This window comes from Bubalus kerabau, chromosome 4 (genome assembly GCF_029407905.1).
Source record: "Bubalus kerabau isolate K-KA32 ecotype Philippines breed swamp buffalo chromosome 4, PCC_UOA_SB_1v2, whole genome shotgun sequence".
NCBI classification, from domain to species: Eukaryota; Metazoa; Chordata; class Mammalia; order Artiodactyla; family Bovidae; genus Bubalus; species Bubalus kerabau.
In genome coordinates this window covers 30,401,298-30,514,138 of record NC_073627.1, presented here as the reverse complement: position 1 = coordinate 30,514,138, position 112,841 = coordinate 30,401,298, and the positions used below count along the sequence as shown (strand labels likewise).

Below are 112,841 nucleotides of genomic sequence, written 5' to 3'. Positions count from 1 at the left end.
TCAGGTATCCTTAGAATGCATTTTGGCTTTTTAAACAATCTGAAGTGAGTTTTTCTTATGCACAACCAAAAGGACCTTGACTAAAATACTACCAGATAGCTCTAATCACTAATGATTGTGTGTGATCAGCATGTTTGCAAAATACCACTAAATTCTGGGGAATTTTTCTTCAGCAAACCTTTCTTGGTCATTTTGTATATTCTCTTAAAGTAGAATCCTAAACTCACAGAACTAAAAGACACTCCCTGTATTTTTCCAGGGAGAAGCTACTCTGGCCTGGAAAAGGGCAGGGCTTTGCCTGTTGTGGGACGGTCACCTACACTAGGGTCCTTGGACACTTCCCAAACATCCTTCTGAAAGATAAACTCCGTTTCCTCTTTGGCAGCAACGTACAGTAAAACCCAGAAATAGAGGGCATAAAATAGTGCCCATTTAGTGAGTAGCTAATAAAAGCTTCAAATGAGGGAGGGCATTGATTATCACAGAATTTGTGAGTGCTGACCACTTGGTACTGGGTACAGAGTCTGGCCTTTGGTTGGAGCCGGACGTGGGGGTTAATTCCAGCAGCATGTTCAGGGTTACAGCTTAGGAGCCCGACTGAATAGTTGCCCTACGGGGCCATCTGCTGAGGAGGGCTCTGCTTGGGCTCAGAGTAGGGAGCTGTGTCCTGCACGGAGTTGGGTGAGGGGGCAAGGAAATGGCTTGAGGGACTCTTGAGAGCAAAGGCCTAGAGGATGTCCCTGTGCATGGAGGAAAGCCCGCCTGATGCCTGTCACTCAGGGTTGGACCTCTTCTGCCTTCAGCTTGACGCCACCAGGTGTCTCCTCATCAGCTCCCTCCACCCAGCCTGTGGCTGGCAAACCACTCGGGGCTCTCCTCAGCTGGCCCCTGGGGGTTGCTCGTGAGCCCAGGCAGAGCAACTGGGCCTCAGTGGTGGGTGGGCAGGTGCCAGGAAAGAGTGGCTTGCGTTCAGCCAGAGGGAACTGGCATTTGCCAAGGAGCTAGTGAGGGTTGTGGTAGTGGTGTTTCCTGACACCCGGGTCCATGATAAGTGGCTTTCCAGCTTACTCCAAAATGGGTCACTCCAAAATGACCTGAGCTGACCTCTCCTTCCATCCCAATGAGAACCCACATGCTGGCACCCCATGGGCCAGTGGGAGCTGGGCCTCCAGATCAGGTGTAGCTCTGCCCTGAGCCCATGGGCCCCTCATCTTAGCAAAGAGCCCTTTGTTTTTTAATGACAGAGCTGCTGGTCACCCATGCAGAAGTGCTTTAATGCCTACCAAGTGTTGACGGTGCAGGGACACAGAGTAGGGTGAAACCCTCTGGGCCACTGGAGCTTCCACTCCAACAAGGAGACAGGTGAGAGGTGCATTTGAAGCGGGTGCTGGGGTTTTAGAGCCAGGACAGCCCTTTGAGCTGATGATTTAACCCCGGTTCCTCCCAGAGCCCTGGCAGAGGTCACCAGGGTTCATGACCTCACCCCCCGCCCCCGCCTTTGAACCCCCTTCCCAGCCCCCAGAGGGCTGTCTGTGTGCAACTCTATTCCCTCATCGCCATTGTTTCTCAAGTGTTGAGCACCTGGCTAACAGCAAGAGGTTGAGCACCTTGACCCCTGGGGCTCCCCAGGCTAGGCCCTGTTGCGGTAGACCTAGGAGCAGCCTCAGCCCCATGGGGCTCTCTGCAGAACTCTGGGAGATGTGAACCTTATAAACTAGAAATGAGGACCCTAGTGTAAAGTTACTACAAACGTGATACGAAAACCGCAATCTTGGCAAGTCTCACTGTTGGGCTGACACTGAGGTTGTCAGCTCCTTGTGAGGTCCCCTCTAGAGATGGTTTCATACTAACCAGCACTGGGAACGCCCTGTGCCAGGTGCTCTCCCATGAAATCCATGTAATACTCCTCTAAGCACGCACCTTTTTCTTGTTATTAACAGGGAGACAGGCTTTGGAGGAAAGCAGCCCCTCCAGAGCCGCAAGTCAAGTCCAGGCAGCCATTCAAGACATCCCGCCCATTACCTGAAAAGCTGTGATCTTACACTTCATGTGCGTCAGGGCCCCCTGGAGAACATGTTCAATTGGATTGCTTCCCCTCCCCCGATCCACCCCAGAATTTCTGGGTTAATGCATGTGGCGGGGGGCAGAAGGGGAGGGTGCTGAGATTTTGCATTTTAGCGAATTCCCATTTGTTGCTGCTGAGAATCTCAGAAGCTTTCCTGTAAATTGGGAAATGAATGTTTTCATGCCCTCTGATCGAAAGTGCCCACACTACTCAAGTGTAACTTGAGACCCGTTACTCACTCAAGCACATAAAACCTTATCAGCATTAGACGGCTGTCCAAGCCGAGGGCACCTGGGTTGCTGACCCCATCTGGGACTCTTGGGCCCTGTCCCCAAGAAGTACTTTCCAGTCACCCCCACAATCAGACTGTCATGTACAACTGCTCTACCTCTGGTTTCCCCTCACATTTCAGTTCCAAACAACCTCAAATCAGGCCCTCCCATGGGAATGGGTTAAAGGAAGTGTGTGGGAAGGGTGTGAATGATTGTAGGGGGGTTCCCTCCCTGTCATTGGTGGGTTTTGTAAACCAGCTTCTAAGAGCAAATTCAGAAGCAATAAGCAAGTGGTTTTGTTCTAAGGTTGATAAGCCTGCATGACATGACAAGTGAGGGCTGGGGAGGACTGTCCTGACGCTGGATTGGGTCAGGCTTCCCAAGGCCAGTGTCAGACATGTGTCTTATGCTGCATCTCAGACAACCTAGGAGGAGTGCCTCCAGAAACCGCGGCTCTATCGGGATGAAGACTTCAGTGTCCAAGGTGCACGTGGAGAGTGGGAATAAAGTTGTTACTTGAAATGTGAGATGGGAAAAAAGCAATATTTTGTACTAATGTATTCTTGTATATACTGTTATTTTAAATATGCACATGTAACTAAATAAATTAGATGTTATAATGACATCTGACTGTCTCATCAACATTCCAAAAGATTTAAACTCGGATAGCTTAATTTAAAAAAAATTCTTTTTCCTTTATAAAAATCGAGATTTGCCTTCAATGTAGGATCACTTATATGATTCATGAACTCCCTGTGGTCTACTGAAGAAAGTCCAGATTTCGTATTTAGCATTGAATGCCCTGGGTGACCTAGCCTACGAGACCTTGCAATCCTTGACCTTCAACTTCACACTCGTCCTCCACGGCTCTGCAGAGGACCTCCCCACCACTGTCCCCAGGGAAGTCCTTCCACTTTGAAGTCTCAATCCTCCAGCCTCCTCCAAGACCCTCCCTGATATCCAGTCCACCTGAGTCCTCTCCCTTATCCCCACCAAGCACATCCTCATACAGCATCCAACTCGAGTGGGTCAGGGCCTCTCTGCCCGACCCGATGTCAGTGAGCTGTTCCCAGGGAAGGCCTGGTTCTGACGTTGGGGATCATGGCCTGGGAGATGCTGGAGGAAAAAAAGAAAAAGTTAACTTTAAATAAACCAGGCCCAGCTCATGGTCTTCCTGGGCACCGTCTGCCCAGGATCAGAACCAAGGCTTCCCATGCCTTAGAGTCAGAAAGCTCCCTACCTGTTCACACAAGAGGCTTTCACTCATACGGGTCCAGCAGCTCTCAAAGGGCCCAGTGTCCTGAGACCCTTTCAGAAGGTCTGCACAGTTAGAACCATTTTCATAATAACACTGAGATGTGAACTGTCTTTTGCACTGTGTGAATATTTGTATTGATGAAGCAAAAGTGATCGTGGCCCCTTAGCAGGAACCTGGACACACTGTGCCAGAGGTCCTAGTATTCTTTCCCGCCATGCACTTGCCATTAAAAGAAAAAAGAGCCAGTTTCCTATAAGTGAAGCGGTAATGATTATTTTTTAATTTTTTGGCCACAACACTCAGCATGCAGGATCTTAGTTCCCAGACTAGGGATCAAACCTGTGACCCCTGCATTGGAAGCTCAAGGTCTTAACCCTTGAACCCCCAGGAAAGTTCTGAAGAAGTAACAATTATTAATTTTATTAAATCTCGACCCTTAAGTGCATATTTTTAATGTCATGTGGGACCTCATGGAAGGACCCAAGAAGCCCTCTGTACATCGAGGGGCAACTTGGCTTAGGAGAGGCTCTGGCCCTGGCTATCATGTGGACCCCCACGAGGGCACACCTGACCAACTGGCTACTCAGGCTTGGGTCTTACAAAGACATTTTCTTTCATGAAAATGAAGTAAGTGAGCCTGTCTTCCCTTTGAGAAGAAAATACTGTCAGTATTTATTACCCAGGATGAAATTCAACTTAAAGCAAAAACTAGAATTTTGGGAAACTGATATTCACCATGGTGGCCTTGATAGCTTCCCATCCTGAAAGACATTTCTGATGAGCTCTAACTTATAAATGTGATTCAAAAAAATATTGTATGATGAAATTTGTCATATTTGGAAGATCTGCATAATCCAATGAACAAATATTGTCCAAATGACCGATGCGTGATTCACCAAACCATGAGTAGGTGAAAGACTGGTTCAAAGTGAGACCCATGGATAGGCTATCAAGGGTTGTGAGATGAGAAAGTCTGAGAACTGCCCCAATGGTCCACCCTCAGGCCAGTGCAGGAAGCCACACGCAGGAGATCAGAGCTTACTTGCACTGTGCTATTTGCATGAAAGGGAAACCTGGGTTGAGAAGATCCCCCAGAGAAGGGGGTGGCAACCCACTCTGGTATTCTTGCCTAAAGAATCCCATGGACAGAGACGCCTGGCGGGCTACAATCCATGGGGTTGCAAAGAGTCAGACACAACTAAGCAACTAACACACACAGCTTCCATTCCACTTGGTGCTGCACCCTTGCTGTGGGTTGTCAGCCTTTCCCTCACCTCCCTGGACCTCTGTGTCTTCTGTAGAAATGGAGATAATGGTTCTTCAGCACCAGGTGGTGGCAGAGAGTGTTCACGGGCTTGGGAAATGTCTGGCAGTGCAATCGGAAGGTTTGGGTGATGAAGAGAAGGGTGGAGTGTTGGATTTCTTTGCTTTATTATGAGGACAGACCTATTCTAATACTCTCCTTCCCAAGGCCGCCCTCACAGTGCAGACTCAGGGCTTTGTGTGCAGGCTCGATTCCTCCTTCGAGGCGACTCTAATCACAGAGTTTGTTTATAGTGGAGCCAGCCCTGGGAAACAAGCCTTCCTCCTCTTCTCCCCACCGTGGGGAGAACTGCTGAGCCGAGGTCTTCAACCAGCACGAGAGGAAGTGAACGTCCTGTCCTGACCGCAGGGCCCCAAGCCACCTCCTCTGCCTCTGGGGGCCCAGCCTGTGGCCTGTCTGAGGTCAGCAGCACGGCTGGTGGGTCAGCCTCTCAGAGAAGGAAGCCTGGGGAGGCTGGGGGCCTTCCTCAAAGGAAGCAAGAAGCAGAACCAAGGGCTGCAAGAACCAAGACTGTGCATGGGCTCTCAGAGCAGAAGAGCAGAGGTCAGCAAAACCTGAGGGAAAGCCCGAGACACAGGCAAAGTCAGCCCAGCGCAGTGGATGGGTGGTGGGGGGTGTTAGCAGCCAGGGGCTGGGGGAGTTGTCGACTTTGCTGCGCCCCCCGCCCGGGACGTCACCGAACTTGGTCTCATGAGCCCCCAGGGTCAAGGCGTCAGATTCAGGAACAGTTCATGTTAATCAACTTCCCGCAGCCGTGACACACAAATCCACACCAGAGAGACCCACTTATTGATTTCTGAGGGAAAGTTCTACTGTCAAAAAGCAAAGCAGAAAGAGCATTTGACACAACCTAACTCTACTTCATGATAAACTGTTAGCAAAATAAGCTACAAGGGCCCACTGTACAGCACAGCGAATATAGCCAATATTTTGTAGTAACTATAAATGGAGGATACCATTTAAAAGTTGTGAATCATCACGTGGTACAGTTATAACTTATATAGTATTGTACATCAGTTCAGTTCAGTTCAGTCGCTCAGTTGTGTCCAACTCTTTGTGACCCCATGAATTGCAGCACGCCAGGCTTCCCTGTCCATCACCAACTCCCGGAGTTCACTCAGACTCACGTCCATCAAGTCAGTGATGCCATCCAGCCATCTCATCCTCTGTCATCCCCTTCTCCTCCTGCCCCCAATCCTTCCCAGCATCAGAGTCTTTTCCAATGAGTCAACTCTTCGAATGAGGTGGCCAAAGTACTGGAGTTTCAGCTTTAGCATCATTCCTTCCAAAGAAATCCCAGGGCTGATCTCCTTCAGAATGGACTGGTTGGATCTCCTTGCAGTCCAAGGGACTCTCAAGAGTCTTCTCCAGCACCACAGTTGAAAAGCATCAATTCTTCGGCCCTCAGCCTTCTTCACAGTCCAACTCTCACATCCATACATGACCACAGGAAAAACCATAGCCTTGACTAGACGGACTTTTGTTGGCAAAGTAATGTCTCTGCTTTTGAATATGCTATCTAGGTTGGTCATAACTTTCCTTCCAAGGAGTAAGCGTCTTTTAATTTCAAGGCTGCAGTCACCATCTGTAGTGATTTTGGAGCCCAGAAAAATAAAGTCTGACACTGTTTCCCCATTGATTTCCCATGAAGTGATGGGACCAGATGCCATGATCTTCGTTTTCTGAATGTTGAGCTTTAAGCCAACTTTTTCACTCTCCTCTTTCACCTTCATCAAGAGGCTTTTGAGTTCCTCTTCACTTCCTGCCATAAGGGTGGTGTCATCTGCATATCTGAGGTTATTGATATTTCTCCCAGCAATCTTGATTCCAGTTTGTGTTTCTTCCAGCCCAGCATTTCTCATGATGTACTCTGCATGTACATCAACTATACTTCAATTAAAAAAAAAAATTCTCAGAAGGTAAGAAGAGAGGGAAACTTCTCTCCATTTTGATGTTTTTCCGGATCCACGGAACGCACACAGCAGGAATGACTCTCATGTAAACGGTGACTCTGCATGGTGAGGATGTCTCCATGCAGGTTCGTCAGTTGTAACACGTGTACCATCCGGTGGGGATGTTGCTGGGGGAGAGGATGCTGACATTGCGTAGGAGCAGGGGCATGTGGGAAAGCACTCTGCTTTCTGCCCACTTCTTTCATTGAGATAGAGTTGACACTGAGCCTTGTGTGAGTTCAAGGGGCCAGCCATGTCAATGTGATCCATTTATATTGCAACATGATGGCCACCATAGCATTGGCTAACACCTCTGTTGCATCACATAATCATTATCATTTCTTCCTTTTTAAAAATGTATTTATTTTTATTTATTTATGTGACTTCACTGGGTCTTAGTTACAGCACTTGATATCTTTAGTTGTGGCATGTGGACTCTTAATTGCGGCAGACTAGGTCTAGTTCCCTGACCAGGGATGGAACTCAGGACCCCTGCCTTGAGAGCACAGAGTCTTAGCCACTGGACTACCAGGGAAGTCCCCATCAACATTTCTTCCAGTTGTGAGAACTACTTCCTGTTCAGTTTTACTGCCATGATGTTGTTCTTTCCTTAAGAACCTTACACAGGCTTCTCATCTGACCCAGGGGAAAGCCAAAGTCCTTCCAATGACCTCTGAGACTCTACAGCCTCTGGCCTGTTTTCTCTGTGACATCATCTCCAATCACCACCCCCTGATCCACTCAGTCCCAGTCACACAGGGCTATGGGCACCCTTCTGCCTCGGGGCTTCTGCACCTGGAATTCCTCCCCTCTGCATGGATCCCAGCCTCGCTTCCTTCAAGTCTTGACTCTGATGTCACCTCAGTGAGGTCATTCTGGGTCACTTTTTCTTAAATTGGGCCCCTTCCCCCATGCTTCCTCTCTCCCTCCCAGGTTTAGTTTTCTTATTGGTACCTGTTGGGCTTCTCTGATAGCTCAGTTGGTAAAGAATCCGCCTGCAATTCAGGAGACCCTGATTTGATTCCTGGGTTGGAAAGAGCCCCTGGAGAAGGGAACGGCTACCCACTCCAGTATTCTTGGGCTTCCCTTGTGGCTCAGCTGATAAAGAATCTGCCTGCAATGCAGGAGACCTGGGTTTGATCCCCGGGTTGGGAAAATCCCCTGGAGAAGGGAAAGGCTACCCACTCCAGTATTCTGGCCTGGAGAATTCCACAGACTGTATAATCCATGGGGTCACAAAGAGTCAGACATGACTAAGCAACTTTCACTTTCACTTCACTTTGGTACCTGTTGCTAGTGAGACTCCCAGATATGTTATTTGTTCTTCGCATGGTCTGCTTCCCTCACTGAGAATAAGCTCCTCGAGATAGGCACCTACATTTAAAAATCCATACACTTAGACCAAGCAATCCCACGCCTGAGAATCTAGTCCAGGAAATAGAAGCACTAATACATAAAAAATTAATGTAACACAACAGTGTTCATACTGGCCAACACACACACACACACACACACACACACACACACAGAGCAGGAAACAGTGAATGTCCAACCACAGAGAATGCCTGAATACATTCTGATGCATCCATACCATGGAATGTTATGCAGCCTTGAAAAAGGGTTAATTAGTTTTGCACGAAGTAACTTAAAGGAATCCCATCAGGTAATACCTGAGAAGAGCAAAATCCAAAAGGGTATCATATGATCCCCTGTTTGTCAAACTGACATACAGGAAGGATGTTTTCCACATACCTGTTTATAAGCAGCAGTTTACATATATTTGTATATGATCGTCTTTGTGTGGGGAAAATCTGTAATAGACTGTTGACATAAGTCTCATGGGAGAGGAGGGAAGGGAGGGTGGTCACAAATAAAAGAAAGCAAACAGGGACTTCCCCGGTGGTCCGGTGGGCAAGACTCCGTGCTCCCTATGCAGGGGGTCTGGATTCAGTCCTTGGTCGGGGAACTAGGTACTGCATGCTGCAACTAAGACCCAGCTGCTGCTACTGCTGCTAAGTCACTTCAGTCGTGTCCGACTCTGTGTGACCCCATAGACATCAGCCCACCGGGCTCTCCTGCCCCTGGGATTCTCCAGGCAAGAACACTGGAGTGGGTTGCCATTTCCTTCTCCAATTCATGAAAGTGAAAAAGTGAAAGTGAAGTCGCTCAGTCGTGTCCGACTCTTAGCGACCCCATGGGCTGCAGCCCACCAGGCTCCTCCATCCATGGGATTTTCCAGGCAAGAGTACTGGAGTGGGGTGCCATTGCCTTCTCCAAGACCCAGCACTGCCAACTAAATAAATGTTTTTTAAATTTTAAAAACAGTATGAAAGCTGGCCCTGGGCATGTACAGCACAATATCATTTATACTATTTTTGAAAATGAAAAAAAAAGAAAAACTACATAAGTAAACACACAAACTTTAAAATGGCTTAAAATACACATTACCAATATCCCTCTCATCTTTCTAAAATTCGTAAACAGATCGAGCAAGAGACTACAAGTATTTCTGCCAAGACTGAACGTCTCTTCTACAATAATTTGCTCTCGTGTTTATTGTAAGTAAAGATAATATTAGAAACAAGAAAATCTGGGGGGTTTCCTAACACCCGCTGGCTTCGTCTCCTGGTCTGTTTTGCTGCCCCAAGTCCACCCTCCTCTGTCCGTCTCAGCCCCTTTCCCTGCTTCACCTCCTGCCCTGTCCCCTGACAGTCCCCATACCCATCCCCCAACTCAGGTGTTAAATAAAGGTTTGTTGAATGAAGCCCTTCTTGGTGTCTCTTTCATCTCCTGGCTCCATCTCTTTCATCCTCTGCCCACTCCCTGGACCGGCCTCTCCAGGTTAGTCATGGTTGCTGGACCTGGGAACCCCTCCTTCCTCACGTGTACTGACTCACCTTTCCAATTCACTTGAGACCCCACCGTGGCCTCACCTGACTCCATCCAGACATGAGGAGCTGCTCTCCTCCCTGGTTCTGCTCTGGACAGGTCGCCCAGCTGTGTGGAGCCCAGCCAGCCCAAGATGGTACATCGGGAGACGGGATGTAGTCAGTCAACAGAGTCTGTGTGTCAGGGCGTCTTCCAGGCCTGGGGGCTAGAACACTGCATCTTTACATTCCAGGTGGAGGAGACAAATGGGTCGAACGGCGAGAAGGTGGTAAGGGGCCATGATGAAGGAAGAGGGCTCCAGGCGGAGTGAACAACAGATGCAAAAGCCTGGATGGGAGACATGGAGGAGACCCAGGAGGGCCTGGAGAATCCTGGGCGCCTTCCTGGAGGGGGCATCTGAGCTGGGCCTTTTGGTGGAGAATAGGCACACTGAAGAAGAGTTACGACAGCCGTGTGAAGGGGCAGTGGATTGGGTAAACGACGGGTCCTCAGCACATCTGGTTTATGGTGGGTTACGATGGTGAGCCAGGTCCCCTGACTCAGGGCCTGGGGCTACTGCAGCCGATGAGGGAATGAAGAAGACACAGCCACCACTCACATCCCCCAGTGGACTTTAACTGATTTTCACATCACCAGCTGTCCAACCCACTGCCAGGAAGCTGTGGTCACCGAGGACTGCTCCTCGAAGCTGCAGAGGTGAAGCAATGGGTCCACCACCAGTGACACTAGCCCCAGGGTATCCCTGGGCCAGAGAATGAACTGCTGGGAGGAAGAGGGTAAGACCAGCCTGTCACACTTGCCAAACAGATAGGAAGACTGACACCACTGAGTATGGGTGAGAATGCAGAGCGGCAAACTCATACTCCGCTGGGGGAATGTGTGACCAGTCTGGAGTTCACTTGATAGTATCGGTCAGTGTTGAGATGTGTCCTGCAGCCCAGCGACCCCACTGCTGAGTGTGAACCAAACAGAAACAAACACACATGGTCACCAAAGTTCATGGACACTGGACACCCCTGGATGTTTGTTGAGAGAGGAATGAGTCAGTAACTCAAGGTTTCTTCACATGGTAGACCCTGAGAAGAGGCCAGAAGGAGCGGTGACTGCAGACGACAAACAGAACGATGCCCACATACGGACATAACGCCAAGGAGAGAAGCCAGATGTAAACTAGACAGACCTCAATACCCAACTGGGAAAGTGTCACTCTTTTGGGAGCAGTGACGGGATGGGGCATGAGGGGGACTCTAAGTGAATCCAGCCCACCTGTGCCTGTCAAGCTGGGATCCAAGAAACCTACCAGACCTCCTTTCCAGTCGGGCTGTTCCAGGTCCTCCAGCCCCGGTGATACCGATACCACAAGGGGCAGGGTGAGCTTTTCCTGATGGGCCCGCCCCAATCCCTGACCCACAAAACCTGCAACAATTAAAAGAAAAAAAAGAAAAAGGTCCTTGTTTGGAGTCACTCCACTTTGCAAGACAGCAACTGGCTTTCAGAACAATCTTCATCCTTTTTTCTTTTTCTAATTTTTTTTTTTTTTTTTGGCCTGATGAGGTTGAAGGCAGAGATGGAGTCACCGCTTCAGATGCCGGCTGTACCCAGCTTGAGCCCACCCTCGGAGGCACACTCCTGGACTGTTAAGGAACAGGAGATGGTGGAGGATGGCCGGCCCATTGTCCAGAGAGACAAATGAGATGGCTGAGAATGGTCTGGGCCCTCGTTGGCTGGTTGTTTCAGACATCTTTGAAGTCAGTTTTTTTGAGGATTGCAGGCCTCTGGCCTGTTCACCCCGCCCCTAACCTTTCCCCATCCCTGTCTGGCTCCCTCCAGGGGAGGAAGGGCCTGGCCTTGGGGTGGGGCCTTAAGTTACTGAGCCAAGAGGCCCCTTAGATGCAGTCTGTGCGGTGGGGGACAGATGGCGTGGGCGTGGCCGAAGGAGGAGCTAACCATGATTGACTGTGTGCAGGTGCGTTCCTGAGGGGAGTGGTCCAGCAGAGGACCAGTACTCAGCTCTGGGGAACCAAACTCCAGCGAGATGACCCCGCAGAGGGAAGAAAGGCTCCTTGAAGATGTGAATGAACCAAAGTAGCAGTGGGCCCCCCAGCTCCCAGCCCTGCTCCCGTAAATACACACAGAGCACAGCTTTCACCCTGCCCAGAACGGGGAACCTTCCAGGAGCACGCCCCTCTCGCGGCTTGGCCTCCAGCCCTGGGTTCCCTCAGGAGATCTCGGCCACGTGGTGGGCTCGGGGGACCTGGGTTTGTTTTCTGTCTCCTCCAACCCTCCAACCCTCTCTTCATCCCGCCCAAGTTCAGGAATGAGGCTGAAGGACTTAGTAAATAGTATCTTATTGCTTAATCTGTGGCTGGACCTGGGAGTAGCTCTGCAATCAACCTCTGGAAGATCAGTAGGGAAGCCTGCCCGGGGCCCACCCCAGAAGCTGGGAGCATGTGGACAGGCAGATGGATGAATGGGAGCACAGCAGTGGGCTCTGAACATTTCCAAGAAAAACTGTACTTTTAAAAACAGAAAAAGCAGAAAAATGCTTGTCTGTGCAACAATAGACTTTGTTGTCGTTAATGGTGGAGGTCTTACAGCCTGACTCACAAGTGTTCCGAGTTACTACTTGTTACTACAAGTGTAGCCTGTGTACACCTGAGACTCGATGCCCAGACTCCTCTGGGAGGAAGGACCTGCCCTGCTGGGGAAGGACAGTTGGCCCCCATCTCTCCCCTGCTGGTCCAGGGCCTCAGCCAGAGCAGCCCAGCCACCCAGGGTCATGCCCTCCAGGGCAGCTCCAGAAGGTGAAGAGTGAGCTGGGCATTTGGGCTCAACTCCAGAGCATTCAGCTGGGGTGGCCCAGGTGTGGTCAAGCCAGCATGATAGTTCTTCCTGTGCCAATGGTCACTGGTGTCCTACCTGTTCCTGGTCCTCCTGTCACTGGTGTCCATCCTTAATGAGCATCTCCATCCCAACCCCAGAGTCTGTTTCTGGAGAACCCAGCTGGGTCAGCTGTTTTCTCATTTCAGTAGGCATGTGGTTTACAACAGGGAACAAAAAACTAGCCTGTAATGACACACTGATATTGATCTTCTTGTCTAAAGTTTTAGTAAATCCATCATGGTTGAAGATGTACTATTCTTTTAAAACCACTCAATAGATTCTGTTTAAGTTTTTGAATAAAATTGTTTTAAAATTAAAATATTTTCTTTTTCTATATCATCACATCAATCAAATATTTCCCTTAGAAGTTTAATATTTCAGATGCTTTATTTGACAATGGACTCATGATATCCCCTGAAATTTATCCTTGTGACATATAAATATATTCTTTAAAATATTTTTAATTTAAAAAAACCTTTTCATTTTTTTTTTGGCCATGCCACATGGCTTGTAGAATCTTAGTTCCCTAACCAAAGACTGAGCCCGCGCCTTCAGCAGTGAAAGCACTGAGTCCTAACCATTGGACTGCCAAGGCATTCCCTGAAAATATTCTTCGCTTTATTTCAGCCATTACCATTAACAGAACATTATGGCCACTCCTGTGAAATATATGCTTAGCATTTTAACTTTTAATGATTCAAGTTTTAAGTGCTCTTTGGGTTGAACAGTTATGGCAATAGTGAAAATTAGCTACTCTATTTTTGGCTGAAATAATCAAATTGTTTTTCATTTTAGAAATGAAATTTTTAAATCATTTATTTTATTTTTGGGTGTGCTCAGTCTTCTGAGCGTGGTCTTTCTCTAGTTGTGGCAAGTAGGGACTACTCTTCGTAGCAGTGTGCGGGCTTCTCACTGAAGTGGCTTCTCTTGTTGCAGCGCAGGGGCACGTGCGGGCTTCAGTAGTTGTGGCACATTGGCTTAGTTGCCCCTTGGCATGTGGGATCTTCCCAGACCAGGGATTGAACATGTGTCCCTTGCATTGGCAGGCAGATTCTTATCCACTGTATCACCAGGGAAGTCCTAGAAATACTGATTCATGCATAACATAGAAAGATGCTTCCTGCTGTTGCCATGCTATCACAGTATCAGAAAATTCCTGGCTGGAGTCTATTTTTGATGTCATTTCAGAAGATTTGTAGTTATGATATTTCCTGAAAGCTTTAAGAAATATATCCAAAGTTTGTGGTCTCTTCACTTTATGCGCTTATTTCCATATTTTTCAATAAAACTGTACATGTATAAACATCAAAGCTCAGCACACTACCAGTCCCAAGAATTTCTAAGCATCAGCTATAGGATCGAAGTAGAGACAATAGAACCAAAATAAAAGCAAACAGCCATGATGTGATTTGAAGATAATAATAAATGGGTGATTCTCCTAATCTCAGAATCCCTCCCTGCCAAGAGATGGGGTCATGAACGCTTGTCACACTTACTTGTCCCAGGAACCCTTTCACTATCACAATATCACACAGTGTTTGGCTGAGAAGCTCAGTTTATGTGAGAATTTATATTAGCAAGTGATCTTACCTCTCACTGCAGTTATTATTACACAATATACAAAGTGAAACATTTCAGTAGTGTCAACAGGCATGTTTACATACACGCACACACACACACGGTTAATAGGACAAAGAACAATGACAGTGAATCAGATTGGCAACTTTGAGTGATTTCAGAAGTAAAGTCAAAATCTTCCTTCTGGGCATTCCTGAATAAAGCCTAAATTTGATCCCTGATCATCCTTCCTGGGTTGCCCACTCGCCCCTGCTTTTGGGGTAAGTTTTGGAATTTCCACTCTTCCGCTGGCTCCGGCAGGCTTGTACAACTTGACCTGCCTCCCTCAACCCTAGTCCCTGTCTTGAGAGGATTGCTCAGTGCACCTCTCCAGAGTGGGGTCATCAGAATCCCTTCCTTAAGAACTTGGGTTTGAGACTGGTGGCTTCCGGTTCTCTGTCCTCCTGCCTTGTTGGGGAGAGAACAAAGAAGCAGACGCCTCTTCAGTCCCTGCTCTACTGGGAACCCAAGAGCCATACCTGTGTCTTTATCTACATTCCTCTTTTTTTTTTTTTTTTTTTTGCTTTTGCTTTATCTCATTTGGCCTATGTGCTTACTGACATAGTCCTAACTAGATATCCCCTTAACAAAGGTCCCCCACTCCAGTGCTCCCCACCGCCACTTCGCCTCAGGAGTGAGCCTCGAGGTCAGAAATCCTTCTGTGAAAGCTGCATATTTTTTAAAGCAACAATGTGCTCCCAGGGCCTGTGCTTAGCCAACGGGTACAGGAGGGGATGCAGGTCTAAATTTAGGACCCCTGGTGGCTTAGGACAGTTCCATAATGTCCTACTGTGGGAATGTAATTTTAATGACATTAAAAAATAAACAGCTCGAAGTTGTATATTAGTTATTAGCTTCAATTACCTTTGATTCCTAGAGGATGCAACCTTGTGAACAGGGCCGTGTTATGAATTATGTCTCGTGCACTGGCTCAGCTGGCAGAGGATACACCTGTCCTCGTCTGGATGGTGAGATGACCAGCAGGAAGGTTGAAGCACTGCTCCTGGAGGGTACTGAGGCCCTACAAGACACCTCGGCAGACAGACCCCGAAACTAGCAGCTTTGGTGCCTCAGGACAGCCTGGACAGCTCCCGCTCTGCTCCCTGGGATGTTGACCATGGCCAGGTACTTCATGGGAAAGGCTGCCAGCCTTAGTCCTGGGGTATTAGTTCTCCTCGTGACTTCCCTGCTGTCCAAAAATTTTATACCCACTGCTTCTGCACAGAAAGTTTATAGGAAGTGAATTCTCCAGAGAACTGTTAGAGAACCAGCTCTTACACAGGTGTAATGGTCCATTGATAAAAGCTAGAACTGCAAAGCTTGGATTCTGTTCACCTGAGTACCACCTGGGGCATGGCCAGAGGAGGGAAGGGGGTGACTCCAGCACAGGGCTGGGGTGGGGGATGTGTCACCTATGACCAGGCTTGATCTCATTTTACTTACCCCACACACATCTGTTGTTGTTGTCCAGTCACTCAGTTGTGTCCAACTCTTTGTGATCCTATGGACTCTAGCACGCCAGGCATCCCTGTCCTTCACATTCCCAGTCCACACACATTAAGTAGTGCTTTGCAGAGCCAAGTACTGTTCCAGGCTCTTTCCACATCAGTCCTTTAATCCTCTTAACCACCCAGTGAAGGTACAGGTTGATGTTATAGCTTCCTTTTACAAAGGAGGAAACCTAGGCAGGGGAGGTGAAGTAGCTGGTTCAGGGTCCTACAACCCATAATATACACATCCTGGAGAACTACTTCTCAGTGGGTTTTAGGTCACTGACTCATATTTAAATATTCATGTTTAAAGAGAAAAGAAAATAGGGACACTTTCAAAGAGGTAAGGAATCATCTCCAAATGAATTTTTGTGTTTATGTGCAATTTGCTTCATTTGCTCTTCATTTAAAAAAATTTTTATTTGTTTATTTATGTATGGCTTCACTGGGTCTTGGCTGCTGTGTGAGAGATTTCTCTAGTTGCCCTGTAGGGGCTTCTCTCCTTGTGGAGCACAGGCTTTAGGCTCAGGGGTTTCAGTGGTTGCAGCACCTGGGCCCAGCCTTCCGTATGGCCTCTGGAATCTTCCCGGACCAGGGATCAAACCTGACTCCCCCCACACACCAGTAGGTGGATTTCCAACCACTGGACCGCCAGGGAAGGCCCTGCTCTTAATTTTTGAAGGTTGTAGACTTACACAGGCTCCAACACTCACCTGGGCCAGACTGACATAGGGAGGGAATTAGGCAGGTGTGCACAGTTGGGAGTATAAACCCAAGACCTCACATTTTAAGGGTTAGAGGAAGGGGCCAGTTCCTCTCTGGAGATTTCCCAGGCTGACTGCTACAAGGCTGGATGTCCTGAGGGTCCCTGTTGGGCCTTCAGAGATCAGTGTTCAGGAAAGGGCCTTGGGTGGGAAGTGTAACTCTGGAAGTGAGAGATGACTTGAGAGCAGATATGTTAAACAAGTGAACATGCAGTGCATTATGGGACCTGGGATTTCTGACGTTTTCAAGCACGTTTACAAAATGATTTCGGTAGACACCTCTCTAAGGGAAAGGTTGTCACTTTTCAAGTGTCAAGTAAGTTCCTTGTCACTTGAATGTTAATGAGCTGGTAGGAAAAAAAACTCTTTTAGGCCCTTCAAAGGAAGCCGGAGGCCACGCTGCAGGACACCCGAGGCTGGGAAGCAGTTTCTCACTAGAGCCTTGAAAACAACCAAAACTGAGTCTGCAAGCATTCGCATTTATTTCTCTAGGACTGTCATCAGTTCCTCACAGAAGCCAAGTGGCCGCAGAAGGTGCAGGATCCCGGACCTACACGCCCATGAGGGTAAATGCAAAAGGGTGGGGGCTTGGCGGCGAGGCCTCTGGCTTCGCAGGGCACGGAAAGGCCTGGATACAAGAGATGCTCCTTTGCCCTCATCGCATCCGTGGGGTCCACACTGCACAGGGATGCCCCCGTCCCTCCTGCCGCCCCTTCCCGGAAGCCCGCCTCCCCCGGGTCTAGCCCTGGGCGCCGCCGGTTCGCGCGCTTCTTCCCGCCTCCAGCGGCAGCTGGGCACTCATTTTCCCGGCGGAGGTAGCGCGTCCGCCGCGCCGCGCGCTGCGGCCTACAAGATGCGCTGACGTCGCGGAGGGCCGGCAGTCGGCGCGGAGCGGCCGGCGCGCGCGTGTGGGTCCTTCGCTGGTTAGCCTGGCGAGGGCACAAGGCCGGGCCCGCGAAGGGCGGCGGCCGGGCGGAGCCGCACCCTCGGAGAGGCCAACGCGCAGACGGGCGGGGATGGGGGGCGCCGGGGCCCGCACCTCTCCCCGGCGCTCGCGCGGCCCCGGGAGTGCTCAGTGACGACGACGGCGCCGCCCCTGCTCGGCAGTGCCGAGTCCGCTTCCTCAGGGAGTCAGCGGCCGGCGGAGGCCGGCATGAGGAGCGGCCGGGGCCGGGCCAGGCCTCGCTGACCCCGTCCCTGCGCGGCGCTTCCCCGTTTCTGCCCGGCCTCTCGGCATGAGTGCCCGCCCAGGCCCGGGGCCGCGGCTGCCCCAGCTCGGCGGCCGGCGGGCGCGCTTGGGGCCGGCGGGCCCGCGGTGCTGATCGCCGCCCGCCCGAGCCGACCCCGGGGCGCGGCCATGGAGGTGGTGGGAGACTTCGAGTACAGCAAGCGGGACCTCGTGGGCCACGGGGCCTTCGCCGTGGTCTTCCGGGGGCGGCACCGCCAGGTGAGCCCCGCCTCAGGCGTGGCTGTGAGGCTGCGGCCAGGGTGGCGCGGGGCCGGGCCGGTCGCGCTCGGACCCTCCCCGGTGGCGGAGAATTGCAGACCTAGCGGAAAATGGGCAGGTGGACCGCGAGCCCGGGGCTTCCCCAACTCAGTGTTGCGTTTCCCCGCGCGGAGCCCCTACCGCCCACCCACCTCCGTTCCTGGGCTGGGCGGACGGCCGGCCGAGGGGTGAGGCGGGGAGACCCAAATCGACCCGAGAGCGGGCTCAGCTTTTTTTTTTTTTTTCTTTTTTCTTTTTAAGCTTATGCTGTTTTGAAAACAGGCTCCCAGCAGGTTTTAGAATCTAAAGAATTCGGAAAGTCACCTCAGGAGTGGAAATAATCCTAAGAGAGTTTGAGCCAAGGGGCAGATCTGAAGAGGGCTGCTGGCCTGGTTGCTCAGCCTGTAAAGTAGTAAATACAATATTACCGAGTTTTCCTTTATCGTGAGAATAACTTAAAACTCAAGAAGAAGGAAAAAAAAAACAAAAACAAAACACCACGAATCGTTTAATCCTGCCTAGCTGTCAAATCCTATTTTCGGTTAACTGTTAACCATCTCCCAGTTTATCCTCCATAACTTTTAAGTAGTTGTAGATAAAGTGTGTCTTTTTTTTTTTTTTTTTTTTTCATTTATTGCTAGTTACTACGGAGGCTTAATATTTATTTTTACTGGCTGTCTTGTGGGACGTTAGCTTGCTACACCTTTGTAAAATCATTTTCTTGTTAGAAATTTGGATTCTATTTTTTCCTGGTGCTATTACATGAATTTGCTAAAAACATCTTTATGCTTATAGATTCTTTTTTTTGTTTGTTTCTCTTCAGTTGTTTCTGTGGAATAATTTTCAGGAGTAATTGTTTTTCCTTTCCAGAAAACTGATTGGGAGGTAGCTATTAAAAGTATTAATAAAAAGAACCTGTCAAAATCACAAATACTGCTTGGGAAGGAAATTAAAATCTTAAAGGTATGTTTCTTTATGGGGTATTTCATACTAGATATACTAGATTAAAACTTAAATGAACACAAGATGACATCCTTTCCAGTTTGAGTTGACCCCAAGTTTGAGAATGTTCACCTGTTGCTCTCATTTTTGCATGCTCAGTTTTTTGAAACATTGAGTACTTGCAAGCTGTTTTTAAGAATAGATGCTTGCGGCTCTTGGCCAGTGCTTAGAGGGATTAGATGAAAACTGATTTTAGCTTCTCATCATTCCTTTCCCTTAGTTACTGCGTTGTCCTTTGAGAAGAGGCAGGCATCTCTTGGAGGTTTCCCTTGTGGCTCAGATGGTAAAGAGTCTGCCTCCTGTGTAGGAGACCCAGGTTCAATCCCTGGGTGGGGAAGATCCCCTGGAGGAGGTCATGGCAATCCACTCCTGTATTCTTGCCTGGAGAATCCCATGGACAGAGAAGCCTGGCTGGCTACAGTCCATGGGGTTGCATGGAGTCAGATATGACTGAGTGACTACCACTACACACAGGCCTCTCTTACACATTATTTCTCTCTTTTTCTGTTGATTCCTTTCTTGTTACAGTTAAATATTTTTTGGAGAACTGGGGGCAGTTGTAATCTATTTTCCTTATAAATTGAGCAAAGTTATTTTCCTTGGAAGTTGTCTTTTTAGATCACTCATAAGCAGAATTATCCAAGTGGGATGCTTTGAGGGGGAGAAAGGAGTCCATGGTCAAATAAATGTGGAAAGTCATGTTTACTTAATACTTCTTGGAGAGTCACAAAGCCCTTCATTCATTATAAAGAAATTCGAAAAAAAAATGCAGTGAAGAAATAGGTTTAGGTGTGTTTAATCCCAAAGTAATATAAACATGGAACCTTCATCTAACGTTCATCAGAACTGCTGTTCTGTGGACAGCTCTTGGGTAAGAATTATAGCTTGTTGAATTATACTTTGTTTTCTTTTAGGCAAATTGTGCTTTCTAAAAGCAGTTTGGAATTTTAGGCCTTTCTTGTTAGAAATTATGTATTAAATCTAAAAGACTAGCAGTAAAATATGTGGTCATACTGACCTTTTATTTTGTAAATGAGAGTAAATTAGGACAGTGAAAAAAATGTTTGCCCCAAGTAGTTTGATCAGGCACATTTCTTGTTATTCTTAATTAGATTGAATTGTTATAACTAGTAACAAAAGTGTAGTATACTAGAAATAGTATAAATGGATATAAATGTGTGTATATACTTAATTTTATTTGCATATTGAAAAATTACAATTCTTAAATACAAATATTTTGAATTCTCAATTTTCTTAACAGGAACTTCAGCATGAAAACATTGTAGCACTCTATGATGTTCAGGTACCTTATTTTGGATTTTCAAAGAAATATATGTATGTTTGTTAATAAAGAACTTAATAGAAATTTTTTCCATTTCATACAAATTTAAATGTCATCATAGAAATAGAAAAATTGCTTTTTTCTTGTTGAAAAGATGTACAGCTGGAGTTGTGTGCTTATTAAGAATTTGTATAAAATAGTATAGGGCAAAAGGATAAAATAATATGCTGCATAAGTTAACTTACTGATAAATAACAATATGCTACAGTAGTGTTTTAGGTCAAGTAGAGAAATATTGACGCGAGATCTGGCATTTCTGTGATGAATGTAGAAAGGACTATTTTGGGCTATTGAAAAATCAACTAGAGCTTTTTTTCTTATTGCAGAAGCAATGTTTGCTAATAGTGGTGATATTAGGCGATAACATGGCATGATAACAAGGAAACTGCAGATTCATCACCTGGATTTGTTTATGTTGATTGTGTACAGTAGAGTCACACTATTTTTGGAGGTGGGAAGGCTGGATTCTGAAGTTACATTCTAAGGCAACATTTCTGTATAGTCAAAATCACCCTTGGAAATCCTTTTCAAAAGCCCAGGTTTAGAGAAAATTCCTGTTTATTGGGTGGAGCACCAGAGCAAGTAGTTGGCTTGTATTTAGGGGCCATATTGTGTTTTAAAATCCTTGGATCCTAGAATCACACTTGCTAGTGGTATTCACCTGATGGGAACTCCAGGAGTCTGATCCTGAGGGGCGGTGCATTCAGCTTTTCCCTCTACTCCTTCCACAGCCGACCCGGTGCTTGATGCACATTACTCTGTTCTTTTGTTTTCTTAGTCTGGACAGTGGAATTCCAGGAAGTAAATGACTGTGTTATGTGATTCTGCTATTTTATTTCTAGCTAAAACCATTTCCCTATACACTTGCATTACTCAAATTCATTCATTTTGTGAGGTTCCATGCGGTGAGGTGCTGTGTGCCAGGCATTTGTAAAACAGCCCTTGATCTCAGTGTGATTAATTTTAGTGGGCTGTTCTATATGTCCTTTAAAAAATATAGTTATTTTTCATGTAGTCATATCATACAGCAAACTATTTATTTAACTCTACCCAAGTTGTAAGATGTTTAGATTTTTCCCATTACAAAAAAATGCTCCAAGGATAATACATACCTTCTGAAGATACCTGATTATGTCTTGTGAGTTCAGTTTCTAGAATTGGAATTATTGGGACAAGTAGCACGATCAGGTTTAAAGTTTTTGATGTCAGTGTGTGATCTCCAAAAATACAACAGATTCCATATACAGAACATGTATACTCTGTGGGTATATTTTATTACCTATTTAAATAGATACAATTCATTCCTTCATTTGAGAAATTCAAAGCAGCCTAGAAAAAGGGAAAAACGGTTAAAGTCAAAACTAATCTGATGTCACAATCCCTATTGAAATGCTGGTTCTCCTCAGAGCTGTTTGTGTAGTTGTCTGAATTTCTGTAGATAGAGGGCACCACGAGGTACAGGTGAGTGCCTCGTGTAAAAATTGGTAAGTAATATTAACTCTTCTTTGCCTGTCTCTTGAGAGGTACAGAAAACGCTATCAATTTCAGAGTTGATTTTGCTTTCAGGGTGGAGAGTGTAGTTAGATTTTTGTCTGTCGAAATGAATATTTTAAAGTACTGGCTTTGGCTGCAGAGTGAGGTATCATTAGGGAGAACATGCTCCAGAAACCAGAACTGTGGAACAATTGGAAATATCAAGGTGACTGCTGAGAAATGTTTACTGTTTTGTGCATTGTGTACTCCTGGAATTAATTTATAAAAATAGACTTCAGAACTCTTGGTCAGATGAATATAATCTTGACGCTTGGCTGTTGAGTAGACAGAGTTTAGATTTGCTCACTGGATTCTGATCAGGGGTACAGGGTGTGGGGTGCAGAGGCGGGTGCAGTCATTTTATCCACTGGAGACGAGCACCATTCACACTGGCCGCCACTTGTGGAGGTCTACCTCAGACTTATGTGCACTTTGATGAACTGAGAACTTTTGACATTGTAGTCCTCAGGTTTCACTTTAGATGACACTTAAACACATTTTCCCTAATTACAAAAGTAATATATGCGAACAGTTTGAATGGGTCTTCCCTGGTGGCTCAGCTGGTAAAGAATCTGCCTGCAATTCGGGATGCCTGAGTTCTAGCCCTGGGTTGGGAAGATCCAGTATTCTAGCCTGGAGAATTCCATGCACTGTGTAGTCTATGGGGTTGCAAACAGTTGGACACAACTGAGCGACTTTCACTCACTCACTCACTCACTCACAGTTTAAATATTCCAGCATTATCAAAATTAATAAATTAGAAAAGATATGGCACTTCCCAGCGATAACCACTGTTTGTTATATTTGTTTTAGAGTTTTCTAAATACATATATGAATCTATAGTCATGTAATACAGTGGGAGGAGGCTGGGCTGGGCATAGGCAGGTCAGCTTCCCACGCAGATGCAGCCTCTGTGAGGAGCTGACAGGAAAGACAAGAGTGAGGACCTGGAAGAAGGGATGTGGCAGGAGTGCTGGGAGTGGAGGGAGTGCTGGGTGATGTAGGGGACGGTGGAGGGCCCACACGGGATGGATCGCTAGTCCAAGGATGGTGCAAAGCCGTTCGGAGGGTGATATCATGACTGCTTTTGAAAGATACATATCTTTGAGTATTTTGGGCATGAGGTAAGTATTGTCAGCTGGGAATACTTCCCTGCATGAATGTCAATGGTCTGGAAACATCTACTTCTTGTTAATTTTTAGTATAGTGAAAAAGAGATTCGTTCAGTACATGATGCTGGCAAACAGACATCTGTCCTCATCATTTTTGCAAAATAATTTTCAGTGACTCAAAGGCTTAAATATATAAAATAAGCAGTAATGATCTTAGAATAACATTTATATGACTATATGTAATCTAAGAGCTAGCAGGGTATTTTATTTATTTTTATTTTTGGCTGGGCTGGGTCTTCATTGCAGTACGCGGGCTTCTCATTGCGGTGGCTTCTCTTGTTGCTGAGCACAGGCTCAGTAGTTGTGGTGCAAGGGTTCAGTTGCTCAGCAGCACGTGGGATCCTTCCAGACCAGAGATCAAACCTCTGTCCCCCGCGTTGGCAGGAGGACTGCCAACCACTGGACTACCAGGAAAGTCCCTAGAAAGGTATTTTAAGTCAAGATAAACTCAGAAGCCATAAAAGTAGGGACATAAAAGTTTTGAAAGACTTATTTTATGTCAGATGATACAGCCATAAATGGATGAAATTTTCATAAACAAGTAGAGAAAGGTAAATTAAGGTGACAGATGTCACTTCTCACCCTTCCTATTGGCAAAAGTAGGAAGTGCAGTAATGCTTACTGGTGTGATTGGGGAGGAGATGTGTCACTGGTACAAATGTCAGTCTTTGGATATGATTTTTGGAGTGCTGTGTGGTGACACTTTGCCTCCATACCCTGAGGAAGAGTCTGGGCATTACAGTCCAAGTACTCCCAGTAATGCAGGTCAGGGTGTGTTCCTTATCTGCATGGGTCCTGCAGGGACTCCTGTTTCTGTGAGTGAAAGACAAACCCCGCTATCCCTGGTCTCCCCTTCTCTGCATGTTGCTGCTTCTGTTATGTCTACTTGGGCCTCCTGTGGTTCCTGGCCACTTCCCCCTTTTCCTCGTGCCGAGGGCCTCCTTCCTGCAGGGAGATTATATGTGCAGATGGATCACCGTGACTGTTGTCTGCACAGGTACACCTCAACCTTCCTTATGTCTTCACTCAAACGGTATGTTTTCAGGAAGCTTTCTTTAGCCACCCTAAATGGAATTGCAGTCCCCTCCCAACCCTGTTTCTTCTCCTTCCCCAAAGCACCTGTCATCATCTCCAGGCTCTGTGTATTTACTGTTTTTGTTTGTTGACTTGCTCCTGACCCTCCCTTCTTAGAATTTAAGATTGGGGAGAACAGGATATTCTACTCTGCTGTCTTACTGCTGTACCCTCGGGGCCTGGACCAGTGTCTTGTTTATAGTAGGGAGTTAAAAAGTCTGTCATTGAGGAGTATCTGCCAAGGATGTTAGAGCTGCACATCCTTGACTAAACAACCCAGAATCCTGGACATCTATCCGAGGGCCATAAAAGCCTGAGAACTAGGATGTATGTCCAAGAAACAATACAGCTTTGCTTATACTGGCCCAGACTGGAAACAAGTGATGTTCCTTGGTAGGGAACAGCTTAAATGGTGATATAGTCACACAATGACATATGACAGTTAGGAAAAAGACTTGTGCATATGCATTTGACTTGGATGGATTTCTTTGGTGTATTATTGAGTAAGGAAAGCAAGGTTCAGACATTTATATATGATATCCCGTTTTTTCAAAGTAAGTGTGTTTGTGTGTGTGTTTAGCTTCTGATTATATGAGTAGAAGGGTATGGGGTTACATACCAGACGTAAATATTGGTCAGCTGTTGAGGTGAAGATAATCAAGCAAAAAGGTGGAAATGTATTATATTACAGTTAAGAATCCCATCAAGTACATGCTTCCTTCAGGTGTGTGTGGGCCAGTAGGACAAAGCATCCCAGACCATGTGTTCCAGAATCGAGACTGCACGTTTAGTGTTGCTCTTCCTTTAGTTCTTTGCATGAGTAGACTTGAACTTCTTGATGACTACATTAGCCATTTAGTGTCATTGAAGCTGAGATGCTTATGTCAGTGTTTAGGGGATTTTAAATTTCACTTACTAATGGATTTTGTGATTTCATTTTACTTCTTTAAAATGAATACATATACTATTTTATTAACAATAATTACTTTAAATTTTTTTAAATTAAGCAAATTTTTGCTTAATTTTTTCTCTAATCTAGACCATGTATAATATGTTTACTTTTCAGGAATTACCCAACTCTGTCTTTCTGGTGATGGAGGTAGGTAATATCCAGGTTTCTTTTTAATTTTTTTCTTTTGATTAATGCGTACCTTAAAATTGACAGGTTATTTGAAATTTGAATTAATAAAGTTTCAGTGATTTAGATTCTATTTTATAAGGAATATAAAATTTTAAAATGTTGATTCTATGATTCTTATAATTTGTTTGGGACTGGATTTATAATATTACAAATGTATTTTTAATTAAAATTAACTGATAGGACTTCCATGGTGATCCAGTGGTTAAGACTCCAAGCTTCCAATGCAGGGGATGTGGGTTCGATCCCTGGTCAGGGAACTGAGATACTATATGCCATGTAGCCAAATTAAAAAAAAAAAGCTGATAATGAATTGAATTAATCTTGAATCAGTGTCTTATTTTAATTACTTTTTGTTTTGTATATCAGTATTGCAATGGTGGAGACCTGGCAGATTATTTGCAAGGTAATTTTTTGACTTTGTCAGTGGTCAGTATAGTACTATAGTGTGTTTAATCTTCATTTACTTCTGAAATATGCTACCCTTGTTTTCTGTACGTGTATAGAAACATTCAATAAATACTTGTATATGTTTAATTGTGGTTGCTTTGCTGCCTGACTGTTGTGTGTTGTGGTTTTACTCCTTTGCTTGTATATAAGTACTTGTTTATGTGTGCCTTTCTCTGACAGTTTGAGAGGTGAGGTTTCTCACCATCAGAGAAAAACCAACAAAATTTATCTTCAAAGGATTCTAGTTGGGGGCTGGCAGTGAACCTTTAGTCTCTTTCATTTCCTTAAAAAAAAAAATAGTGGGAGAACGTGTCCTAGGATATGTTTATTAACGTGAATGTTGCTTGTAAATTTTAAAAGATGTCATAAGGGATTCAGGGTAACCTTGACATTATTTTGTGGCATAGAGCTAAGGTTTTAGTACTAGATGTTGCTTGAAATTCCATATATAAAGTGTGTTCGTGTTCAGATCAAATTGTGTCCCTCCAAAGTACTTTTTAAAGGACATTAGATGAAGTCAGCACCTACTTGTTCACCCTTGAAGGTATATGGGAAATGGGCAAAGCAAATAATAAAAAAGTAGTAAAAGGTTCATCTCTCAGCCTAAAACTGCTGCTGCTAAGTCGCTTCAGTCATGTCTGACTCTGTGCGACCCCATGGACTGCAGCCCACCAGGCTTCTCCGTCCGTGGGATTCTCCAGGCAAGAACACTGGAGTGGGTTGCCATTTCCTTGTCCAATGCATGGAAGTGGAAAGTGAAAGTGAAGTCTCTCAGTCGTGTCTGACTCTTAGCAACCCCATGGACTGCAGCCTACCAGGCTCCTCCATCCATGGGATTTTCCGGGCAACAGTACTGGAGTAGGGTGCCATTGCCTTCTCCCAGCCTAAAACTAGGTCATGGCAATTGATGGTAAAAGCACTAAGACATCAGTAGATACACTCACAAAGGGTGTGGGCAGTTTACAGGAGAGAAGCAATGTATTTTAAATGTTCAGGTAAACAAGGAACAATTAAAAATGAGATTTTAAAATCTTTAAAATATAAAATTTTGCTGAGATTTCAAAAGCCATGTAGAAATAATATATAGAACACAAGTATTTCTCCTCCTCCCCGTAGTTAAAGATAAAGAAATTCTAAATACAGTTGAAGCTCCTGAGGGCCCTTCCATAGTCCTACTCCAGTCCCTCCCACTGAGAGACCACCATTATTCTGAACTCAGGAGGTTAGTCCATGTGTGTTTTTTGTATTTTTCCTGCTGCTGCTGCTGCTAAGTCACTTCAGTCATGTCCCACTCTGTGTGACCCCATAGACGGCAGCCCACGAGGCTCCCCCGTCCCTGGAATTCTCCAGGCAAGAACACTGGAGTGGGTTGCCATTTCCTTCTCCAATGTGTGAAAGTGAAGTTGCTCAGTCGTGTCTGACTCTTCGCGACTCCATGGACTGCAGCCCACCAGGCTCCTCCGCCCATGGGATTTTCCAGGCAAGAGTACTGGAGTGGGTTGCCATTGCCTTCTCCGGTATTTTTCCTGAGATTCTCTCAGATTATGTCAGTTTGGTAAAAAGGTTTTTCAAAAAGTCATTTGCTAGTAGATAAAATTCAGAGATGGGCATTTTTTTCTCTATTGGAGGAGAGGAGTTGGAGCTAGAAGACACCTTGCTTCTACCTTCTGTTAACCTCTGAATCTTGAGATCCTTGACTTCTTATTGATCCAGGTAAAAGCCCCTTTCCCCGGGGTCAAGCTGAGGGGCACTTAGCTGTTTCACTTCCTTGTTGGATTATCAGTGTTCTTTTCTAACCGAAAGCCTGTGGGCTGACACAGGTGTTGATGCTGCTGTAGCAGGTTTGTTAGCTTCCTTAGCAGTCTATATGTGATGTTGAACTCTGCTTTGGATGTTCCAGAGCAGTAGTGTTAGATCAGGAGAGCAGGGGATGAAGAGCTTACCTGAATGTTGGAGTCGGACAGGCAGGCTGGTTTGCAGTAGTTCCTTTGTTATGTCACTTAATTGCTGGTCATACTTAATGGTCATACTTAACCTCTCCCCTGTCTGCCACTTGAAGAGATGTGTCGAATAACTTAGGTCCTCAAGGCATTGTCTAGAGCTGTACTGTCCACTACAGTAGCCACTGACCACATGGGGCTGTTGAGCTATTGAAAGGTATGCTGTGATATGCAACACACATTGCATTTTGAAAGAAAGAGTGATTATATCAAGATTTTTAATGTTGATTATAGGCTGAAATGATATTTTGGAAGTACTAGGTTAAATAGATATTATTTCACCAGTTTCTTTTCATGTTTGAAAATGTGGCTACTAGGAGATGTTAAGGTATGTATAAGGCTCACATTATGTTTCTGTTGGGGAGCATTGATCAAGAAGATCTGTCAGTCGGAGGTCTGGAGGGCATAATGCCATTAAATCACAAGACCCATTTAGTCCTTGTATTTGCTTTGATAAATAAAGTGCCTTTCACATCTTCAAAAGATAAAAAACAAATTCTGTTGATTGCAAGTTAAAATAAGGAAAGTTGGAAAGTAATTGGTAAGTTGTACTTTAACATTATTTCTAGCAGATACGTTCAGTTTGGCAGCCACGGCTGAGCCTGCCCTGTCAGGGCCAACTGCTCAGGAGTTCGTCAGTCTGAGAGTTTTCATGTTGGCTGTGCCTTTAAAATGTTAAGCTTTTACCAAGAGAATTTCAGTTTGTGGGATTGTGTTGAGAGTAGGCATTCCGTGTTCATAGAAATACGTGAATTTCTATTGTAGTTTGTGCCCAGAAACAGCCTAAATGAGATCACTAATTTTTCTGCACAGAAACAGTGTTAGAATTTGGTCTCTGAATCAGATAAACTTTCATGTATCATGGGGCAAAGATACAAGTTCTAAGCAGCTGCAGTCATTGACAGTAGCAAAAGTTTTCTAAGCCCTAAAATGAAAATGTAAATGAATGAGATGGAAAAAGCCGTACCATCCATTTTTATTGATTCAGTGTAATTTAAAATGTTACAGCAGTAAAGCTCCAGTTGATTTGCTGCTGCTGCTGCTAAGTCGTTTCATTCGTGTCTGACTCTGTGAGACCCCATAGACAGCAGCCCACCAGGCTCCCCCGTCCCTGGGATCCTCCAGGCAAGAACACTGGAATGGGTTGCCATTTCCTTCTCCAAGGCATGAAAGTGAAAAGTGAAAGTGAAGTCACTCAGTTGTGTCCAACTCTGTGGGACCCCATGGACTGCAGCCCACCAGGCTCCTCCATCCATGGGATTTTCCAGGCAAGAGTACTGGAGTGGGGTGCCATGGCCTTCTCCGCCAGTTGTTGATTTGACCCTCCCACTAATGTGCTGTCATCGTTGCGTCCATCTGCAAGGGAAGTGTCAGTAGAGCTGGGAGAACCGGCAGAACGTACTCCAGAGTTTAACAGTGTTCATTCATCTCTAGGGAGGGGAGCAGGGAAGCTTTCACTTTTTGTATGTTTTAATGCATTTGGATTTTTCTTTTTAATAGTGAGCATCAGGGAAAGAACCCCAAAGAATTTTTAAAAGCAGATGAAAATAGCCCTCACAGAAAAAAGTATTTGGTAATTTTTAAACCATGGGGATTTAGTTCATTTGAAGATACTCAGTTCAGTCGCTCAGTCGTGTCCGACTTTTTGCGACCCCATGGACTGCAGCACACCAGGCCTCCCTGTCCATCACCAACTCCCGGAGTTTACTCAAACTCATGTCCATTGAGTTGGTGATGCCATCCGACCGTCTCATCCTCTGTTGTCCCCTTCTCCTCCCGCCTTCAATCTTTCCCAGCATCAGGGTCTTTTCAAATGAGTCAGTTCTTCGCATCAGGTGGCCAAAGTTTTGGAGTTTCAGCTTCAGCATCAGTCCTTCCAAGGAATATTCAGGACTGATTTCCTTTAGGATGAACTAGTTGGATCTCCTTGCAGTCCAAGGGACTTTCAAGAGTCTTTTCCAACACCATAGTTCAAAAGCATCAATTCTTTGGTGCTCAGCTTTCTTTATAGTCCAACTCTCAAATCCATACATGACTACTGGAAAAACCATAGCTTTGACTAGATGGACCTTTGTTGGCAAAGTAATGTCTCTGCTTTTGAATATGCTGTCTAGGTTGGTTATAACTTTTCTTCCAAGGAGCAAGCATTTTTTAATTCCATGGCTGCAGTCACCATCTTCAGTGATTTTGGAGCCCCCCCAAAATTAAGTCTGTCACTGTTTCCACTGTTGAAGATATTAAGGACAAAATGTCACTCATTAAAATGATTTTAAAAAGTAATATTTCACTTGTTCAGTGTATTAGTGTTATTTCTGTCTTTCCTAGTCTTAAGTGCATAAGAGAAGGTTATAAAGAACATGTTCTAGAGTTGTATGGGCATAAGTATGTTCACAGAGACTCTAAAATGGGGTCGACCTAGGGATTGAACCCAGGTCTCCTGCATTGCAGGCAGATTCTTTACCATCTGAGCCAAAGAAGTCAAAATGGGGGCACGGATATTAAACACCTAATGTAAATTGAAGAAATTAGACTTTTGACTTTTAGATCCATTGTTATAAAATACACATTTGTGTACTGACTTCCTTGTTTCCCTGGTGGCTCAGATGGTAAAGAATCTGCCTGCAGTGCAGGAGACCCAGGTTTGATCCCTGGGTTGGGAAGATCCTCTGGAGAAGAAAATGGCAACCCACTCCAGTATTCTTGCCTGGAGAATTCCTTGGACAGAGGAGCCTGGTGGGCCACAATCCAGGGGGTCACAAGAGTTGGTCCAACTGACACTTTGCACTTTCACTTTACCTTTGAGTACTTATTACATGCCAGGCGTTTTCCTTAAGTCTTTATGATTAAACGTGCTGTCTTGTTTGAATGTTGCAACAGCCCCACGTGGTTAGTCTGTTTTCAGTTTTCTGTAGAGGAGTTGGCACAGAGGGGTCAACTTCCATGGCTGTGCAGTGAGTATTAGTAAGTGGAGGAACTGGGATTTGAACAAAGGCAGCCTGACTCCACACCAGGCCATGCTCTGGTGTGCATGTGTGGGCGTGGCTGTTTGCCGGATAGCGATGACTCTCCAGTCGTGTCCCCACCACCTCTTGGTAGCAGTGAAGACTCGGCTTCTTACAGGTGTCTTTAGTTAGGAGAGGTGCCTCTGGGAGGTGAAAAGGAGACAGGTGTGGGCCTCAGTCCCTTGACAGGTCCAGTTGGGGGTAATGCCTTAGTCTCCCCAGCCAAGCATATCACGTGTTTTTAATTTGTACTCAGGTAGTGTTTGGGGTTAAATATGGACATTTATCCCAAGTACTTGATGTGAAGGGGACTTATTTTTGGCTTGTGGAGGAGACTCGCATTTGCTAAGCATCTGTTGTCATGCTCATTCTTCCCAGTAAAAGTGGGAAAAGAAAACCATAAAGGATCGCTGATGAGAATGGAAGATATAAATCAGTTCTCTTTACAACAAGTTGATTAAAATTTTTGAGATATTTGATATCTCTTCATAGACTTAAATTGTTAGAGTAAAAACAATGAAAAAAGTGAATTCCCATTCCTTACTCCCACAGATGAGACTTGGTTTTGTAGGCTTAAGTGTTTATGGAACACCTTTTCTCCCAGCTAAGGGCACGCTCAGCGAGGACACCATCAGAGTGTTTCTGCATCAGATCGCAGCTGCCATGCGCATCCTGCACAGCAAGGGCATCATCCACAGGGACCTCAAGCCCCAGAACATCCTGCTGTCCTACGCCAGTCGCAGGAAGTCCAGTGTCAGTGGTATTCGCATCAAAATAGGTATGTGGCTATGTTGTTTCACTCAAAGAACACTTTTGAGACTCAATATTCTTAGGTAATTTTAGTTCAGTGAGAATGATGAATTTTGTTGAGACACTTTTGAGATTTTTGTTCTGTTCACTGAAGTCCATTTGGATGTGGGAATGCTTTACATTGTTGGCAGCAGGTGCTAAACTTCAGACAGGGCTGATGGGCCTGCACCAGGGCTCCGAGTAGGAATCTCAGCAGGAGATGCTTCTCTTCATCAGATGGAAGCTAACACACTGTGTTGCTGGCAGCAAATTAATACCCTGATTCTTCATAGCTCATGGGATTTTAACCTAAGGGATCTGAGAGACCATTTAGTTCAGGCTTCTTATTTGGAAGGTTTTTTGTTTTTTTTTTAGCTCGCTCAAGGCAGACATGGCTAGATGGTAAAGAATCTACCTGCAGTGTGGGAGACCTGGGTTCGATCCCTGGGTGGGGAAGATCCCCTGGTGAAGGAAATGGCTACCCACTCCAGTATTCTTGCTTGGAGAATCCCATGGATAGAGGAGCCTGGCGGGCTGTACAGTCTATGGGGTCGCTAAGAGTTGGACACGACTGAGAGACTAACACTTTAGCACTCTCAGGATTATTTGAAGCACTTGGTAATGCTAGATTTTTTTTTTAAAGCTGTTCTCATGGTTGTTGGAAAAACAATTTTTTACCAGTATTTTAAGAAATCTCTGTTATTTTATAGGTTACATCTGGTATCTGGAGGAGGATGAAAACAGCTCAAACTCTATACCTGATGTTGATATTTTAATGAGAGCTTTATTAATGAATCATTTACTATTATTGGCATTTTCTCTTGCAAAGCGAGGAACTCCCTTCTGGGTTACAAAACTGGCAGAACAGCGACCTGTGCCATTGGTGGCTACTACCATTATTTAACTTGTTGAAAGTGAGGTGGCCACTTCTTTCTTTGGTGGACAGTCTAAGTCAATAAGCTTTAGTTTCTCATAGTTCTTTTGTGCCTGCTTGTATCTTAAAGAATCATATCATCTGTGTTAAGTGTGGGCAAAGGTATCATTTGACTTTCTCCCTTTTATTTTGTGAAACAGCTGATTTTGGTTTTGCTCGTTACTTGCATAGTAACATGATGGCTGCCACGCTGTGCGGGTCCCCAATGTACATGGTGAGTGTTTGCATCCTTTGTGTTTACAGCAGGAAGCATTGGGATTTAAGTATAAAGCTTGTTTCCAACTAAGATGTGATTTTTATCATAGTCTGAGTTTTTAGTATTTACAAATGTTAATTATATTACTGAAATGCTGTAATACAGACGTCTTTCGCTTTAGCCTAGTGGACTATAAAAGTCATCTTTGCCCATTGGCATTTATTTTTTAACATGATTAGTTATGGTAGAAATCTTCTATTAGATTAAATTAGAAATAAAAATTGATGAAGTATGGTCATGCTATACATGATGTGTAATTTTAGGAACACTTAAAAAAATCTTTTGGGGCATATCTGCACCTATAGGATGTAGTCATCCTTTGCATGTTGTCTCTTTTGACAGGATCCCTATACTATAGAAATGTTTCCCATGCGTGTCACACGTAACAGCTGAAAACTCTTACTTTTCTTCTTTATGCTCTCCTGTGGTTACTGTCAGGGCTAATAGGGTAAGGCTGTGGCACTTGTGAGCTAATGTGAGGTGGTAAGCCTGGAAACACCTTGATTTTGGAGCTTCAGAATCCTGTGAAGTAAATGAACCTACTTCAGTTTGAATTTAAAATAGGTTTATGTTCAGTTAGGGTTTCTTCTAATGTAAAATCAACTTTGAGATCAAGGGAACTAGTACTCAAAGTTCAAAAAAATTTTGTGTTAGGTTTACTTTTTCTTGATCATAACCTTACTGCTTATATAGTAAATCTTAAAATTTAATATAATTAAATGCTACTTTACACTTCTTGAGTGTGAAATCAGTTCAGTCTTGAACTTACAGCCTTGAGGATAGAGAGAGTACTTGGGCTGATTATTAAAGGAAGTTGACCCAGTAAGAAGTTCACTAGGAACAATAAAAATGTTATGCCTAGAAAATAAAATGTCACTGTCATTCAGTGTATTTAGCATTTCCAGTCAATGCTTGCCTTGATTGATGGTAGTTTTAGAAAGCAACATCTAATGAGAGGGGAGAAAACAGCTGTAACAAAGTATCAGAGACTTTTTGTTTGCTTTTAAGACTGTTTTTATTATGTTTTGCCTAATTGATTTTCCGCTATTTTAGAGTTTTAAGTGGCGGAAATAGGACTAATGTAGCAAACATTTGTGTGCCTACCATGTGCATTTGACAGTTAACATTATACCGCGTTCACCTTGGTCTTCTTTTAGAGGAAATGATATATTTCGGAAGTGGTTCGTGTACCTTCTGTAACCCGCCCTTCTCACTCTCCTACTCTTCCATCCCAGAAGTAACCCTGGTCTTGGGATTGGGGTGTACTCTTTGTTATTATTTTAATGCTCTTTCTGTATTTTGTGTGTCCATACTATTATATAGAAATATTTTCTTTCTGCAACCTGCTGCTTTTCTTCCACTGTTGTTTTTGGGACTTGCCAGTAAACCTCAGTGTAAGAATGTGGGTCTATATTGGTTGCAGTATCATTTGATTAGGGCAATATCACAGTGTGTTGTTTTTATTCTTGTAGTTTTGTTAGGAGTGTGATCTTCTCCAGTTAACACATGCAGGTCAATTATGTAACTGACATTATGCACGTCTCTTGAATTGCTTTCTCCCCAGGCTCCTGAGGTTATCATGTCTCAACATTATGATGCCAAGGCCGACTTGTGGAGCATCGGGACAGTGATATATCAGTGCCTCGTTGGAAAGCCACCTTTTCAGGTACCGTGACTCTTTTCAGGTATACTTAGTTTGGGGCTCTTTTCATTTTGCAGTTGCCTTTGACTTATAAAATGGAGAATGCGGTTGACCCTTGAACAGTGTAGGGGTTAATACTAGGTAATACTAGGTTCTCCAGCTCAGGCTTACAACCCCGTGGGAAATAGGTGTGAATGGTGATATTAGCGCTTCCTGCTTAGCCTGGATTTGGGGTCTGGGAATCCGTGTGAGGGCGGGGGCAGGTCTGGGAAAATGGGTAACAGCTCTCCTCCTGCCTCTCCTGGAGGAGAGGTCATTGTTTAGGTTTTACACAATTTATCTTAGGTAGGTCTGCCTCTCCCTTAACATTCTGTCAGAAAGAGCTCTTCTAGCATATGATCACAATGATTCTTCTTGAGTTCATATTGGCCAGTTACAGAGACAGTTTTTTAAATCTGAAAACTAAAACAGAGAGAAATAATTTGCCCAAGATGGCATTAAAAGTCAGTGACACAGCAGGTTGAACACTTGATTTCCTAGCCTGGTTCAAAGGCAGAGGAAGCTTCAGTAATTCAGCAGCTCTTACTGGGAGGCTGCTGTGTTGTGTTCTGGAGAGGCTGGAAAGGAGCACTTTCTTAGTTCTCTGGCTTGACTCCCTTGAAGGTAACGTTGCACCTGACTTCACACAGCACACCTGTTGGATGGGCCATGTAACCTCCAGAGTAGTGACTCTTCTGAGCCTCAGGCCTCTCTGAGAATCTGACCTCAGAAAAATACATTATGCCCAGATGTGCAGAATCTGCATACAGTGTCAGAGGTGTTAGAAGTTCCTTGTGCCCATCAATGGCTCCCTCAGGAGTCCATGGCTTTCAAATTCAGTCTCTATTCTATTGCAAGAATATGAGCATCCATCATGTAATTTGGAGTTTTTGCACTTGGTTTTTTAGGAAATTAAACCATTTTCTTCTTTTTTTTTAACAGGCTAATAGTCCTCAAGACCTAAGGATGTTTTATGAAAAAAACAGGAACTTAATGCCTAGGTATGTGTCTTGATTACACTGGGTTTTACTTTGTCAATACTGTGTTATTTATCTGAATTCTGTGTGTTTTATGTATGTTTTTCCATTATTGCATCTTTTTTCCAGTTAGCAGTAAAGAGAGCATTCATTTTAACAGGAAATGAGAAAGCTACTAGAGCATCATGCATGCCCATGTGCTGTGCCATTTTCTTTCTTTTTAAAATGTTAAGTTTATTCAGAAGAAAAACCTACAGAAGTTATCTGTGTTTTTTTGAGAGAAGGGAGGGAAATGCAAACAGAATAGATGGGTGTAAAGCAGAAAGTGGCTGGGCTTCCCCTCTCTTACAGAGAACAAGAGTTTGCTGTGTACCTTTTGAAATTCTTTTTCTTTAGAAGAATTTTTGGTGTGAGTTCTCTTTACATGTTTGACTGCTTATTTATGTATATATATTTATTCTGTTGTTCAGTTGCTAAGTTGTGTCTGACTGTTTGTGACTCCATGGACTGCAGTACACCAGGCTTCCCTGTCCTCCCCTATCATCTGGAGTTTGCTCAAATTCATGTCCGTTGACTTGGTGATGCTATCTAACCATTTCATCCTCTGCCACCTTCTTCTGCTTTTGCCTTCAGTCTTTCCCAGCATCAGGGTCTTTTCCAGTAAGTTGGGTCTTCACATCAGGTGGCCAAAGTATTGGAGCTTTAGCTTAACATCAGTCCTTCCAATGAATATTCAAGGTTGATTTCCTTTAAGATTGACTGGTTTGATCTTGCTGCTGTCCAAGGGAGTCTCAGGAGTCTTCTCCAGCACCACAATTCAAAAGCATCAATTCTTAGTGCTCAGACTTTTTTATGGTACAACTCTCACATTTGTACCATGACTACTGGAAAAACCATAGCTTTGATCATACAGAATTTTGTTGGCAAAATGATACCTTTACTTTTTAATAGGCTGTCCAGGTTTGTCATAGCTTTTTTTCCAAGGAGCAAGTGTCTTTTAATTTCATGGCTGCAGTGAAATTGAATGCACTGTCCACAGTGATTTTAGAGCCCAAGAAAATAAAATCTGCTACTGTTTTCCACTTTTTCCCCTTCTATTTGCCATGAAGTGATGCCATGAACTTAATTTTTTGAGGTTGAGTTTCAAGTCAGCTTTTTCACTCTCCTCTTTCACTTTCATCAAGAGGCTGTTTAATTCCTCTTCGCTTTCTGCCGTTAGAGTGATGTCATCTGCGTATTGATAGCTTTCCCGACAATCTTAATTCCAGCTTGTGATTCATCCAGCCCAGCATTTCGTGTGATGTTTCTGTGTATTAGTTAAATAAGGAAGGTGACAATATACAGCCTTGTCGTATTCCTTTCCCAATTTTGAACCAGTCTTTTGTTCCATGTCTGGTTCTTACTGGTGCTTCTGCACACATATAGTTCAATACAAGTTACTTTGCAAATTGTTCTGTGGCTTTTTTTAACTTATGTATAGCATTTGTTTGCAGACATTTGTATTTATTTAAGCTCTGCCCTTTTCCAGGCAGAATTGGAGGTTGCTCTTTGTTTAACAGAGAATTCTGTAGCAACTCTCGGTGCCAGGTTGAAGTTGTGTTAAAACTCAAGGTAGGCTGTGCTTCTGAGAGGCTTTGTCCTGCAGATGTTCTGACAAAGGCAGTGAGAATCTCAAGACAAGAGTCTTCCCAGACTGATGCTGCTTCTCAGAGGCAGCTGCTTAGTGGGTTGTTTCTCTTTTAAGGAATGAGACTTTATCATGGTTGTCTTGGTATAAAATGTGGTAGTTGTGAAACTGCATATACATTTTCATTTACCATAATGAAAGCAAAAGTTGTGTAGTTAATATATATAAACTCACCACTTTAGTGTTTTTTTTTTTTCCCTCCCCTGCAGCATTCCCAGAGAAACATCACCTTATTTGGCTAATCTTCTTTTGGGTTTGCTTCAGAGAAACCAAAAAGATAGAATGGACTTTGGTAAGTAATATTTTCAAATTTTGTATCTGGTTTCTAATTTTGTGTATTTTGAAAAGTTTTTTTTTTCTTAATTTATGTTTTATTGAAGTATTGTTGATATACAGTGTTGTGTTAGTATCTGACGTACAGCCAAGTGATTCTGTTATACACACACATATATATTCTTTTTCATTATGGTTTATCACAGGTTGTTGAATATAGTTCCCTGTTATACAGTAGGACCTTATTGTTTATCCATTCTATATATAATATTTCACATCTGCTAATCCCCAACTCCCAGTCCCTCCTTACCCTCCTTTCTCCTCTTGGCAACCACATGAAAAACTATTTTTTTAAGATACTATAGAGGTTTCAGAGGAAAATGAAATTCATTTTTACTTTTCTTTCTATCTCTGTGTTTTTCCTTTTTACATATTTTGTAAATGTATGGAAAGAATACAAATATTTAATATAATCAATAATTTACAAACTATTATCCTGTATGTCATTTCATTATTGGCCCATTTTTCTCATGGTTACTGGGCAATGTCCATTTAATTTCTTTCTCTGAAAGATAGAAATATTTACCAATTGCATGATCTAAAGTTTAATTTCAGTTTTTATAGAAGTTTCAGAAAAGATATATCCAGGTTATTTCATCTTACTCCCTATACAGAAATTGTTAGAACTACTTTCTACTGAGAACATTTACTGAGGCCATGAACTGAGTGCTTCAGAGAGTGAGGTCATTTAGACTAAATCTGAGTTAATCTCACTCCTGATCTTGTATTAATCCAGCAAATTTCCATGCTGTGCTATTCTCCTTGTCCACTCTGTGCTATTTAGTAGCACATAATTTGGAGACCTAATGATAAATGAGATGGTCTTTGTGGGCTTTTAAAGAAATAATGAAATAAATTATACATACAGGAAAAGAGAGTAAAATAATAAACTTTCATGTACTCACCTACCTATTTATCTTTATCTAATTAGCAGGCTTACTGTGTAGGTTTTATCCTTGGTGAATAGCTGAAGGAACTAAATCAAATTAATAGCTTTTTTAAAAACGTGAAACCAGCTGTAGGAATACTTCTTCTGGGATAGAAGGATGGAATTTACTGTACAAATGAGCTGCCTAAGACTTCTTGTCAGGACAGTTGACAGCCGTAGTTCACATATGTGCTTAGCAAGGGCCTGGCTGCGGTTCTCTGTGTTGTTGTCTGCTTGAAGACAGCCACGCAAGAGGACGGATCCACTTTAGTCATCTTGGTGGTACTGTGTTAGTAATGGGCATTTGGAGAATTCACAGCCATTACTTTTAAATTTTCATTGATTGAGAACTGCTTACAATTTGATGATTTTTATAGATGATTTATAAAAATAACATGCTGTTACATTGAAAGGAAATTGTGTCTGTATAAAGAAGGTAATAATAATTATGAGCTTCTTTGGTGACTCAGTGGTAAAGAATCTGCCTGTTAATATGGGAGACCTGGGTTCTATACCTGGGTTGGGAAGATCCCCTGGAGAAGGAAATGGCCTGAGAAATCTCATGGACAGAGGAGCCTGGCGGGGTCTATGGGGTTGCAAAAGAGAGTTGGACATGACTTAGCAACTAAACAACAACAACAGTAATAATTATATATGATTTCAAGGGTACTATGTTGACTACATCGACAAGATCAACCTGTCTGCCAAAATCAACATCAGTTTAAAGGTTGCATTCTCATTTTCATTACAGAAGCATTTTTCAGCCATCCTTTCCTTGAGCAAGTTCCAGCAAAAAAATGTGAGTACACATTTTTTCATTTTTACTAAACAAGTAAATGCAACCATAAGGAAAAATTAGTATTTGATATCACAAAATTAATCTTGTATGTGCTTCTCAAGATTTCATTGGGCTTTTCTTAAATACCTATAGTTGTGTTTATTTAGTTACAGTTCTATTTTTCCTTCTACATCCAAGTTGAAATAGTTCAGCAATTGCTGTGTTGTTAGTTTCATCCATGGGAGTATGTGGATGTGAATTTCTGGTCAACACGAAGCTGTGGCAGTTGTGGGTTTTTTAGTGGATGACTCACATAATTACACTCAGTAGCCTCTCTTCCCCTGGTGTTTCTCCCCAGCCTGCCCAGTCCCGGTGCCCATGTATGCCGGCTCTGCCTCTGGAGGCTCCTACGGCAGCTCTCCGTCCTGTCGTTTCGCCTCTCCACCAGTAAGTCCTGGGGTTCTTAGAAGTGACTGTAGGGTCTGTGCTAGTGCATCTGCTCACAGACAGAGCTGCAGATATGTTATGGGTGTTCTCTTTATGTATGGAGTTTCCTAGCGCGGCTGAGGCCTGAGCAGGGAGCCTTGTTGCTAAACATCTCAGTTTGGAATCTGCCCCTACCTAGATGTGCACACTTCAGCAGAACACGGTACCTCTCAGGGCTGCCTTCCTCTGAACCAGGAACACAGTGCTCTCACCTTTTCATACTCAGTAAGGTTGGGAAGGGTTTCACTGTGACAGGTAGGTAGGTAGCTTTGTATTTATTTTATGAACGTCATAAACATCAGTCTGGAGAGTTAGTGCACACAGAACTCCAGTGGTAGAGGAGTGCCCTTTGGGCCTGAGACCCCGTCGTCATGGCAACAGGCCCTGTGAGCTGCTCCCCTGCAGCCCCCTCCCTCCAGACTCAGTGCTTCTTCCTGGTCCTGAGAACGCCTTCCTCCTGCTTTGCTCCTCCAGGTCTTGCCTTTCCCTCTTCTGTGCTTTCCTGGACTTTCCCCCACATCTCTCTTGCTGCCTGAGAGAGTTGTGACCTTGAAACTTTTCACAAGTCAAAGTCCAGAGGCCATTGTGTCAGCCTCTATGGGCATTTTTCAGATTGGCCTGCAGACACGCATTTCTTGACTTCTGTTGGCAGTGGGGCTGGGGAGCTGCACAGGAAGCTAGCTAGGGGTTAGCGCCTGCTGCTCAAGAATCTGGGCTTGGATATGTCCACATTCGTGACTCGCCATGTTGCCTGCAACAGGTGACTCAGTCTCTTTGAGCCTAAGTAAAGTGAGCATAAGTTACGTGCTTCATGGCATTTTTAAGGATAAAGAGGAAAAGCACTGACCGCACTGCTCGGCACATGGATTTAAAGACTAAGAGGGAAAAAAAGTGTCGTATATTTCCTGTTTCAGTCTGGAATAAAGAAAAACACTGAATATGGAGTGAGTGGGACGAGTTTGAGGAAGTGCACTGTCAGGGAGAGACTGCAGATTGTGTCTGGCCCTGCCACTTGCCCCTGTAACCTGCTGGGAAGGTCAGCTCCTCATCTGTAACATAGGCCTGGTTACCCTCTGGTTGCAAGGTTGGTGGCGGTATGTGGTGGGTACATGATGACTGTAGCTGCCGTGATGGAGCATGTACGTGATGCAAGGTGACAAGGGGTGTGGAGAGCACAGCGTGTGCTGGAGAGGGGAGGGTGGGGGAGGACCTGGGTGTGGGGAGGCCTCTGGGGTGGTTGGACAACCATGGGAGGAGACAGAGAAGGGGTCACCAGGGGAACGCAAGTGGGAAAGTGCTTTGACAGGACAATGCGTGTTGGGTTTTTGTTGGATGAGACGTGTTGAAAGGGAGAGCAAAAGAGGAGTGCTTGGGCTGCTGGAAGAGCATACCATTGCTCATAGGAGCAGGGAGAGGACGTGGCGGGGAGGGGAGGCGTAGTTGTTATAGATGCTCAGAACTTTGTGTGTGCTTGCCAAGTCGCTTCAGTCATGTCTGACTTTTTGCAGCCCTATGGACTGTAGCCTGCCAGGCTCTTCTGTCCATGGGATTCTCCAGGCAAGGATGCTGGAGTGGGTTACCATGCCTTCCTCCAGGGATCTTCCTGACCCAGGGGTTGAGTCTTTTATGTCTCCTACATTGAACCCATGGATTGAGTTTCTTCTATCTCCTGCATTAGCAGGTGGGTTCTTTACCACTAGCAGTACCTGGGAATCCCCAGAACTTTGGTGGAAAAACCTTTTTTAGAAGGCCTTTATGAAGAGCTCATTCTTGAGGTGAAAATAACATATCTGGAAATAAAAGGAGAGCAGGAATGTTTCTGTATAATTTCCAATTAGAGATTAGAAAGTGGAGTGATCTGATAGGCCTTGTGTCAACATAATCTGCAACAGTGAGGTGACATCCTGCATGCACTCCTTCCCTCCTGGGGCTGGGCTAGACTCCTGTACTGAGGGGGATGCAGGCAGGCATGCCTGTGTGACAGTCTGTTCTTTACATTCTCCCAAAATACCCAGCTGCTACTTTACTCCAGAGAAGTCTTTGAAAGGTAAAAACAAAAACTGTGTAACAAAAAAAATCAAATAATTCTGTTAGATCTGATACTGGCTATAGGCTAAATGCTATGTAGATAATGCCTCCTGAATATCTACTCTTTTAATTATACCTATTTAATGCCCGCTTTGTGTGAAGTTTTGGTTGATACCAGTGACAGGGCAGGTCCCTTTGTTGAGCAGCTCTGGGTTTGGTTGTGTGGAGGAGAAGCCGGTGGAGCAGCCTGTGGGAGGTAGATGCCTCACACCTCTTGTTGCCTGTGGGACTGGGGATGAGACCATGAAATCAGACTGAGAGCTTGCAGAGACCCTCGGCAGAGACATTGAGCTGAGTTTTGAATTTGTAAGAGTGGTAATGTAAGCAGAGGAATCCCCGTGGAACCATGACCTGTTGCAGCAGTCTGTAGCCCACTGTGGCCACATACCTTTGTTAGAATTAAGTGACTTGCAGATTCAACTTGGTAGTCTCCCTGGCCACATGTCACATGTTCATAGCCAGCTATAACTGATGGCCGCCGCCCTGTACAGAGCTGAACCCTCTGGCATTGCAGGAAGCGCTATGGGACAGGCTCCTCTCATGGCGCAGCCTGAGGGTACAGAGAACAAGGTGACGTGCTGGGGGTGGTGGAGCCAGTGGAGCCGGGGTGGGGCAGTCTGCATCCTGGCAGAATCTGGGCTACGAGCAGAGCAGGCTGTGTGTGCTGAGCCATTTGAGTGGCTTTCAGTGGAGGGTGACCTGATCCACTGTGTGTTTTAGCAAATAAATTCCTCTGTAAGCAGGTAGGGGATTGGATGGAAGATCAGAAGAGAGGCCTCTCTCCTAGAGCAAAGAGAACAGCCTGTGACCATTGCACTGTTTTTGGTTTGTTTTGGGGTTTGCTTTGTTTGTTTGTTTTTGAGAATGAGGACTTGAACTAAGTCAGCAGTAGGAAAGGGGAGGACAAGGGGCCAGAAAGAGCAAGATGAGGAGTCTTCAGTGCTTAGAGATTGCTTGAATTTGGGACCTAAGGAAGAGGAAGGTCTCAGTGAGCCCTGAGTGGTGTGAGTTGATGGAGCCACTTAGCAGGGGAGCACAAGGATGATGCACTGTGGTGTGCAGGCCCAGGGGCAGGTCTGAGCCCGGGAGTCAGCTCTCTGCAGGGGTAGTTGGTGTAGGAAGGTGACAGTGGGCCCCAGGTGGGTATAAACTGTGAGGGTTGGAGGCCAGGGTGGCACTGGGGAAACTCATACTCCACCGGTCTCCTTAGAGGGGCACAAGAGACTGAGAAGTAGAAGGGGAAGTGGAGAGCAGGGTCCCTGAATGGAGGGCTGGGGGCCCAGTGTCTGGGAAGCAGAGTCCAGTACCTGAAGGAGTAGCGGAGGGTCCACAGACCTGGCAGTGGAATCACTGGGAAGCTTAGTATAGGCAGTTTCATTGGAGGGTTGAAGGCAGAAAGAGGCTTATGGTGAGTTAAGCGATACTTTTGGGGAAGGAAATGGCAACCCACTCCAGTACTTTTGCCTGGAAAATCCCATGGACGGAGGAGCCTTGTAGGCTACAGTCCACAGGGTCGTGAAGAGTCGGACACAACTGAGCGACTTCACTTTCACTTTTCACTTTCATGCATTGGAGAAAGAAATGGCAACCCACTCCAGTGTTCTCGCCTGGAGAATCCCGGGGACGGAGGAGCCTGGTGGGCTGCCATCTTTGGGGTCGTACAGAGTCGGACATGACTGAAGTGACTTAGCGGCAGCAGCAGCAAGTGATACTTTGAAGGTGAGGAATTTGAGTCAGTGAAAACTGAAATTTCAAGAAACATTGTTAAGTGAAGAAGGGAGATAAGATGGTAATTGAGAGAGTTATATTGATTTGAGATGTGAAGAAATTAAACATGTTTGTGTGCAGAGGGGAAAGCAGAGGGGAGTTGAACAGGGTCCTTGAAGAGGGAAGAGAATTAGTGGAAGATGACCTTTGAACCCGAGAAGCATCTCTTCCACCAAGGTGGCTGTGGATGAAGGTAACTTAATAAATAGCAAAGGAAGACATTGAGAGAGTCCCTGCCTGGGGAGCAAGGGCACAGGGAAGAATTGGTGGAGTTAGGTGCTTAGAACCTGGCCCAGCTCACCTGTTCTCTCTTCTGAGTTTTGTTTGTTTGTGTATGAAATGGATTTCAAAATAGGGCTAGAGTTAGATAATACATGGAGAGCTCTTAACAGGGCCCAGTACCAAGCTCAATGCCGAGCCCGTGGTGAGTGCTCTGTAATGTTACTCCCTCCAGCTTCCACTCTGTTTATAACCTTGAAGCATAAGTGCTCTTCAAAAAGTGATAAGGAGAATTTATATCATGTGTATGTCATACACACACACCCAGAGAAGTGATAAGGAGATTTGAGACTGGTTTCACTGTGCAGTGACAGTCAAAGGAATAGTAGCGGTTTAAAACTGGGCTTTACAGAGCATTTTGTCATATTTTTCTTAAATAGAAACAAAGGTTAAACAGGGTAATGGGGACCTAACACAATAAGTTATGAAGTTCATTGTTTTAGGAGACTGTTGTATGATGAAGATATTCAATTAAGGTTGTGACTACTGTCCTTGAACTAGACAAGTGCCAAGAGGTATATAGCTACTTATGCCCAAGGATCTATTCAATATATTCATATGCTTTTCTTCCTTTACGGTCCTATCTTCCACAAATCCCTTATGGTTCTATCTTCCACAAATCAACTCCTTCCCCTGACAAAAAAGAAAACAAAAGGAACACACCCACACCTGTAAGGCTTTCTAAATCTTTCTTTCTGGAAGTGTCAGTAATTCCCTGTGCTTATACAGTTATCCTTACTGATTTAGTTACTTTTCTGTATAACATCGTCTCTTGCTTTCCCTTTTATGATTTTTCTTCATTGGAGATTGAAAACTGTGCAGAATGTCATTCAAGTCCCTGGACATTTTGTTTTAGTCATTAGGTAAGCAGGTATTGAGTATCTGCTTTGCTAGGCCATGAGCTGAAGTGGGGATGGGACATGATACAGATTCACAGCAGACCTTTCAGGGGAGGCAGACCTGTGCACGTGATAAGAGGTGTGATGTATTTTAAGTATCACTTTTGGGAAACATTTTAGACGGTGTTATGCAAACACACCTTAAACTGTGCTTCTCTAAGGGAAAGGTTTTCCAAAGAGATTTTTAAAATCTTCAGTGGAATTGAACTCTGTGCCACTTTCATGAAAAAAATATTCCTTAGTCTAATGGCTGTTCTGACTTGCATTTTATTGAGGCCACTTTTAATTTTATGTTGTTAATTTTAGTCCCTTCCAGATATGCAGCATATTCAGGAAGAAAACTTATCCTCCCCACCATTGGGTCCTCCCAACTATCTCCAGGTGTCCAAAGATTCTGCCAGTACTAGTAGCAAGAACTCTTCTTGTGACACGGATGACTTTGTTTTGGTTCCACACAACATCTCGTCAGACCACTCATGTGAGAATCTTTTCTGCTTGTACACATTGTATTTCTGAATTTACTAGACTAGCATTTTTAAACCTTTATGTCACGCGCTTGTGTGTAGGACACCTTTCCAAATGGACATTTTATTTAGTTGATGGAATTCCCAGAACTAGATGCTTACGTTCCTGTGACGGTAACCTTGGATTTTGAAGGTAGATGAAAACTTTGCAGGGAATGACCTCAATTTCTGTTTGTATCCAAACAGAAAGGAGTGGCAAAGCCAGCAGAATGAGAGAAATTAAATTTAAGGAGAGGATACAAAGACCTCTTTTGGAAAAAATCTGAGAGTCAAAGGGTCTTATAAACAGTCTGGCTGTGCTTCAGGAGATGCTGGCCAGAGTTCAGGAATGAGCTTCATAAACACACAGGAAGGATGTTTTATAAAGGAAGCAGAATCCAGGCTGCCTGAATCCAAGCCAGGATTCTGTGGAGTAGTGCAGGGCACTGGGAGACCTACGAGAAGAGAAGTTAGACACATAAAAAAGAAGGAACCAGGGTTTGGTTGCAGAGGAGTAGGATCAGAAGAGCTGGAAACTTGAAGACTTTAATGATTGACTAGTATCAGGTTGACTGTGTGCATATGTAGGAAGCTGGAGAAGTCTGTGTCAAGAGGTCTCAGGATGTTTGTCAAATTCATATTTAATAGCTGCTTACATTAGCCCTTTGCTAGCTGTCATGAAGGCTGCGACCTCAGACCAGACACACTTTAGGGCTGCTTGGCTGGGGCAGGGGAATCATGCACAGCATGTAATAGCAGGTGGCAGGTTCTGACCAGAGCACCGAGAGCTGGGAGTAGTTGCCTTTAAAAATCATCATGTGGGGTAGTTTTATCCTACTGAAAAAGTAATGAAAAGTTTTAAATTGTGAAATATTTCAAACCAAATAATACAGCAGATACTCAAATTGTCCACCATGCTAATTTTATTTATGTCACCATTTTCCATGGATGTTTTAGATGTCTTTTTAAAGGTATACAATGCTGTAGGTACAGCCAGAGCACCTGGCCTCATTCTAATCTTGCCAGAGATATATTCTTCTTCTTAATTTATATTATAATTCTAATATGCCTGTATCTAAGAAAAATAGTATTTTTGTGATATAACAGTTTTAAGTAAATGTTACATAGAATAGTTGTTTCTATGGTTTGCTTTTTTATTCCTATTTTTGATGTGTATCTACATATATAGCTAGGTATGTATCTAGTTCATTTTAACTTATGAACTTTATATTAGTAGTACAACTGAACCGTAGTTTATCCATCTCCCTACTGATTGTGACTTGGATCATTTCCATCTTTTTACTGTTCAGAATGTGTGGTAACAGATGTCCTTGTGCCAAACTTTTCTCCAGGTGGCTGTAGGTATGTACAGCTTCAGCTCTGTGAAATGTTGGTACAAGCAACTTGTAGCCTATAGCCACTAGCAGCAGTGTCCTATCATGCTGCCCCAGTAGTACCCTGGTGCCTTCTAGAGGTTTTCATTATTTTTTCCATATTTAACTTTACCTGGAACTAATTTGTGTAGATGATAAGGGTTCTATCAGTTACCCCAGGATTATTTATTGAATGTTCTGTCCTTTGCTCACTGATATGCAATCCCAGACTTGTCCTATCAGGCTTATATAAAGGATTTGTTTCATTGTGTGTGTGTGTGATATGGGGTCAGAGGTGAAGGTGAGGGGGCACCCAAGAATTCTGTGGAATCACCCAGGCTATTCTCAGCCCCTTTCCCCCCATGTAGTTTAATTTTGACTTGAAAATGCTACAAAAAAGCCATTTGGGGATTTTGATTGGAATTGTGTTGATTCTCTAAGATGTGTTCAGTGACAGGATCTTTACAGTGTAGAGTGTAGGAGGGTTCCTTTCTCCCACACCCTCTCAGCATTTATGATGAGTGCTGCTGCTGCTGCTAAGTCGCTTCAGTCGCATCCCACTCTGTGCGACCCCATAGACGGCAGCCCACCAGGCTCCCCGTCCCTGGGATTCTCCAGGGGTTGCCATTTCCTTCTCCAGTGCATGAAAGTGAAAAGTGAAAGTGAAGTTGCTCAGTCGTATCTGACTCCTAGCAACCCCATGGACTGCAGCCTACCAGGCCCCTCCATCCATGGAATTTTCCAGGCAAGAGTACTGGAGTGAGTTGCCATTGCCTTCTCCGTTATGATGTGTAGTCTTTGTGATAGGAGCATTTCAGACTGGCGTGAGGTGATTACCTCATTGTGGTTTTGATTTGCGTTTCTCTGATAATTAGCCACGTTGAGCATCTTTTCATGTACCTGTTGGCCACCCGTATGTCTTCTTGGAAACCTCTGTCTTTTACCTGTGCAACCATTGATGTTAAAAGTGATTATTGATGATATACCTGGATTAGTGCCTACCACATTCATTACTGTTTTCTATTGTCCTTGATCTGCCTTCCTGTTTATCTTCTACTCTTTTTCTACCTTTTGTGGTTTTAATTGACCATTTATTAAGGTTCTATTTTCTTTCCTTTCTTGGCATATCAGTTATGCTTCTTTTTATTTTTTTGAGTGGTTGGTTTGTCTTAGATTTGCAGTATACATGTTTAACTAATCCATTTTGAAATATACCATACCATTCATGAATATTGTAGGTATCTTATAATAACAAAATAACCCTAATTCCTTCCTCCCTGTATCTTTGTTGTCATTAATTTCACTTATATATAAGCATACACAAGCATATACACACACACACACACACACACACACACACACACACACACACATAGGGCATGGAGGGAAGCACACATAACTGAGTACGTCATTGCTGTTGAACAAACTGTTACCTATTAGATCAGTTAAGAATAATCAAAATAAAAGTTTTCGTTTTACTTTCACTTATTTCACTTCTTTGATGCTCTTCCTTACTTTGTGTAGGTTCAGTTTTCTGATCTATATTAGTTTTCTTCTAAAGAACTTCTTGCAAGGCATATCTACTGGCAACAAGTCCCCTCAATTTTTGCTTGTCTTGAGAGTCTTTATTTCTCCTTCATTTTGGAGAATAATTTTGCAGGGTATGAAATCCTAAGTTGGTAATTTATTTCTCTCAACACCTTAAGTATTTGATTCCACTCTCTTTCGATTTGCGAGATTTTGGAGAAGTCTGTGCAGTTCTATCTTTATTTCTCTGTAGGTGTTTCTCTCCTCTGGCTTCTTTCAGAATTTTTTCTTTATTTTTGATTTTCTGGAATTTGCAAATGACACGCCAGTGTGTAATTGTTTGGGGCATTTACCCTGCTAAGTGTTCTCTGAGCTTCCTGGATCTGGGGCTTGATGACTGACATTAATCTGCAGAAATTCTCATTGTTTCAGATAGTTCCTTCTGGTCCTCTCTCTCTTCTCCTTCTGGAATCACCATTCTGCACATGTTACACCTTTTGTAGTTGTCCCACAGACTTTGGTTATTCTGTTCTTTTTTTTTTCTTCCACGTCTTTATTTTTTTGGTTTTCAAGGATTTTGTTGAAATAATCCTCTGGCTCAGAGATCGTTTCTTCAAACATGCCCAGTCTACTAATAAGCCTCCCAGAGATGTTCTTCATTCCTGTTACAGTGTTTTTTATCTCTAGCATTTCTTCTTGGTTCTTTCTTAGGATTTCCATCTCTGCTTATATTCCCCATGTGTTCTTATGTGCTGTCTGCTTTTTTCATTAGAGCCCTTAGTATATTAATCATTTGGAGAAGGAAATGGCAGCCCCCTCCAGTATTCTTGCCAGAGAAATGCCATGGACATAGGAATCTGGTGGGCCACAGTGCCTATCATCATCGTTTTAAATTCCGGGTCTGGGAAACCCAGCATCCCCACTGTGTCTGGTTCTGATGCTCTGCCACTTCAGAGTGTATTTTTTGCCTTTGATGTGCCTTGTACTTGTGTCTAGATAGCTGCATCTGATGTATCGAGGGCTGAGGTTGGGTAGGTAAGCACTGTCCACAGGCCATTAGAGCTGTGGTTGTTAATGATGTGAGGAGGAGGCAGCCCTGTGGTTAAGGCTCTGCCTTTCATGGAGTGTAGAATTGGACATAACTGAGTGACTTTCACACACTTTCATGGAACCTGAGCCTTTGGTCTGTGAACTTCAGAGCTATTTCACATTTCTTCTCTTGTCTGAGGTGGGACAGGGTGGCTGAAGGGGCCTGGAGTTGGAGGTTCCCCATCTCCAGGTCATTGAGGCTCTGAGTTCAGCCCCAGTTGGTGAACTTGGGTTAGTACGTGTCCCTTGAGGACTGGCCTTGTTCCACAGAAGCCCCCTCCCCCGCTCCAGGAAGGAAAGTATCTTTCTCCACATTTACTCTGGCAGTCGGCCTGGGCTCTCAGAGGTCAGTCTGACAGCCCTGTGCTCCTCCTATGACTGCATCTCCCTGAAGTTTTCAGCTTTCAGAGCTGTCTGCCCCAAGGGTCCAGCAAGTTGTCAGTTCTCACTCAGGTCTTCCTGCCCTGGCTCTGGTTTCCACAGTCTTTTCGGTTGATGAGTCCCTTCTCAGGGAAGGCAGTCCTCTCTGTGTTTGCCTGTTTCTGCAGTCTCGGGGACATCTCTTCACCCAGGGTCCTCCTGTCTACTCTAGAGCCAAAAAGAGTTTTCACTTGTCAGGATGGAAGGGTGACTTCCAAGCTCCTTACATGTGAAATCAGGAGCTGGAAGTCTCTGAAGGAAACATTTAAAACATTTGTACAACTTAAACAGTACTAATGTAACACATACCTGAGCATACTTGTGATTTTCTTAAGCTTCTTTGTCTGATTTTGCATCTTTTTGTTGTATTGCTCTACTTTTAGGAAAGTTTCCTTAATGTTCTCTTATCGATGAAAAGTTAATAAGGACTGTTCTACTTGTTACAGGTCAAAGCACAATTATATGGGGGCTGTACATCAAATGACATGTTGCTAGCTACACAATCCAGGTCTGCATGTAAAAAGCCAGTGGTGGGTTGTTGTGATGACCCCTTACAAGATTAAGAGGGAAGGTTATTTCCTAAGGAGGTCTGGTTAATGCAGGTGCAAAATACCCACTAAAAGGAAAGGAGGAGACCCAAATGAGCAGAGAGAACTTTTGTTTAAATTTCTCTTGCCTTTCCATAAAATATGAATTTTATTTCATTAATCTTCTATTGGGTTTTTCACTTATTATGCTCTCATCTTTTCAGTTTTTAGAACTTCTTTTTATCTCCCTCTCAGTATTGTTATTCTTATTTCAAGATGTACTGTTTTATCTCTGAACACACTTCAGATCAGATCAGATCAGTCGCTCAGTCGTGTCCGACTCTTTGCCACCCCATGAATCGCAGCATGCCAGGCCTCCCTGTCCATCACCAACACCCAGAGATCACTGAGACTCACGTCCATCGAGTCAGTGATGCCATCCAGCCATCTCATCCTCTGTCGTCCCCTTCTCCTCTTGCCCCCAATCCCTCCCAGCATCAGAGTCTTTTCCAGTGAGTCATCTCTTCGCATGAGGTGGCCAAAGTACTGGAGTTTCATCTTTAGCATCATTCCTTCCAAAGAAATCCCAGGGCTGATCTCCTTCAGAATGGACTGGTTGGATCTCCTTGCAGTCCAAAGGACTCTCAAGAGTCTTCTCCAACACCACAGTTCAAAAGCATCAATTCTTCGGCGCTCAGCCTTCTTCACAGTCCAACTCTCACATCCATACATGACCACAGGAAAAACCATAGCCTTGACTAGACGGACCTTTGTTGGCAAAGTAATGTCTCTGCTTTAGAATATGCTATCTAGGTTGGTCATAACTTTCCTTCCAAGGAGTAAGCGTCTTTTAATTTCATGGCTGCAGTCACCATCTGCAGTGATTTTGGAGCCCAGAAAAATAAAGTCTGCCACTGTTTCCACTGTTTGCCCATCTATTTCCCATGAAGTGATGAGACCGGATGCCATGATCTTCGTTTTCTGAATGTTGAGCTTTAAGCCAACTTTTTCACTCTCCTCTTTCACTTTCATCAAGAGGCTTTTGAGTTCCTCTTCACTTTCTGCCATAAGGGTGGTGTCATCTGCATGACTGGTTATTGATATTTCTCCCTCAATCTTGATTCCAGCTTGTGTTTCTTCCAGTCCAGTGTTTCTCATGATGTACTCTGCATATAAGTTAAATAAACAGGGTGACAATATACAGCCTTGACGAACTCCTTTTCCTATTTGGAACCAGTCTGTTGTTCCATGTCCAGTTCTAACTGTTGCTTCCTGACCTGCATACAAATTTCTCAAGAGGCAGATCAGGTGGTCTGGTATTCCCATCTCTTTCAGAATTTTCCACAGTTGATTGTGATCCACACAGTCAAAGGCTTTGGCATAGTCAATAAAGCAGAAATAGATGCTTTTCTGGAACTCTCTTGCTTTTTCCATGATCCAGCAGATGTTGGCAATTTGATATCTGGTTCCTCTGCCTTTTCTAAAACCAGCTTGAACATCAGGAAGTTCACGGTTCACATATTGCTGAAGCCTGGCTTAGAGAATTTTGAGCATTACTTTATTAGCGTGTGAGATGAGTGCAATTGTGTGGTAGTTTGAGCATTCTTTGGCATTGCCTTTCTTCGGGATTGGAATGAAAACTGACCTTTTCCAGTCCTGTGGCCACTGCTGAGTTTTCCAAATTTGCTGGCATATTGAGTGCAGCACTTTCACAGCATCATCTTTCAGGATTTGGAATAGCTCAACTGGAATTCCATCACCTCCACTAGCTTTGTTCGTAGTGATGCTTTCTAAGGCCCACTTGACTTCACATTCCAGGATGTCTGGCTCTAGGTCAGTGATCACACCATCATGATTATCTGGGTCATGAAGATCTTTTTTGTACAGTTCTTCTGTGTATTCTTGCCATCTCTTCTTAATATCTTCTGCTTCTGTTAGGTCCATACCATTTCTGTCCTTTATTGAGCCCATCTTTGCATGAAATGTTCCTTTGGTATCTCTGATTTTCTTGAAGAGATCCCTAGTCTTTCCCATTCTGTTGTTTTCCTCTATTTCTTTGCATTGATCGCTGAAGAAGGCTTTCTTATCTCTTCTTGCTATTCTTTGGAACTCTGCATTCAGATGTTTATATCTTTCCTTTTCTCCTTTGCTTTTCACTTCTCTTCTTTTCGCAGCTATTTGTAAGGCCTCCCCAGACAGCCATTTTGCTTTTTTGCATTTCTTTTCCATGGGAATGGTCTTGATCCCTGTCTCCTGTACAGTGTCACGAATCTCATTCCATAGTGCATCAGGCACTCTATCTATCAGATCTAGGCCCTTAAATCTGTTTCTCACTTCCACTGTATAATCATAAGGGATTTGATTTAGGTCATACCTGAATGGTCTAGTGGTTTTCCCTACTTTCTTCAATTTCAGTCTGAATTTGGAAATAAGGAGTTCATGGTCTGAGCCATAGTCAGCTCCTGGTCTTGTTTTTGCTGACTGTATAGAGCTTCTCCATCTTTGGCTGCAAAGAATATAATCAATCTGATTTTGGTGTTGACCATCTGGTGATGTCCATGTATAGAGTCTTCTCTTGTGTTGTTGGAAGAGGGTGTTTGTTATGACCAGTGCATTTTCTTGGCAAAACTCTATTAGTCTTTGCCCTGCTTCATTCCGTATTCCAAGGCCAAATTTGCCTGTTACTCCAGGTGTTTCTTGACTTCCTACTTTTGCATTCCAGTCCCCTATAATGAAAAGGACATCTTTTTTGGGTGTTAGTTCTAAAAGGTCTTGTAGGTCTTTATAGAACCATTCAACTTCAGCTTCTTCAGCGTTACTCGTTGGGGCATAGACTTGGATTACTGTGATATTGAATGGTGTGCCTTGGAAACAAACAGAGATCATTGTGTCATTTTTGAGATTGCATCCAAGTACTGCATTTCGGATTCTTTTGTTGACCATGATGGCCACTCCATTTCTTCTGAGGGATTCCTGCCCGCTTAGTAGATATAATGGTCATCTGAGTTAAATTCACCCATTCCAGTCCATTTCAGTTCGCTGATTCCTAGAATGTCGACATTCACTCTTGCCATCTCTTGTTTGACCACTTCCAATTTGCCTTGATTCATGGACCTGACATTCCAGGTTCCTATGCAATATTGCTGTTTACAGCATGGGACCTTGCTTCTATCACCAGTCACATCCACAGCTGGGTATTCTTTTTGCTTTGGCTCCATCCCTTCATTCTTTGTGGAGTTATTTCTCCACTGATCTCCAGTAGCATATTGGGCACCTACTGACCTGGGGAGTTTCTCTTTCAGTATCCTATCATTTTGCCTTTTCATACTGTTCATGGGGTTCTCAAGGCAAGAATACTGAAGTGGTTTGCCATTCCCTTTACTTAATTATATACATTTTAAAGCTTTTCCCTGTAAAATGTTTAGTTCTTTCCCTCCAGTTTGTTTTAGAGTCTAGTTTTCATTTAGATTCTTTCTTTGAATGTTTGGTGCTGGTCATGTGCTCATAATTTAGAATTAGCAATTAAGATGTTATTTGAAAGCTTCGTGTGTGGAGGATCTTATGGACAGTGAGTCTACACTGGGTCATCAGCCTGAGTCATTGTCACAGACAGCTTCCTTTTTGAGGAGCTGCTCAAATCCCTCAACAAAGACTCAGCCATTAGGGATGTTCAATTAAATTTCCAAGTTTAAAGTTACTTGAAAGGATTCCCCTCTGGTGGTTATGTTACCGAGCTGATACATGATTAGGTTCCATCAGTTTGTTTTATTTTTAATTTCTAGGGATTGTTGTTTTCTTCTTAGTTTTGTTTCACAGTGATATATGATTCCAAACTCAAAGCTACAAAATGAAGAGGTGAACTCCAGCTTCTAACCCTGTCCCCTCTGCCCTGTTTTCTCCATTACCCTTGGGCAACTGTTGTCTTTAAAGCTGACTTCTTTGTGGCCCTCCCTTTATCCCCTTACCCTGACTTATTTTCCTGTTGTACATCTTATCACTCCCTGCTGCTGTTAACCTTTTTCACTACTAGTGTAAGCTTCATGAGAGCAGGGACAGAAATAAATGTATTGGTATTCCTCGGTTCCATGTAGGGCCGTTCAAAGGGAGGTTTGTGATTATTTTTTTCCTTTTTGAGTATTTTGAGGTTACCATAGTTTATTTTATTTTTAAAAATTTATATTATTAGTCAACACTGCTATTTCACATCAGCACATATGAATTATACCTTTGCAGCCATGTAAAGGTCACACAGGGCAATGGGATCTGATGGGTGTAGAGGTGGTAAGGGATGAGAGACCCTGTGTTCTGAGCTGCACTCTGTTCCCATAGATGGGTGATGTGTGAGCATGAAGACTGCCTGTGGCATCTTTGTCCAAGAGGTCCAGCTTCATGACATCTTGTTCAGCCACCCATGCAAGACCCAGGAGAGTGTCACGCAGGAGTGGGGATGCTCCAGCGTTAAAGTGAACTGGACTCGGGGTGCAGGCAGCTGTACTAGAAGGTGACACACATGTTCTTAAGTCACCACACTCTGCAAAGTAGTAAAGCCCGCAGTGTTTATGGCAAATTGGGGTTAGGAGAACAACACCCAAAACCTTTGTCAGTGACATGTGAAATGGAACATGGTAAAAACAGTAGTACGGATTTTGCACGTATTAAATGGTGGAGAAATACATACTTGTGGCAATAAGCATGACAGTTTACCTTGAAAAAAGGTGATGTTGGCAGCCTGTGAGTTCAGCTGGGTGCAGTGTTCCCTACTAGCTTATTGTTGCAAAATCAAAACATAAGCAAATGGTAAATTTGTATTGTGATCAAATTGTTTCCTAATAGTCAAGTTGAAACAATCAACACTTTAAGCTGGTGGTTTAGCAAAACTGATTGTGTTTTTCTCTTTTTTTCTTCAGATGATATGCCAGTGGGAACTGCTGGAAGACGTGCTTCTAATGAGTTCTTGGTGTTTGGAGGGTATGTTTGCATGTGTTTCACTAAACACTTTTTCATATTTTTTGTGTGTGTGAGTAAAGTTACAGAACTCTATATTCTTGATTCTAAAATTTATTTTGTTTCACAATGGTTTCTTTCTTTAAACATTTTTTAAAATTGTAGTAAAAAAACATATGAGAATTTGCTGTCTTAACCATTTTTCAGTTTGAGTTCAAAAACAGCATTAAGTATATTCACAGTGTTTTACAATAGGTCTCCATATATGGTCTCCACACGGACATATGGTTATACATTATGTTGTGTTTTTAGGTGGTTTTTGTATGTGGCATAAAAGAAGGGTCTAGTTTCAATTTTGGCTGGTGGATATCTAGTTTTCCTAGCACTATTTGCTGAAGAGACTGACCTTTCTCCATTGAATGATGTTGGCACTCTTGTCAAAGATTACTTATTTATAAACGCAAGAGTTTGTTTCTGAGTTCTCTGTTCTACTCAACTGGTCTGTAGGTCTGTCTTTATGCCAGTGGCACACTGTTTTGACTACTGTAACTTTGTAGTATGTTTTGAAATCAAGAAGTATGCAATCTCTCAGAATTCCCTGGTGGTTTAGTGGTTAGGACTTGGCACTTTCAGTGCCATGGACTTGGGTTCAATCCCTGATTTGGGAACTAAGATCCCTCAAGCCCATGCTGCTGCTGCTGCTAAGTTGCTTCAGTCGGGTCCAACTCTGTGCGACCCCATCGATGGCAGCCCACCAGGCTCCCCCGTCCCTGGATTTCTCCAGGCAAGAACACTGGAGTGGGTTGCCATTTCTTTCTCCAGTGCATGAAAGTGAAAAGTGAAAGTGAAGTCGCTCAGTCATGTCTGACTCTTAGCGACCCCATGGACTGCAGCCTACCAGGCTCCTCTGTCCATGGGATTTTCCAGGCAAGTGTACCAGAGTGGGTTGCCATTGCTTTCTCTGTCAAGCCCATGTGACACAGCAAAAATTATAAATAAATAAAAAGCAGACTGAGACGTCCAATTTTATTATTTTCCATGATTATTCTGACTGTTCAGGGTCCATGCAGAGTCCATATGAATTTTAGGATAGATTTTTTTTCTATTTATATAAAAATAGCCATTGGGATTTTGATAGGAATAGCACTAATCTGTATAAAACACTTTAGGTATTACTGTTAACATCTTAATATTAAGTTTTCCAATCCATGAATATGAGGTGTCTTCTTTAATTACATTTAACAGTGTTTTGTAGTTTTCATCATGCAAGTCTTTCATCTCCTTGGTTAGACTTATTTCTCAAATTCTATTCTTTTTGATACTAGTATCAGTGAGATTGTTTTCTTAATTTCCTTTCTGGATTATTTGTTGTTAATATATGGAAAATACAACTGATTTTTCTGTGTGTTGATTTTATACATTGCAACTTTGCTGAGTTTACTAGTTCTGATGTCTTTTTTTTTCCTTGCATGTAAAATCTTTAGTTTTCTACATTTACGATCATGCTGTCTGTGAAGAGATAATTTTATTTCTTTCTTTCCAGTTTGAATGTCTTTTATTTTCTTACCTAATTGCTCTGGCTAGGAATTCTACAATAAATAGAATTGTTGAAAGAGGCCATTCTTAACTCATCCCTGATCATAGAGGAAAAGCTTTCTGTCTGTCACCATTGAATATGTTGTTAGTTGTGGGCTTTTCATATATACCTTTATTATTGTTGAGGTAATTTCCTTCTATTCCTATTTTATTTAGTAGTTTTTGTCATGAAAGGGTGTTGGATGTTGACAAATGCTTCATCAGTTGTGATTATTGTGTGGTTTTTGTCCTTTGTTCTGTTAATTATGGTGTACTAGAAATCCTGTTTGGTCATTGTGTTTGATCCTTTTGATGTGATCTTGAATTTGGTTTGCTAGTATTTTATTGAGGATTTTCACTTCAAATTTCATCAGGGATATTCTGTAGTTTTCTTTTCCTATAGTGTCTGTGTCTGGCTTTTGTACTAGGGTAATACTGAACTCATGGGATGAGTTTGGAAGTGTTCCCCCCTCTTCAATTTTTGGAAGAGTCTGAGTGTTGTGTGGTAAGTCTTTAACTGATAGAATCCACCAGTGAAGCCATATGGTCCCAGATTTTTCTCTTTTGGGAGGTTTTCAGTTAGTGGTCAGAGAAGGTGATGGCACCCCACTCCAGTACTCTTGCCTGGAAAATCCCATGGACGGAGGAGCCTGGTAGGCTGCAGTCCATGGGGTTGCTCAGAGTCGGACAGGACTGAGCTACTTCGCTTTCACTTTTCACCTTCATGCATTGGAGAAGGAGATGGCAACCCACTCCAGTATTCTTGCCTGGAGAATCCCAGGGACGGAGGAGCCTGGTGGGCTGCCGTCTATGGGGTCACACAGAGTCGGACACGACTGAAGTGACTTAGCAGCAGCAGCAGCAGTTAGTGGTTTAGTCTTGTTACTAGTAATAGGTCTATTCAGGTTTTCTTTCTTCGTGATCCAGTCTTGGTAGCTTGTGTATTTATAGCATTTATCTGTATATTCAAGGTGGCATTAGTTATGACCTTGCATTTATGGTTTTGAGTCTTTTCTCTTTTATGTTTAGTTAATATCACCAAGGGTTTATCAATTTCATTGATTTTTATTTAAATAACTAAATATATCATCTCTTTATCTCTTTCATATTGTAACTAGGCAAAAGTGGGAGATTTTTTTGCTTTTTCAGAATTAAGGAAAGGCAAAAGAATGAAATCACTCATTCTTAAGGCCTAGTGTCACCCATGATGTTTCAAGGTGTGTTGTAGATTGAATTGAGTCATGTAAGGACATGCCATTTCGGAATTTGTGAAAAGCAAGGAAAGAAACCAGCTGTGCTGCACAGTGTGGATCTCACATGAGTTGTGTGCTGGAGTCACACAGTATGTTTTTAGTCTTCATCAAAGTTCCAGTTCCTGAGAACGCTTACTACACTCATAACTTTTGTAAACATTCCAGGCATCTCTGCTCTTGAATTTCCTGTTCTTTTACCCAGCATAGTTTCCTAGAAGTATTTTTCCTCTAGATCACATAAGGAATAAGTCACAGAATGTAAGCAGATGAAGCTGTATTGCCGTGGGCCGGCCGTGGGCCCTTCCTGTTGCTGTAGAGGGGTGTGTATCCCCTTCTTGTTGCAAGTCTTCCTCCTCAGTGTGTGTGTGCAAACCAGGAGACTTCTTGAAATGACAGGTGTGATGTTTTCGGCTATATATATATATATATTTAAGATCATTTCTTATTCACATTCAGATGTGATCACTTGGCTTCTTCTAGAATTTTCTCTCAATATCACCAGTGGGTCAAGTGAAAGGAGATTGGTCTCACTGGATTTCTTTCCTTTTCCATGACTCATGTCTGCAGGCAGTGCCAGCCCTCCGTGTCCCCACACAGCGCAGCTGCCCCCATTCCCGTCCCCACGCAGGTGAGGAACTACCAGCGCATAGAGCAGAACCTCACCTCCACTGCTGTCTCCAGCACAAATCTACATGGCTCTCCACGGTAGGTGGGCACTCGCCCCTTTCCCAGTTCCTCCACCTGTCTTTTAAAGTCCTTGTTGTTATTGAAGGTTCGTCACTTTCCATAGCTGACTACTCTCTTACGTGGATGTGTGCTAGAGGTGTATGAAATTGAATAATGATGAATGTTTTTGTAGTGGATGTTTAAGCTTGGCCGGGTAATTCATATGGTGTGATACAGTGCTAGTGGTAAAGAACCCGCCTGCCAATGCAGGGGGAAAAGGAAATGGCAACCCACTCCAGTACTCTTGCCTAGAGAATTCCGTGGACAGAGGAGCCTGGTGGGCTGCTGTCCATGGGGTCGCACAGTGTCAGACACAAGTGAAGCGACTTAGCACGCATACATGCATTGGAGAAGGAAATGGCAACCCACTCCAGTATTCTTGCCTGGAGAATCCCAAGGACAGAGGAGCCTGGTGGGCTGCTGTCTATGGGGTTGCACAGAGTCAGACACGACTGAAGTGACTTAGCAGCAGCAGCAGCAGCCGCCAATGCAGGAGACTCAAAAGATGTGGGTTTGATCCCTGGGTCAGGAAGATCCCCTGGAGAAGGGCATGGCAACCCACTCTAGTATTCTTGCCTGGAAAATCACATGGACAGAGGAGTCTGGCAGTCTACAGTCCTTGGGGTAGCAGAAGCGACTGAAGTGACTTGGCATGCATGCACACATGCATGATACATTCATATTTGAATTAAGGAACTCTGGAAGGATACATTAGAAATGAACATAGCAGTAACCTTTTGAGTAGGACTGAGGAAGTGTTGGAAATTAAGTAGAGGGATCCAAGGTGGGAGGGAGACCTCACTCTGTAGTTTCACACACTTGATGTCTGTTCCATACAACTTGCTCCATACTTTAAAAAATCTACTGCATGGCATACTGTTTGGAAGCTTTAGTAAAAAAGACGGAAATAAAGTCCTGGAAGCTGCCAGCGAGGGAGTAATTGTCTTTCTCCCCAGATCTGCAGTGGTACGAAGGTCTAACACCAGCCCTCTGGGCTTCCTCCGTCCGGGATCTTGCTCCCCAGCGCCGGCAGATGCGGTTCCAGCCATAGGACGAAGACTCTCCACTGGCTCTTCCAGGCCTTACTCGCCTTCCCCTCTGGGTAAGGAGAATACGTGGCAGTTGATTCCCTCCTTTTTCATGATGACGCCTGTGACAGGACCCTCCCTTAGGAGCCCAGCTCTTGGTGGCCTTGAGTCCCAGCTGATAGGGAGCCTTGTCCCTCCCTCCAACCCTCCACTGCTCTGACTGCTTCTTGAGGGTCTGTAAATCCATTCAGAGCACTGTTGGAAATATGATAGTATCCATGGATCTTATGGATAAAAAGCATCTCTAAACACAAAATCAGATACCCTAGGTTAAAGCATATATAATTCCTGCCCTGCTTTGGTGCTAGGATTTAAGAGGGTTATAAGGCAGTGGTGTACATAACTGTGCCAGGCTGTGTCCACCAGAGGCCCTCCTGCTACGGGGGGCAGGGGCGGTAGCTCCTCCCCCTCTCCCGGTCACGGTGTACAGCAGCAGGGGGAGCTCGGAAACCACCCCCAGGACACCTTGGGAGGCCATAGAACAGCAAATCCCAACCTAACAGAAAGACCCCAGACCACATTTTCAGGAAAACTGAGAGACAGAGAAAATGCTCCAACTTGAGAATACACATCGGAGAGGCCAGAGCAACTGAGATTGCAGAGTCTGAGAGACAGCCACCCAGCAGAAATGTAGGGGCAGCAGGACAGGGAGGGCCAGCATACACAGACACTTCCAAGAGGAGGGCCGCACCCCCCATCACAGCTGCTGGAGGAAACTGAGAGGCAGGGGGAGACGCCTCAGCAGGAGGGAGAGCGAGAGACTGCGGCAATGCCCAGGGGCCCCGGTCGCAGAACAGGACCCCAGTGACACTTTGTCAAAAGATTACATCAGCACTTGCCCTGTTGCAATGGTTTTGAAATTATTTTTAGCTGAAAAATATTCTTCAAACAAAACCATGGCTCTTCCTCATCCCCTCTGTAACCCTTAGGCTCTCCCGGTTCCAGGGGCGAGGCCCAGCCGCACTTAAGTCAGTGCCTCTTCTTTTTGGTGGACACGTGTCTCTCGTCTGCCGAAGCTCCCTGAAGCCTTCCCTGGCTCTCCCTCTGGTTAGTTTGGCTTCCCAGAGGTAGATGCAGAGAACGTTCCAGAGAGTGCCTGGGAAGACCCTGCTGGAGATCAGGGAGGAAGCAGGGGCGGCAGGTGCCCTTCAGAGTACCTATGGGCCTGACCCCCAAGGGGGAGGGAGCGGGGAGGAGTGGGCAGGAGTTCTGAGGTAGTGAGTCCTAAGGAGACGTCTCCCAGGCTGAAGGAGCATCCCCAGGCACCATGCCATCCAGATCTGTGACCCATCCAGTCACAGTTGGGGCAGCATGGGAGTGACCTTGGCAGGAACATGGTGGGTAGAGGGCCAGCTACTGGGCCCCGGCAGCTCCACGGGCTGGATGCTCGGGACCAGCTTTTCACATTCTCTGTCATGAAGGCATGTTGAGGGTGTGCCTGGCTCTCTCCTGGGACTCTGCTCTCCAGGCAGGCCCAGTGGGGCTCTATTCTCAGTGAGCCCAGCACCCAGCATGCCGGCCACTTAGCATGCACAAGCTAAACTACATCTTTGCTAATTAAATTCTGTCAGCTGTAATATACAGCCTGTGCACCTGTTGCCTGTTCCATCCTTTACTAGTTCTGAGCCATTTCTGCATCCTTTCCCCTTTCCTTCTCTCAGTGGGCACCATTCCTGAGCAGTTCCGTCAGTGCTGCTGTGGGCATCTTCAGGGCCACGAATCCAGGAGTAGGAACTCATCAGGTAGGCAATGTCCACACAGTGTACATAGTTTAAGTCCCGTCGTGAGTGAATTCAAGTTAGATTTTTCCAGTCTTAGCAAACCAATAGATTTATATGAGATATTTTCTGTGCTCTCCTGTCTTGGTCTAATGTCCTCTAGTGCATCATTGCTGATTGGTTGACTCCTGGGCATGTGATTCTTTCATGAAACCAAGTCTTAGGAATTAATGACTTGGCTAAATTCTGGTTGTCAAACAGACAATGAAAATCAATCTAGAAAATGAAATTTCATTACTTTGATTAATATTGGTTTTAATAAGAGCTACCAGTTAGCATCATATAAAAAAGAAATGTGGGTGTTTATTTGCTTTATTATATAAAATATATATGTCTGAAAAGATATGTGTAAATCACACTCTGATAAGTCAAATCTTACACGTGCATTTGAGGCACTGGGCAGTTAAAGGAATGCTCCATTACTTAGAAAAGAACTCTTTTCTTGGTTTAGTGTTGCAGATTTTATGTTCCCTTAAAAATAGAGCTCAAATAACTTTCTCCAGATCATAACATTTTGTCACTGTTTATTGGTACATGTGTATATGTATACACACACGTATGGCAGAATGTGGGTCTAAAAACTAAAATACTAGATTTAGGATGAGATTAACCTAAGAGTGGTCAGCAGCAGTATCTCGTATTTACTGGTGTCTGTTTTGGGGAAGATAATGGTTATCAGCCACCAAGAAGGTTTGTATGTCTTTAACGTTGGTGGTGGTGGTTTGGCTTGCAAGAAGCTCCAAGGAATTTGTAACTGGAGCTCCCGGCTTATGGACATTAGATCAGTAGCAGCAGGGTTGGGAGGGGAGTTCCCAGGTCATAGCCAACCATTCTTTGAGACCTTGTCTCCCAGTGTTCCCCTGAGAGGCAGGAAGTCTGACTATGAGTATTCTGTTTGTAGAGAAGATGGATATTTTAGGTTTCAAATGAATTTCATGAAACTGACAAATATCCATATATGCTTGTTATTTTTAGACAAAAAAACAATCTAGGAAAAATATATTATCTTTCTAGTTTTCTTGCCAACATTCTTTACTTGAATAAGGAGTTTTTTTCTAGGTTAGCTTGAGTTTCTTTTAGTTGCTACATGAGAACAGAGAATAATTTCATTGATCATACACGTGTGTCTTCACATAAAGAGTAGAAACCATCTTGTTCAGTGTAGATTTGTGTTGTCTTCATTAGCTTTAGCCATTTACTCTTTAATTTTCTTCGTTGGTAATTAGACATTGCATTAATTGAGTTATGTGCTTGCTGTTGATAAAAACAGCTGATAGCCCACAGTCATTAACTTCTGTCTCAATGCCTTTGTCAACTGTTTTGTAAAGGAGCCAAAAAATTGTGTCTTGCCAGGTAAACAATTTTTAGAATATCTCATGGAAAACAAGACATTCGTTAGAATTCTCATTTAAGAGGTGTCTTCTTGACTCCCCTTTTCTGTTCTGTGCTTGTTCTGTTTGGGTTAACGTTGCCTCTGTGTCCTTGGCAGGTTCTCCCGTACCGCAGGCCCAGTCACCACAGCCTGTCCTGTTGGGCGCTAGACTGCAGAGCGCCCCCACCCTCACCGACATCTACCAGAACAAGCAGAAGCTCAGAAAACAGCACTCTGACCCCGTGTGCCCATCCCAGGCCGGGGCTGGCTACAGCTGCTCCCCCCAGCCCAGCCGGCCTGGCAGCCTTGGGACCTCCCCGACCAAGCACACCGGGTCCTCCCCGCGGAGCTCAGACTGGTTCTTCAGAACTCCATTACCAACCATCATTGGCTCTCCTACTAAGGTGTGTTTATTTAGCCCTCATGTGGATGTTATGACTTTGCTAAACGAACATTTCTTAACTGGGGCACTGTGTTCTGGATGGTCAGTTGGATCCAGTAGCAGACCACAAGAGAAATTGAAATAGGGAAGTTGATTACTCCCAGGTCCCGGGAGAAGCACCCAGGGGCCACACAGGGAAGTTGAGTCAGAGCACAGACAAAGACAGGGCCTGGGCATACGCCTCTGTTAGGTCTGTGGGTAGAGTGCTGTGGGGTTCTGGCCTAAGGCTGGATGGGTCATTCCAAACCAAAGAGCAGGGTCTGGCAAGTTCTATGAGGGTCTTGTCTTAAGGGGTGCATAGTGGGAGGGCCCCAGGAGACGGGAAGGTCACCAGGCCTGTCAGGGAAGCCTGATCCGGAACTTACTCACTCTTGACTCGGTGGGCTGCTGTCTAGGGCGTGCACTTGTACAGGGAGCTAGTGTCAACGTAAGGTCCCTGCAGTCAGTTTAGCAGTAGCTTAACTGAGCTCTCAGGAGTAGAAAGCTAGGTCATGAGCTAGTCTAACAGATACTTGTGGAAAGCATTCAGGGGGAGAACAACCACAGTTAATCAGCACCTGCTGTGTGCCAGGCAGAGTGTAAGGCCTTTACTTGCTGCATGTTTTACATTCATTATCCTGTTTACCCTGAAGAAAGGAAGCAGGCTTAGTGTAAATGAACTGGTCAGGGTCACAGAGACTGGATGTAGAGGGGCCAGATTTGAATCCAGGCCCTCCACAGTCCGGAGTCTCTGCTCCAGCCTCTGCACCACGAGCCTGGTGACTCTGAATGGAATTACTCCATATGTTGGAGTAATTTGCTTATGTGTTTTTCTTTAGACCACAGCTCCTTTCAAAATTCCCAAAACGCAAGCATCTTCCAACCTGCTCGCCTTAGCCACTCGTCATGGGCCTTCTGAGGGGCAGCCAAAAGACGGGAACAACCCAAGGAAATGCACTCACTGTGTCCTGGTACAAGGAGGGGAGAGGCAGAAGTCCGAGCATCAGGTCAAGGCAGCGTTTGGCAGGTAAACAAGGACATTTCCTTCCAGCCTCAAACTTGAAGACTGTAGCAGTGCCTCTGTTTCTACGATAAAACAACCAGAGCAAACTAGCAGCTGCTCTATGCCAGTGGTTAGTGATACTGTGTACAGTTAGTGACTCTGTGTAAACGTAGCATCTCAGAAAACCAAGATGCTTCCTGCACCTGTGTGAATCATAGCTCATCCTAAGTTTCCTGAGGGGTCTGTTTCTACCTTGTGTTTTTCTGGTTATGAAGTTAATCTCTGCCTTGAATTGTTTGGTCTCTATTTTTGTCTCCTTGTTCTTTGACTTCGCATTAACCCTTTTATGGCTTGGCTTAAGTCACCCTTGTTATTGATATGTCTAGATTTTTTAAAAGTATACATTTACATTATAATTTTTCTTTTTAGGTCCGTCAGTACTGGGAAATTATCAGATCAACAAGTAAAAACACCTTTTGGTAGACATCAGGGCAGCACGGACAGTTTAAATACAGAACGACCAATGGATACAGGTAAGAAAAATCTGGTTTCCTTTAGGCACATGATTTCTTAGTTTCCTCTTGCTGCTGTGACAGATTACCACAAGTATATTAGTTTACGGTTCTCAAGGTCTCACTGGGCTGAAGTTAAGGTGTGGGCAGGGCTGTGTTCACTCTGGAAGCTCTGGGGAGACTGTATTCCTTGCCTTTCCAGCTTCTAGGGATCACCTGCTCCCCTTGGCTCACCTGCTCCCCTTCCATCTAGAAAGCCAGCCATGGCCAGTCTAGACTCAGACCTTCTGCCTGCTTGCTATCCATTTGAAGGCCCCTTATGATTGCATTGGACCCACTGGATAATCTCTTTAAGACCAGCTGATTAGCAACCATAGTTCCATCTGCAACTTTAATTCCTCTTTGCCATGTAATGTAAGTATTTACGGGTTCCAAGGGTCAGAACGTGAGCGTCTCTGGCTTGGCTGTGAGGGTAACATTCTGCCTGTCTACTCCTGTTGACTGTTCATGAACCTGCTGACCCACATCTCTTCATCCAGCCTCTGTCATATCATCTGGTTTCTTAGGAGCCTGCCAAGACAGCAACTTGTGCAGTGTCTGGATGATAAGCAACCCATGAGTTAGGAGGAGTTCTGACCAAGATTGTTTTTTATCAGTAGGATAACACTGGCCAAAGTTACCTTAAACACATACGTGTTCTTCAGCATTTCTTATGTAGCTGGCCTATCCTATAGAGAGCCATGGGTCACTGAGATCCCTGGCTCTTTCAGTTGTTCCAGAGATCTTTATGTCCATGGGCCCACACCAAGATTACTTTGGATTGCTTGTCAAAAAAATGAAATCAAAGGGCTGGTTCCATGTTCTAAACCAGACTTGTTCACTTGAGCTTTCTGGAAATGGATTTTAGGAATCTGTGTCTCTAGCAAACTCCACATGTGATTATTATGGCACATTTAAATTTGAGAATCACTGTTGTAATCTTTGTTCTTGTTTTCTCTATAATACTTTTATTGACTCTCCCGTGAATCTCCAAAGCAGGGGATGTCTAGACCAGTAAATATCTTGAGTGTGGTTTGTGGTTTCTGTACAACAGGACTTCACTTTTCACTCCACTCTCATCTGGCATGGTTTCTAAAGAGGAATCTGGTGTAAGTCTTACCCTTGTTCCTCTGATGTAATAGATGAGATGTTCTCTCCCCACCCCACCCCACCCGCCACCCCCTACACACACACAGTTTGACTTTTTTCAGGAATTTTTCTTTGATTCTCTGCTGTTTGAATATGAAGTGCTTAGGAATAGATTTTTTTTTTTTAATTCTAACCACTTGGTGTTCTTGAGGCTTCCTGGACCTGTGGTTTGATTCTGCATTTGTTTGGGAAATTATTTGGTCTTTACTATTGATACTTCAAGTATTTCTTTCGTTCCTTACTTTTTCCTTCCGATATTCCCATTGCATGTATATTATACCTTTGTGGTTGTCCCACAGTTCTTGGACATTCTGGGGGTTTTGTTTTTGGTTCTTGTTTCTCTTTGCTTTCCAGTTTTGGAAGTTCCTACTGACGTACTTTCAGGCTAGCTGATTCTCTTCTCCACCATGTCCTGTCTGTTGATGAGCTCATCAGATACATTACTCATTTCTCCTCTCTGCCACGTCCTGTCTGTTGATGAGCTTGCCTTTTAATTTTTTGTTGAAAGCCAGACATGATATACTAGATATAAAGAATCAAGTCAAATAGTGTGAGGTCTTTTTTATTTTTTGCCACAAGTGAGGCTGTGTGTAGGGTTTGCTGTAGCTGTAGGTAGCAGGGTAAACTTTTCTCTGGTGTCTTTGCTTTTGTTCCCTTTTCTTGGAGTTTCCCTAGATACACCTATGTCATGCCTAACTCTGCATTTTCTTCTAAGAAACTATAAGCTATAAGGCAGCTTAGCTCTTAAGTTTCTCCACATCCTCACCAACATTTGTTATTTGTGGTTTTTTGAGGATGACCATCCTGACAGGTATGAGGTGGTGTCTCACTGTGATTTTTACTTGCATTTCCCTGATGATTAGTGATGTTGAGCATCTTTTCATGTACCTATTGACCATATTTTTTTGAAAAGTAACTTCTCAGGTCCTCTGCCCATTTTTTAATCAGGTTTTTTTCCTCACATTTTTATTTCCAGTTCTTAGTTTCCACATTTTCAAATTATTCTCAGCTGTGACTGCAGTTCACGTATTTTAGAAGTGCACAGAAAACTGACTTCTAGGCTTTGGTGAAAGGAAGATTCACAGCTGTGAAGAGATTACTGTAAAATATTTTTCATGGAGCTCTAAATTGAATTCTCTGTTTTTAAAAGTAATAAATGCTTATTGTAAAAAACCAAAAATCTAATGTAACAGTGAAGTCTCCCTGTAACCCTGCCCTCTGGAATATAGCACTCGTGGTGAACTTCTTCTTTCAGCCCCTGCAGGAGCCTGTGGTGTTGCCCTGGCCCCCGCTATAGGAGCAGCAGCAAGTTCTAGGGCTGTGATGTTCACAGTGGGGTCTCCCCCACACAGGGCCGCAGCCACCACGTGTACCCACACGGGCCTTCGGATAAGAACCACCTCAGGTGAGGATTGACTTAGTTCTGCCTTGGGCTCTTGTTTGGGGTGCATGTTCTGAAAAATGCCTTCATGGTGTGAAATAATTTCCAGTGACGTGGATATAACAATCTTCTTTACTTTAAAGGGTTATAAAAAGTAAATGAGGGGACTTCCCTGGTGGCCCAGTGGTTCAGAGTCCACCTTCCACTCTAGAAAGCACCAGTTCCATCCCTGGTCAGGGACCTAAGGTCCCTCCATGCAGAGCGGCCGAAGAAAAGAGAGAAAGAAAATAACAGTTTATACCTATTAACTAAGCCAACATTTAAATAGTATAACCCAGTGCTGTGGAGGCTTAGTGGGAACTGTGTGCTCACTTTTGGCTGCTTTAGAAAACAGCATGATGATTCTTAGAGCTGTAGAAGTGTGTATAGTAATATTTGACCTGTGGTAACTGCATTCTGTTTATGAGACCACTCACAGCAAAACGGTCTTATAAAGTATTTATCACACATAGATAACTCACAAGAAGGTGAGATCTCATCACAATGTTGTTCATGGTATTAGAAATCAGAACTGGTGTAAGTGCCTCCAGATCAGCACTTAGATAGGGTTTTAGTGATGTACCACCTATGGCTGAGTTTTCTCACCTGAGGACTGCGGTGCAGCAGGGGAGAAAGGCGTATGCTGCTGCTGCTAAGTCGCTTCAGTCGTGTTTGACTCTGTGCAACTCCATAGACGGCAGCCCACCAGGCTCCCCAATCCCTGGGATTCTCCAGGCAAGAACACTGGAGTGGGTTGCCATTTCCTTCTCCAATGCATGAAAGTGAAAAGTGAAGTCGCTCAGTCGTATCCGACTCTTAGTGACCCCATGGACTGCAACCTACCAGGCTCCTCCATCCATGGGATTTTCCAGGCAAGAGTAGTGGAGTGGGGTGCCATTGCCTTCTCCGAGGCGTATGCTAGAGTTTGTCTAAAACAATTTAAAAGCAGCTGTGATGAATCTGTGAAGGATGCCTACAGCTGAGGAATGAAGGTGAGCGTTGGAAGACAGAGCCTGTTCTTGGGCTGGGGTGGGAGCGGGGTTGCTCTTACTGGTTGCCATACTGCCTGGTGATCACTGGGTGCTAATCACTGAGCGCTGTCCATGTCCTCTCTCCACAGGGGGCTCTAGCGGCTCCGGGGGCTCTCTGTGCTCCATCGGTGGCCGCGTGTGTGGGGGCTCCCCGCCTGGGCTGTGCTCGGGGTCTCCCCCTCCGGGAGCAGAGGCGGCCCCCAGCCTGAGACACGTGCCTTGTGGTGCTTCACCCCCCAGCCTGGAGGGGCTCGTCACCTTTGAAGCCCCCGAATTGCCAGAGGAAACGCTGATGGAGGTGGGAAGAGACCCTACGATGTGTCCTTTAAGGCTACAGTGAGGAGAGAATTGATAATGAGCGGGGAGAATCAGAGAGCAAGTCCCAGTGGTTCTCCCCATGACTTTTTCTATCTGAAACCTTGGTGGTGTGTTTTTAGAATTATGTTGACAGTGACACTCATTCACAACAAGCTTTGGTTCACAGGAAGTGACACATACAGATTTTGTATTTTTAATGCTTTTATCTGAAGTTTATTTCCTACTTATGGTGGTAGTGATTTAGTCTCTAAGTTGTGTCTGACTCTTGAGAACCCATGGACTGTAGCCTGCTAGGCGCCTCTGTCCATGGGATTCTCCAGGCCAGAATACTGGAGTGGGTTGCCATTCCCTTCTGCAGGAGATCTTCCCAACCCAGGGATCGAACCTGGGTCTCCTGCCTTGCAGGCAGATTCTTTACTGACTAAGCTACGAGGGAAGCCCTTTTACTACTTATAGGACTTTTAAAACATAATCTTTTCCCTAAAACCATAACTTTTTATTCTCAAAGCTTACCTTACCTTACAAGATAAAAATGATATGCTTAAACTTAGGTCTTGAAAAAGTAAATTATAATGCCAACTGAGTCAGTAACGCTGAGAAATACAGCTTCCCAGCAGATTGGACAGTCAGGTCCCTCCATGGAGCTTGTTCTCCAGGGAAAAACAGGTCATAATGTGCAGCATGCTGAGCACACATCCAGAACAGAGGTTAATGTTACGATTCCATAGCCTGTGCCAGCTAACTCCTCAGCATCGACTCTAGGCCATCTTCCCGTGGACTGCATTTGACCTCAGTCAGTGCAGATCACCCTGCACTTCAAATGAAAATGACCTGTTCTCCAGACCATCGAAGGCACTAAGTGTCCATGCTGGACCCCTAGGATTTCTGTTGTGTGTGGAGGAGCATTAAGTATCTCACATAAAATTCATAAAATATTGCATGCAAAATCTTAGTAGTGATTCTGTGGTAAGTTTAAGCTGTAATTTTGAAAATATATATAATGTAAATTATGTTCTAGTAAGTGTTGGAACATACAGTCCAATTTGCTGTTGCAGAGCAGGGAGACTCTCAAAAGTTGGTTCGTTTATTCTCCTGTCTCAAGGAAACTGGTTTTCATCCCTTTTAACCATGGAAGGAGAGTGAAAAACTTAGTCTTATTTGAGATTTCAAAATACACTGCTAGCTAAAAACAAATCTCAAAACAGCATTAATTTTAGAATACCAATTTTTAATGCATTGCTATTATGTCTATGTCTGTACTTCATTCTAACTGAAAAGATCATGAAATTTAAAAGCTTTATTATTAGGAATCACTACTGAGGAACCACCAGAAATTTAAAGAAAGTATCTCTGAAATTTTAAGCCAGTAGAATTCATGAAACTATAGAGAAGTGTAGTCTCATGTCCAGAATATGCTGAAGTTCTTATATCTCAGTATCTATTTGGTCATGTTTCTGTCTCGTGTACATTGATTTAGTTCTGTGTTTCATTTTTTCCTGGTGAAAGCACAATGGCCTCATATCTTTGAGGCTGAATGTTGTGGTTGCTCTCATACATGCCACAAAACACATGACACATCTTTGATTTCATTTGTGTTTATCTTCTGACTAGTTTTCTGGAATTTAGAAATTTCAGCCTCCTTTGATCATTCTGATATTGATACGTATAGAAAAATATCAGCAGTGGCCACGGTTGGTATACAGAAATGAGTATGCACCTCTCCTTAACCTGCAAGTTCCTAAGACAAGTTGGCTTTGCCTTAGCAAGAACATGCAGACACCTTACGCCACCTGAACTCAATGCTGCTGTTCACGGAGTGTGTGCTGGACCTGACGGCTGTGCGCGGGGGTAGCCCGGAGCTCTGCGCATCCGCCATCTCCGTGTACCAGATCCAGGAGAGTGCGGTGGTAGACCAGATCAGCCAGCTGAGCAAGGACTGGGGGTAGGTGGCCCCTGCTTTCTGTCTCCTTCCTTCCTTCCTGCTCTCCGTACACTGGTGTCCAAGCTGGAGGCCTCGCCACCCACTGCAGGTCATGTCTGGTTAGCAGAAGTGTCAAGGAGTCTCTGAGTTATTTCAGTGCTCAGTTTCACTGTGTGAGCCAAGACCGGAGGTTCTGCAGCCTTGATTTTAAAGATACTTGATTATAAAGAGATGTACTCTTATCTGAGTGTGCCCCTAGTGTTAAAAGTACACTTTTTTCCACGCCGACCTTTCTCCTTTCAGGAGTCCTTTGTGCACTAAGAGTGTCAAGGCGGGTTGAGATGGGGCCTGGCCTGTTGGTTTGCAGGCTAACACTGTGCTTGCTGTCTCTGGGCCAGGCGGGTAGAGCAGCTGGTGTTGTACATGAAAGCTGCACAACTCCTGGCAGCCTCTCTGCATCTCGCCAAAGAGCAGATCAAGTCCGGGAAGCTGAGCCCGTCCTCGGGTGTGAAGCAAGGTAGGCTGGGGCGTGATGAGCTCCTGGGGGCCCAGCAGTCCTCTCCCCTTGCACTGAGAAAGGGGTTTTTGATGAGGGGTCACTGTGTTATTAAGTCTTCTTCAGTGGGAAAAGATGCTGGCTTCTCTGTTTTTAACATAGAGCAATCAGGTGCTTTGCTGTCAATCCTCTCTTGACTGAGAGAGAGGACATAGGAAAGAATGATTTCCAGGCGCTTTTCTCAGTGATCATTTTGTGTTGCTTTCCTTAAGTTAGCAGGAAAGTTACATGTCACCATGACTCTGTTTCTGAAATAAAACTGAATTCTTATTTCAACTTTTTTCCAGTTGTCAAAAATCTGAATGAACGATATAAATTCTGCATTAGCATGTGCAAGAAACTGACAGAAAAGCTGAATCGCTTCTTCTCTGACAAACAGAGATTTATTGATGAAATCAACAGCGTAACTGCAGAGAAACTCATCTATAACTGTGCTGTAGAAATGGTAACCGTTTTTAAGGTGTAATATTGTACAGTAATAGTTGTGGTGTTTAAGAGCATCTTTTGAATCGCACACCTGCTTGACATCATCCTTTTAAGCAGAGTTTATGCAGCACCACTCCCAAGTTCCAGGTGTTATGGTACCTCTCCTGAAGGAGTATTTGGACTGAATTAACATGCAGCAAACATAAGCTGTGTTGGTTACCACTTTTGGTATTAATAAGTTTACCATACCACTTAAAAATTGCTAACATTAGGCATGATCTAATCTTTTGATAGTTTGAATCTAAAAGCTTTTGCTGGATCTGTTTCTTCATTTCCCATTGTTTAAGAAATTTGGCTTAAAATGTTAGAAAAAAATTCTGCTCTTTTACCCTATCTGCAAAAATTCATGTGCTCTGGTTATATTCGTAGAAATAATTTGTTTTCTGTATCTCGAAAGGAAAATTGCCTGAGGTAAGCATGAAATTAGAGGCTGTTAAAGAAGTAATTCAGTGGGGAAGAACTTAATTATTGACCATACTTATGATTTTTACCATACTAACACAATTGACCTTCCTTCTTGGCCCCAAATTTACCTGAACTCTGAATTGTACTGTTATATTGCCCCTTGGCATTTTTTTGAAAGTCATCATAATAAAAAGTCATATGAAAATAATTTTGGAATATAAGCTATTGATGAGAATAATATATATTATATCGCTATAAACTGTTGACATGAATAATATTATGCACTGTATCATTTTGTACCAAATAAAGACTTCGTAGGACAGGTTTTCTCTTAAAATTTGTGCCAGGACTGATGTCCTGTCGTGAGGAGTGACAGTGCTGTTGTCTCTGCTGATGACATGGCCGCGTGCCTCCAACAAATCTCTCCTGGGTCCTGGCTGCTGAGTAGCTTAGGGGCACTCACCTTACATGTAGTTCTTTCTTTCTCCCTCCGTTTCAGGACTTTGATTTTCCATATCCATTTTATTTATCTTATTGTAAGTGGCTTTGCTTTTTGAAAGAGACAGCATACTGACAGATAAATTAGCACACTGGATCCCTCACGACTCAGAGATGAATGATTAAAGAGAAAATTAGGATGCTGCTGGGAAAACAAAATGCTCATAAACCTGTGAATGACACTGAGGAGGCCCTGCCCCGCCTCCCACTGCCCAGCTCACTCCTGCTTCTCGTGATTCGGCCTCAGTGTCACTTCCTGGAGGCTCTCCTCACCTTCCCCTCCCTGATAGTCTGGTTAGGTGCCCCTTGAGTGTAGTCCACTGGGATCCAGGGCTTCCTCCTGTGATACCATGTGGCCCTTGGAGGACACCGCACACCTTACTTGGACTGTGAGCTCGCCTTCATCGTATGCCCACTGCCCCGTAAATTCAAGAGGTGCCCATTAAATTTCTCTGAGTGAATAAATCCCACACACCAGAAAGTCCTTTAACTGAAAGAAGCAGCTGATAAATGGCTTTTAACATCATTTAATTATTTCATTGTAACAAAATCTGCTTTAATGAAATGCCAGGTTACTAGTATGGAAGTGTATATTTAAAGTAAACTTTTAATTGAAGTCACATATGAGCCAGTTTAGAAGTGTTAAACCTTAGTTTTGAGTCTCTGAGTTCAAGGTTATGTTTGAATGCAGAGTTAGTAACTCTTTTGTCAAGAAGGTTTTCCTTTATATCACTCACCCAGTAAGTTTTATCATTTTGTCAAAATGTATTAATTTTAGAGAGATTCCATTTAAAGCTGCATTGTGCACACGGATTCATATTTTCTTGGAAAAGTTGAGAACCTTCTTGTCTTTTTTTGCTGGTTCCAGGTTCAAGCCGCAGCCTTGGATGAAATGTTTCAGCAGACTGAAGATATTGTTTATCGCTATCATAAGGCAGCCCTTCTTCTGGAGGGCTTAACTAAGATTCTTCAGGACCCAGCAGACATTGAAAACATCCACAGATGTGAGTTGACTTGGAAAGCAGTGTGTTTGCTGATTGCATCTCCTCGTCTTTTCCTGGTGCAGCAGGAAGACCCTGGGGTGTGCAGTGCCCTGCCCAAGGGGGTTGCATCTTGGTTTCCCAACCTTGGGCTAGTCACATCCCCCTTCCGTGGCCTCAGTTTCTTCTTCTGTGAGATGAGGGACAAGGCCCGCCTTGCAGAGCTGTTGTGAGGAGTAGATACTAGGCTTGTGAAGAGCAGATGAGGCGGTGGTGGGCCTCTTGGAGGAGGTGTGGTCATCCACATTCTGAAGAGCAACCAGGGACTGGCAGTTCTATACTTATTTGCAGTTGTGAGCAAACTAGCTGTTAAAATCTACATGTTATTCGTTTGACTTGCTAATCTAGCTTTTACACCGTGCAGCACTAAGCTAGACAATTACCAGGCAGAAAGAAGAAAAAGCACTGGAACTGTTAACTTTGGGGCAAAGATAGGTCAAAAGTGAGGGTGGATGTGGAGAGATTTTTCTTAGTGGTGATTCTTTCCTCAGTTTTGAAATATTAATGGTATTTATCATGGATTTTATTTCTAGATAAATCTAGTATTGAAAGAAGATTGTCAGCACTCTGCTATAGCACCTCAGCCTTGTGAGCAGCAGCAGGCCTGCCCCCGGGACCAGCGGTGGGTGTCAGGTGATGCCATTGGGAGCACAGCTTGGGTCCTGTCGCCCCACTCTTACATGGTGACTACCAAAGAGCACGCAGTGGTTTCACAAAGGAAAACCAATCCCAGAACTACATATTGTAGGAGGTCTGCCTAACCAGAGAAGTAACCCCTTCCCTTTCTCTTTATAGCAGCAAATGCAAAAGTGTTCCACTGGGCTTTCGGTTTGATTTTGGTAAATAAACATACCTTAGAACTAGAGTCACCAATATGGTTACTGTTAAGGAGAGTTAGCATGAAGTGATGAGTGGCTCTTTGTACCAGCCACCAGAGCACAGTGTGGGACTCCTCGTATTCACTGAGGCGTGGAAGTAAAAAGCCCCATCTCCTCCGGGCACTTCAGTTCTCGGGGTGAGTTTGTCTGAGTCTGAGCACGCACCCATAAACAGCTCAGGAAGAAATAGCTTAAGAAGGAGTGAAAGATGACTCTTGGAAGATTTTGTGAAATCTTCAATTTGAGCTAACATGGACATATATTAATAATCTTCCAAAATCTTTCATATTGCACTAATTTATTAAAACAACTGTATTGGATTTTGCAATTTAAAACTAACTGAGGCACAATGGACTTGTTTAGAGTATTTTCCTTGATTATATATGCGTACCCTTTCCAGAATTCACGTGTAATCTCTCGTGGACTTTTCAGTGGTAAAGACTTATGTTTTATGAACCTCTGCATTTTCTTAACCTATTCATCTACGCCTACAGGTTTTCTCTCACTGATGTTTTTAAGTTGCTAGTTGTCTGCTTTAGTTTGCATTTTTTTACTGTGCATGCATAATGTGCATTCATGCCTGTGACCCCTAGGTTTATTTGGGCAGCATTAGAACAAATCGCAGGCCAGAGATACACCCAAGAATTGCAGTAGGGCCAAAACAGAGTTGGTGACCTCTAGGCTTTTTAGTGATGTGGAGTTTTACATGAAGTCAGAGAAAAATGAGGTTTGTTTTCTCTTAGGATAAGGGGCGGCTCTCTCCAGCCTGTGTGCATTTTCCTGTGGGCCCTTAACGTCCCTCCAGAAACGGTGCCCTCGCGGTCGATGATTTGGTTTCTTTGACTTACATGCTTGGATACTTGAACAAACCATTCTCCAGTTTTAATCCTCTTAGATGATGTCATCTAAACTTGGACAAATTGCACAGAAGCTCTTTGGCATTAATCTAATTTAAGTGTACTGATAAAAACAAAACAAGGTTTTCCTTTACTTTGACAAAGTAATGTAATTTTTACCTTATTTATCTGTATAAAATTCCAGCAGTTAATTTGAACATTTATTTATATGATGTTTGTATTTTTAGGTCTTTAATACAGTGTTTCTACCTCTCATTTGTAACTGCATGCATTACTCATGAAACTAGGTAAAACTCACTGAATTGTGTAGTAGCCTTTTTATTATTGCCTGTACAGATGTATACTAAGATAAATAAAACTGACCAGGTGTTTCTAGGACAAGGCTGGGTCCTTGTGACGTGGCTTGTCAGACCAACTCCCTCCTCAGAGAGTTTGGGGGCTGGGTGGTTAACGACATTGCCTCAGGGCTTCAGGCTGTGGCGACAGCTCTGCAGGCTGCAGGAGCAGGGCTGTGCTGGGGTCTCCCCGCCCCCAGCAGGGTGACGAGCGCCATTACTGGTGATGCTCTAGTTTGTACTAAAGGGCAGTTTCTAGTATGTTCTCTCAGTTACCACCTAGGTTATCTCAGTTGATCCTCCAAAGGGGGTGGGTGCATTCTGGCCCTTCCTCCCCTTTCCCATTGGTTTTAAACACAGGATGGAATGAGTTCACAGTGAGGAAATGCTTGGTCTGCCGTCAGTACCTAGGGAGTGGTCTCCAAGTGCATTCTTCTTGTGCGAGAAAAGTCAGGTGGTAGGTGGTGTATGTGTGAAACCCTGCAGTCTGAACAGCAGAAAACAAACTGTAAATGCAGGAATAATGATTCTGATTATATTTCCATTATCAAGGCCAATTGTTTTAAGAGATTTTGCCTTGATTATAGCAATAATAAACAAATGCTTTATGTTTCCATGTGTATCTTTTGATTTTTCTATCATCTGTTTCATGAAATGGAAATGGACCAGTCCATACATTCATGGATTGACATCTGGAAAGTTATGGACCGTACAAATGCAGGTAGAGGAGTAATCCGCGAATGTGCTAGCTGGCTGTTCCTGTTGTAAGGATTTCCCTGAGCTGGGCCTGCGCTGGGCCTGAGGGATGATGCCCACACCCCCTTCTCCTGAAGAGGAAGAGCCAGAATGCTGTTCTGTCGTTCCACCCTCCTGGGGTCGAGAAGAGGAGGCTGGAGAAAATGTTACTATTTGGGCTGGGTGGGTTCAGTCCCCACAGGTAACAGGAGGGGAGTCGAGCTGGACACCATGGATGTGAAGTTGTTACTTGGCTCTAGAAAGCCCGTGAGGTGATGGGGGGACTTGTGCATGGGCCTTGGAGGAAGTCTTGCTGCTTCCACCATAGCCTCCACAAGCAGTCACCTGTTCTCACTGGGACTGAGTGAACTTGTATTGTTCCAGGAGGATACCTGCTGCTGGGGAGCTTGGCGTCTTCCCTCCCTGACAGGCACCACCTGGAAGTATTGTGTCTGCTCTACACCCAAGGAGACTCTGGCTGTGCCCTGGGCCCCGAGTCTGCAGCCGTGGAGGCTCCTGAGTGCTGCCCGAGTCTCCTTGTTTGTCCCAGCCCTGGAAAGTGGGCAGGGGGTCAGGATGGCCAGGTCCTCACACAAACAAAGGAGACATATCACAGTGGCCCAGCTGGAAAAGCACCCACCATGGGAAATGACTGGTAGCCCCTAAAGTTTCAGCCTTTGTGGACAAGGCAGGGCCAAACAGGTGAAGGGTCATGGTAGGCCAGTACCCAGACTGTTCTGGAGGAAGGGGCCAAGGCTTCAGGTCCCCTTCCCCAGGGCCTTGCTTGGCCAGTTAGTAATGTGCCATGTAAATCTTTGTTGTGGCCATTCAGTGTGTCCTTGTTGAAGAGCCTTTGGAGTGGATCTGAGTGAGGTCACCGAGCCCTGGGCTTCCTCTCATCCTCCCACTCCCAGGCTGTCACATCTTGGCTGTTCTCTGCCTCCTTGGGTGCAGCTCTCTTGGTCTTGGACTGCCTCGTGCAGCAGTGGCCCCTTGACACATTCCTTCCTCGCCTCTCCCTCCCAACAATCTCCAGTCTGGAGGCTTCTGTGAGTGGCAGGGTGAAAAATCCCTGGTACGGACTGGCTGAGGGTCCTTGTCTCTGGGCTCAGATGGGGGGCGGATCTGAGCCAGGGATGGGGGCTCTGAGGGAGGCTGAGGCTGGGGACCCTTCTTCAGTCACAGGCTGTCTCCTCCTCATGTCTGGTGTTCAGAGACGTGAGTCCTCCGTGGACTCCGGACACTGAAGATGTGGAATAAAATCTCATTTCTCAGACCAGCTGACCTTGAGCACATGTCAACATTTAAGAGGTCGCTCACAGAGGAGCCAGCTTGTGACCAGAGCGTGTTAGTCCAGAGAGGATATGAAAACTGGGGGATTCTCGGGAACAGATGCTTGTTATGTAAGGGGCTTGTTTACTTCCACATGGGTCCCAGCTTCCTTCCACATGGTCACAAACACATCATCTGCTCTGCAACGTCCTGTCCAGGAGGCTGGACAGGATGCCCCATGTTGCCCACTTGCTCCATTCAGGACTGAATGGCCAGCACCTTCGGCAACTACTCAGCCCTGCTGCTGAGCTGCAAAGCAACCAGACAACACACCTGAAATTTGAGTATCACATAACTTCCACATGTCACAAAATCTTGTTTTTTTAATATCCACTTTAAATGTAAGAACCAGTCTTAATCTGCAGGCTGTTTTGTGTGTACCTGGTGCTCAGGTGAACCACAGAAGAGCCAGGCATTGAGGTGCATATGGTGGGAGAGACAGGCCCCTGGGGACGTGTGCTCCCCACCATCCATGTGTCAGTTAACCTGGGTGTGGACAGTCCACATCCGGGCCAGCAGCACAGCACTGGTGATGATTCTGACCTTAAACATTTCATTGGACGGTTAGTAAATACACAGGATGCAAAGTTTGCACCATTACTAGTTTTGGAGCATCTGGAGACACTTATCTTTCTGGTCCTTTGACAAGTGAGGCCCCTTTCACTCATGCTGTGTGGCCTTGGGCAGATCCCTCGCCTTCTTGCAGCTTTGCTTTTCCATCCAGTGAAGAAGATCACAGGGGCACCTACTCATACGGTCCTGGTGGGGAAAACGCCCTGCTAACAGGGAAGGGCACTGAAGGGCCTGAGGAAAACCTAGGAGCAGGGCCTTACAGGGCTACGCAGGTACCTATTCAGCCCTGCTCCCCAGAAGCCCAGCTCACTTCTGAGAGGAGCAGGGAGGCAAGTCCTGGGCCCCCTTCCTCCAGAGAAACCACCCCAAAGACCCCTGGGCCCCTCCAGGGGCTGGTGAGCCCAGCCTTTCTCTTGAGAGTAGTGGGGCATGGCGTCCCAAAGGAGAGACAAAAATGTCTCCAGGGGAAAGGCTGCTCCAGGTCTCCCCCTGACTTCTGTCTCCAGGGGGCCTTCATGCTCCTGTGTTGAGGATGGCCCTGAAGAGGCTTCAGTGGGTGAGAATGGCCAGGCCTCCAGCCAACAGGGTGCAGAAGGAACAACCCTTAGTTGCTGTATGCTTGGATTTAGGGGTGACTTCCTGGAGTGGAGGGAGGAGGGGTCTTTGTGAGGCAGGGTCTAGGGGAGGCATCTCCTCTTCTGTGAGGTGTGTCCTAGGCCAGAGGCTGATGGATAAATTTCAAGAAACTGCAATGTTTGACTTCAAAGTTGGTCTCTTTGTACTTACGCACCTGCCATGCTGGGACTGCAGCAATGTGAGGCTTGACTGCTCTCACAGGGTGTACCTTTCAGACAAGACTGATAACCACATGGCGAGTGCAATGAATGCCATGAAAGAGAGAGGGACAGTGTCATTGCTGTGGGCGGGCTCATGATGGGGGTGATGGGGCCAAAGTCAGGAAAAGATGAGTAGCCATTGCCCAGGTTAAGGAAGGAGGGGAGGGTGTTCTGAGAGCGGGACTAGCCTGTGCAAAGGCCCTGTGGCAGGGAAACCTGCCTTAATGGAGGCAGTGACAGGACGGCAGTCCTCTGCCCCAGCACCATGTGCTTTTTGTAGCACAGTAACCAGTTTCTGAAATTGCCCTGTTTATGCTTTTACTTGCTGTTCTGCTCACCTCACTAAAGTGTCATCTCTCTCAAGCCAGGAATCTGTCTTGTTAATAATGCACCTAGTTCCTAGGACATTTCTTGGCAAAGAGCAGGTGCTCAAAACATATTTGTGGAAAATGATGGTGGCATCTATGATTTTGGTGGTGGTGGTGAGGATGATGCTGGTGGGTATGTGGTGAGATGGTGGTGGTGTTGCTGTTGGTGGTTACGGTAGTGACGGTGGCGACGTCCCCATTCCAGGCAGATAGACACCGTGTGTGATCCTGTGTCGTCACACATCCAGGAACTTCTACGTGAGCATGTATAGATCTCGCAGGGCCTGGGAGGGGACGGAAGGTGCTTGCTGACTCTCACCGTGGTCAGTGCCCACATCAGGACCTGCCTCAGGCAGGCTCCCTGGAACCCACTCCCTGACACGCCCCCACAAGATGCAGATACAGCAACGACTCTGCTTCTGCACAGGGACTCTTTTATGCTCCTCTTTGCACACGTGAGTGCATCCATCCTGTGATGGACACAGGCTCTCGTCACCGGCCCTGCCTGACCAGAGGTCAGTGCATCGGGTCAAAGTGTGCAGCTAGGAAGGCTGGGGAGGCCCCCCTCAGAGCCGTGGGAAGGTTTGACACAGGCGGGTGGCCTGATTGCACTGGCCGCTTGGAGAAAAGATGGGAAGCGGCATAAGTGGACGCAGGGACACCCCCTGAAATGTCTTCAGAGGAGAAAGTGCCTGGTTTCTAGAGACAGGGAGGAGCTAAAACCCCTGTGACTTGGAGATGAACAGGATGGGGGTGTATCCAGGAGGGCTCTCTGTTGCTAGGAATTGTGTATGAGTTTGTTTTTGCTGTGTAACAAAACCATTCCCAAGAACAGTAGCTTCACACAGTGAGCACACCTGATTCTCACAGTTCTGTGGTCCAGCTGAATGGCTCTGGTTGGCTTTGCATGGCTGGTGCTCAGTGGCCTGGGGGCCCTCACCTGTGCTTGTGGGTTTGCTTGACGTTCTGCTGTCCACTGCTGGCCCAACCCCATTCAGGAGCGCCCAGTGTCAGAGGACTAGCCTCGGACACTCACTCCTCAGCCCTACAGACTAGGATCTGTCACTGTCCCGTTGGCTGAGTCCAGGGTCAACGTGGGAAGTGGAGTCCACCTCAGGGGGAGCACAGCCCTGTGCGCCCGGGGGGTGGGGGGGCAGAGTCCTTGCAGCTGCCATGCATGGAAAGGACTCCAGCTGGTTTAAGCAGGATGGAATTGGTAAAACACAAATATTTAAGAAGAATCTTGGGGAGGCCTGGGAGCAGGATCAGGGCTTAGGACATGCAGGGTGGATGTCACTGCACCGCTGTACTCCTCGTCCACTGCTGCTCTGGGGGCTTGATCCTGTGGCAACTCCACCTCGTGTGCAGAGAAGACCCAGGGCCACTTTGCGCCTCCTGGGTCACATGAAAGACCCTGTTGGCAAGGCAGGCAGAGCTCAGGCCCAGTCATCGCCTTTGCATGGATTGGAGAGGTCAAGGGTAAGGATATACACAGAAATGTGGGTGGTGTCCTGAGGGGTCAGGGCCTAGAAGAAGGGAGACCTGGAAATCCGATGTGAGGAGGTCTGGGGGTGGCCCATGCTGATGACCTAGGGAGCAGGCACACAGCATTGCATTTCACGTCAGTGGCCACCAGGGGGAGCGCCAGGCAAACCAGGTCGCAGATGACTCATCCAGAGGTGGACCAACCTCATTTCCAGACCCCCGGGGGGTTGGCCTTGGCGCCAGAAGCCACAACCAGCGGCCCAAGTGCCTGGTGTGCAGCAGCCCCACCGGTGACCTCCAGGCTGGCTCTCAAGAGGCCCACAGCAGCAAGCATCCAGGGTGGAGTGGTCACCAGGTCAGCACCCCACCTCCTGTGGGCTCCCCTTTTCTGTCTCATGCCCCCTGGACACTTCCAAGCCAAATGCTGCACGGGAGCTCGGCTCCTCACCGCGAGGGCCCCTCCTCTCTCAGCGTCTGAGAACTGACCGGTCCCGTTTCCCCGTGGATGATGATGATTCTCTCTATAAGTACTTTGTGTCCGTTGCAGAAATCCTTACAAAGAACAAACTTTCCATCATCTCAGAGATTATATTTTGGTTCATCCACTCAGATGACCTCCCTGTGTAAACAACATCTTTTATAAAAATGCAGTTATAGAAATTATACTGTTTAAAAACTTGTGTTTGAAGGTATTATGCACAGCTGCCCCTTTTAAGGATCTCAAGCCTTTTCTCGAGTGGCTGCACCTTCATATATCTCACAGTTCCCAACCTGAAGGGCCTGAGGGCTGTTCTGATCTGTGCTGCTCATCAGCAATGCTGCAGTGAGGCTGCTGGCACCTGGCGGTTCACTCCTTCAACTTTCCTCGATAAATTCCTCTGCTGAAGCCGCACCCGAACCCATTGCTTCTTGCCCCCACTGTTCCAGCCCATGGTTTCCAGGGTATTCCACCCTGTTATCCCTTCTGTGGCTGTCAGGGTGTCCCTCATCAGCTGCACCCCACAGGAAACACTCCCACGACCAGCAGACACTTAGCGTGGACGCCCCATGTTTCTTCTTTGCTGCTGCTGCTAAGTCACTTTAGCCGTGTCCGACTCTGTGCGACCCCATAGACGGCAGCCCACCAGGCTCCCCCGTCCCTGGGAGAAAGTCCTCTGTGTGATGTGATAGCAGTGGATACAGGTCACGATCCATGTGTCCAAACCCACAGGAGGTCAATTCTGGGCTCTGAGCGGTGATGACGTGTCCACGGAGCTTCATCAATTGTAGCAAATGTACCCACCGATGGGGATGTTGCTGGTGCCTGTGTGGGGGCAGGGGATGCACAGGAAGTCCCTTACCTTCCCCCCACATTTGCTGTGACCAAAACTGCTCTAAAAGTAGCCTTAATTGTAAACAATGAAGTGTTTGGGGCATTCAGAAATATATAAAAATACTCAACACTGTTCCTTCTACCCAGCTTTAGAAATTATGTACACAGAAAGCCCTCGGTGCATTACCAGCCCCTCCTGGTCTATTCCTCTCTGTGCCCCTAAAGGTCACCGCTGTCCAAATCCAGCTTGTCATCATTCACCCGTGTCTCAGCAAGTCCAGCCTCGCTCACTTGAAGCCAGAGCTGGTTCACACCTGGACCTGCTTCCTCTGACCCGCTGCACCTGGAGCCTCCACCCTCCCCGAAGGCGTTGGGGGGGGGGGCTGGCTCTGCCCTTTGTCTACCCCAGCACCGGCAACTGGGAAGGGGGATTAGTAGATGGTGCTCATGTGTTTGCTGCATTCCTGGGTCCATGTGGATGGGCTTTTTAAAAAAAATTTTACTGTGTTAAAACATGCATGACATGAAGTTTACCATCTTCACCGTTTTCAAGTGCACAGTTCAGAGGCAGTAAGCGCATGCACACTGTTGTACAGCCACCACCACCACCATCTCCAGAACTTTCTCTTCTTCCCAAACTGAATCTCTGTCCCCATTACACCCTCACTCCACACCCTTCCCCCGCCCTCCTTTCCGTCTCTGGAATCACGTGGTCTGTGGTCCTATGGCTGGCATCATTCAGCACAATGCTTTCCAGGGTCACCCACGTCGGAGCAGGTGTCAGGATTGCCTTCCTGTTGAAGGCTGAGTTAGTGTAGTGGTGGTGCAGTGCTTTTGACCAGGCCATACTCTCTAGCGGCTCTGTGGTCCCGAGGGCAGCTGTTGACCCCTCCCCAGCACCCCCAGCATGGACTCAGGGAAGTCTGCGTGTGTGCCAGTCCAGGAATTACCAACTCTCCAGCCCCTGCAGGGGGTCCCAGAGTCTGAAATGCCCCCTCCCCTTGGGCTCCAGCTGTCCTTCCTTTGTGCACTCTGGCTTTTCACCCATGGAGACTTCACCCAGAGTGAGGGAGAGAGCTGACTCCCTCATCTCCCCCAGCATCTCGCTGCCATAGAAACAGAAAACTAGAAAGTATAGCACTTGTAAGAGGAAGTCGGGAGCCTAACGGGGGCACTGTGGCCTTTCCCTCCTCCCGAACACCCCTGAAGGATGGCATCCCCACCCCTCCAAGCCCACTGAGGGGGATCCCCAAGAGAGATGGGGGTGCCTGCAAAAGGGACATCTACTTACGCAGGGGACTTGTTGAACTATCCTCACCTGAGCTGATGGAACTGGAGAGGGCTGGTCAGAGGGCCCGTTTGGGTCATGAGGATGTGAGTTTCCTCCAGCTGACTGCGCTCTGAGGAAGCATGGCCTCAGACCATCTTGCTGATACCCGGGGAGCCTCAGCCAGCTGAGGGGACCCACAGATGATGCTGTGGAGGGTGGGGCAGGGGCAGAGGGGACTGGAAACCCTTTCCTGGTAACTGGGTGGAGGCAGGAGCTGTGGGGCCCCTGGACACCCACACAGGCTGCCAGGAGCACTAGGTAACGGTAAGTAGCAAAGACTCTGCCCTGGTTCACTCTCCTGCCACCAACACTCCGTTCCCCTCACTGCCACCCCCGCAGTGGACAGAGCCTCGGGGAATGTTGGAGGGGAGCGAGCTAGATCTGTCCTCTTCCTGGGGACGTGGGCCAGAGCTGAGCTGGCACAGGCCGTGCACTGAGATCAAAGTGCTTAGTTAGCCTGGACAGAGGTTTGGGCACCGGAAATTGACCAGAAAGTGATGGGAGCCTCTTGGAATGTTTGAAGGGGTGGAAAATAAAGATCTGAGGAGGCCCAGATGGAGCTGAACTGAAAACAAATTGAAAAGCCATTTTATATTCATACTTCACTTGGTCCAAATTTTTGTGTAGAACTAAAAGCACGAGACTCTCCAAGGGGTGAGGAAAGAGCAAAGGACACATGCTGGGGAGTGTGGAAAGTGATTCACCTGAATGTCAGTACAAGGGGGCGATTCCTCGAGTGCCTCCTGGGGCAGCAGAGGCACAGGACAGCTTAGGGACAGATACTTGGGGTTTTGCTCTCCTCACTTGTAGGAAAGTGTGCATCTGATTACAGAGCTGGGAGGAAGGGGACCTTCGAGGCCACGCAGGGGAGAAGCACTAACAGATCAACAGGGAAAGTAGGGAACCGGGACCATCAGAGATGAGAGAACAACACGAAGAGTGGGTGCTAAGGAAATGGGAAGAATATGATGGCAAGTTCCAGGAAGACTGTCAGGCGGGCATCTAAGACTAACCTACCGTCCGTCATTTACAAGAAATGCATAAAACAGCAGGATAAGTTACTGGAGGTAATGAGGTATGCAGACAGGTGCAAGCAAAAATAAGGCAGGAAGAGCTGTATTCACATCAGATAAGGTGGCCTTTATGGCTGAAACATGAAGAGGAAAGGCAAAAATCATAAGGAGGGTCAGTCATAAAATTGTATGAGCAAAGCAAAATGTGGTTAAATGCACACAGCAGAAGTATTGAAATTGTAAGGACAGTTGGATAAAAATACAGTTAACCATGAGAAGTTTTTATACACATTGCCTAGAGTTAGACCAAGTAAATAAAAAGGAATAGTGTCCAGAAATAATCAGTACATTTGATAGGTAAAGATTCTTACAGCTATGAACAGAAAACATACCTCTCATTCATATGTCCCTGACATGGCTACAAAGATTATGTGACCACAAACAAAGCCTGAACCAATACAGGAAAGCAGAGAAGAAGGCCATATTTTTTATCATAATCTGAGAAAGTTTATCACAATCTGAGAAAATCGTCAGTAACTAATAAAGGTGTGAAGAATATAATGTTAACTGCTTTGATAATAGGAAAGTGTGTTAGTCGCTCAGTCGTGTCCAATTCTTTGTGACCTGTAGCCTGCCAGGCTCCTCTGTGCATGGGATTCTCCAGGCAAGAATGCTGGAGTGGGTCCCTGATTAATAGGAAACACACTTCTAAAAAACAGGCCATCAAGAAGGAAATTAAAAACTATTAGAAAGCAGTGAAAATAGGAATGTTACATTCTCCAGAACATAGCAAAACCACATTCAGTGGAAAATAAAATGACTTAAAAGCCATCTGTATTAAAATAGAAAAACAAAAGACCAAGGACCTGCTTTTTCAGTTTAAGTACAAAAGAAAACTGCTTGCGTGCTTAGTTGCGTCTGACTCTTGGAACCCCTTGGACTGTAGCCCACCAGGCTCCTCTGTGGAGTGTGTTGCCATTCCCTTCTCCAGGGGATCTTCCTGACCCAGGGATTGTACCTGGATCTCCTGCATTGGCAGGCGAATCCTTTACCGTCTGAGCCACCTGGGAAGCCCACAAAAGGAAAGTAGGAAGATGGAATTGACGAAGAACAGAAATGAATCAGAAACCTACCTGCACACTTCTCTTAGAAGATAAGTGGGGCCTGGCCTTTGTGAACACTGATGAGCAGAAGAACCGTGGCTCACCCTGACTTCCTTTCCTTGTGAATGAAAAATGAGTTATAGAAACACACAAGGCTAAGATTCAGAAACGAGACATAATAACAGAGTCAGGAGAGGAAAGCATTTTGAGGAAATGGGTGAGGCTGAAGGGTGTGAACCTCCAATGGAGGTTGAGGAATCAATGCTGGGTGAGGCCTGGCTCCATCACTCACTCGCTGTGTGACCTTAGGCCAATTACTTAGCCTCTCAGAGCTTCTGTTTCCTCATCTATAAAGTGGACATAATAACTGTTCCTATCCCTTGGGCAGTTATGAGGATTAAATGGGCTTATATAGGGAATGTGTGCACTAAGATAGCCTCTCAAAGGGCTCAGAGTAAATGATAAAATACTGCAAATATAGATGAACCATGCAGGGTTGGAGAGAGCCCGCCTCGTTCAAACTAAAGCAGATTTCTTGGCTGTACAGACACTCATCTTAACCAGAGATGCCATAAATCCAGTCCCCGGACAAAAGACAGATCAAGGAAAATAGTACTAGTGACCCAGCGGCTGTCACAGCAGGAGCTCCTAAACACGAACCAGGAAAACAGAACAGAAGTGGCCTGGGAGGGAGCTTGGGGCACATTTGTGAGGGCCCCCCCAGCATGGGGTCGGGAACAGCCGAGAAATGGTGAGAGCACAGGGCGCCGGCAGCCCAGTTGGACCATGGCCCAGACAGCCCGCGGGCCTCCGGGGACTGCCATCAGTTAACAGGCAGGAGATCAAAAATGCCAGCATTCCTGGGAGTCTGTTACAAAGAAACAAAAACACCAGTAAGTTCAAGGAGGCTTCCGGAGCATTGGTCAAAGCTAGTGGCTTCCCCTAGCAGGGAGCATTCTGGTCCCATCACATCAGACTTTGTGGATATTAGTGCTGAATGGCTATGAGAGGGGACAGAGTGGACCCCGTTGTCCCCCGCCTGGGCGGTGGGGAATTGTGCCCACCACTCAGAGGCAACACAACAACACGGGGGATCAGAACCCATGTTCCGTGAGACCCTGTCTTAAAAACGGGACAGCTGCCAGTGTGTCTTCCACATTTAACTTTATCAGATGTTATCTAAGGATTGGGACAAACACAGGCACGACATGCTAGAATTTGCAAGGCGCTGATGCGGGGAGAGGTGAGCTGGGTTCAGTGAGAAAGGAACCGGTGTCTCTAAAAACCAGTCATCACATTTGTGCAGGTTCACAAGACTATATCTGTGGGATCATCATGCAGAAATAAACAGAAAGATACTTGCCCCTTTTAGAGTAATTATTAAACTTGGTGTGCAATGGGGTGCACTCTGTGTGTTCATCAGTAGTCAGGGTGCGGCTTCCCACACTCAGAGGAGCAGGAGTGCCAGGCGGGCCGCAGCCTGCCCTCCAGCGGATGTGCAGGGGCTCCAAGCAGGGTTCAGGCCAGGTGCCCAGTTCACTATGACTTGCACTTTGCTGCTGCAGGCTGGTGCTAGCTCTGGGCTGCCCTTGGTTCAGGCTCAGCCCCGGCTTCCTGAGTGCTTCCTCGGAGTCTGCAGGATGTGAAGGTCAGGGCCAGCTGACAGTGGGGGACCTTTGCAGCACCCTTTGGGGAGCTGCCTGCCTGCTCCCTCTGCCTCCCAGGGTTGCAAACCTGTACCTTCTCCGACCCAAGTCTCAGCCCTCGGGGTGGATAGAAGGTCCTTCCTGCATTTTCCTAAACATGCAGCCAGCCTCGCTCACCTTGCTGCTCCCAGGAGAGGCCCTGTAAACAGTCATTGAAATCCCAGTGTCCTCTAGTGGCTCAGTGTCCAGCTGCTGACTGGAGGAACCCAGGACAGGGAACCCTCAAGTCAGAAATGGAGTGCTGTTGGGCAAAGCCGAGTCCAGCCTGCCCCACGCACCCTGGCACCCTCACTCCCTTCAGGCCCTGGAAATCAGCCCTCTAGGTCAGTGAGCCCCACACTGCATTGCATCTGGAAGTTTATATGGCAGGTGCACAGATGGATCTCAGTGGACTCTGCTGCACTGGAAGCCCAGGGTCTTAACCACTGGACTGTCAGGGAAGTCCCACGCTTCAGCTTTTGATGTGGTCCACTTACGTGTTTTTTTTTTTTTTTTTTTATGTCGCTCGTGCTTTTGGTCATATATCTAAGAAACCATTGCCTAACATAAGGACATGAAGATTTACTCCTATGTTTTCCTGTAGTATGAAAGGCAAATTTGGCTTAGATGGTAAAGAATCTGCCTGCAATGTGGGAGACCCAGGTTGGCTCCCTGGGTCGGGAAGATCCCCTGGAAAAGGGAATGGCAATCTACTCCAGTATTCTTGCCTGGAGAATTCCATGGACAGAGGAGTCTGGTATGCTACAGCCCATGGGGTCCCAAAGAGTTGGACATGACTGAATAACTAACACTTTCTTGTAGCTTTAGCTCTTACATTTAGGTGGATGATACATTTTGAGTTAATTTTTGCATATGGTGTGGGGCAAGGGTCCGAGCTCATCCTTTTGCATGTAGATATTCCATTGTGCAGTGCTATTTGTTGGAAAGACCATTCTCTCCTCGCTGAATTGTCTTGGCAGCCTTGTCAAAAGTCAGTTGGCTATATGTGTAACAGTTTATCTCTGGACTCAGCTCTGTTCCATTGATCTATGCGTGCGTGCTAAGTTGCTTCAGTTCTTTCTGAATCTTTGTGGTCCCATGGACTGTAGCCCACCAGGCTCCTCTGTCCATGGGATTCTGCAGACAAGAATACTGGAGTGGGTTGCCTTTTCCTTCTCCAGGGGATCTTTCTGACCCAGGGACGGAACCCATGTCTCTTATGTCTCCTGCATTGGCAGGTGGGTTCTTTACCACTAGTGCCACCTGGGAAGCCCCTCCACTGATCTGAATGTTTGTTTTATGTCAGCACCACAATCTTCTTTTTTGGCTGCACCATGCAGCATGTTGGATCTAGTTCCCTGATCAGGGATCAAACCTGTGCCCCCTGCAATGGAAGCTTGGAGTCTTAACCACTGGACCCCCCCAGGGAAGTCCCAGCAGTATCACCATCTTGATCACTGCAGCTTTGTCATAGTTTTGAAATTGAGTCTTTACCTTTGTTCATCTATTTCAAGATTGTTCTGTCTATTCTGGGTCCCTTGCATTTACATACAAACTTTAAAGTCAGTTTTTTTATTCCTGCAAAAAAAAAAAAAATCTGGGATTTTAACAGGAATTGTTTTGACTCTGTAAATCAATTTGGAGAGTATTGTCACCTTAATGTTACATCTTCTGATCCATGACCTGTGATTTCATTTATTTAGATCTTTAATTTTTTTTAACAAAATGTGGCAGTTTTCAGTGTATAACTCTTACACTTCTTTTGTTGAATTTACATTTACTTCTCCTCTTTGATGCTGCTGTACAGGGAACTGATCCTGCTGGTTGGCATCTTCCCAGCTGTTCCTCCCTGGCACCCTTCCTCTTTCCATCTAGTCACTTGGAACCAGATCCCCAGGTTGGTTGGAACCAGCTGTGTACTGAGAACCAGAACGTTCAGAAGGAGGGCAGGAGGGCTCCGCCACGAGGAACTGGCACGGATATGACACTTCCCACTGGGGTTGCTTTGGCTGCATATTGCTTCCAGGGAGACGGCTTGGACTGGGTGAGTCAGCCTGGGCTTTAGTGGGTCCAAAGGCTGGTTCCAACACCTGTGAGTGATGAGAACTTGGACCAACGTTCTTCGAGCCTCCTTTCCCCCTTTATAAAATGGGGGTGCTGGTGGTGGTGACACCTTCCTGTAGAATTGTCATCAGAGACCTCATGTGTCCAGTCACAGCACAAAGTGGCTGCTGCCTGAGTGGTGGCCGTGATGACCACAGGCAGCTCGAGTTTGTGATGTGTCCCTGGAATAATGCTTCACATCATGCCTGCCGTCACCTAACAACTTCACGTTTGCCTCTAAGGACCTTGTACTCATCCCTTAGAACAGTTTCTCAGGTTTTATGCCCTTAGCCTAGCTTCTTGACCACTTGAAACATGTAAACTGAATTCTGTGCCTCAGACCAATGTAAAATCTCTCTCTTATTCACATCATTACCACAAATCTTCCCAGGAGTTCCAAAATATAGTTACATACATACATACATAGTTCACATAATATAGTTTTGTAAATGCACATATATATATATATGTCTGTAACATATATCAGGTATTAAACAATAAATAATATGATTTCCTTATAGCAACTTCTTAAAAGAATAAACACAGAGATCAAAGGGAACTCTTCCCAGTCACTGGTGAGTCAGTGGTTCTCCACCTTTACCTGGAGGCCTCAGAATCCCCTGGAGGCCTCAGAATCACTGGGAGGCCTTTTTTAGTTCCGTCACTCAGTCGTGTCTGACTCTTTGCAACCCCGTGAACTGCAACCCATCAGGCTTCCTTGTCCATCACCAATTCCCGGAGCTTGCTCAAACTCATGTCCATCGAGTTGGTGATGCCGTCCAACAATCTCATCCTCTCTTGTTCCCTTCTCCTCCCGCCTTCATTCTTTCCCAGTATCAGGGTCTTTTCCAATGAGTCAGTTCTTCACATCAGGTGGCCAAAGGATTGGAGTTTCAGCTTCAGCATCGGTCCTTCCAATGAATATTCAGGACTGATTTCCTTTAGGATTGACTGGTTGTATCTCCTTGCAATCCCAGTGACTCTCCAAAGTCTTCTCCAACACCACAGTTCAAAAGCATCAATTCTTCAGTGCTCAGGTTTCTTTATGGTCCAATTCTCATATCCATACATGACTACTGGAAAAACCACAGCTTTGACTCTATGTACAGACCTTTGTTGGCAAAGTAATGTCTCTGCTTTTTAATATGCTGTCTAGGTTGGTCATAGCTTTCCTTCCAAGCAGCAAGTGTCTTTTAATTTCATGGCTGAAGTTACCATCTGCAGTGATTTTGGAGCCCAAGAAAATAAAGTCTGTCACTGTTTCCATTGTTTCCTCATCTATTTGTCATGAAGTGATGGGGCAAGGAGATCCAACCAGTCCATTCTAAAGGAGATCAGCCCTGGGATTTCTTTGGAAGGAATGATGCTAAAGCTGAAACTCCAGTACTTTGGCCACCTCATGCGAAGAGTTGACTCATTGGAAAAGACTCTGATGCTGGGAGGAATTGGGGGCAGGAGGAGAAGGGGACGGCAGAGGATGAGATGGCTGGATGGCATCACTGACTCAATGGACGTGAGTCTGAGTGAACTCCGGGAGTTGGTGATGGACAGGGAGGCCTGGCGTGCTGTGATTCATGGGGTCGCAAAGAGTCGGACATGACTGAGCGACTGATCTGATCTGATCTGATATGATGGGACCAGATGCCATGATCTTCATTTTTGAATGTTGAGTTTTAAGCCAGCTTTTTCACTCTCCTCTTTTACTTCATCAAGAGGCTCTTCAGTTCCTCTTTGCCTTCTGCCATAAGGTTGGTGTCATCTGCCTATCTGAGGTTATTGATATTTCTCCCAGCAATCTTGATTCCACTTTTGCTTCATCCAGTCCAGCATTTCTCATGATGTACTCTGCATATAAGTTGAATAAGCAGGGTGACAATATATAGCCTTGATGTACTCTTTCCCGATTTGGAACCAGTCTGAGTTATTCCATGTCCGGTTCTAACTGTTGCTCTTGACCTGCATACAGATTTCTCAGGAGGCAGGTGGTGGTCTGGTATTCCCATCTTTTGAAGAATTTTCCACCGTTTGTGGTGATCCTCACAGTCAAAGGCTTTGGTGTAGTCAATAAAGCCAAGTCAGTCAGTCAGTCCAGTTGCTCAGTCATGTCCGACTCTTTGCAACCCCATGGACTGCAGCACACCAGGCTTCCCTGTCTATTACCAACTCCTGGAGCTTGCTCAGACTCATGTCCATCGAGTCAGTGATGCCATCCAACCATCCCATCCTCTGTTGTTCCCTTCAATAAAGCAGAGGTAGATGTTTTTCTGGAATTCTCTTGCTTTTTCTATGATCCAAAGGATGTTGGAAATTTGGGAGGCCTCGTAGCATCACCAATGGCTGGGCCTCAGCCAGAGCTTCTGATCTTGTTGAGCAGGGGGGCTTGAGAATCTGCACCCCTGACAGTTTCAATTCCTTTGTTAATAGCACCTTATTAATAACTGCAATGACACATAACTTTGTTCCTGCCTCTGTGTGCCTGCTTTTGCTGTTCCAAGCCTCCCTGCTGTTCCTTCCCTAAATACCTCCCATTCAGTTCAGACTCTGTTTCCCCACTCATCCACCACGGGACCTTCATCAGAAGCCCTGCAGCATATTGTGCATCTTGCAGCCTTTGCTGCTGCAGCTAAATCGCTTCAGTCGTGTCCAACTCTGTGCAACCCCATAGACAGCAGCCCACCAGGCTCCTCTGTCCCTGGGATCCTCCAGGCAAGAATACTGGAGTGGGTTGCCATTTCCTTCTCCAATGCATGAAAATGAAAAGTGAAAGTGAAGTTGCTCAGTCATGTCCGACTCTTAGCGACCCCATGGACTACAGCCCACCAGGCTCCTCCATCCATGGGATTCTCCAGGCAAGAGGACTGGAGTGGGTGCCATCGCCTTCTCCACTTGCAGCCACTACAGGTTTCATATTACTTTGAAATGCTCTCTGTTCGCTTCATCACATCACTCACTTATTGAGCATTTACTCTGTGCCAGACAGAGTTCTAGGTGCCACGGACTCAGCAGTGAACAGAGCAAATTCTAGGTGGTGGCCAACAGATGGCAAACAGAATAAGTAGACAAATGGCCTGTCAGAGGCTGATATACCTTCTGGAGAAGAACAGAGGAAGAGGAGGAAGTGTGGTGACGAGGGTTGGTGGGCGGCAATAAGGGAGGGGCATTCCAGGTGGAGGGAGGGGGCAGGACAATCAATCCAGGAGGGAGGCAGGGTCCCCCAGACGTGGCGAGGCTGGCGGGTGAGGGTGGCAGGCAGTGCCAGTGGGAGGCCCAGAGCCTGAGGTCTGTGCAGGGGAGGTGTGGGCAGTGTTCAGATACATTTTCCACACCTGCCTCCACCCCCCCAACCCCACCCCTGAGCAGACACCCAGCAAACACCTGTAATTAGGGAAAGGGGCTTCCTGAGCTCTCCCTGCCCAAGCGTCTCTGGCCCCCAGGTGACCACACTCAGGAGATTCCTGGCCATTGGTACTGGTTTGTGGTCCTCTTCTCTGCTGTTCAATAGGAGGGCAGACCCACATACAGTGGGGCCTACTACAGACAGTCCCGGCCTGTGGCTCCCCAGGCTTGGCAATCTCGCCTCCATGGGGCATCTTCAGGGAGCTGCGTGCACACTCACCACAGCTGTACCCTGCCCCCCGCCCCCTGCCCTTATGTAACCAGGGCGGTGGGGAGAACGGCAGCTGGCACCTGCACTTGGGAAATCTGGAAGCTGTCAGGTCAGTCTAAATCAATCCACAGCCCCTGGGCAAACAGAGAGGCTCCTCTGGAAGGTTGGACAGGCCCCACCCAAGCCTTGCGGACACATTCTTGCATTTCTGAACCGGACAAAATCAGACAGCCTAGTCCTAATCCCCCAAACTGGGAGCAGATTACAACGCCCCACGTTTGAAAGCTGTTTTGTTCTTGTTACGCAAACTTCCTGGGGAGGGACTCCCAGGACCAGGAGAAGGGTCTTTAAATGCATCACCTCTAAGCTGACACCCATTCCTGGAGCTCCATCCCTGGGAGAGCCTGTGTCGAAGGTAACCCTCTTCCCCTTCTCTTCTTCTAGAGACCTCTAGCTGCAGCCTGGCGGGGAGTGGTCCACCTCTGCAGCTGGTCCTCCCACCCCCAGGAGCATATTCTGAGCATCTAAGCTGTGTGCTGAAGGTCCGAAGCTCACATCTGGCAGCTCCAGGGAGGTGGGGCCCCTGGGGCCCTCGGAGCAGGGGGACCTGGGGACACTGGGTGAGGAGGCTTGATTCAGTCACCAGGAGGCAGAAGAGTCCTGTAGAGAGAGCATTTAATGTCTCTCAGCTTCACTTTCCTCATTGGTAATGTGGACTATAGCAGCTCCTTCTTCGTGGGCACTCCTTCAGAGTGAGGATATCTGTGAGGCTCAAAGGGGATGCTGACCTCTGCAGACATGGTGGATCAGGCGAAGCCATGGTATATATATACCGTGTATAATAATACATGCACATATACCATATGTATTGTATATATGTGGTGCAGTGCTAAGTCGCTTTAGTCATGTCGGACTCTCTGTGATCCCATGGACTGTAGCCCACCAGGCTCCTCTGTCCATGGGATTCTCCAGGCAAGAATACTGGAGTGGGTTGCCATGTCCTTCTCCAGGGGATCTTTCCTACTTAGGGATTGAACCTGCATCTCTTATATCTCCTACATTGGCAGACGGGTTCTTTACCATGAGGGCCACCTGGGAAGCCCCATATAATGTCTTTTTTTTTTTTTTTTTTTAAGTGGAAATAGCCTTACTGTGTTTTTTCTGCTGTCAGAGATCACATTGTGTCTGAAAGTGGGTGGGCACCTCTGGGAGGATAACAGGAACTACTGGGGGAGAGGAAGGAGGGACACTTAACTTTTCTCTGTGTCCTTTCTGTATCTTTTACATTTCCTACCATGAGCATGTATTACCTATTCAAAAAGTGAACAAACGTGCAGGATCTTAGGTCTCCAACCAGAGATCAAAACTGCACCCCCTGCAGTCCTACAGTGGAAGCTTGGCACCCTAACCATTGGACAGCCAGGGAATTCCCTCCAAATTAACAAACATTTTTCAAAAATGCAAATTCGCTGCAGAAAAGTGAAGCCCTTCAGAAAAATGAAAGCAAATCCACCACCACCAAAAGATCACCACACAGGGCCTGCCCCCACGGGCTCTTGCAAGTGCACACATGCCTGGTGTATCTGTTGTCTGTAGCCTGTTTCATTTCTTACTCCTCGTGCCTGGGACAAGGCTGACAGTTCAAAGACCCAGCCAGCCTGGGTCTGTGTGGGGACAAGCCACCAGTGCTTTTGAGAATGAGGATCAGTCAGAAAGGTGGGGTGTGTGTCCTGATGCTGAGTTTCCTTTACTCAGTGTGGGTGTGGAGTCAGCACCTGGGTCCTTTAATCTGATCTGGAGACTGGCCTGGTTGGGTGTGCCTGGAGAGCACTTGGAGGGTTTGCCTGGGAGTGTCAACAGCTCTGCACATAGATAGAGGTGGGCGTGGGGCTTGACAGGTGCCAAGAAGGGCCTGCCCCCAGCACACTGCCAAGACCCCACGGTGAGCAAGTGTAGACAACCTTAGGACTCCAGGTCACTGCTGCCGGGTCCCCAGTGTGAGGGTCCGTCATCTGCTGGTGGGCAGGGGTAGCCTGCCAACCAGGACAGTCCAGACTGCGGGGTTAGGGAGCTGAAAAGGCAAAAGGGTGCCACTTCCCGGTGACCCTAGGGAGATCTTCATCCTATAAAATCAGCAGCAAGGGTGGGTGTTGCCCTGGGGACCCCAGGTCTCAGTGCCCGGCGGGAGGGCGCTCTCCACGCCTGCAAGGAGCTCTCCATTCCCAGGTACCATGAGCGCAATCAGCGAGGTGGTGCAGCGGGCCAGAGCCGCCTTCAACTCGGGTCGGACGCGCCCGCTCCAGTTCCGCATCCAGCAGCTGGAGGGGCTGCGGCGCCTGATCCGCGAGCGAGAGAAGGACCTCGTGGGCGCGCTGGCTGCGGACCTCCACAAGGTGCGCCATCCGGACCACCGGAGGCGCGGACTGCGTGCGCCCAGGATGTCCGCTGCACGCAGGGGCGGGTGGTTAAGGCTCCACCCCTTAACAGAGAAGCCACTTAGTCCCCCAGGCACTGCGCACCTCTGGGTTGGGGCGCGCCCTCCTCTCCCTGCGCGCGAGGCGCCCCAGGTCCACGCGCCCTACACAGGGCCAGAGGCTCTTTTCCACCGTCTGTCATCCCCGCTCCTGGCTTCACTCGCTTCTCCACCCAGCCCAGCGCACGTTAACCATCTCCTGCTAACACGACACCCCTCTGGCCTCTCTTTCCTCCATCTCTCAGCCCACGCGGAGCCCTGGGTTCTCCACACCAAGAAACAGCCCAGTCTGGCCACTCTGCTGGAGTCTGCACTCCCTCCCCATCCTTTCCTCTCTCTGAGCAAAATCAGACCCCTCCAAATTCTCAGCCCCTTCCCCTCACTGCCCCCAAGTCACCTGGACCTGCTTCCACCCTCCCGTCTTGCCTCGGAGGGGAGCAGAGAGGCTGGAGTCTACAAGCCTTCTGCTTCCTGGCCCTTTGCTACTGTTTTTTGTTTTGTTTTGTTTTGTTTTTAATCTGTCAAGATTTCTAACCTTAAGACAAAAACCAAAGGCAAGAAAATCCAAGTGGTTGACTTCACAACTTCCATCTTGCTCTGCACAGTCACAGTTCGAGAGAGAGCTGTTTATTACACTTTCTGCACTCCCTCTCTCCTCACCCTGCACACTGGCTTCCTCCCCACCCCACGCCTGGCCATGGGCTGCCCAGTCTGTCCTCTCCTGGCTTGAGGGTCTCCTGGATTTCTTCCTGACTCTCTTTGGTTGCATATTTCTTGTAGCCACTTTCTCAAGGTGGTCTTAGGGCTCTGTCCTGGGTTCAAGTCTTGTTTTCATCTATAAGCCTCCCTGGACACCCTTCAGCTCTGTTCCCCTGGACTTGTTGTTTAGTCACTAAGTCATGTTAGACTCTTTGGGACCCCCATGCCCTGTAGTCCACTAGGCTCCCCTTCCATGAGATTTCTCAGGCAAGGATAGCGGAGTGTGTTGCCATTTCCTTCTCCAGGGGATCTTCCCGACCCAGGGATCGAGCCCGTGTCTCCTGCATTGGCAGGCGGAATCTTTACCATTGCCACCAGGGAAGCACTCCCTGACTCACTAGGGACCCTCAAATCAGGTCTGAGGTCCCCTTGGGCACCTTGAACTCAATATGTCCAACCTGTCTGAGCCCCCAGCACTTGCAGAAAGGGGTCCCTGCAAGCTCACCACCCAAAGGTTAATCCTCAGTCCCACCCCCTGTGCCTTCTTGGCGGGTGCTCTGGGCTGGGGATTCTGCAGTGAACGGCTCCCTTGCAGCTGAACAAGTCAAGTTCTAAATGGGCCCACCTGGAGCATAAGGTCCTGTCTTGCTCCCATTTTGCAGATCTGGAGACTGAGGGTAGGAAGTTCACTTGGGGTCACAGAGCTGGGAAGCAGGACCACCACAGGCCCTGGGGCCTCTGCTCAGAGCCCCCACTGCACGGCCCTCACCCTGGGGTGAACCTCACTGAGCCCTCTCTCTAGAACGAATGGACCGCCTACTACGAGGAGATTGTGTATGTCCTGGAGGAGATCGACTACATGATCAGGAAACTCCCTGAGTGGGCTGCTGATGAGCCTGTGGAGAAGACCCCCCACACCCAGCAGGATGAGGCCTACATCCACTCGGAGCCCCTGGGCGTGGTCCTAATCATCGGGAGCTGGAACTACCCCTTCAACCTGACCATCCAGCCCATGGTGGGCGCCATCGCTGGAGGTACTGTGGGCCCCGCTCCAGGTCAGGGAGCCAGGAGGGGTCCCCATCCTTCACTGCAGAGGAAGGGGTCTGGGGTGCTGAGGACTGGGCAAAGATGGGGCCTGTGGTCAGGGAGAGGTTTGATGGAGCTAGTTCTCTTGGGAGGCTGCAAGGACCAGAGTATTCAGCCAGGCCTCTGAGTGCCCAAGGCCCAGCCAGGTTCGGATGTCCATGCAGCCCTGCCTCCCGCCATGTGTCCTGGGTCCCTTGGAGGACAGAGTGCGGGGTGGCCCAGGTGCAGTCCCAACTCTCTGTGCTCTGCAGGGAATGCAGTGGTCCTGAAGCCGTCGGAGCTGAGTGAGAACACGGCGAGCCTGCTGGCCGCCATCCTCCCCCAGTACCTGGACCAGGTGACGGGCTCCCCCAGCACACTGAGAACTAAGGCCCAGCCAGGTCTTTGGGGTGGGGAAATAGTGAATTCTTGCAGCCACAGGCCGAGCCACGGGTGGGGTGAGGATAGCTTGGTGAGGAGAATGGACCCCCGAGCCAGGAGAGGGCGTCCGCTTGGTGTTGGCTGCCCGGGCAGGTGGGGAGGGGGCTGTGGCCGTGTCTGAGCCTCGCCTCCGTCCTCGCTCGGCAGGATCTGTACCCTGTGATCAACGGGGGTGTTGCTGAGACCACAGAGGTGCTCAAGGAGAGATTCGACCACATCCTGTTCACCGGGAGCACCGGGGTGGGCAGGGTCGTCATGATGGCTGCGGCCAAGCACCTGACCCCCGTCACACTGGAGCTAGGGGGCAAGAACCCCTGCTATGTGGACAAGGACTGCGACCTGGACATTGCCTGCAGGTGAGAGGCTGCCCCCAACCTAGGCGGACAGCAGGGCACCCCAAGTGACACCAACGTGGCCTTGTCCTTGGGCACCTGTGGTCCTGGCAGGAGCTGGGGTAGGGGCACCATGTTCACAGAGAGAGTTCGGGAAAGACTTCCTGCAGGGGTGGGGGCATCGAGCCAGAGCCCTACCCGCCTTCACACCCTGCATGCCTGGCCTTCTGGGACGTGGGGACCCTGAGCAGGTGACACCTGGCCGTGCAGGGCTCAAGACTATTGAAAGAGGGGTACAAAGGCCACCCACCCCAGACCCCCTGCCCCAGACATCCTCCTGCCAGTCAGTGATGAGGTCACTGCAGGCCCAGGGATCACGTCCAGGGTCATGAGTGTGCTCTGGCAGGAATTTGGAAGCCAGTGGGGCACCAAGGCGTGTCCCCCCATTCCCATGGACAGTTTACAGCTCAGCCTCTACAGCCTGACCCTGGGCTAACCGGGCCAGAGGCTTATTCCCGGGGAGCCCCTCCCACCTCCTCACGGCTGGCAGAATGCCCTATAACCTGGCGTTCTCACAGACGCATCACCTGGGGAAAGTTCATGAACAGTGGCCAGACTTGCGTGGCCCCCGACTACATCCTGTGTGACCCCTCTATCCAGAGCCAAATCGTGGAGAAGCTCAAAAAGTCCCTGAAAGTGAGTGCTGGCACTGGGGGTGGGTGACGGGCTGCCAGGCAGTGACATGGGCGTGGACTAAAGAAAAGACTGAATTTTTTTTTCTGATCATGAAAGTAGTCCACACTCACTTTAATTTGGAAAAGATTTAAAAGCACAGAGAAGGAAAAGAGCTCTACCTGGAATCCCACCCCCTAGAGGCAGTCACTGCTCACGTGGCGTGTCCCCTCTGTCCTCTGTGCTGTGGACGCATGTTTGGGCCCAATGTGATGTCCAGACGCCGTGCATGTATTTCTTTCAAACAACAGCATTTCATTCCCTGGGGAAGGTGGTGGGCAGCAGGGGTGTGGCAGCCCCGTAGTTTTTAGCAGCACTGCTCCACCAGGCGGTGCCCACATACTCCCAGTTTGGAGTTGCTATAGCCTTGCAGCCTGTGGCCACGACGAGCGTCCAGTCCTCACCTGGAGCCTGCCATCTCCTCACAGGAGTTCTACGGGGAGGACGCCAAGAAGTCCAGGGACTACGGGAGAATCATCAACTCCCGGCACTTCCAGAGGGTGATGGGCCTGCTGGAGGGCCAGAAGGTTGCCTATGGAGGCACCGGGGACGCGGCCACCCGCTACATCGGTGCGTGTGCCAGCCCTTCTGAAGGGCTGGTGGAAATGGGCACAGACCCTTGAGGGGCAGGCGAAGCCCTACGGTGCATATAATATAGCTTCTTTCACCCATGGCCCGGGTTGACTCCAGGCCTCTCCATGGGCAGGAGCTGGGTGCCACCTGGGAGGCCCCTCCTCAGACCATAGCCCCCTACCCCCAAGGCCTAAAGGAGCCCCACCTCCTCTCCATCCAAGTAGCTTCAGCAGAGGGTGCTAGCGGCAGAGACTATGGGAGCCCCAGGTGTGCCAAGCGGGAGGGGCCTCCTGCCTGGGCTCGGGGGTCAGCAGATGGGGGCCCAGTTGGCCCCCAGTTTGCCAGGAGGCTGAGGAGCTCCAGCAGGGCTCATGCGGCCTGAAGTGGGGCCCCCAGGGACCCCCATACTGGTTATGCCATTGTCCTCCCCATGACCCTCCAGGGTGGAGCCCAGCTGGAGGGCCTCCTCCTGCCCCTCGCAGAGCCCGGGGACCTCATCTGTAAAGGCCTGGGAGAGAAGGCCACGTGCCTGGGTGGGTCTGGGCACCAGCTGACTCTGGCCTCTCCCTGCCTAGCCCCCACCATCCTTACGGACGTGGACCCCCAGTCCCCGGTGATGCAGGAGGAGGTCTTCGGGCCTGTCCTGCCCATCGTGTGTGTGCGCAGCCTGGAGGAGGCCATCCAGTTCATCACCCAGCGCGAGAAGCCCCTGGCGCTCTACGTCTTCTCACCGAACGACAAGGTGGGCCAGGCGCCCTCCCCAGGGTCCTGGGAACCCAGCTCAGCACCCCTGCAAACGCAGACCCAGGGAACAGATTTCAGCCCCATACTCCCTGCTGTGTGATGTCCCCTAACCTTCCTGAGTCCCTTTCCCCTCATCTCTGAAGTCCGGACAGAGCACTGACTGAGATGCTGACCCGCTTGGTGCTATTCTCGGTGTTGTGGGAACTACTGCTTTTCCCATCTTGGCACAAATCCCCATGGGGAGAGTGGGGGACCCAGCCTGGGACTCTGGGGGCGGGGGGAGCGGCCCCAGGCTGGGGCTCGGCCTCCACTAGCTCGCATCCTTGCGGCTCCTGGACTTGCACAGGTGGGGAGGGCTGGGGGGTCCTGGGTGGAGACTGAGGCCGGGGGGCTATTGCAGGTGATTAAGAAGATGATCGCGGAGACCTCCAGCGGCGGGGTGACAGCCAACGACGTCGTTGTCCACATCACCGTGCACTCACTGCCCTACGGGGGTGTGGGTGAGTCTGGGGGCTGAGCTTGCCGCCTGCTGCCCCACCCCCGGGTGTCCCCCATCCCTGGGCTGAGTCTCAGACTCCCCCAACCCCTCCTTTGCCGGCACACCCAAAAGCCACATTGAACCTCAAGACTCTCACCTGGGCCCTGAGAGAGGCCACAGAGCCACTTAGTGGCCGGTTGGGGTGAGACTCTTCAGGCCCAGGGCTGCGGGCACCGCGGCAGACACCCCAGGGATTGGCCCAGGCGGAATCAGGGATCGGCCAGGGTGGGCGAAGGGGAGAAGGGGCACAGGAGGAGCATCAGAGTCTCGGGCTACACTGAGCCGGTGCCCCCGCAGGGGACAGCGGCATGGGGTCCTACCACGGCAGGAAGAGCTTCGAGACCTTCTCGCACCGCCGCTCCTGCCTGGTGAGGCCTCTGCTGAATGAAGAGACCCTCAAAGCCAGATATCCGCCGAGCCCAGCCAAGGTGAGAAGTGGGAGGTGGGGATGGGGGTGGGGTGGGGGAGCCGCCGGCCAGACAAGGGCCTCATTGCCCTTCGTGTCCCCCACAGATGCCCCGTCACTGAAGCGGTGCCCTGGCCTCACCGTGCTGCACCCTTGGAGGGCTCCTCTGGTGCCCCGCTGCTCAAGTGCATCCTTCCCACCCAGCCCCGCCCCCACGCTACACTAAACATAGAGCAATAAAGCTTCGGACCAGCACCGGACTGCGAGTCTCTGCACCCCACCCCCGCCCTCTCCAGTCCCACCCCACCTCCACCCCCCATCCCCCACCCCCGAAACCCCCACCCTCTCCAGTCCCACCCCACCTCCACCCCCTTTCCCCCACTCCCATCCCCTCCCCCCCCACCCTCTCCAGTCCCACCCCACCTCCACCCCCCTTCCCCCACCCCCGCAACCCCCACCCTCTCCAGTCCCACCTCACTGTCAGCTGAGGAGCAGCAAAGTTCTCCTCAGAGCTTCCCTTTAGCCCCAGGGCCCTGGAACTTGGGGATGTCAGCTCCATTTCAGGGAGTCTAGCAGAGGGGAGACCAAGGAGGCGGGGGCAGGGGTCCCTGGGTGAGACCCGTGGTGGATGGTGCACACGACCCCCTGGGTGACTCCAGCGTGCTGCCTCTGGGGTGGGAGGACGGGGAGCTGGGGCAGCACTGGAACCCCAGTGCGCAGCGGCTTCTGGGCCAGGGTCTGGCCTGAGGGGCCTGAGGACCCGGTTCAGGGTCCAGTGAGGACCGTGGGAAGCAGAGTGTCAGTCAGGCCGGCGGGTGAGGGGACCGCGGGGGAGACAAGCCAACCCTGGCCACTGGCTGTTACCTCGTCCACTCCAGGAGGGCAGGGGAGAGGACGGGGTCACTGGATGTTCTGTGTGTGCCTGTTACTTATTTTGCAAATATCCAAATAACTGACTGAAAACAAAAGCAAAGTCTTCCCCAGATCACTTCCCTGAGTCACTGCCCCATCCCCACTCTCCTCCCCTCTGCCCCCAACCCGGCTGAACCATCATAGGCTGAACCATCGCCTGCTCTCTGCCCAAAAACGCTTCGTCCCCATGGCAGCCCTCTGCCAGGACACCCTCCTTCCAGCACTCTCCCCCTCACTCTGGTTTCCCAGGACCCCACGCTTCAGTGCCCTCACCTCCCCAGCTTCTCCTCCCAAATTAAAGTCTCCGGCCCCCTGGCCCTGAGCTCCAGACTCCCGCATCCAGTAAGGTTTAAGCCGAATTAACAGACAGCAACCTGCTCAAAAGCAACGTGTCCCATGACCTCCCAGAACAGAGCCACCCCCAGGCCAGAGGAGGAGGAAGAAGGAAGACTTGGCTGGACCCACTCCTCCCCACCCAGCCCCCACCACCAGCAGCTCTGTACACCCTCCACAGAGGAGGAAGCCCAGACTCGGAAGGGGTGTAGCCTGGTCTCGGGGCACCATTCACAGGGTCTGCATCTCCATGTCTCCTCCCTGACACCACGGAAGTGTCACCTGCAGGGATGTGTCCTCAAAACCCTTGGCTGAGACGGTGTCGAGAGAGCTGGAAACACGCAGCTTGGAGAGGAGATGGTTCAGGGTCTCCAAACACCTGATCTGCGTCGTTCTCTGTGCTCTGGGAAAAGTCACCGTCGCCCTCTTCTCCCTCCTCCTCCTCTTCCCACTCACCACCTCTGTTACAAGACTAACAGTCTAAGCTGTTGTATTGTGATGTCCTAAACCTGACCAACAGGACTAACCTGGACTAACCCTATTTCCTAATTAGATTTAAACTCAAAAGAAAACAATGAAAAAACCTTAATCTCACTATTGTGATCCCCTCTACTGTTTTTTTTTCCTGGATTAAGGAATGTGCTGAAAAAATATTTGCACAATTGATTCAGCCTTTCCAAACAATTGCCATCGTCTAAAACGTAAATGACCAAGAACCATCCCAACTCACAGGTCACCAGTGAGAGGGGGTTTCATTCTGGGTGGCTCCTCACAACCCTCATCACACTGGACAGAGGGCACGGAGGGCACCTTGACGTCCCGGTTCTCAGCTGGGCAGCTGAAACCTTGGCAAAGCACCCTTTGGTTCCACTCTTTGGTGCTCCTAGTATTTAGACTCTCAGACAGAAAACAAGCAAGCAGTCTGCTGTGGTCACAGTCTCTTCTTTTGCTGTTGTTATAAAACAGAGGGGAGATTTCCTCCACTCATTTGTTGCTTCAGCAAAATTTTTTAAAATTATTTTTTACTTTTTTGGCCATGCCTCACTGCCTGTGGGATCCTAATTCTTGGACTGGGGATCAAACCCATGCCCCCTGCATTGGAAGTGCAGAGTCTTAACCACAAGAGAGAGAGAAAAAAAAACCAGCAATTTTTTGAGTGGACAGTCCTGGGTACTGGGGACATTGTGAAAAAAACACAGGGTCTGTGCTTCTCAGGAGGTTTGTTTGACTGGGGTGACTTAGGAAGGGGTTGATAGGGGTGACTTAGGTGATGCTGCAGGAACAGGCTGACCTCAGAGTGGCCGTGGTGAATGCCACGGGAGGCTGGCAGGGCTCTGTTCCTGGAACTTCCCCCCGCCCCTGCTAACGGTGGTCTCCTGTTCAGACCAGGCCTTGGGGGTTCACTGAGGCGGGGGTGCAGATGTAGAGGCTCATATACGGGTCACCTCCACTCACATCCTGTCTCGCAGCACCCCTCTCCCAGCGGAAGGAGGAGCATCGCTGTTGTTGTTCAGTCATGTCTAACCCTTTGTGACCCCAAGGACTGTAGCTCGCCAGGCTCCTCTGTCCATGGGGTTTCCCAGGCCAAAATACTGGAGTTAGTTACCATTACCATCTTCAGGGGGTCTTCTCCACCCAGGGATTTAACCAAAGTCTCCTGCATTAGCAGGCAGATTCTTTACCACTGAGCCACGAAGGAAGCCCAGGAGCATCGATATTGGGCAGCAAGTGTCTGCCACTTGTACGGACCAGACAATAAGCACAGGAATAAACAGACACCTGTAAAAGCACCTGGAAGGCGGGTGGTGCCTCGCAGATGATGGAGAATCTGTCCGCAGGCAGGGAGAACCATTTAGGAGCTGAGGGAAGGTAGGCCACCATCCATATCAGGCATGTCAGAACAGAAAACAGAATCCTCTGTAGGTATTTTCAATAGTTGTTCAGTTGGTAAGTCATGTCTGACTCTTTGCAACCCCATGGACTGCAGCACACCAGGCTCCTCTGTCCTTCACTATCTCCCAGAGTTTGCTCAAACTCATGTTCATTTTAGTGGATGATGCCTTCGAACCATCTCATTCTCTGTCATCCCCTTCTCCTTTTGTCTTAAATCTTAACCAGCATAAGAGTATTTTCCAATGAATCAGCTCTTTGAATCAGGTGGCCAAAGTATTAGAGCTTCAGCTTCAGTCCTTCCAATGAATATTCAGGGATGATTTCTTTTAATTTTGACTGGTTTGATCTCACAAGCCTTGAGACACAGCCAAAAAGTAAATAAAAATATATAAATACATACTTACCTAAAGGGAATTAGGTCTCTACAAAAACACAGGAAAGTCTGGAGGAGCAGACACTGGGCAAGGCCTCCAGGAACAGCTCCCAGGACACATGAGAAGGGCTCACCGGGAGAGTTACCCTCTGCCTGGGGAATCAGAGCCACCTCTGAATTCACTGCTGTGGGCACCATGGCCTTGCTCATCAAACCCAGGAGCCAATCTGTGTGTAAGGACAGAACTCAGAGCTCACCCAGAGCCCAGGCTGCAAGGGAGTCTGGGAAAGGTGGGTTTTAGCAGCACTAAAAGCTGCCAGCAGGAAGGGTAGTCGATGCTGAGGGCCAGTTGAGCTATTGCAAATCCCCGGACCTGCTTCTTGATCTCCGTGAATACATGCTTTCTAAAATGAACATGCGTTTGAGCCAACTCTGGGAGATAGCCATTGTGTCCGACTCTGCAACCCCATGGACTGTACCCTTCCAGGCTCCTCTGTCCATGGGATTCTCCAGACAAGAATCCTGGAGTGGGTTGCCATGCCCTCCTCCAGAGGATCTTCCCAAAACAGGGATTGAACCTGTGTCTCTTACATCTCCTGCATTGGCAGGCAGATTCTTTACCAGTAGCGCTACCTAGGAAGCCCTTCTTGATCTATAATGGGTACTAATTTCAGTGTTTACATCTGGTGTTAGTTTGAGGATGAAATGGGAGAACTCAGGGGAAGCTCTTGGTTTGGAGCTGCACCAGGGCCTGGTTGGTGCTCATTACCACCGCTGAGACCTCCGCCCGTAGCAAACCTCACTCTGAAATGGGCTTGGAGTTCACTCTTTTGCAGAGAGTTCACTTTAGAAAGTTTAGAACAAAGGGTTTTGATAGGGTGGCCCAACAACGGGCTCCTTCATCACCAGCCACCCCAGACATGTTGCCCTTGGGCCTCTGGTCGGCTGCTCAGCCATGCCAGCCGTTGTTGACTTTCCAGCCAGGAGTGTTATATAAGCTGCATATTTATTTTGTTTATCAGAAATTCTGAAAATACCAACTGGGTGTGGGCTAAGCTGCTTAATTCCTAAAGGCAACAGAGATGGTTCCTGCAAGTGAGGCGGCCACATGCAAAGCCAGCACCAGGCTCAGAGCCAGGCCCGGCGGACAGGGTGCTGGCAGAGCTGCTCCTTCCAGGAAGATCCAGGACGGGGCACCAGGGGAAGCCACGTGCTTTCAGGTGCAGGTCTGACCATTCTCATAGCAGGGCCAAGCCCGCTGCCTCAGGGTCCCTGCCTGGCACTCAAGTTCTCTACCAAGAGGACAGCCTCCACCGGCCAGATCCTCACTCCAGGCTGCTTTCAACTACACTGCAGGCTTTTAGCAAAGAGGATGGGGGTTGGTGGGAAGATGTTCTCAGCTCTCTGGTTTGACCCAAGTTTTTGAGTCGAGAGTGGGAGAGAGAGAGAGACAGACAGACAGATGGGGAGAAACCACACACCCTTTGTTCCCTGGCATGATCACGAGGCCCTGGGGGCGCTCTGCTTCCCTAATGACTGCCGTGGCACCCAGGGAACGCTGCCTAGGCCTGGTTCCAGAGCACCAGACTCACAGAACATCTTTCCTTTGAACCAGGGCCAGACATGAGCTCACGAGTCCTTGTGTGACCTTCTGGGAAATCAGTGTTCAGACTGGCAGCTGTTTTGCTGGAGAAAGATGACAGTGCTCTGTTCCCCAAAGCCCATGTGTCTGGTAGGAATTTACAAGGTCGGGGGCTGGTAGAAATTTGAGTGACCCGTCCTCTTTCCCGGGAAGACAGAGGGCAGGAGCCTAAGACAGAGGGGCCCAAGCCCAGCCAGACACCCTGGCAGGAGGAGCGTCTCCACCCCGAGGTCTTTTTCAGAGAATAGTTCAGCAGTTGCTAGGCAGACAGATAAACGTTTTCTTCCTCTTTTCCCCCCAAAACTGTGCTCACTGTGACACAGGTGGGAGAGGCAGCTACAGAGCACAGGTGCGGTGTCTCCTCTACCCACGCCATGGCAGACATCCAGGGTTGACGCCAGCACAGGTCTACTGAGCACCCTGCAAGATGGCATCCACGTAGAGCTGGAGGGCTGGAGAAGAGCGCATTGCCGCCCAGATGGATACAGACCAGCCCCACATTCTGGCCCCACCGCTTCATTTGGGCAATCTATTTCCCTGAGCTTTGGTTCTCTCATTTGTAAAGGGAGATAAGCAAACACCTGAAAAGGTTGGGACTAGATGAAATATGACGTCGTGGCTAAAGCTGCCGGTCCAGTCAACGCCTCTACACACGGTCCTATGCTCAACACACATCCTGCAGGAAATCTGCACGAAGGAAAATGCCGTGAGGCAAGCTCATTTTCTCTTGAATCCTTTTCTCCTCCTTTTCGTTGTCCTCCATCTTCAAGCAGATCTGTTATGCAACAAAACTGTTACGCAGACTATCTCACCTACTTAAGGAAAGAAACCCAGTGTTCATTAGCGTCTTATAATTTAGTCTCATCTGGTTCATTCTTTTAGACCATCAGGAATCAAGGACCAGAGGTAAGGAAGAAAAAGAAAACAGACTCTAACACCCATTAAATGCCTATGTTGTTCCAGGCACTTCCATATATGTTAGCTCATTTACTTGCATCAGTATTTTCTGTGAGGTTTAAAAAAATTTTTTTTTCACTTTTAATTGTGGTAAAATACACATAACCTAAAATTAAACATCTTAAACATTTTAAAGTGCATATATGGGAATTCCAGGGTGGTCCACTGGTTAGGACTCCGTGCTTCCACTGCACGGGGCACAGGTTCAATCCCTGATTACAGAACTAAGGTCCTGCAAGATGCACAGCATGGCCAAGAAAAACCCCCATATGAAAAGAACTGTAAAGTGTATCAGCTCAGTGCTGTTAAGCACATTCACATTGTCCTGCAACCAGTCCCCAGAAGTCTTTTCATTTTGCAAGACTAAAGCTCTACACTCACCAAACAGCTCCCCCTCTCCCTTCCCTGAGCCCTTGGCAACCAACATTTTGCTGTCTATGAATCTGATGACTCCAGGGACCTCGTATAAGCACCTCCTAGGGTACCGCATCAGTGTTTGTCTTTTGGTGACTGGCTTATTTCACCTAAAATGAGGCCCTCTGTGTTGGTATTGTTGATGTGTGGCATCCGCCAGGACTTCCATACTTTTTAAGGATGAATAATAATAGTCCATTGACTGAATGGATAACAGTCTGTTTTTCTATTTCCTCAATGGACACTTGGGTTGCCTCCACCTTTTGGTTACTTGTTTTTGACTGGTTGTCCTTAGGTTTTTGTTTTTATGAGTTATTTCTTATTTAGCTTTTTTACCACACTGGCTTTTCATTCCTATGGGAGGGCTTTCTCTAGTTGGGGGCTCAGGCTTCTCTTTGCAGTGGTATCTCTTGTTGCAGAGCCCAGGCTCTAGGGCGCACAGGGTTCAGTAGTTGTGGCTCACGAGTTTAGTTGCTCCACAGCACGTGTGATCTTCTCAGACCAGGGATCGAACCATTGCCCCTTGCCCTGGCAGGTGGATTCTTATGCCATTGGACCACCAGGGCATTCCCTGTGCTTAGGTTTTGACCTCCTCACCTAGAAGCATTTACAGACTTAGGTGTCGGTTTGCTTGCAGACCTCCTTGTTTAATTAATTTGATGCTCCCCTTGAGTAAACAGTTGGGTTTAGCAAACCACCTCATGTGCAGGTGTGACAGAAAGTGTCGGGAGGGGGTGTCCTCTTTGCTCCCTGGCTGGCTATGATCTGATGGGTCTGGGAGCATCCTTGGCCCTTCACACTAGCACGTCTGCCTCCCTAGCAAGACCCACATGAAGGACAGGAAGGACAGGGTTTGCTCAGTGGGGGTCACTACAAAGACATGATGCTGGGGTTGGGGAGAGAGCTGCAGGTTCAGGGGTCATGGGGTTACAAGGGACTGACCTCCATTCATCATCTCAAGTAGAACGTGAGGATGGAAGGCAGGGGCATCATCTGGTAGCGGGAAGGAATGGCCAGGCCATAAAATGACCAGACGTGGAAAAGACACTGAAAATGCCAAACCAGTGAAAAGAAGTGAATGATTCTCTGGCCCTCTCCCTCACGGCGCACAGGGTCTCCCATCTCTGCCCCTCTGCCCACCGCTGCCCGTCTCCTCCCCCTCCCACGTGGCTGCCTCTGCTGCCAGGCCCCCAGCCCTGGGTTTAGCTGGACTCCCTTCGGTCTTGCCTGGGCCTGGCCGAGTTCGCACAGAGCTGAGCCTCCAGCCCCGCCTTCTCCCAGACGGGCTCCACGCCCACACCACCGAAGTCCTGGGAGAGAATCTGATTGGCCCAGCCCGGCTAAGGTGGCCAATAAACCTCGGCGGAGAGGCAGTCACGTGGCACAAGGACAGGCATGGTGGGCGGGGTCCCAGGGCCGGTTGCGTGGTGTACCGTGTGCTGCCCCTACGTGCTGCCCGTGCTCGCTTCCTGAGGGGCCTGGGGCACCCAGGCCTTAGTAATCCCTGCCCGCTGTGCACCACGCTGTTCTGACTTGAGTCTCCTTCTCAATCGAGGCCATTATCCCTCACTGGGCCATCTGCAGCCTGGGCTCAGCTTCCTGCTTGCTCTCCCACGTAGGTCCCTGGCAGGCCCTGGAGATGGTGACGGTCTTGGCTGCCTTGACCTCGGTTAAGCCCGGTGTCTGGGGCCAGCCGCTCCAAACCTGCCGACCACAGTGGGCCAAGCTCGAGGTTCGCACTCAGAGGGCTGCCTTCAGCTGGGCGCCCAGTCCCTCAGCCCAGCCCCCTGGATGGTACCCCGACTGTCGAGGCGGAGGAGTTTCCGCGGCCCGCTATGGGTAAGCAGCTGCCTCCTGACCATGCAGCCCCAGGATAAGGCCTCCTGAGCCGGGCTGCCCCAGCCCAGCAGGTGCATCCTAAAGCCTCCAGTTCAGGAGGGGAAATGGCATCCAGGGTGGGGAGGCAGTAGCAGGTTCCTGAGCCCTGACAGCCGTGGCAGTTTCTGGAAGGACCATCTCAGAGACAGCCGGGGTTCGTGGTGAGAACCAGCAGTAGGCCCAGCTCAGGAGGCCCCTGCCACAGGGGACAGGCCTGGGAGAGGGGGCGCTGTGGGGACTTGTGTCTGTTAATTTAAGAAGTAACCGTTGAGCTTGGTGCCTCTGAAGCTCTTCATCTTTGTCAAGGGAAATAGTTGGGGGTAGGCTAGGGCCGTAGTGTGCTGTGCAAGGTGGTGGAGGTGTCCAGGCCAGTGTTCTGGACCCCAGCTGCTCTGGAGAAATCACCTGGGCGGGTCTCAAAGAACGCCTGGCCAAGGAATCCTCTGGTGCTAAAACCAAGAGCATGGTTCTCCTCCGTGGGGCACAGTGACTGAACACCATCCCCGGGCTCAGAGGAGGAGAGTAAAACTGTTTCCTCAGCAGACTGCTGGTTACTCAGGTGCATTTAATTTAAGAAGATTCATAGAGCCTTAGGCTTATGTGTGCTCTTCTGTATAAATATTATACTTCAGTAAGAAGTTAAAGAAAAAGGGAAAAGAAGTTGCTGCCTGGGCCTTAATTAGGTCCGAACATCTGTGGTGGGACCTGGGTAGTGGTGTTTTGGGGAAAAGCTTCCCAGGTGATTCTAAATTGCTGTTCCGGGTTAGAACTGCTGGTTTAACCCTGAATTTGATGTCTCCATTCAGTACATTCTGGTAAACTTCTCCTCAGGCAGAAATTTAACTCGGAAGGTCCCCTAGGAGGGTCTCCGGTTACTGTTAAGGCTTGGCCAGCCGGCTCTGTCCCCCCCGCCCTTGCCAACCTTGGTGTCCATCAGGACCCGAGCTCAGACATTCCAGGGAAGTCTGGCTGGAGCAGGGAAGGGAAGGGGTGTGGAGGGAAGAGATGTCAGGAGGGGCAGAGAGGGAAGAGGCCACCCAAATCTAGGAAGTGGGGTTGGAGGGCAGTCGGGGTGGCCTCAGGCATTCAGGAGATGTCAGTCTTGCTCAGCCATTGGTCCTTTGCCCTGAAGATGTGTGAAGCTGAGGGACCAGGCCAGAGTCTCTCACTCCCCAGAGAGCTGAGGGTTTGGCGGTCACATGGCAGGGAGGAGGGGATCAGAGAGAGGGACTCTGGCCCCTGACTTGGGGATGCACGGCGCAGGGCAGCCCCAGGGCAAATAAAATGGCTTCAGGCCTGGTGAGGTGTAACCAAACAAGGAGAGGCTTACAGGGGCTGGCCCTGGCTGTGCCTGGCAGGTCACTGGGTCATCAGTTCCCGGAGGGCAGGGCTCATAGGCCAGGCCCACCCCCAGGGGGACTGTCTTCCTGCTGCTGCAGGAGTTGTAGCCAGAGTCGGGGTTCCCTTGCGATGGCTCTGTGCTGGTTCTGGCTACAGCTGGTCTGTGGTGAGAGGGACTTTTGAGCCCGCCCCTCCACCCCGCCGAGATGGCTAGGCCAATTCATCCAGGTCACTGGCTTCTGGCTTGCTTCCATATGTGCTTCCTCACAGCCCTTCTGGGCACACTCCAGCACCTCGTGGCACAATGAGGCTGCAGGGCACTGGAACTGACTCCAGTGGAGGCATCCTCTCCTTGGTTGGGCGCCTTCCCAACCCCAGGGTCTGTTGGGGGCTTGCAGTGACTCTCCACCCTTTCCCTTCACCACCCCCACAAGTCCTGGGACCTGAGATCTTTGGGTCTTTTTTCTCTGTGAGGATCCTGGACAGGTCTGAGCCCCTCCCTGCTCTGCCCTTGCTCAGCGTGGGGCATGGGTGTTGGACTGGAGGGGAGGATGGAGATGGGACCATGGAGGAGGTGGGTCCCCAGGGTGCAGGGTCTCCAGCTCCTCCCATTAGGAGGTGGAAGCTGCTTCCTTTCTCGAGCTTGGCCCAGGTGACCTTGGAACTTCCCACTGCCATCCTGGAATGTTCCCTTGTCAGGCCAGCTCCGAGCCATGAGATGCCAGGCTGCCCAGAGAGGCCCCGTGACAGAAGACGGAGCCCCAGGGAAGCACCTGCTGACCGCAGGCACCCATGGCAGACAATCCCACCTGGGTGAGCTTCGGGGTGAATACAGATAGTTATTCAGTTGCTCGGTCGTGTCTGACTCTTTGAGACCCCATGGACTGTAGCACCCCCCAGCTCCTCTGTCCTTGGGGTTCTCCAGGCAAGAATACTGGAGTGTGTTGCCCCTTCCTTCTCCAGGGGACACAGAGACACAGGTACAATAAAAACACCAGCCCGATGCTCCCAGCAGCCCATGTGATATAAATGGAGGCTGATTAAAGACACTTGAGTTTGGGGTACACAGGTGACACCATTGTTATCTGTTCAGCATCTCATCCTTTGGAGGAACCAACCTGCCCCTCCAGGTGGTCCCCAGCACCCCCTATCCCACCCTCCCCTCCCTGTTGCCATCCCAGGTTGACTCTTCCCCAGTCTTCCAGAGATCTGGCTCTGAGGGTGAAGGTGTTCAGAGCTTAATCATCTCGTGGACTTGCCCTTAAAAACCCAGATTTTCTCATTCTAGTCACTCAGCTTCTTTCCAGATCACCTGCCAACGCTGACCCCTCCTCCACACTCTCTCTCCCCCTCCTGTTAATTAGTTTCTCCTGTTTCCACCAACGAACCATGATTGACAAACATTGCCTGGAGGGAGGAAGTGGTGGGGCATGCTCCCAGAGCCAGGGGATTGTGGGGCAAGTTCTCACCTGAAAAGGGAGAGAGTCCCAAAGTCCTGGGGTCTGTGGCCCTGTCCCTGAGAATTGAATTGCTGCTCCTCTCTTTTGTGGGGGCGGGGGGGTGCGGGTCTGAGACCAAGGACACGGGGCAGAGGCTGCACGGCTGCCCCTGATAGCAGGAGCTGTGGAGAGAGGCATCTTCACCTGGCCAGGGGATCCCGCGTGGGACTGGGTGAATGCTCTGCTCCAAGACTCTGTGCCAGTTCACATGGACTGAAATCCTGGAAAACCAAACCTGGGCCCGAGGCTGCAGGCACTGAACGTGGTACTGGCTGCATTTGCAGTCACCCCAACAGTAGTGGGGTCTTCGTAGAAAAAGGCTGGAAGTGGAGTTTTGAAAGTCAGCACCTGGGCGGCCCCCACCCTGGGGGGAGCAGTCCCCACACGGGTGGAAGGGCAGGGATTCCTACACACCCCCCCACCTCACCTCACTTCCTTGCTCCTGTGAACAGCAGGGGGCAGAGAGCATGGAGGG

The 112,841-nt window shown here is 47.2% G+C and overlaps 2 protein-coding genes across 10 annotated transcripts; both read left to right on the top strand.

The window, feature by feature from the left end:
• The first annotated feature begins 16,501 nt into the window (after positions 1-16,501).
• Positions 16,502-76,253, top strand: ULK2 (unc-51 like autophagy activating kinase 2). Of its 9 annotated transcripts, XM_055576381.1 has the most exons (28): positions 17,407-17,961; positions 18,871-18,963; positions 20,264-20,305; positions 25,190-25,222; positions 25,631-25,667; positions 31,318-31,491; positions 32,577-32,650; positions 34,257-34,358; positions 35,316-35,374; positions 37,247-37,329; positions 39,050-39,097; positions 39,435-39,523; positions 44,902-45,073; positions 54,942-55,002; positions 58,374-58,511; positions 59,489-59,634; positions 61,282-61,362; positions 62,888-63,174; positions 64,031-64,218; positions 64,624-64,727; positions 67,150-67,299; positions 68,435-68,643; positions 70,427-70,605; positions 70,983-71,101; positions 71,428-71,585; positions 73,398-73,533; positions 74,103-74,191; positions 75,191-76,253. In XM_055576381.1, exons 1-27 carry the CDS (start codon positions 17,872-17,874, stop codon positions 74,159-74,161), a joined length of 3,111 nt encoding a protein of 1,036 aa, XP_055432356.1. In that variant the 5' UTR covers positions 17,407-17,871; the 3' UTR covers positions 74,162-74,191; positions 75,191-76,253. The 9 variants fall into 9 exon arrangements, with proteins under 9 accessions (XP_055432362.1, XP_055432356.1, XP_055432355.1 ...); XM_055576380.1 differs by having other exon boundaries at positions 74,103-76,253; XM_055576382.1 differs by lacking the exon at positions 61,282-61,362 and having other exon boundaries at positions 74,103-76,253.
• A 17,135-nt stretch (positions 76,254-93,388) lies between these two features.
• On the top strand, positions 93,389-101,354 carry ALDH3A1 (aldehyde dehydrogenase 3 family member A1). Its single transcript, XM_055580035.1, has 11 exons — positions 93,389-93,536; positions 95,348-95,514; positions 97,096-97,327; positions 97,631-97,716; positions 97,947-98,155; positions 98,710-98,827; positions 99,292-99,433; positions 100,012-100,178; positions 100,581-100,680; positions 101,016-101,146; positions 101,232-101,354. Exons 2-11 carry the CDS (start codon positions 95,353-95,355, stop codon positions 101,244-101,246), a joined length of 1,362 nt encoding a protein of 453 aa, XP_055436010.1. The 5' UTR covers positions 93,389-93,536; positions 95,348-95,352; the 3' UTR covers positions 101,247-101,354.
• The last annotated feature ends 11,487 nt before the right edge of the window (positions 101,355-112,841 follow it).

Excerpts from the sequence above, each read along its gene's own strand:
- ULK2 (XM_055576381.1), top strand. The coding sequence starts at position 17,872 with ATGGAGGTGGTGGGAGACTTCGAGTACAGCAAGCGGGACCTCGTGGGC. Across the intron at positions 55,003-58,373 it reads GAGTTCTTGGTGTTTGGAGG|GCAGTGCCAGCCCTCCGTGT; the intron begins GTATGTTTGCAT and ends TCATGTCTGCAG. Across the intron at positions 71,586-73,397 it reads ATAACTGTGCTGTAGAAATG|GTTCAAGCCGCAGCCTTGGA; the intron begins GTAACCGTTTTT and ends TGCTGGTTCCAG.
- ALDH3A1 (XM_055580035.1), top strand. The coding sequence starts at position 95,353 with ATGAGCGCAATCAGCGAGGTGGTGCAGCGGGCCAGAGCCGCCTTCAAC. Across the intron at positions 98,828-99,291 it reads AGCTCAAAAAGTCCCTGAAA|GAGTTCTACGGGGAGGACGC; the intron begins GTGAGTGCTGGC and ends ATCTCCTCACAG. Across the intron at positions 100,179-100,580 it reads TCTTCTCACCGAACGACAAG|GTGATTAAGAAGATGATCGC; the intron begins GTGGGCCAGGCG and ends GGGCTATTGCAG.